Genomic DNA, 105,756 nt, shown 5'->3' with positions numbered 1-105,756 from the left:
AGTTCATGATACCACACCTTCAGCGTTTCAACACATGCTGTCTTGTTGAGACATTAAACCACAATGACAATGTGCCGAACAGCTTGGATTACTCAGATAATGCTAACAACTGTTAACTCTAACTCTACTTTAAAGTCCAGCCTCCCATACACCTCACCCTATGGGAATAATGTGTTAACTATGGTAATAGCTAAATGATACATTACATTAATTTACATAATGATAACAGTTAATTCTGGTTAGAATTTGAAATTAGATGTTAGATATTAGACAGCTTGTTAGATAGTTAGAAGTTAGTAGTTAGCAATTAGTAGTGTTTTAGTGTTAGGGTTGGTTAGTGATTAGTTAGTGGTTAGCTATGATTATATTCTGCCTTGGAAAGTGAAAAGTTAAATTAAAGTTAAATTAAAGGCTAGTGCACTAATAGTTACAATAGTTAATGCATTACATGTGTCTTGTAACTATCATTAAACAATGCATTAATATGACAGGGTAGCCTCACTCAAGCCTTTTCAGGTGAATTGCAGGCATCTGCAGTGTGCATTGCACCATCTGCAGCTATTTGTGAGACTGCAGACATCAGTGCAAGCATTGGAAAGAAAAATGTTCCATCTGTCCCATCAATGCTGCAAATGCAAGTTTGCCAACACAGGCATGTAGATGTTAAATCTGACTCACCATTTTTGGGACTGAAGCTGGAGCAAGAATCCTGATTATATGGGCTGCCACTCATTAGTATTGGGCCTAATACCAATGCTGCACTTGATCAGTTGAGGTTGGAGGATGGAAATTTACCCAAACTCCATCTTTTAGTTCAGACTGCCTGTAGCAGCTGATGGAGGCAGTGCTCAGGTCTCCCAAATGAGATCTATTGTATGAGCATGCATGCATCCTGTCCATGGCTCTCTTTGCCGATCTTCATGTCATGCAGCTAAGCCCAGAAGTTGTAAGAGTGAGCGATATTAAAATTTAGTGCCGCTATCATACTAAACTGAATCTTGCTACTACTAGCAGCAAAATTCTATGCTTACAGTCATTCTTAAGCTTCTTGATACACTTGTCTTTTTATGCACGCTTTACTTGTTTTGGCTTTTATTCTTTTACGTGTAGATCCTATCCCCTATTTTTTAGTCATGGACCATATATCAGATGTCTCCATTGTGAGTTTGAAAAGATAAATAAATAAATCCTTGGTCTGTTTAAATATCTGAACTTGAGCTTAAAGTCACTGATACTGTATCGTCTCATAAATGATGGTCATCTAGTCTTTCTACACCAAGAGTCACTCAAGGCACATCCAGGCACCCCCTCATATTTGTCCTAAGGTCACTCTAAGCAAGGAAGCTTGTATGGCACTCAAGCTTCAGTGGCATGAAAAATCTTGTCAATTCAAAGACACCCTCAATGCAACATGGAGTCAAATTGATAATGCAATGAAGACAATTGCCACATCTCACCACAAGAGCATCCGCTGTGTGCAGAATGACCTGTACATGGGTCATGGATTGCTCCATTTGAAGTGTTCAAAGGCCAACCCTTGGAACACATTTTGCTGAAAGAAATCTCAGGATGCGAAGAAGGAAAATAGTAGGTTGATGTTTACTCATTTTTGTTTGAATATTCATTTTGATTTGCAGGCAGTGGACATGGAAAGGATGCACTCCCAGTCACTAGTCCATGACAATGTGGCTGAATACCATGTATTCTCAAAGCAAGAATAAGAAACTCTTCTCAAGGAGTATGCAGATAAGAAACAAAAAAAGGCCACTGGTACTTGCATCTCAACCAAGTCCAAGGTCAATGACATCACTCAAACCCTCAAGGCCATAGAAAATGAGGTATGTGCCTTCTCAACTTGCAGTGCAATGTTTTCTGATGTTGCCTTACTACTAGCTCAATAGTCTTAATTGTCGCACTGGTGCAGAAGTCATGTTGTACATGACACGTGGCTCTACTGATCTTCCTCTTTGAGGAATCACCTTCACTACTGATGGTGTTCAAAACTTTATGGGTTCTGTTATGGGCATCAACAATCAGAACTTGGTTAGCAAAATGGAGGGCTTTGCCATCCAAGGAGTGCGAGGTGTGATTTTCCTTCCCTCTGAGTTGCATACTACCTTTGGATCTTATTTTAATTTTTGCTTACTAGGTGCTGCAAAAAATCATCAACAGCGCATCTCTCAAGTTTGTGGTTCAATCCAGGATGTAATCAACCGTGGTTTGCATAAGTTTTTATTTTTTTGCAATGCTGCATAATCTAACTGGTAACTAATTGTATCAACAGAAACAGTGACCAGCAAGCCTCATGCCAAGATGCAGTGGGCCCGTTATTTCTGTAATGTGGTTCAACACTATCAGGTTGCGATCGAAGGATGGTCAGACTGCGTCCTTTCACTAATCTCAATCAAGTGCCCAGCACCCTTCCAGATCTTGAAATGCTCTTATGACAGTGGGAAACAAGTCTACATACTGGAAAGTACTGGACAATGAAGAGTTTGAGCAGCTTCATCATGAACACGATGATAAACTCAAATGAGATGATATTATTGATCATCGCCGATGGACACGGTCTGATAAAGGCAACTCGAAGCGCTGTGGAGCAGCTGACAATTCTTGCTCCGGGCATTGCAAGAAGACAACACATAGGAGTATAGAGATCATTGAGTCTAGTGATGAGGAAGAAGTCCAGCCTGATAGCCAAGATCAGTTGCCAACACCATCCAACACCCCCACTTCAAGTAATATACCAGCACCAGACCCATCCACTATGTCCTCTTCAAGCAATGTGCCATTCAATGCCTCTGACACTATGCCAAATGTCCCTTTTTTTTTATGCTGATATGCTTTGGCCTGCCTTGATGAGCTTTTCAACTGCATTCTGAAACCACCCAATGGTCCTTTTCCTAATTTTTTTGATAGTAATTTTGATTTCAGTGGTATTTAAGACACGGTTTCCACACTATAATCATGGAATAACTAAGCAAAAGACTTTATTGGTGGCTACTATATATAATGACATGAGTAGAGATGTTCATAATTTCATAAATTGATGCCTCCATCAAAATATCAAGTCTATTAGCTCGCACACAGAGGACCCTCTGAGTATATCTCACACCACCCATTTTCCTACCCTTCACATTCCTCACCTACATTAGCCAGCAGATATGAGCCTCCTCTCATGCATGGTCTAAGAGAGACAGAGTTTGACTCTGGTGACAACTTGACCAAGACCAATGAAAATAAATGTCTGAGGTGCTGTCCATGAGCAAATATTCAAGGCATGTTCTTATGGAAAAATGCGACACTCAACAGGTTTGAAACCTGTTGCACTCCAATAGAAACAGATTTTGATTCTGTCAGGACAACCACTTGGCTAAAACACAACTCTGATGAGCTTGTAAGCAGATTGCAAATCGACCATGAGCATGTGTCAAGGTGCGGTTTTATAAAAAATGAATTTTATCATTGGCAGGTTTTAAACCTGCACATTCCAAGAGAAACATATTTTGACTCTGATAATTACTGGCAATTTCATCTTTAGCAGGTTTTGATCCCACACACACATAGGTTTGAAACAGATTTGGATTCTGTTATAGCAACTGTTTGACTGGCACCAGTTAGATCCATCTTTAAAGAAAATGTTCAGAAGTGAATCTGCAAGACAAGTCTACAGTTCCCTGTCACTCACAATGTTTTCCCTCAGCTGAACAGATGAATTGAATACAGACTGCAATACAGCACTTTCAAAAAGTGAGAGGAGAGCAACGTGATGATGAAGGTCTCAAATACAGTACACTTCAACCTTATACATAAGTGAATAATGGCCGGATGGCTCTTTTGAATCTCAGCCTTGACAGATGTGTGTTCTCTTCTTCAACTAAGTCAAGACCTTTGGAGAGAATTAAATTGCTTTTGTACTTATCATTCCAAGTTTGCATCAAAGATACTTACATTTGCCTCTGGTAATTTTTTAGAAGAAAAAGCAGAATAAAAGAATCAACAGTGACCATGCTATTGAAAGAACTGACAAAATGTAGATAAAATGTGCCTTGAGGATTCACTTCTGAATGAGTAGCCAAGCAGTTGATACAACAGAATCTAAATCTGTCTGTGTGGGTTCAAAACCTACTAAAGATCAAGTTGCAAAGTGATTATTAGAGTCAAAATCTGTTTGTCCTAGACTGTGGGTTTGAAACCTATCAATGATATATATATATTTCACTTTCTATGAAAATACACCTTGACACATGCTTATGGTCGGTTTGCTTATTAAAAAGCTCCTCAAAGCTGTATTTGGCAAAGTGGTTGTCATAATAGAATCAAAATCTGTTTTCATTGGAATGCAACCTGTTGAATGTTGCTATTTTTTTCTATTAGAACATTCCTTGAATAATTGCTTGTAGACAGTATCTCAGACACTCATCTTCATTGGTCTTGGTCAAGTTGTCATCAGAGTCAAAATCTGTTTCTCTTGGACTTTGTGAGTTTCAAACCCGCCAATGATAACATTTTTATTCTATGAAATCATGCTTTGACATTGACTCATGCGTACTTTCCTGAGAGCTCCATCTCACTGGTCTTAGCCAAGTAGACATTGAAACAGAGTCAAAATCTATTAGGAGGGTAGTGTTGTATAAACTGAGCCTGAAAGTGAGTTGTAAATATGGATCCTATGAGCCTACAAAGATAGGGTGATGTGGAGCCCAGAGATGTTCTTGGACACAGAAAAGTGCATCCACAAACATCATAAAAGCAGATGTTTGGGAGCACGAGCTACAATGTGAAAGTACACATGAGTCAATGTTAAGGTCAGATTTCATAAAATAAAAATGTTATCATTGGCAGGTTTCAAACCTGCACAGTCCAAAAGAAACAGATTTTGACTCTGATGTTCACTTGCAATTGTATCTTTAGCAGGTTTTGAACCCACACAAACAGATTTGGATTCTGTCATATTAACTGCTTGGCTATAAGACCAGTTGGATGCACTCCTAATGAGCCCATTCAGAAGTGAATCCTCAAGGTACATTTTGTCAGTTCTAACATTAATTTCTAACATCCTCCTTGAGTCCAATCATGTGTGATCCTTCCATTGTCAGTTGTCACTCACGACTCAGTTGTTAATCCAAAAGACATCACAAACATCACCAGCCCACTGTGGTGGTCTGCCATCAGCAATTTTTCAGAGTAATTGCTAGATAAACAGGCCTAAGAATTAATCGTGGTGATCATACTATTGAAAGAACTGCCTTGAGGATTCACTTATCAATGGGTCCATTGGAAGTGCATCTCACTGTTCTTAGCCAAGCAGTTGATATGACGGAATCTAAATCTGTTTGCATGGGTTCAAAACCTGCTAAAGATGACATTGTCAAGTGTTTACGAGAGTCAAAATCTGTTTCTTTTGAAATGTGTGGGTTTGAAACCTGGCAATGATAAAATATATTTCTATGAAAACACATCTTGACAATTGTCTCATGAGTTATTTTCTCAAAACCTCATCTCAACTGATGTTAGCCATGTCATTGCCACAATAGATTCAAAATCTGTTTCCATTGAAGTCTACAGGTTTGAAACCTGTTGAGTGATGCATTTTTTGTAACAGAACATGTCTTGAATATCTGCTCATAGACAGCATCTCAAACATTGATCTTCATTGGTCTTAGTCGAGTTGTCACCAGAGTCAAAATCTGTTTCTCTTGAACTGTGCAGGTTTGAAACCTACCAATAATAACATTTTTATTTTTATTTTATTTTATTCTATGAAATCACACCTTCACATTTCCCACATGAATCTTAAAATGAATCAGAAGGCCTCAAATTTCTGGTTATCATTATGCGCATCGGCTTTTCTTCAGCTCCATCGTGTGTCCTTTCTCCGTCCTATCTGTGTCCTCTGCTTGTCCATTGGTGCGTATTTTACTTGATTTGTATTAGACTGACCATATTTCCAAAGTATATTTTCATTACTTGTGCCATGAATCCTTGTTACATATTACCGCTACCTACTCGGCTCCAAATAGTGCTTTGGCACACTCTCATATATACTAAATACTTATGATTTTCATGCAACATCTATCTCTCCCATCGAATTATCATCCATTTGCATGCAATAATGCTAGGACTAAAAAATCTAAACCTTCAGCATACCTCCGCGCGCGCATCTCTAAATGGCTGCACTAATGTTTGCATTTCATACACCTGCTTTTTATCATCAAACATCCCTTTCTGTTTATCATCAAACATCCCTTTCTGTTTATCATTGTGCCACCTCATTTTTGTGCTTGCAGCTTTTCACAATAACCTTTTGGCTTGACCAAGTGCTTTCGCACTTTGTCAAATCTTCAGCCGCATGGCTGCGCATCATATCGCGCTTTTGGCAACTCACTCATGCTCACATCACACCAGCGCTAACTTTTGCATTCCCTCTACTCTCAGTTACCCTACCAGTTTCTAGGTTTCCCCTCATATTTTACATTAGAGGAATCATTCTCAGTAGCAATCCCCTTGGGCCAAATCTATACTCGCATCCAGAGGTCTATTTGAGTTTTTACCCCACTTCACCCTTTCTTCTCTTTCACCCCTTCTCATCTAGCTATCATTCCTCGCACACACCGTCTATGAGCAAATATTTGAGGCATGTCTTATAGAAAAAAATGTGATGTTTACAGGTTTCAAACCTTGCGCTCCAATAGAAACAGATTTGGATTCTGTTACATACAACAACCACTTGGCTAAATACAGCTCTGATCAGCTTGCAAGCTGACCAACCATGAGCATATGTCAAGGTGTGCCTTTATAGAATAAGAACAAAAATGGTTCATTGGCAGGTTTCAAACCTGCACTGTTCAAGAGAAACAGATTTTGACTCTGGTGATCACTTGAGATTTTATCTTTAGCAGGTTTGAACCTGCGCAGACAGATTTAGATTCTGTCATATCAACGCTTGGCTAAGACCATTTAGATTCACTTCCAATGAACCCATTCAGAAGTGAGTGCTCAAGGTACATTTATCTGCATTTTTCAGCTCTTTCAATAGCATGGTCAGTGTTGATTTTTTATCCTACTCTTATTGAAAAAGACACAGACTTCCTGCTGGAGCTCTTGGACTTCAAGACCTGTTCATCTAACAATTTCCCTAAAAAAATGCTGACTGGAAGACCACCAGGGTGGGTCCATGAGGTGAAAACTGACAATGAAAGGATCATATAGTATATTTTTGACACAGAGTTCAATATAGGACCAAAGTCTTGATGCGAACTCGAAAGGATGAGTACAATGACAATATAATTCTTTCTAAAAGTCTTGGCTTGGTTGAAGAAGAAAAAGAGCAGATTACACATCAAACTTTCAAGTTTGATCCTAATAACCTGGGGAATTAGTAAAAATACAAATCTATTAGGGCTGAGATTCTTCATTTTGCTTATTCAAGTGATTGCCAGAGTCAAAATATATTTCTCTTGAACTAAGCAGGTTTGTAATCTGTATAATGATGCGTATTTTGCATTAACTCGTGATTCATCACATTCCACCATGTTGGATTTCATAGAATAAAAATGTTATTGTTGGCGGGTTTTAAACCTGCACAGTTGAAGAGAAACAGATTTTAAATCTGGTGACAACTTGACCAAGACCAATGAAGATCAATGTCTGAGATACTGTCTATGAGCAAATATTCAAGACATACATTCTCAGAGAAAAAAATGCAACATTCAACAAGTTTCAAACTTGTTGCACTCTGATGGAAACAGATTTTGATTCTGTTATGACAGCCACTTAGCTAAACACGACTGTGATCAGCTTGCAAGCAAACCGAGCATGAGCAGATTTCAAGGTGTGTTTTCATAGAAAATAAATTTTATCACTCAGTGGCAGGTTTCAAACCTGCACAGTCCAAGAGAAACAGATTTTGACTCTAATGATCACTTGGCAAATTTATCTTTAGCAGGTTTTGAACCCATGCAGACAGATTTAGATTCTGTCATATCAACTGCTTGGCTAAGACCAGCTAGATGCGCTCCCAATGAACCCATTCAGAAGCAACTCACATACTTTTGCCTATTGTCTGCACTTCCGCTATAACTGCTATTTGACACTGAGCGCTCGAAAGCACCTCAGCGCAGAATGTCACACTGTTGTCTAAATACTTCTGCTTTATCTCAGAACTTCCTCGGGTCATTAGAATCAAACTGGAAAGTTTGATGTGTAATCTGCTCTTTTTCTTCAATCAAGTCAAGATCTTTGGAGAGAATTAAATTGTTCTTGTACTTATCATTCCGAGTGTGCATCAAGACTTTGGTCATACATTGAACTTTTGTGCCTTGAGGGTTCACTTCTGAATGAGTTCATTGGAAGTGCATTTCACTGGTCTTAGCCAAGCGGTAGATACAACAGAATCTAAATCTGTCTGTGTGGGTTCAAAACCTACCAAATATTAAATAGCCAAGTGATTGCCAGAGTCAAAATATGTTTCTCTTGGACTGTGCAGGTTTAAACCTGCCAAGGATAATTTTCATTTTCTATAAAAATGCATCTTGATATATTCTCATGGTTGGTTCGCTTAAAAGCTCATCAGAGTTGTGTTTGGCCAAGTGGTTGTCATAACAGAATCAAAATCTGTTTCCAGTGGAACATAACAGGTTTGAAACCTGTTGAATGTCGCATTTTTTGTTCTATTAGAACATGCCAAAGCCTCGACATGGACTCATGTGTACTTTCCTGAGAGCACCATCTCACTGGTGGTGTGATTTCATAAATAAAATGTTATCATTGGCAGGTTTCAAACCTGCACTGTCCAAGAGAAACAGATTTTGACTCTGATGTTTACTTGCAATTTCATCTTTAGCAGGTTTTGAACCCACACAGACAGATTTAGATTCTGTCGCATCAACTGCTTAGCTAAGACCAGTTAAATGCACTCCCAATGAGCCCATTCAGAAGCAAATCCTCAAGGTACATTTATTTGCATTTTATCAGTTCTAACATTAATTTTCTAACATCCCCCTTGAGTCCAATCATATGTGATCCTTCCATTGTCGGTCCTCACTCATGACACAGCTGTTAATCCCAAGACATCACAAACATCATCGGCCCACCATGGTGGTCTGTCATCAGCACTTTTTCAGAGCAATTGCTAGATAAACAGGTCTTGAAGTCAAGAGCCCCAGAAGAATTCTGATGTCTTTTGCAATAAGAGTAGAATCAAAGAATCAATCATGGCAACCATATTATTGAAAGAACTGCCTTGAGGATTCACTTTTGAATGGATTCATTGGAAGTACATTCAACTGGTCCTAGTCAACCAGTAGATGCAACAGAATCTAAATCTGTCTGTGTGGGTTCAAAACCTGCTAAAGAAGAAATTGTCAAGTGATCATCAGAGTCAAAATCTGTTTCTCTTGGAATGTGCAGGTTTGAAACCTGCCAATGATAAAATTCATTTTCTATCAAAATACACCTTGAAATTTGCTCATAGTCGGTGTAGAGACTGACATCTCTGTGGCCTCATAGAGAGCTAATTCTACAACGCCCTAATCACCTTCCAAACACAGCGCGACCCGTATCTCATTTCTGCGCACTTGGCGCTTCATCGGCTGCTTGCGCATTCAGGCACTTCAGTCGCACATCGGCGCATGTATCCTTGGTTCCATCGCTCGTCCTTTGTCCATCCATTCCATGTCTGTTCAGTTCGTTGGTGCATATTCCTATCTTATTCTCATGTATTCTGACATATCTCCGGCGCTTGCGCACATATTCCGTATGTTTCGTCACGGACCCTTATTACATATCATCACGTAGTCGCTCCTCGCTTTCTGGTTCGCTTTAGCACTTGACAGCGCTTAACGCTACTTAGAATATATATACCTTTGCCTCTATGTATAATGATTATCTTCTTCTTCCCGCACATTGTTGGACTCTAAGTCTGAAATTCTCCGTCATATCCACCAACCGACAGTAGAGCGCTTTAACGCGCCCGAGCGCCAGTCTTTATATTCTTATATACGAACATTGTCTTATCTGTTCCCCAACTCACTTAAGAGTCGCTGCGCTCCACCACCCGCACGCGCTGAAGGTACAACAATTCAGATGGTAAGTCTGAACAATGTTGGGTCTTGCAGAACCTAGCTGCTATTCGACCCTAAAGGGTTTCTGGACCAGGCTCAAGGCTCAGAGGAGAGGAAATGTCATAAAAACTGCTCAAGACTCAGACAGACTCATACTGGTAACTGGTGAAAAGATAACTTGATTATGTAAGCTACAAAGTGCCAACATAAGGTAAGGTAAAGACAGTCTCTCCAAGCCTAGCCAGAAATGAATCCCTACAGCGCGCTTCGCTCTCACTCAGCGCGCGCCATTGCACTTGTCGCTCAGTAGCGCTCCATAGCGCTTTCCATGCTTCGCTCATCGTCGCGCACCTCACCAGGCTTATCCGACAGCCCGGTTCAGTGTTTCCCTCCACTATTATATATAGAGAAACCTTCTCAGTAGCAATCCCCTTGGGCCGACATTAGATTCATGCACAGAGCACCATCTGAGTATATCTCACACCACCCACCTTCTACCATTCTACATTCCTCACCTACATCGGTTTGTTCACAAGATGATCAAAGTTGTGTTTAGCCATGTGGCTGTCATAACAGAGTCAAAATCTGTTTCTATTGCAGTGCAACAAGTTCAAAACCTGTTGAACACCACATTTTTTCTATAAGACCCTGACTTCAATATTTGCTCACAAACAGTATCTCAGACATTCATTTGTTTTTTTTTCATGCAAGCTTGTGCAATTGAGGAATAAGTTGAATCCAGCTCTTTGCCAGTGTGGGACTATGAACCTCTTAGCTTACATACACCTACTAGATAGGTAAGTTTTTACCTTCCTGACTTTGACCACATCTAAAAGTACATCCAAAGTACCAATGTACTTGTCTAATGCAAGCGAAGGTGGTCCAAAGTCAAGAAATGAAGGTCTGATGATGCACAGAGGCTCTGAAGAGCTTGCGACTAAACAGTGAGGTTTCTGAGAGTCAGTATAATGGGTATGTCAAAGTATAAGACTAGTGAGAGTATAAAAGTACAACTATGCAAAGCATATTGAAAGACTCAGAGATAGTAAGATGTGAAGTGGCAGCGGTCAAACAAAACAAAAGGATCGATTGCGTGAAGTATGACTTATCTGAAAGTGACTCTACTAACTATGACTCATAGCAAGGGAAGGGAAGTGAAGTACAAATCAGCTGGCAAGTGAGATTATATACTACAGCATGAAAGTGTGGAATTGTGTAGGCAAGAACAGTAGTGAGATAAGCTATCTGAAATGTAATAAGACTCGAGGCGAGTTGCTACACCGATATCCATGTAATAATGCATAAGGCGTGCTGCTATATGCATTATTTGAGGCTCCCTATGGGCTGCCAACATATCTGTTCCTATGACATATTCAATAATAGACAAATGAAGTGAAAACATGCTAGCAAAGTCAAATGGACATGAACAGGACATGAGACAGTGGATTGCAGAAGAGAATCGCCCTCAGAAGTGGATGGACTACCTTTGGATGACTTGGACAGATGTGTGGATGCTTCATAACAGTCAAGGAGTGTTGAGGAGTACTTCTGTGAGACATATGTGGAAATGGCAGGATATGAGTCCAGCACCAGCACCATTGCTACAGTGTGTATGTTGATGGTGGGAGTACATAACTTTCTCTTTGCCATTGGCACTTGAAATAATGAGCACAGTGGCCATCAATTTCAATAATCTGTGGTGTTGGATCAAGTTTTAATCTCTCATAAGGTGTTCTGTTTTGTACTTGATTAATATGATATTTGCATTGAGGTTATTGCACATACAGAGCTCATCTTCTGCCATCTCATCATCTTTGTACAATCAATGCATTCTCTTCTTCCTCAGTATGCACAACAGCCTGCTGACTCAAAAACATCTTTGGACATGGAGACAATGGTGCTGTGACAGGCCTATTTTTGTCAGCTGACTCATCTTCATTGGCAGGAGTGTTACCAGGCAGTAGGGGTTTTTTTGACTTTCTTCAGGTTCATGTTCCCACTATCTCCACTGCTGTTGTTTTTTTGCTTCTTTGACAAAGTTTTGATAGTCTGCTCTTCTAGAGCAGCTTTGGCCTTTCCAGTCATTTTGATAACTTGTTTGACTGTGGCTGCAAAGGTGAGCTGTATGATGGGAAGTACTAGTAGGTGATGAAGGTTTGCGAGTGTCACGCAGGATGTTTATCTTTATCTTTAGAGTTTGACAGTTTTCAAATTGTTTAGGTAGTCAAAATTTATTTACATGACACTGATTTTGATTGAAATCCATGGTAGGGATATGGATAGGGGTATGGGTACTGTGATTCCACACCCACACCCACACCCATACCCCAGTGATACCCATACCTATAACCTGCATGAGTGACTCATATCCATGCAGTACCATACTCACAAGCTAGAGGCTTAGGCAAGCAAGACCCAACATATTATTCAGTATCCATCAATCTGAGTTATCATACCTACATTAGGTTGCAAATATCCTTGGTTGTACTGTAGACAGAGCTTGGACCAACTTTAGAGAAGGATAGACTTCTTAGCCTGTCACTCTTTCTCATTATTGTGTTCACCACCATGAGAAAGAGATACAACTCAGAATGGTTGATATGAAGAAAGTACCAAACTAAACTAATATGATATTACATTGAGGTCTGTAGCACTGCTTAAGCTGCTATGCTTGTATGAATAAGTGCATTCAATCCTAAAGAGGTCTGCTATTAAGAATATGCTCAAGGAGGTGGATCCAAAGGGCTTGGCTTCAGCTTATGCGCTGTAACAATACAACAATATAACAATGGCTGGGCACTACACAAAGTAAGTACTCAGCCAAATATAAGTGTTGTAGTCTTGCACAGCCTAGCCTGCTATACTTGCAAGACAAGTGTGTTTGACTTGAGGGGTTAGCTGTTTGGAAGAAGTTCTAATGTTAGTGATATAATGTACGGTCAATAGTCCAAGCACAGGAAACAATGTCTGAAGGTATAATTATGAGTCCAATGTTTTTTGGGTTAGTGAATTAGTGGGTTTTGGGTTGTAGGAAACAGGTATAGTGAATGTTGGAGAAGTGAGCAGTATGTGGTGTCTTACTAGGATATGATTGGCAATAAAATCACCAGTTCTTACTATCCTCTATGGTTAATGGTTCAGACAAATACCAACGGTTGATAATGTGGTTGTTCATGGGAGGAGGCTTAAATAGCTGGATCTTTCTAAACAAATTTCTAATGACTTTAGGTGGGTTGAGACAGTGACCGTTAACTGGCTTGATGCAGCACTTAGGATACTAAAGATAAAGATTGTAAATGGTGTAGTCAAATCGATAACTGGCTTAATGCAGTACTACGATGCTACTAGAAGAGGATTGCAAAGGTGTGCAATATGAAGATGAAGATATGGATCACAACAGTCCACAATGAATCAGAGTAATATCTTGTAAACACTCCCTATTCTCAAAAATTAGAGGAGATCAAACTAAGCCTCTAATATAATCGAATCAACCAAAATACGTAGCTTTAAAACTAACTTCTCTGCTGCTCAGGCACTCACAATGAGTATGATGCAGAATCAGAACAGAGTACACCCTCTTGATGTAGTCTTAAAGCAGCCAAGCTTTTAATATTGCTGAATAAAGTGCTAGTCTTATTTGTTGTCCTCCTAATCATTAAAAATACATAAATTCTCCCCACAGAAAAGGTATCCTGTGTTGTAAAGAAAATGTGACAAAACTACAACTAGATGACTGATAACTGTGTACCAGCTAGTGTAATTTAAGGATTGGCTCAAGGTAGGCCTCAGAAGATCAGTATGTTGTGGGAAATGATGACAAAAGAATGGAGGGAATAAACTAATATTCACCCAGATGTTTACACAAATATAGGGTGAGAAATTCAGGAAGATACTCAAATCCTCCTCCCTCTCTCTAAAAGGAAGATGTCTGTCCTCTCAAAGGAAGCTTATTTCTAAAGGGAGATTGTCATTATTCAGAGGGGAAACTGGCTTATATACTACTCTAAATGTGGCTGTGTAACTATCTAATTAAGGAAATATGACTCATAGTGACTCAGACAGAAAAATGACTCATAATGACTCAAACTGAGTCATAGTTGAAATGTCCCATGATGACTTGTTCACTTCTCAAATATTCCCATCTATTAACTTTCTTCCTTCAGTTTCCTGACTAATCCATCTCATCTTACTAATCCATTTCATCTGACTAAGCCATTGATCACACATGAACTGTCGAAATGTTAGGATGTTACTGTAAATATGTTTCAGAACATACAAAAAAATGTGAAGAATTGTAAAAAACAATCATAAGATTGTGAGAGAATGCTGAGTAATGTGTTGTGGTATGTTTGGAACTTATCTTTAAACTGGATAAGTGTTAATTGAATTATTATGTAGCATTATGGGTTTGTTATGTCTGAAAATTACTCAAATCAATCATAATGTGTTTATAGAAAATTCTTAGTAATTTTGTAGAGTAAAACAGAGAACATCAAAGCTCAAAGTAGCCATGACCATGCACAAAACAAGTTTGGTGCATGTCAGCGGATTAACAATGATGATGGGTATTTCAGATAGAAAGAGCAGTAATATTCGCAATGTCAACTAAAAACTATGAAATATCGGGTTTGACCCCTAAGCATCAGGAAACAGCTCCCTACTACTTGGATGATGAATGATACTTAAAGTCAGTCCAATATATATGTAAGTATGTATAAATGCAGAAACCTATAGGCAAAAGTAGTGGCAGAATATTTTGGAGCCAAAGTACATGTAAACACAAACTACACGTTGCGGATGATGGGAAAACATGTAATAGCGCTGGCTGCGACATGGGTAATGTGCGAAATAACAACTATGCACCTAGTGGAGCTAGCAGGACAGGACAAGACATGAGAAGGACAATTGTGCGGGAATATGTTGGGTCCAAGTCGGCCTAAATGTTGTGTTGATCGATAAGCATTGAGTTGAGTGGGTAATTGTCGGGTTGTCATCATAAAATGATTAGCATGTGGCAGGCATCTGATGTGTATTGGAAAATAACTGAACACGAGCTCAGTGCAAGGCTGAGTACTACAGTGCTGTGTCCCTTACCAAAGTAATTGCATTTAATTTCCAGTGGCTGAGAATGAACTCCAGAAGTTCAGCGGACATTCAGAAAACTACAGAAGGACTACTATGGACAAAGTCCAGAGTAGAACCAAATGGAGTATGGACTGCCAGAGGTAGAGCTGAAGATGTGAAGTCTTCAGAATCAATCCTAATATGTAAGAGAAAGACAAGAGATGAGACTCAAGTCAAACAGAGACAGGAATGAGCAGGGATCTAAGATGATATTTGAACTGAGGTGTTACAAAGAGTTGGAAAAAATGTGGTGTTCAACAGGTTTTGAACTTGTTGCACTGCAATAGAAACAGATTTTGACTCTGTTATGACAGCCACATGGCTAAACACAACTTTGATCATCTTGTGAACAAACCGATGTAGGTGAGGAATGTAGAATGGTAGAAGGTGGGTGGTGTGAGATATACTCAGATGGTGCTCTGTGCATGAATCTAATGTCGGCCCAAGGGGATTGCTACTGAGAAGGTTTCTCTATATATAATAGTGGAGGGAAACACTGAACCGGGCTGTCGGATAAGCCTGGTGAGGTGCGCGACGATGAGCGAAGCATGGAAAGCGCTATGGAGCGCTACTGAGCGACAAGTGCAATGGCGCGCGCTGAGTGAGAGCGAAGCGCGCTGTAGGGATTCATTTCTGGCTAGGCTTGGAGAGACTGTCTTTACCTTACCTTATGTTGGCACTTTGTAGCTTACATAATCAAGTTATCTTTTCACCAGTTACCAGTATGAGTCTGTCTGAGTCTTGAGCAGTTTTTATGACATTTCCTCTCCTCTGAGCCTTGAGCCTGGTCCAGAAACCCTTTAGGGTCGAATAGCAGCTAGGTTCTGCAAGACCCAACATTGTTCAGACTTACCATCTGAATTGTTGTACCTTCAGCGCGTGCGGGTGGTGGAGCGCAGCGACTCTTAAGTGAGTTGGGGAACAGATAAGACAATGTTCGTATATAAGAATATAAAGACTGGCGCTCGGGCGCGTTAAAGCGCTCTACTGTCGGTTGGTGGATATGACGGAGAATTTCAGACTTAGAGTCCAACAATGTGCGGGAAGAAGAAGATAATCATTATACATAGAGGCAAAGGTATATATATTCTAAGTAGCGTTAAGCGCTGTCAAGTGCTAAAGCGAACCAGAAAGCGAGGAGCGACTACGTGATGATATGTAATAAGGGTCCGTGACGAAACATACGGAATATGTGCGCAAGCGCCGGAGATATGTCAGAATACATGAGAATAAGATAGGAATATGCACCAACGAACTGAACAGACATGGAATGGATGGACAAAGGACGAGCGATGGAACCAAGGATACATGCGCCGATGTGCGACTGAAGTGCCTGAATGCGCAAGCAGCCGATGAAGCGCCAAGTGCGCAGAAATGAGATACGGGTCGCGCTGTGTTTGGAAGGTGATTAGGGCGTTGTAGAATTAGCTCTCTATGAGGCCACAGAGATGTCAGTCTCTACACCGACTATGAGCAAATTTCAAGGTGTATTTTGATAGAAAATGAATTTTATCATTGGCAGGTTTCAAACCTGCACATTCCAAGAGAAACAGATTTTGACTCTGATGATCACTTGACAATTTCTTCTTTAGCAGGTTTTGAACCCACACAGACAGATTTAGATTCTGTTGCATCTACTGGTTGACTAGGACCAGTTGAATGTACTTCCAATGAATCCATTCAAAAGTGAATCCTCAAGGCAGTTCTTTCAATAATATGGTTGCCATGATTGATTCTTTGATTCTACTCTTATTGCAAAAGACATCAGAATTCTTCTGGGGCTCTTGACTTCAAGACCTGTTTATCTAGCAATTGCTCTGAAAAAGTGCTGATGACAGACCACCATGGTGGGCCGATGATGTTTGTGATGTCTTGGGATTAACAGCTGTGTCATGAGTGAGGACCGACAATGGAAGGATCACATATGATTGGACTCAAGGGGGATGTTAGAAAATTAATGTTAGAACTGATAAAATGCAAATAAATGTACCTTGAGGATTTGCTTCTGAATGGGCTCATTGGGAGTGCATTTAACTGGTCTTAGCTAAGCAGTTGATGCGACAGAATCTAAATCTGTCTGTGTGGGTTCAAAACCTGCTAAAGATGAAATTGCAAGTAAACATCAGAGTCAAAATCTGTTTCTCTTGGACAGTGCAGGTTTGAAACCTGCCAATGATAACATTTTTATTTTATGAAATCACACCACCAGTGAGATGGTGCTCTCAGGAAAGTACACATGAGTCCATGTCGAGGCTTTGGCATGTTCTAATAGAACAAAAAATGCGACATTCAACAGGTTTCAAACCTGTTATGTTCCACTGGAAACAGATTTTGATTCTGTTATGACAACCACTTGGCCAAACACAACTCTGATGAGCTTTTAAGCGAACCAACCATGAGAATATATCAAGATGCATTTTTATAGAAAATGAAAATTATCCTTGGCAGGTTTTAAACCTGCACAGTCCAAGAGAAACATATTTTGACTCTGGCAATCACTTGGCTATTTAATATTTGGTAGGTTTTGAACCCACACAGACAGATTTAGATTCTGTTGTATCTACCGCTTGGCTAAGACCAGTGAAATGCACTTCCAATGAACTCATTCAGAAGTGAACCCTCAAGGCACAAAAGTTCAATGTATGACCAAAGTCTTGATGCACACTCGGAATGATAAGTACAAGAACAATTTAATTCTCTCCAAAGATCTTGACTTGATTGAAGAAAAAGAGCAGATTACACATCAAACTTTCCAGTTTGATTCTAATGACCCGAGGAAGTTCTGAGATAAAGCAGAAGTATTTAGACAACAGTGTGACATTCTGCGCTGAGGTGCTTTCGAGCGCTCAGTGTCAAATAGCAGTTATAGCGGAAGTGCAGACAATAGGCAAAAGTATGTGAGTTGCTTCTGAATGGGTTCATTGGGAGCGCATCTAGCTGGTCTTAGCCAAGCAGTTGATATGACAGAATCTAAATCTGTCTGCATGGGTTCAAAACCTGCTAAAGATAAATTTGCCAAGTGATCATTAGAGTCAAAATCTGTTTCTCTTGGACTGTGCAGGTTTGAAACCTGCCACTGAGTGATAAAATTTATTTTCTATGAAAACACACCTTGAAATCTGCTCATGCTCGGTTTGCTTGCAAGCTGATCACAGTCGTGTTTAGCTAAGTGGCTGTCATAACAGAATCAAAATCTGTTTCCATCAGAGTGCAACAAGTTTGAAACTTGTTGAATGTTGCATTTTTTTCTCTGAGAATGTATGTCTTGAATATTTGCTCATAGACAGTATCTCAGACATTGATCTTCATTGGTCTTGGTCAAGTTGTCACCAGATTTAAAATCTGTTTCTCTTCAACTGTGCAGGTTTAAAACCCGCCAACAATAACATTTTTATTCTATGAAATCCAACATGGTGGAATGTGATGAATCACGAGTTAATGCAAAATACGCATCATTATACAGATTACAAACCTGCTTAGTTCAAGAGAAATATATTTTGACTCTGGCAATCACTTGAATAAGCAAAATGAAGAATCTCAGCCCTAATAGATTTGTATTTTTACTAATTCCCAGGTTATTAGGATCAAACTTGAAAGTTTGATGTGTAATCTGCTCTTTTTCTTCTTCAACCAAGCCAAGACTTTTAGAAAGAATTATATTGTCATTGTACTCATCCTTTCGAGTTCGCATCAAGACTTTGGTCATATATTGAACTCTGTGTCAAAAATATACTATATGATCCTTTCATTGTCAGTTTTCACTCATGGACCCACCCTGGTGGTCTTCCATCAGCATTTTTTTAGGGAAATTGTTAGATGAACAGGTCTTGAAGTCAAGAGCTCCAGCAGGAAGTCTGTGTCTTTTTCAATAAGAGTAGGATAAAAAATCAACACTGACCATGCTATTGAAAGAGCTGAAAAAATGCAGATAAATGTACCTTGAGCACTCACTTCTGAATGGGTTCATTGGAAGTGAATCTAAATGGTCTTAGCCAAGCAGTTGATATGACAGAATCTAAATCTGTCTGCGCAGGTTCAAAACCTGCTAAAGATAAAAATCTCAAGTGATCACCAGAGTCAAAATCTGTTTCTCTTGAACAGTGCAGGTTTGAAACCTGCCAATGATACCATTTTTGTTCTTATTCTATAAAGGCACACCTTGACATATGCTCATGGTTGGTGTAGGTATACAACACAGAGTGGGGCTATACAAAGATGGCTCCAAACTGATATATTTATGTTGTGGTCTTGCACTGCCTGTCTGCTATACTTGCGGGACAAGTGCGTTCGACCCAGGGGTCTGCGGTCTGGGAATAGTTTTGGGGGTCAGTGGGTGATGTGAGGTCAATAATCCAAGCACAGAAAACAATGTCCGAAGGTATAATTACGATGTCTGATGCAAAAGCATCAGGTCCGATGTTTTTCAGGTTTTGGGTTATCGGGTTCGGGTTCGGTGTATCAGAAACTAATAGTAATGCGATAGCGAGCGTTGGGAAAGCGAGCGATGTGTGCAATAATAACAATGACAGATATGGACAGTGAAGGAACAATGATATTCGCAATGTCAACTAAGAACTACAAAATATCGGGGTTGACCCCTAAGCGTCGGAGATGATTCTCCTCTACTCAGATGATGATGATGCCATGGGGAGTCCAATATTTATGTAGATACGTAGAAATATGGAACCCTATAGGCGAAAGTAGTAGTGCAATATTTTGGGTCCGATGTCCTATGTAACAAGACATGATGTACTGCGGACTATGGGAATGCATGTAATAACGTGGTCGACAATGTTAGGGATGTGAGAACAAGTAACTACGCACCTAGTGGGGCTAGCACGATGAGACTGGACATAGGTAGGATGAGTGCGCGCGATATCCAATCAGCCAATGCGAGACCCGATGCAAAACCCGATGTCTGATGTCCAATGTCCGATGTTTTTGGGTTTGGTGCATATTGAGTCGGATATGATAGGTAATGATTTGGGTAATGATTAGCATTCAACATGCATTGGAAAATAGACCTCTATGAGGCCACAAGGACTCCAAGTCCTACATTGGTCAGCTTGCAAGCTGATCAGAGCTGTATTTAGCCAAGTGGTTGTTGTATGTAACAGAATCCAAATCTGTTTATATTGGAGCGCAACAGGTTTGAAACCTGTGAAACATCACATTTTTTTCTATAAGAACATGCCTCAAATATTTGCTCATAGACGGTGTGTGCGAGGAATGATAGCTAGATGAGAAGGGGTGAAAGGAGAAGAAAGGGTGAAGTGGGGTAAAAACTCAAATAGACCTCTGGATGCAAGTATACATTTGGCCCAAGGGGATTGCTACTGAGAACGATTCCCCTAATGTAAAATATGAGGGGAAACCTAGAAACTCATAAGGGTAACTGAGAGTAGAGGGAACACAAAAGTTAGTGCTGGTGCGATGCAAGCACGAGTGAGTTGCCAAAAGTGCGATATGATGCACAGCCATGCAGCTGAAGATTTGACAAAGCGCAAAAGCATGTGGTCGAGCCAAAAGGTTATTGTAAAAAGCTGCGAGCACAAAAATGAGGTGGTGCAACAATAAACAGAAAGGGATGTTTGATGATAAAAGCCGAGTAGGTAGTGGTAATATGTAACAAGGGTTCATGACACAAGTAATGAAAATATACTTTGGAAATATGGTCAGTCTAATATGAATCAAGTAAAATACGCACCAATGGACAAGCAGAGGACACAGATAGGACGGAGGAAGGACACGCGATGGAGCCAAAGAAAAGCCAATGTGAGCTGATGCACATCAAACTCCATGAGGAAATGTCAAGGCATATTTTTATAGAAAATAAAATTTATCATTGACAGGTTTCAAACCTGTCATGGTTCAAGACAAACAGATTTTGAGTCTGTTGATCACTTGCAATATCATCTTTAGCAGGTTTTGAACCTACACAGACAGATTTAGATTCTGTTACATTAACTGCTTGGCTAAGACTAGTTGAATGTACTTCCAATGAACTCATTCAAAAGTGAATTCTCATGACACATTTATTTGCATTTTGTCAGTTCTTTCAATACACATCATTATACAGATTACAATTTTCTTGGACTTGGACTGTGCATGCTTGAAATATGTTGAGTGATGCATGTTTTTGACCTGCTCAGTCCAGGAAAATTAGATTTTGACTTTGATAACTCCTGAACTAGCAACAATGAAGATCAAAGTCTGAGAAAATATTCAATTGAGCATGTTGCAACATTAAAAAGAAATGCATCATTTGACTGATTGCAAACATGTGTGCTTTGATTGAAACATATTTTGAATCCATCGTGGCAATGATGTGGAAAAGAGCATTTATGATGGGTTTTGGAGAAAACTATCCATGAGAAAATATCAGAGTGTAATTGCACAGAATACAAACATAATCATTAGCAGGTTTCAAATCTGCAAAGTCCAAGAGACACAGATTTTAACTCTGGTGACAACTTGACTAAGACCAATGAAGATCAATGTCTGAGATACTGTCTATGAGCAAACATTCAAGACATGTTCTCATAGAAAAAAATGTGACATTCAACGGGTTTCAAACCTGTTGCATTCCAATAGAAACAGATTTTGATTCTGTTATGACAACCACTTGGCCAAACACAACTTTGATTGGCTTGCAAGAAAACCGACCATCAGCATATTTCAAGGTGTGTTTTCATAGAAAACAAATGTCACAAGTGGCAGGTTTCAAACCTGCATGGTCCAAGAGAAACAGATTTTGACTCTGGTGATCACTTGACAATGTCATCTTTGGCAGGTTTTGAACCTATGCAGACAGATTTAGATTCTGTTGTATTAACTGCTCGACTAAGACCAGTTAGATGCACCCCCGATGGACCCATTCACAAGTGAATCCTCAAGGCATATTTATCTGCATTCTGTCAGTTCTTTTAATAATATGGTCGCCGCAATTGATTTTTTTATTCTACTCTTATCGCAAAAAGACATCAGACTTCTTCTGGGCCTCCTCTACTTCAAGACCTATTTATCCAGCAATTGCTCCAAAAATGTGCTAATGGCAGACCACCATGGTGGGCCAATGATGTAATGTTAGAACTGACAAAATGCAGATAAATGTACCTTGAGGATTCACTTCTGAATGAATTCATTAGGACTGCATCCAACTGGTCTTAGCTGAGCAGTTAATATGACAGAATCTAAATCTGTCTGTGTGGGTTCAAAATCTGCTGAAGATAAAATCGCAAGTGATCATCAGAGTCAAAATGTGTTTTGCTTGGACTGCGCAGGTTTGAAACCTACCAACAATAACATTTTTATTTTATGAAAATGCACCTTGGCAGTTTGAAACCCATTGAATGCTGCATTTTTTCTATTAGAACATGTCTTAAATATTAGATCGTAGACAGTCTTTCAGACACTGATCTTTATCAGTCTTAGTTGAGTTGTCACCAAAGCCTCATAATGCCACCAGAAAATTGAGGCTTTCTGATTCATTTCAAGATTCATGTGGGAAATGTGAAGGTGTGATTTCATAGAATAAAAATAAAAATGTTATCATTGGTAGGTTTCAAACCTGCACAGTTCAAGAGAAACAGATTTTGACTCTGGTGACAACTTGACTAAGACCAATGAAGATCAATGTTTGAGATGCTGTCTATAAGCAGATATTCAAGACATGTTCTGTTACAAAAAATGCATCACTCAACAGATTTTGAATCTATTGTGGCAATGACATGGCTAACATCAGTTGAGACAAGGTTTTCTCATGAGACAATTGTCAAGATGTGTTTTCATAGAAAATATATTTTATCATTGCCAGGTTTCAAACCCATGCATTTCAAGAGAAACAGATTTTGACTCTGGTGATCACTTGACAATGTCATCTTTAGCAGGTTTTGAACCCATGCAGATAGATTTAGATTCCATCATATCAACTGCTTGGCTAAGACCAGTGAGATGCACTTCCAATGGACCCATTAATAAGTGAATCCTCAAGGCAGTTCTTTCAATAGTATGATCACCACAAATGATTCTTAGGCCTGTTTATCTAGCAATTGCTCTGAAAAATTGCTGATGGCAGACCACCACAGTGGGCCGGTGATGTTTGAGATGTCTTTTGGACTAACAACTGAGTCATGAGTGACAACTGACAATGGAAGAATCACACATGATTGGACTCAAGGAGGATGTTAGAAATTAATGTTAGAACTGACAAAATGTACCTTGAGGATTCACTTCTGAATGGGTTTATTGGGAGTGCATCCAACTGGTCTTATAGCTAAGCAGTTAATATGACAGAATCCAAATCTGTTTGTGTGGGTTCAAAACCTGCTAAAGATAAAATTGCAAGTGAACATCAGAGTCAAAATCTGCTTCTCTTGGACTGTGCAGGTTTGAAACCTGCCAATGATAACACATCAAACTTTCAAGTTTAATCCTAATGATCTTGGGAATAAGGAAGAACACACATCTGTCAAGGCTGAGATTCAAAAGAGCCATCCGGCTATTATTCACTTATGTATAGGGTTGAAGTGTACTGTATTTGAGACCTTTCATCATCATGTTGCTCTTCTCTCGCTTTTTGAAAGTGTTGTATTGCAGTCTGTATTTAATTCATCTGTTCAGCTGAGGGAAAACATTGCGAGTGACAGGGAACTGTAGACTTGCCTTGCAGATTCACTTCTGAATGTTTTCTTTAAAGATGGATCTAACTGATGTTGGTCAAACAGTTGCTATAACAGAATCCAACTCTGTTTCAAATCTCTGTGTGTGTGGGATCAAAACCTGCTAAAGATGAAATTACCAGTGATTATCAGAGTCAAAATCTGTTTCTCTTGGAATGTGCAGGTTTGAAACCTGCCAACGATAAAATTCATTTTTTATAAAACTGCACCTTGACACATGCTCATGGTCGATTTGCAATTTGCAATTTGCTTACAAGCTCATCAGAGTTGTGTTTTAGCCAAGTGGTTGTCCTGACAGAATCAAAATCTGTTTCTATTGGAGTGCAACAGGTTTGAAACCTGTTGAGTGTCGCATTTTTTCCATAAGAACATGCCTTGAATATCTGCTCATAGACAGTATCTCAGACATAGATCTTCATTAGCCTTAGTCAAGTTATCATCAGAGTCAAAATCTGTTTGTCTTGTACTTTGCAGGTTTCAAACCTGCCAATGGTAATATTTTTATTCTATGCAATTACACCCCAACATTTCCTGATGTCAGTACAAAAATATGAAAGCTCAGCATCCAGTGAATTCATGCACTTAGGTTTGAAACCCATTGAATGTTGCATTTTTTCTATCAGAACATGCCTTGAATATTTGCTCATAAACAATATCTCAGACCCCAATCTTAATTGGTCTTAGTCAAAATCTGTCTCTCTTGGACTATGCAGGTTTGAAACCTGTTAATGTTGCAACAGAATCAAAATCTGTTTCTTTAAAACCTGCTCACAATTTTTTTGCAGTATATAGATTCTCAGAGGTCCAAGTGCAAGCAAATACAAATGGTGACAGTTAGACATTTTGGAGTATTCTGTCAGAAATTTCTAATTTTGATTGGCATACCTCAATTCACTGGCAGCACTACAACTTGCTTGGGAAGGGAACCTAACAGATAAATGTGCCTTGAGGATTTACTTCTGAATGAATTTACTGAAAGTGCATCCAACTGGTCTTAGCCAAGCAGCTAATACAACAGAATCTAAATCTGTCTGCGTGGGTTCAAAACCTGCTAAAGATGAATTTGCCAAGTGATCATTAGAGTTAAAATCTGTTTCTCTTGGACTGCACAGGTTTGAAACATGCCAGTGATAAAATTCATTTTCTATGAAAACACACCTTGAAATTTGCTCATGGTCAGTTTGCTTGCAAGCTGATCACAGTTGTATTTAGCTAAGTGGCTGTCATAACAGAATCAAAATCTGTTTCCATCAGAGTGCAACAGGTTTGAAACTTGTTGAATGTTGCATTTTTTCTCTAAGAATATGTGTCTTGAATATTTGCTCATAGACAGCATCTCAGACATTGATCTTCATTGGTCTTAGTCAAGTTGTCATCAGATTTAGAATCTGTTTCTCTTCAACTGTGCAGGTTTGAAACCTGCCAATAACAATGTTTTTATTCTATAAAATCCAAAATGGTGGAACATAATGAATCACAAGTTAATGCAAAATACACATCATTATACAGATCATGTCAGTTTTCACTTATGGGCCCACCATGGGGGTCTGCCATCAGCACTTTTTCAGGGAAATTGTTAGATAAACAGGTCTTGAAGTTAAGAGCCCCAGTAGTAGTCTGTGTCTTTTGCAATAAGAGCATTATAAAAGAATCAACAGTAATCATGCTATTGAAATAGCTGACAAAATGCAGATAAATGTACCTTGAGGACTCACTTCTGAATCATTGGGTTCATTGGAAGTGAATCTAACTGGTCTTAGCCAAGCAGTTGATACAACAGAATCTAAATCTGTCTGTGTGGGTTCAAAATTTGAACCTGCTAAAGATAAAATTGATCCAGTGATCATCAGAGTCAAAATCTGTTTCTCTTAGACCATGCAGGTCTGAAACATGCTGATGATAACATTTTTCTTCCATGAAATCATTCACTGACATTTTTTCATGAATAGTTTTCTCAAAGATAGTCTCAGCCATTTTATTGCCACCATAGATCCAAAATCTGATTATCCTAGACTAAGCAGGTTTGAAACCTATATAATTACTTTTTTTTTCATCAAAATATACCTTGAATGAACATTTGCCCATGGATGGTTGTCTCAAAAACTCATCATAACCAGTCTTAGCCAAGTGGTTGTTATAACATAATTAAAGTCTATTTCTCTTGGACTTTGACTGTGCATGCTTGAAATATGCTGAGTGATGCATGTTTTTGACTTTGATAACCCCCAAACTAGGAACAAAACAAGAATTGCACAACCCTCACCTATTATCAACACACCTCAAGCAAACCTGAGGCAAACTAGGAAGAGGTTTGGTTATGCTGACACATTTATTTTAGCATTTGGGTAGATGCATGACTATGTCTTCTACTGAGAAGGTGGCCAAAGTATGCAAGCATTGTGCTGCATCTGAAGCTAACTGTATCTGAAAGCTGAATACAAGGTACAATCCTTGCATCAAGGCCAGGAAAGCTTATTTGTTTAGTAAGTCTGCACTGTTTCTTGATAATTGATTTGGCTAATGCATGATAAGTAGTCGCTGCAAAGAATAAGAAATGTGCACCAGCTGTACTGAAGCACAAGGTGCCAGCCTCTGCACAATCCACTGTGCCTACCACTGCTGTCTTTACTGTCGCTTTGCTAGACACTAGTGAATCAGAGATGGAAATCTCTTTTTTCTTGTGAACCCAACTGCCCTCCTCGGCTTCCACCATTAGTTTATTGTTATCAAAATCTAATGCATTGATGGATGTGCTTCTAAGGTTGGCACGAGCCAAGTCAATACTGGTAGAGAGCCCTGATCCTGATTATGGTTCAGAAACAGACCAAAATAGCTTAAAAAATGCATGTAGTCCCCAGATGACTCTTGTAGACATCTTCAAGGCTCTTTGAATCAGTAACACTTACCTCTTTTCTAAGCTTCTGCTGAGCTGTGCATTGCTTGGGCAGTCCAGTATGTCATCTTGGAAATTATCTTCTGCATCGCTATTTAATGGGAATTTGTGTGCGTGCAGAAAGGAAAACAAGGTGCTTCCTTGTCATCCTGAGCAGATAAGAATGTATATCAATGCACATGTGAAATGACTCACGGGTGGTAAGAGACATCAAAGTCTTGTCAGATGAGTGCAACATCATCAAGGCAGATAGCCACACCAAGAGCTTCAGGGAATTTGGAGAATTGGAGGTAGATGTTATTTATTTTGTCCACTGAAGACTTAGGATAGTCTTATGAGGAGACTTTAGGTGTTGACAGTGATACCTGACCTCATACATCTGTGTGTTATACTGAGCCAGGGTGGTCATTGCAAGTTAGACTTTAGCTATTGAAGAGGGGACTTAGTATTGAAGTCCAAGGTCACCTGTTCCTGAGTCTGTTTAATACTCATTGTGAGTTCCTTGGCAGCAGGTTTAATATTAGGCTGGGAGTGCTACAGAGGCTCTAACTAGGCCTGATGGTAGTTTCACTTGTTTTTGTGTTAAGGGAGATTCTTATTGTAACTCCACACAACTTGCTACACTAGGTTTGTGTACAAATTTAACTTAATGCAGTCTCAGCCATCATTAAACTCCTGTTCATTATCACCTTCCAGATCAGCCAGAGTGGTGACTGACAAGTATAAGTATGAGTGCCCAAACTTATCTCTTACAAGCGCCTCAGCCATCTGAATCCAATTGTCTGTCTATTTGGCAAGCTTGAAGTATGCCAATTTATAATGCAGGTGTGAAACTAAATAGTGAAATATGTTAGTACCATGACTGAAAACAACTAAGACTTACCCATTGTAATTCTGTATACTTCAGACATGTCCATTAATTCGTAGTACCAATTTAAAGTTTTTTTAGGTGGTCCAATGGCAGTGTGAATTGACGAGAGGAATTTCATATCCAGAGAGAAAGTGGTGAGTTTCTCATTGATTAGATCCATTGCCAGGATGACTATAGCAAGGCTAGGCATTGATCAAGAAAAGAATAAAGTTACATCCTTCAGAATCTATCATGGACAAAAAAGTGTGTCCTGTATATCATGTGACTGAGTCTGTCCGCTTTTCTCTGATACATCACTGTCTTTCTAGTTGATTTTCTCATGACTGGCAGGCTGATACATCACTCTCGTGTTGTTATAACACTTTCCAGCGGCTGATATATCACTAGGTCTGTCTATTTCGTTTGTTACCTGCAGGCTGATGTATTGCTAGGTCTGTCTATTTCGTTTGTTACCTGCATGCTGATTTATCATTAGCGCCTATCTGCTTTTCCCATGACCTACAGGCTGATATATCACTAGGTATGTCTATTTCATTTGTTACCTGCACACTGATTTATCATTAGCGCCTATCTGCTTTTCCTGTGACCTGCAGGCTGATATATCATTAGCGTCTATTTGCTTTTCCCATGACCTACAGGCTGATACATCACTCATATTGTTGTAACAGTCTTTCTAGCAGCTGATATATCAGTCTGTCTACTACAAGCTTGTGATGGTACTTATGTAGCTGATATATCACTTCCGCGTTCTGTCTATCCAGCATTCCATTACATGATATATCAGCCTGGTGTTGTACCTGAAACCATTGTGCAGTGTGAGCATAGGACATAGATGATACAGCTCCATCATAAATGAAATCATATATGCACTGAAATATTTGTACTATGGTGTATATGTGAGAGGCATGGCAACACTAGCGGGAGTCCATGATGGGACGGCTTCCCACAATGACCTGAAGTGTGTAGACATTCTGTGATGTAGTGTAGCCTGGTGATGTGCATATGCAAGTGCCCCCTCCATGAACTCATGTGAGACAAATTGGCGTTGTGTGCCTTGCGTATCCCACCATCCAGCCTGCCACTCAAAGAAAGCAAGAACACAGCACATTTCCTGATGCAAAAGCAGAACTTCCTCCTCCCACCGGTGAGCTCGAGCCCTCACCTTACACCATTCCACGTGTAGTGCTACAGCATATTAACCAAGGTATACATATTATAATTGAAGACTTACAATCCTGTAGTCCTTCCTCCTGATTGTTGGATACCCCAGCCATTTTCCATATCCATGAAATATTCTGTTGGCTGACTGTCTTCCCTTCATCGTGTTTGAGAGGGACTGCATCCTTCGTCCTGTCCAGTGGCTTCAATATCCGCTGCCAATCATCATTCTTACCAAGTTTTGATGCAAGTATTACAAGCACATCTCTGGCAGTAGTGTACTCGACCAATATTGCATTGATTTGGCTTTCAGCCAAATGGATAATACCTTGAGCACAAGTATTTGCGTGCTGACCTCAGACAAAAGCATCCTTGTACTTGTACAGGTGGTAGGTCATATTGATGACAGTGTGGAGGTCGCTGAGAGCATCATTTGCTTGGGCTTCACGTAAATCCCATTCATACCTTAGCAAGTGAACGTCACATGGGAGGCTCGAGGGTAGCGAAGAAGGAAGAAAAAGATTAATCTTGTGGACCTTGTCCTCAGAGGTAATGTCATTGGGCGATCACAGGCGGGAGACACAGGGCATGTACAGCAGTTGTACACAGGACCAGGTATCAATTCTGCGGTGGAGGATATTGATGTGCTGAAGTATCTTGGCTTTTTGAGTATCCATGGCATGCTGTCCGATGCTCTTCCCCTCAAACTCAACACGTCATCTAGGTAGAGCTGAGTCAGCTGTGAGTGTGACAAATAATGCATATATGCACTGCTGACCCTCTAGTTCTATACCCAATGAGATAAGGACCAATGGTGATACATCATCGTCCAGGGACATGTGTTCACCATGCTCGATTTCTTCTGCCTCGGTCTTTGATAATGCCAGATGCATGGCAGCCTGGGTCACCACTGTTAAATCACCCATTAGCGACATAAATGTTTAGGCACAAAATGGCACTTACTAGCCCCCGCCTTCACTTTGAATGAGTTTGGCAAAGAGCAGTCCAACTCCCACATCTCAATATCTGTTCTCCACCCAGCTAATTGGTCTGCATCAAGGGCAGCCTCGAATTTGTCAAGATCATGAGCACGTTCTTCAGCCTCAGGTACCGTGGCCTTATATTTTCGGAGAAGAATGGTGCCTGTGGGAGTAGCTTAGCTTTGAACACTAATCGATAGAATAATCACTCACCCATAGCATAGACTTTCTTCTAATTCCAATCGTTAAAGTGGTCGTCGATGGTGTCTCGCCTGGATCCGGGTCCCATCTCGCAAGTACTTGTAGCAAGAGGGTTAATATCTGCCCACCCATGCTCCGGAGCTTCGCCATCCGTCTGCCCAACACCCTTGATAAAGTTGAATGAGAACCTGGTTTGACAATGAGCAATGTGCACTGGTAGGTGAAATTTAGGTACAAGGAATGTAATGATCTTTTCGTTGTGGTTGATATGATATTTGTGTGGGAATGCTGACATGCACGACCAAAGATTTTTGTTCCATTGGCAGGCAATGTCGTAAGATATGTTGAGGACGTGAACGCTGTGTGAAGAACACATGCTTGAAAAAAACAGATAATCCATGTTGATGTACCTATCAACAGTGGGTTCAGAAACACGACTATGATATGATCAACGAATGAATGCACCTCTCCCCATTTTGCAAATTGCCAACTGAACAAGGGCATTTAAAATTGTGCCATGCACAATCAATGGTTTCTGCACCTGTTGCTGCAAGTCCATGTGAAGCCTTTGTATCCGCCAGGCTGACTGCAGAGTGGCTAGAACATGTGCTCTTCTACATTTAATCATAGTCAGTGCAGTGACTCGGGCAATTGTGTTTGACTGACCTCCTGGGCATTGCCCACCCTGTTGCATGAAGCCAGTATATCCTTGTATTCAGTCTCTTCAACAAAAATGCATATCCACGATTCAGTCCGAGATCAATGGCATCTGATGATACATTACAGAGAACGAGTCGGAAATTCGCGTCAATAGCCAGGAATAACGCATACAAAAATCTGTGGCGAGGGTAAGAATCAAGGTTAAAAATTCATTGGACATTCTTACTGGAATTCCAGTGGTGTGTTTTCCCACCCAACAGGTAAATTTTTGCTTGGGTGGGGACAGGCAGGGCATAAGACAGTGCAAGTGCCTGCTTCTATTTTCTTAATGCCTCCAGGATGATGACCCTGGCCGCAGTGTTTCAGTTGCATTATGAAGCGCCATTCACGGATCATTCGGAGGAAAGACTCATAACAATCCTGAATGATACCATCAGTGAGGATGAACTTAGATGTAAGACATGTTGCCTACCTTTGGAACCCAGATACCCATGTTATCTGTGAGGCGAGCAACGGTATTATAAAATTCCCATACTGAGGCTTTAGATTCGAAGGACAGCATTTGAAAATATTCCAGCACACGAAATGTGGCAGCTGATTTAGGGTCTGTTGTAGTTGAGGGAAAGAGGCAAACACGTAGCAATTGGGTAATGTGTGGCTGAGCAGACTCACATCCGCAGAAATCAAGTCTGACTTCATGGACACCATTGCAGTCAAGGATGACAAAGTCATTGTTGGATGCAGACATTGGATTGATACATCGAATGCCAATGGGATGCCCAAGTTGGAAGCAGACTCCCAAGGCCTTCAATGTGGTGACCTGAAATGAAGTACCGTTCCAACACTGCAACATTGTTCAGATCATTGTTCGTGCACAAATAGTGCACATACCTCCATTCTGTGAAGTGGTTGCCTCTCATGTACACAGACAGTGCATGTATGGCACATCAGATCTGTGCCATGACAGTCTTCGCACCGAAATGTTGGGTTTGTTTTGCCGCAGAAACACGTTGCCTGTGCAAAATCACCACAGCCCTCCAAGCGATGAAACTCCAGCAAAAACAGGTTGGCATCAGAGTTCCATACACATAAAGGATTGTCCTAATGAGAACATAGTTAGAATCGCCACAGCAATCTCAACTGACATACAACTTACCCCAGCAGGGCGCTTTTGTGTGTGAGACTCTGTAGATGTATTGTAGAGATCCTTGTTGAAGCTATTAAGCGATGAAAAGTCGAATTCGTCATTGTGCGCATCTTCTAAGTCAGACTCTTCAAATTGGTGTTTGGCGGGTGAATGCGGAATTGTATAGTAAACAGAAGAAGCTGCAAGACAACCACTGGATTCTGCCTCGAAGCTGGTGTGCTTGCACTGCTGTTCCTGGTGAGTCAGTTGTGGAGTATTGTTTGTCTCATTCCTCACTACTCTTCCTGCAGCATCACTATGCGCAAAGAAATTCTGCTGGAATTCTGGAGTGCTCGCTGTTTTTGACTAGTAACCATAGTCGACAATGGTGTTGAATCAAATGGCAGATTTTGCTGAATCCGGGTGTTACTTCTAAGCAGAGTCCAGACTCCAATTTGAGATGCGGTAGGGTGTGGCAATTCTGAGTTTTGGTGGCTGTACACTACCACACCGCACCAATACATCCTTCTTATCTGCAGCATTGTCCATGGTGTGCATTATTCTCAGCAATTCATGCACCTCTGCAGCCTTGGCTGGCAATTGGCCTCCATCGCTAAATGGAACCAACCTTACTACCTGCCAGTCAACCACAATGCTGCAGGCCGCCTGAAAGACATGGCTACCAACTTGAAAAGCAGCCAAGGATTTGCCATGAACATCATCAGCGAGGCATTCATCGAGAATGCAAATGCGACTGCCGTAGACACTCCTCCCGAGTTCGACGAGTGGGCTCTCAGCGGTCTGACAAAGGATAAATGTGTATGTGTGCACCTTCATCATAAGATATATGGACTAACAATCATGTGTTCAGGTGCAAAATAAGAGCCTCACACGTCAAGCAAAGTGCAAGGTAATTTGATTTCAGGCCAAGCCTGCTCGTCCGCTGACATCGTCACCTCATATAAATTGATAGATATCATGCACCCAGTCGCAGGCAAGCACAACAGCATGCTCATCCTTGCGCACATCAAGTACTTCCATGTACCTTCCTTGGCTGTGGTCGTGGCTGTGGTTTGGGCTTTTTGGTATGTTTCTCTTTCTTAATGACTTCGGGCTCACTTCCCGCCATCGTGGATATGAAAACAATGCACATCCAGTTCTTCTTCAAATTCTGGTGCATACGGTGAAGGTTCAATGATACAGCGAGGCATGAACAATGCTCCAGACTGTATCTATAATTGTTGTAAGGTCATGCGTTGCCTAGTCTGCTATACTTGAGACGACAAGTGCGTTCGACCCTAAAGGGGAAGCGAGTGCAGCAAGGATCTAGAGGTATGCGCTGAAAGCGCTACTGGTTGGCCAATGCGAAGCGCGAGAAAGCGCAGGTGTGCGCAAGGCGCGGGAATGCGCGCGTGTATGGCGCGAAGCGTGGGAAAGCGTGCGCGTGTATACAGATACGAGAGAGAGTAAGAGTGAGTTTGCTTAAGTGATGATATGATGTAAGACAAGAGAAGGGAGATGCAAGGTGTAAACAAATAGATTTCTACTATGTTCTGCTAGGTGAATAGTGGGTAGTAACCAGTAAGTCCTCTGTCGTTCTGGTGGGAGAGTAAGTGAGTAAGTCATAGTATGTACTGCTGGCGCTTAAGTATGGCGCCTAAGCGCTGTCATGCGGAGCCGAAGCGCTACCGAGTAAGGTATGTAAAGATATATGTAAGTAAGGGTCCATGATAAAAATAAAGATGGAACGATAAGCAAATGTGAGAAATGGAAATATACGCACTAGGGAACTTGGTGGACAGTGGATGGATGCTTCCGGATGGCTGGCGCTATAGGGCGCTCAAGCGCGGGAAAGCGCGCGCGCATATACATCGTGAAGCGCGGGAAAGGTACGCGCGCATGGCGCGCGTTGCGCGGGAAAGCTGCGCCTCATATAGAGATAGCTGCAGGTAGCACACAGAGTGATGCTACAAGTTCGTGCCATGTACTCCCCAGTGAAAACTGCCATATTGCACAATGAGAGGCATGAGTCTCTACAACGGATCTCAGTCACCATGATTCCAGTGCTCTGGGAGGCCCTCATATGGGTTCCATCAGTCTTGGTGCATGCCAGCGTCTTTTCCCCATTGTTCATTCCCTGCAGCACCTGCAGCCAATGAGAGTTCAAACATTCGTATACCAAGGCACTCCAGATCAACGTCTACATCCATCGCAGACAGACCTCTAAATTCAGCCTCTCAAAGGCATGTCCGAGAGGCGCATAGTTGATGAGTTCGACGAGTAATACTGCTAGGTCAATTATCTTGTGTATGATTACAGTAGTTGTTGGAAGAGCCCATAAAATAACAAATGGGCGACTCATTCAGATGGCATTTGCCAGCTAAGTAAACCTGCTAACATAATTTCATCATAGGCTTCATTACCACTCCAATCTATAAGAGTGATGAGTTCCCTTTCTGCAGCAAGCTGTCATGTTGTCAAACAGAGCAATTTCTCACACTGCTGCAATAGAGTATTGTGTCCAATCCCCAGTGCACATAGCTGTACAGTCTCTGACAGCAAGGTAATGTGCTGGTGCAAATTGTGCATATAAGTGCACACATCTTCGAGCTCGGGGGACATGACATCCCATCCTTCTGTGTCAATGTGTTGGAGTACTGTGAGAAAGCATTTCTGGAGAGAATTATGCTCAGGAACTCCTGCTTTGTAGCCAAGCTCAATGTATAATATGTCGAGGCTGTGAAAGTTTGAGATGATGGACTTCATGAATCAGCAAAGTTGTGCACTATGACCGTCTCGAGAAAGACATACATCGCTCATATGAGACTGCCTTTGCCAACGATTTCGTGACTTGGCTTGCTCTGTAGTCTTGTTTCTAGAGCACAATGAATACAATGACCATTGATTCTAGAGATAGTGATTAAATCTAACCTTGCATAGTGAGATCGTTTGCTTTGCAATCTAGCATTACAATGATCTTCCTTGGACTTGTATTTTGGTGGCATTAATGATATGGGTAAGTACAGTCAGTGTTCACATATTCACCATATCATTGAACACATCGGGAGCCACACTTTGGGACAGATGGATTTGATTTGTATATACTACATATATAATACCATGTACTCGACAACAAATAATCTCAATGCACAGAATACTTGTACTGCTTGCTATACTTACCTATATGTCCACCGGTCACACCAATCATTTGGATGAACGAGAAAAAATGTGAATTCACCAGACATCATAGGATGTCTCAGAGAGTTGTGTGTTTTGCACCATGATATATCATGCTATGCTGGTGTCAATCACTCTTAGCATGCTGAAATACCTTGGTACCAAGTGCACCAATATTATGGAGCATATCCGGGTTGAGCACAAATGTTACCGGGACCGATCGATCAATGACTGCCTGTTCAGTGTTATAAGACTCACGTCCAACTTATGCATGAAGGTTGATCGGATGCCAGATCTAGCAGCAACACACTGGAAAAAGGGTATATAAAGCTCATTGAGCACATCGCACAATATTTTTAGTATACACAAATGACAGAGTATCTACAGTGCAGAGATATCAAGCTGCCTCACCGCACCATACATTGAAAACATCCTGGAAGTGCGCCTGGGCTTCATGGAGCATAGTAAAATAATACACTGTCGTGCCTGCAGAGCAGAGTTTACATGCAGTATAGCTTAATGGGTATCATTAGAGACGGTACAGATCAAATAAATGAAGGAGCCTACATGTCACTGAACAATCCGACTCCGTAATGACCAACAGTTATGAACCACTTAAACCAACTGGCAGGGTCAATGTTGATGAGCGTCTCGGCACTTGCATTAGCAGCCTCCAATTCTTCCCCCTCATTAGAATGATACTCGGGCTGGGAACCAGGCAGAATATTGTTGGTGGCATTGTTGGTGGCATCATTGGTGGCACCAATCCAAATGTCTTCAATGGAGGTGTCAACATCTGTGGGGTTAACATCCAGACTGTCCATCACATCCCGGTGAGAACCTATAAGTAGTGTGAGCGGAAAAAATGCAGTAGATACACTGTACATACCAGATTGTGTGTGAAGTACGCATTCTTCACCCTCTGGTCGATGGGGCCAACCAAATGGTTGCGGAGACAATGGAGGAACTTTGCAAAAGTGTGTCAGTACCAGCAAACATTACGTAGAACCAAAGAAAATAGCTTACCGTGACCACACTGAACCAACCAAATGGCCTCGATGAACTGTTCGAGTGTGAAACAAGGATGGGGTAGCATTTGGATGCGGCAATTGTGGAGGCACTGGATATCTGGCTGGGACATGTTCACAAGTCTGAACAAAGTGGCAAGGTCAAGTTGCAGGGAAGAGAATAGTATTTATACCACTTGCCATTTGACTGGTATTGATTAATGATTAGTCAACTCTGAAAAAAAATCAAGCTTAATAATGCTAAGTTGAAAAAAGTTGTTCTAGAACCTGAAAGGAACCTGCTACAAAAGTGCGCTGGACAAATGTGAGCGAAAAAAAACATACAGACAAACATCACACTAACATTGCAAGTAAAGATGGCCCCTCCGAGATGGACAAGTGCCGAACAGCTTATGTGGCTGCAAAATGAGGTTTCAACGTACCTACAGATGCAAAAAGAGAAAAAGTTGGTCCGGTTTTTTGAGCTGCTATACCCCAAGTGGTTCAGTGAGTTCCCAGAACATATGAGAGTTTGGCCCATAGGATCAGAAAACTCACCTGATGACAATGACACCAGCATCGACCAATCTAGTCTTGACTTGGATGCGGCTGTCAACGAGATCATTGCCGAGCTGGACCATGAAAACGCTATAATTCCTATCAGTGATGTTGAAAAACAGAGTAACTTGGATGCAGAACTTGCTGAGGTACTCAAGGACGCCATAAAACATCGCCATAAAGTGCATTTCTTGACGCTAAGCTAATTATAGGTTGGAATACTGATTAGCCATTACACAGAAATTGCAGGAGTGGTTTCGAAACAACACCAAAGGAAAGACCAGACCAGGCAGGACTTTGATGAGCAAAGTCCTATCTACAATGCTGGGACAGCGCGCACGAGGCACCCGAGACCTGAAAGAAGTCAAGGTGTACTCACAACTTCACTATGAATCAAAAGTCAAGCCATTGGTTTCAGACGACATCAGGGAAAACAAGCTTGCATTACCTGACCAGAGGCTTCATGCTGTCCGGCACCACACGAGTGAATGTTTTGCAAAGGAGTCGGAAGATGTGAAGGATGGGGTTCGCATTGAGACTCAACATATTAACGCTGCCAGAAAGTTAGGTTCAGTCGCAGTGGGGAATGATCGAACAAAAGAGGAAATTTACCGGTGACTAATTCCTCAAAATTTGTTAGACTTCAACTGATTTCTTCTTGAAAGCGCAATTCAAGAGCTGCCAATTGTCCTTGGTCAGATATTCAAGGAACTCTCGACTTTGACTGGTGGATGGCATTACTCACTCGTCATGGGTGGACCAGATCCTTTGTGTGAAGGTGATATTATGACATTAAGGTATGTCATCTTCAGGCTTACGTATTAGTCATATGGTTGATCTTATTTGCACAACTCGTCAGTTATCACCATGGCAAAACCCCAGATGGTCTGAGCTTCAAGGTGTCAACGCCTAACTTCCATGAACAGTATTTATTACCATTCGAAAGACATCTAGATCACATCTATGGTATGTATGATTTTTAGTTGGTTTGTAGGTCTACAACTGATATATGAATAGGTGGGTCTTCAAAGAAAACTTCGGTTCCCACATCTATACCCAGTACACCTCTGTCAACCACTGACCTTGTTTCAACATCTGGACGCAGTTTTTCTCCTTTATTTGACACAGACCTCATCTCGCTAGATGATCCATTAGATCAGCATGCATCCAATGTCAGCCTGCCACTACCTCAGAGGCCTGCACATTTCAAGGACATTGACTTCAACACTGCGCCACAATGGAATGGATGGCAAGGTCGCCTGCATCCCGACCTGTATTCTTATGATCCGGCAGCTCCAATGCACCCAGAATCACCAATCACTGCCTGGCTAAAGGAGTTTGTGTCTGGTGAAAATCTGACTATGTCTACTGCACTCCCTCAAGCACAGGAACCATTCACACTGCCGCAATTTTCATTTTCAAACAACGCTAATTTGTTGCCCACATGTGATCTGTCACTTACCAGTACAACTCCACAACTCCATCTTTGCCAGCCTTCCCCAGTAGTTTCTTCACCACAACCCTCTCTGCCACTCTCTTTACCCCTGCTTTCCTTGCTACTCCCTTCGCCTGAGCCTTCCTTACTGCTCACTACATCCAGGCCTTCCTTACCACTCGCTATGCCCGAGCCATCCTTACCGCTTGCTTCGCCCAAGCCTTCCTTACTGCTCCCTCTGCCCGAGCCTTCCATGCCACTTGCTTCACCTGAGCTTTCCTTGCCACTCGGCCCACTCTCCTCGCCTGAGCCTTCCTTCTGTTACGACAAACGGTCGTGTGCGACTAGGATAATCTAACAGCGACAACCACGACAGTGGTACTGAGTGCTGAGAGTCGTCAGCCTTTACAGACAAGCAAAGGTTGCGTACTCGAACGTAGCTCGTGGTGGTTAACGAGGGGTTACGCTGAGATGATAGTGGGGTTTACAGACAGTGAGAGGCGTCACTGAAGGTACGAGTCGATGTCGAGCAGGTAGCTTTAGCGGGACAAGGAGTTCAAGGGTAAACCTAGTAAGATTAAAGTAAGGAACGTCTACTTGTAATCTTCGACCTTATATAAGGCTACTCTTCGTATCTAAGCTCAGCCTAAAGCTGGGTTCTAATCTGCTTATCTACATGAGTCAGAGATAGCGTCCATGAGGCGGGCTTCTATCGTAGATAGGATCCATGAGGTATCCTTCTATCAGTACATGCGGCAGCACGAGGCTTGCCTTCTATCTTCTATCAGTCCATGAGGCAACACGAGGCTTGCCTTCTATCTTGATAACATAAATAGGTCTTCTAGACCTATGTCGTCATGTGTCGTCATATGCGGTTCAGACCGCTTATCTAAGCCGGCAGTTGCCGCTTATCATCTGTCATCATCTGTCGTCATCTATCGTCATAGAGCCAGTGATGCTCCGGTATCGTCTATAGAGCTGGTGAGGCTCCGGTGTCGTCTATAGCCGTGCGGTGGCAGAGGGCTGGTCTGCTGGCGGGGGACTCGTGCCATGTTACTGTAACACCTTCCCACTCTCTTTGCCCAAACCTTCCTTGCCACTTGAAGCTAACTCAATACCTTTGGAACAGACAGTCACAACTAAGGCTAGGCATTCAGGACGTCCTTCAACCCGAGCAAAGGAAGCCAACAAAATCGGTGATGCCAGCCCACAGCAAGTAAAAAAAGCAGTGCTCAAGAGGAAGTGGAACTCGGTACAGCCTAGTGCTTTGGAGTTGAGGAAAAAATCTCGTAAATGATGTTGATATGGGCCTCGTTCGTACTCATGCCTGCCTGCCTTCTATACTAGTATTCCCATAACCCTGTCCAAGCTGTTAATATTGAGATTGTCATTGTGTCCCTGTGAACCCTGCCTGCATCAATGAACTTTGATGTGTATTGTCTACTGCTAACAGTTGATATTATCAACATTTCGCTGACATACGGTGATATATCACGCGAGCATAGTGAGAGAAAACAGGAGATCCGGGAATCCAATGGAGGCGGCACACATGAATATCACCTTAGTGTTGCTGTCGAACTGAGGTGACCTCAAGCTGAGTTCAATTCAGTTCGAAAATGAGGAAGTTCAATACAACTCAATTTGTTTACACCTCATTGTGATAAGCATTGAACTAGGAATGAACTGCCAAATGAAATGCTAATTCTGGCCTGTGACTTGGTGATTTGTTAGAGTAGTTCTCCAGCAACCTCACATCTCCTGAATGTACTCTGCTCCTCCATTGCCTGTCCTCAAACCTTTTGGTCTAGAACATAATTGTACATATTTTCATCAGACCACAGTACTGCTTTAGTGCTGGAGGACAGGCGCCTGCACAGTGCAATGCTATACAATAAGCAATTCAAACTTAGAACGAACTCCCACTTCAATTTGTTTCACCTCGACCATCAAACTTAGAATGAACTCCCACTTCAATTTGATTTAGTTCAGTTTGCAGCAATACTCTATCACCTCCTAGTGTGCAGATGCATCCGCACATTAGGAGGTGATATATCCACTGGCTAGAGTACCAAGTAGGAGTACTACAGCAGGTGATATATCACCTCCTAGCGTGCAGATACATCCACGTGCCAGGAGGTGATATATCCGCTGGCTAGAGTGCCGAGTAGGAGTACTACAGCAGGTGATATATCACATTTCACTGACCTGCCACCAGTGATATATCACCTCCTAGCATGCAGATGTATCCACATGCTAGGAGGTGATATATCCACTGGCTAGAGTGCCAAGTAGGAGTACCATCATAGCAGGTTATATATCACGTTTTGTAAACCTACCAGTGATATATCATAATCTCAGAAACAGGCCCACTTCTACTAGGGCTGATAATATATCATTCACATGGTAGTATGATGTATCATAGAATTCAATATATTGATCTTTGGTGGTAGGTAATATATCACCCTCTGTGACTGATGTATCATTGTCTTACAGTTTCACTCAAAGGCCAGGATGTATCATGTACCTTCTACAATGATAGGTAATTAATAGATCATAATGACACTATTGCCTGTGAGCTGGCAGTTACACTAATACTAAGCTGGGCATTAAGGTGACCTGTGAGTATTTGGTACATGCTTGTTAGATGCTGTGCAGCTCATTATTATTTTTTGACACACTTGCAGTTATCAGGGTGATGGCGCATACCAGGATGGGGATGAATAGTGTCCAAGTAAGGTGTATATGTATTCATGCTAAGCAGGATGTTAGAGTGGAAGCAGGCCAATGGGAGTAGCAATCTTATCCTGCAGGTAGCTGAGCACATCAGTGAGTAGATTCCATTTGTTACAAGAAATTCCTTTCATTAACTTGAATTAACCAGTTCATAATAATCAATCTCATAGCTGTATGCAATTCTAGTGAGATTTGTGAAATTTCAGTACCACGCAGTGTGATGAAAAGTCAAAACCTGTTCTGAACAAGCCACATTTGGTGTAGCTCAATTCAACTAGCACTGTTTGCAATAGCAAAAGACTCATAATATTCACTAGCCAGAAAGATTATGGCATTTGGAGCAATGATCAGAGCCTCAGGTTTTGACTTGTGCCAACTTGGTGCCGACCAACTCAACTTTTCTTTAGTAGAAGTGAAGCAAGTAACATCCAGGCAAAGCAAAAATCTCATAAAATGTCCTATAAAATACCTGCATACCATGGCTTGACCTCCCTCACTACAACAAGTTCCATGATGTTCACTCCCCATTTCACCATCATCACACTGTTCGCCTTCCTTGCTGGTGCCAGCATGTTATGTGTAGCATGCCATAATACTATTGAAGCCAATGGTTTCAAAATGATGGTGGTCTATACGCTAGCTGACAGCACCATTGAGACCAATGGGTACACACTTTGCACATATGTCACACCCTTACATCTTCATCAACCAAAGTGACTGATGAGTTGGCAGTTACATTAATTCTAAGTCAGGCAATGATATAACCTGCAAGTATTCAGTATGTGGTTGCTAGATGCTGTGTAGTTCATCATTTTTGTTTAACACATGCTTGTGAACATCAGGACACTGGCATATGCAAAGATGGGTATAATTTGTGTCTGTATGTGGCAAAGATAGATATGCATGGATGCTAAGTAGAATCTAGAGTGGAAGCAGGCTGACGGGAGTAGCAATCTTGTCCTGCAGGCAGCTGGGCACATCAGTAGATTCCATCTGTTACAAGAATTTCTTGAATCAACCAGCTTGTAATAATCAATCTCACAGCTGTACATGATTCTAATGAGATTCATGAAATTTCAGTACCACACAGTGTAATGAAAAAGTAAACTGTCATATCCCGTGTTCCGGACCTGGACCTATCACACAATCATCTCCGGACTTTCGGATCCAGTTAGCTTCTATCTTCCATGCCTTTTCCCTTTTGTATGTCCCTTCTCAGTTAGTGTGCTTTATTTTCTGTACCTTATTCATTTCCATCTTCATTTTACTAAGTTCCGATACACTAGTGTTAGGCGTTCCACATGCTCCGTCCATAGCCTCACATAGCCTCGCACTGCGCTGACTGATTCTCCGTTATGTCCTTTGTGTTACGTCGACTGTTGGTCGGCGTGTGCGAACTAGGATAGGTCTTCTCAGCGACGACTCGAGTGAGTCTACTGAAGCTGAGCGTGGTCTGGCCTTGACGGAACGTCAAGGATTCCTCCGGCGATCTCGGTAAGACGGCGCTCGTCGAGATGCAGGGCTAGCGGATACGTGCAAAGTCGTATGGGGGCGACTTTGAAGTGCAGTCTCACACAAGGAAGCGGTTAAGCTAAGATGAGCAAGTTCTGGTGTAGAACCTAGTAGATTAAAGTGAAGTTAATCTACAACAATGTATCTACTCTTATAGTGTCTTGCTATAGGTATTCTAGCTCAGTCTGTAATCTATAGTATATCGGTAATCTAAGATAACTAGACATGAGGAGAGATAGCATACATGAGGCTTAGCCTCTGATCATACATGCAGTGCCAAGTGCTACTGCGCAATCAACAGGAGGCGCATGGAAGCGCTCCGGATCTTCATGAAGCGACATGCTGTATACATGCGCTGATCTAGGGCGTCCATGAGGCGTACAGCCTCCATGGAACAGGTACAAGGCCGTCTAGGCCAGGGGCGGGGTCATAGCGCCAGGCGGGGTCATAGCGCCATGAGGCGGGGTCATAGCGGTCCAGACCGCTGTCTTTCTAGGCGCAGGCGGCGCACCGCCGCGCGGGGAGTCTAGCAGAGCGGGGGCAGGCGTAGGGAGAGCTGGGGCTCTAGTAGGTGTTACAGATCCCTGTAACACTTTGTAGTATATAAACCCTGTAAAGTCTCTGTATTTCCTCAGTTCAAATATCATCTTAGATTCTGCTCATTCCCTCCTCTGTCCGACTTGAGTCTCTTCTCGTCATCTCCGATAGTCTTAGGATCGACTCCTATTGACTTACCACCTCCGCCTCTACCTTTGGTAGTCCTCCACTGTTTCCTTTCTAGTTCGGACTTCGTCCGGATTAGTCTTATCACTTGTTCCCGAACGTCCGCCGGAATTCCCACGCATCGGACTCCGGACTCCGGATGTTGTCCTTTAGCCCTCGGAAGTTAGGGGCACATACTCGGGTAAGGGGCGCAGCGCACAAGCTGAAGCCAAGCCCTTCGGATCCAAACCATTGAGCATGTTCTTAACATAAACCAACAGAACACTAGGGAGACTTCCTGTAACTCATATGAGTTTTTCAAACAGTATCAGCCCTTTGTACTATTTCCACTATGTGTCATACACATTTCTACAGCAAAACCAATTTGAAAAGGCCAACAATGCCGGCCAGACCTCAGCTCAATTCTGCAGTTGGAGTGATGACTGGACTCATCTGTGTGCACCATATATCAATGATGTTTTGTTTTTGATATTGCTGTCAAATAACATCCCAAGGGGATTTTCTTTTTCACCACAGGTGTGGGAACCACTAGTGTAGGGGGCAGCCCTGCTAATGGAACATGTAGAAGCTAGGACAAGATCTTAGCAAGACATGATAACAACGCTGAGGTGAACTGTGTTGAAGAGAACATATAAGTAGGAAGTCCGAGATGAAAGAAGCTGCCAGTGACATCAGTACTGGTGAGAGCAACATATGGTGTGGAAAGTGCCAAGAGCAAGAAGCTCTGGAGCACTAATCCTCCAAAGTTGGTAACATGTGAACAAGTATCATCTACAGAATGGCAGAAAAGTACTTGGATGATGGCAAAGATTATCTGAACTATTACACAATACTTATACAGTACTAGTGCATCCTACTCATGTTGGCAATTGCCATTGATGGAGACTTCTGCCACTGGCAGTGTAGTGCAGGTGGAGCTCAGCTCAGCTACACAGGAGTCATGCAAATGGCTTACGAGGGGTCAACCATTTTGTCCTTGTGACCGAAATGTGAAGCAGCACTGGCGCCTCGATCAAGGCGTTATTCATTCCACGTAGTATGCGCCTACATTCTGAACAGTACTGTGTAGGGTAGCATTCAAATATCCACAAAGGAGGTAACATCAAACGCGCATCACGCCTAGGCTCCAAATAAGTCGGTATATTCTACGACCAAGACATTAATTCAAGCAAGTGGTATATAGCGCCTCGCGCATCGTCCGTGCGTATATGCATGTAATTTTTCAAGTCTAATCACTCCACCAAGCTTCCGATGCGCACGTCAGTCTAGTTCAACAAAGCATATCCAACCTAGAAAAAACTCACCTAAACTCAGCATCTCTCCCATCGCCCACCTGCAAACTCCAGTGATTCTCAACGCCCAGAACCCGGTGGTAAGCATTGAGGTTCTTGTGTAAGGTGAGTTGGAAGACACTGGCACTGCCTTGGCGGGAAATGATGGTGCTGTAGGCGAGGAAGAAGACCCAGATTCGGTACCAGCGTTCGCCGTATTTGTCTACGACCTAGAACACGTCACGTCAGCATTGCGTAGGTATAGGGAGGATGTGCAGGACAAGAGGGAGGTGGGAAAAACAGACACACCTCCTTGCGGTTGCTAACCCAGTTCAAATACCACCTCCAGATAGTAGCGCTATAATGTACGCCCAAAACATCAATATTCTTAACTTCAAACCCGGCGGCTTCGACTTGGTTGACGACCCAGCCGAGAGAGCAAGAAGCGTCTGCGCCAGGGAATATGTATTTATTCATGAAGAGACCCCTGCGTGGTGTTAACGTATGATATGCCAGACAACAACTACACCTACCAGATGAGATCCTCGTATTGCCACGAAGGACGGATACCGGCGACTTGGAGGACGAAGATGCCGTCGTCTTCGAGGAGGTCGTACATTTGACGCATAAATGAACCGTACCGCCTAATTCCGACGTGCTACTGAACGTTAGACGAGGAGATATTAAGAGTACGTAGTGCTTACCTCCGCCATCTCAAGAGAGACGATCTTCGTAAAGTGCCCTGGGCCGCCTGGGATATCCCTATAGTCCATGCATAGGATACGAGCCTTGTCGGGGGTAACACCGTTGGTCTTGATGCGCTCATTACCGAACTTGGTCTGGTTTTTGCCAAGGGTGATGCCTGTGACGTCGCATTTGTAGTTTTTTGCCGCGTAGGCTGCGAGTGTACCCCAGCCGCAACCGACGTCAAGGAGACGGTCTTCAGGTTTCAGGTTCAGTTTGGAACAGACGAGGCGGAGCTTGTTGTCTTGAAGTTCTTCGAGGGATGCGTCTTTGTTGGCATCTGTGATGACGCCGGAGGTATAGATCATGCGTGGACCGAGGAACCTGTAGGGTATTAGAAAGAATATCGTTGAGTTGAGGAGGGTACGTACCATGAGTAAAAGTCATCGCCTCCTGCATGGTTGGAGTGAGTAGAGTGATTGAGAAAGTAGAGGAAAACTTACTGTCGTAGTGGTCGCGAACCTGTTCTTCGTCTTGAGATTGAGAGTGAACGATGACCTCTGGAAGGAGATTCATGAAGACGTATTTGAAAAGTTCAGGCGTCATGACCATTTTTGCCCAATCGTGACGGTCTTCCATGATGTCCAGCACGTCACCTGTGCGCATTTGTGAGCATTATAGCAGACACGTAAAAAATAAATGTTACCGTTAAAGTCAATCTTGCCCTCAAAGTACGCGTCGTGGAAGACCTGCATTGGGATTTTTGTGTTGCCGTGGTATTTTTCCTTGAGTTCCGGGTCGTTGATAGTGATATAGTCTTCGAGGTCTTTACCAGGCATAAGAACTTTGACGTTTTTACGACGGCCGTAAATGCTCGCGACGGTCCAATAACCGACGGTGATTGGGATACCTGTGATGACGAGAATGAAGATATATGTCTTGAGACCGCCACGGTTTACAAAGGGAAGGATGCGTTTGATGACCCATGGTATGACGAGGACGAGAGCGGCGAGTTGAACATTTGAGAAATAACCATTGCCTTCCGCTAGACCAAGCAACGGTGCATTTTTGATAGAAGGGACGTTCGTGATACGAACAGGTGAGAACGTCATGGATCCTCGCCGTTGCTGCTGGTCTAAATTGGAGAGAAGCTAGTTTTTATGTTTTGGCGCTTATGTTTTGTTTGCATTTGTTTGTATCAAGCGTGGTCTTAAGTTAAGAGCGCCACTCGTCGTTTCGTGGACTCCAATTCCAGCCTGCATAGATTTGTCTTAGAAGTCGAACGGAGGCATGTTGAAGATTAGGCATGAGATCGAGGCAAACGGAGTTACTCATTGTAAAAGACTAGCTGATACATTTTTACCGGCATCGCCAGTTCAACAGACAGGCCTCGTTTGTCTGCGCAGAGCAGAGCATGATGGATCCGAAGTACAATTCGCTCGACGAGTCTCCTGGAGAAACCAAACTATTCAATCAAATTCGAGTCTGACTCACGAGTGTCGGGGTTGATGAGGGGCGGCGCCATTGGCCAGGACAGCGCTTTTTCTAGCGTAGAAGTAGGGCGAGTATAAAATAATCACATCTAATCACGAGACCATCGCTGCCGAAGTTATGGCTTCTGTTCGTAACCTTACAGACGTCAGAACACTAGAGGTGAACATTGAAGTTGCATTCATTTTCAAGAACGGAGGTTTCTGATATGTTTTTATTCATCCTTGACAGTACTCACATGCTGTGGCTATTGTTGCAGGCCTGGGACAGTTGTGCGCTCATCCCTGAAACCGTACCTTCACGGCTCTTCCATCAATGAAACGCGTTATCCCCACCTTCAACGATAGCAAATATAATTGACAAGGAGATGTCGGACCGCGCACTACCTAAGCAAGTTTTGTTGGAAGTCACCCGACGAACAAACGTCGAAGATATCAGTTGCTGTCGATCTTACGCCACTTTGTCGTCTCTCCTTGTGCAAGAATGCATTTTCGGAGAACGCTTTGAAGCGTTTCATAAGGTAAGTTTGCGTCGGTCTCCAGTCCGTTCGTCATCTCATCTCGTGCAAAGACATTTTGCCGGATCATGCTACCAAGGGACAGCCCTTTAAAACTGTAAATTTCCTGTGCTTGTATTGGAAAAGCGGTTTTGTCGACAGAGGTCATCAACGATCCGGCCGACGGTTGACCCGTCTCACAAGGTACTGAAGCGCCTTAGCCCTTCACAACTCAGTGTTCTCAGCGGATCAGTAAACCTGGTGTGTCATCACTATTGTACTAGCAATGATAGATGGTCGAATGTATATATATGGAAAAGCCAAAGCAATAGATGAAGATGGCAGTGACGATGGCATTTGGTGAGATTTTCAGGTTGCCCATATCTGCAGTCTCGTGTGGGATTGATGTATCGCAGCTAGACGTGAAGTCACACATTTATTTGAATGCGTTCTTGAGCCTCAACAAGGTATTTCTGTATGATAGTATCCCAAACTTCCAACCTAGGCTATTACCCCAGCACCAGCCAGTTCCAGTTACAGAGTCAACTGCCACGGTAGCGTATCACTATGATATTATTAACACGGCAAGCAAGAAGCGGGTTTACCCTTTCTTTCCTCTTTGCGAGTGAACCACCCGTTGGGACCTACACCTCCATCGACGACAGAACAGCATTCAATACAATTGCAAGTGTCAACAACCTGAACAAGGTTGTCTATCGAACAAAAAAAACAAAAACGGTATGTTCCTGTTATAACCCGCGAGTCGTCCGCACTCATACTTTTCTGCAAGCATCCCTAAGTATGCAGTCTGAGATCAAAATATGGGTATGGTCACCAGTCTGGACACATGGCCCACCAACACTGGCAGATAATCATAGTGGTGAGTGAGACGAACTTCATTGTAGCACTTGAGGATAAGTCTTGACTCTGGATAGTGTTCTTTGTTATTGGACTGAAAGAAAGCTTCTTGAGCGGTGTGAGCATGCTTCAGAGAGTTCGAACGACGTCTCGCCACCGTGCGGAGCGCTGCTGAGCGTTGCCAAGCAGGATTCGGAAGGACTGCAAATTTCTCACCTCAGGACCGTCAATTTTCCGGTCTGAAATGTGTAGTACGCAAATCGATATAAGTGACACGCATGTTTGAGTACGAAAATTACCGTTTTTCTGTCATCTCAGGGATTTTATTTAGAGATGAGGTCCGATGGTTAAGCTTAAGGATAGTAGCGGGGAACGTATAGCCTACATATTTTTGCAGGCAAGCATTATAACAGCTCCGCGAACTGAGCTAATACACGACACGCACCAGTCCGTTGCGAGCGAATTGGTGGACACAGGACGAGGGTTCGTGCTACATACACCACCATCCAGAGCTTGTGTGGCCGAAGTGAGCATCATAGACCTGCCCGTGTAGTCATTGGAGATAGCGTTGTTGGATATCTGGGATGTGCGAGAGTGTTGAGCCTCTTGCCTCTTGAGCCGAAGCGACATAATGGGCCGTCATCAAAGGCGATGCGGTGGAGGAAAAGGAGAATAGGCTAACTATACAAGTTAATGAAAGTGAAACGCACCATTTACGATTCCACCAATTTGCAGAGAAGACAGCGTCTTGGTGGTTGGCCTGTACCCTAGTGTGTGTAGGTCCGGGTGTAAGCTGCGAATTCATGAAGCCATCGATCTACAAGAGCTATCATTCAAATAACAGTCAGTTATGGCGTTATACTTGTAGCATCAACGGAGATCTAGGCCAGTGACTAGGACAGCAAGGAAGAACTGCTTACTCATTTGAAAAATATCGGGAAAGCGGATCATTTCTATGAAATTTGGACACGAGCTTGGCACCAGCGAGTTCTCATGGAGCCACGTCTATATCGCGTTGCCACGGCGCATCAGGTTGTTGAATCGGACACACAGCAGATGTATGATGTTTTGGGTTGACCATCCTATATATAAAAGCAAAGCGATAACTTTCAGTCCAATAACAAAGAACATCATCCAGAATCCAGACCCAGCCTCAAGTGGAACAATGAAGTTCATCTCAATCACCACTATAATTATGTCTGCCGCAGTACTGGCGGGGATCGTTACAGCACAAGACCCTACCGGTATGCCATGCGACCAGCCTGGTGAATATCTTCAGCATACCCGTATTTTGATCTTAGACTGCACACTTACGGGTGCTCGCAGAAAAGTATGAGTGCGAATGGGTCCCGGGTTATAACAGTGGCTTTGCGTATTTGTTTTTCTGTTCAGCACAAAGCACTCAGGTGGTTGTTCAGACTTGCAGCTGTATGGACTGCTGTAACGTTGTCAGCGGAGGTGTAGGTGCCGGCGGGTCCTACAACTGCACATAAAAGGAAGGGGTGAGCCCGCTTCTTGCAATCTTGCTGTGTCAATAATGTCATAATGATAAATTACAGCTGACTTCGCAACTGGTGGCACTGGCTCTGGGGAAGGGAGCTTGGGGTACATAAATATGTTGAGGCTCAAGAATGTATCTAAACACATGTGTGACTCCTACGATATGTTAATCCGACCTTGGGCTGCAACGTGAAAATCTCACCAGACTCATCAGCATCTTCGGGTTCTCCAGATACACCTTCGACCATTACTAGCACAATATTTGATGACAGTGACACAGGTGCTTACTGAGAGGAAGAGTTGTGAATATGCTGATAATTTGTTTGCTTTTGTTTGTATCACGCGTTCAAGTGACAAGTACTCGCAGCAGTCGCCTCACTCACCTACTCCCGCGATGTCCTACTATTCACGTTCACCTCCACCTCTTCAACACCCAGTCCCGACTCATCCAGCTTTCATACCAGAACCGCCTTCAACGCCAGCATCACCTCAAGGCTACCAACGCTTTGTTAGTTCGCCACCACCAACCCAACAATATGCCGCACGAACTCAATACAATCCTCCTCCGTTTCAACCAATCCCAAATCCTCAACACCAACACATTCCCGACTTTGCGGCATGGGGCATGAACGACAGTACCGCTCAGTTCGGAATGCACTTAGGTCAAACAGCTGTTGCTGCAGGCCAAGATTATGTCCAAAAGAATGTACGTGTCCTTCATTTATGTTTGCTATACTCGCTCACCATGAACAGTTCGCCGGCATGATACCAGTCACCATGCTCAAACACCACTTCAACGTCTCAAATTCTTACGTCATGCACAAACTCCAGCTCGTCGTATTTCCTTGGCGACATAAACCCTGGACACGAAAAGTCCGTCGCACAGAGGCTGGTCACACAGAATGGCAGCCTCCTCGCGACGATATCAATAGCCCTGATTTGTACATACCCCGTGCGTCTTTTTTCTTCTCAATTCATCCTTTCTTATTCGTTGCGCAGTCATGGCACTCGTCACCTACATTCTTATAGCAGCGCTTCAAACAGGCCTTCAAGAACGATTCCACCCCCAGATCCTCGGCACAAGCGCAACACGTGCTCTCCTCGTCGTCCTACTCGACTTTCTCTTTGTCCAGTGCGGCTGCTACCTCCTTAATGTTCAAGGCACGGGTCAGGTGGTAGATTTGATCGCTTATGGCGGGTATAAGTTTGTCGGGTGTGTCCGCTCTTTGCACCCTTTTACTTCGTTGCTAACTCGAGCCAGCGTCATCCTCACGCTCTTCGCGGGTCTCCTCAATCTAGGCACAACGATATACACACTCGTATTCTTGTACGCGTTCGCGGCAAACGCGCTATTCGTAGTATGTCCTGTCCCTATACCAAACATCACTTAATACTCACATTCACACTTGCACCCATGTAGCTTCGCTCCCTTCGCTCAGTGGTCCTTCCCGACTCACCCGCCAATGTAGGCACTGTCAACCCCGCATCTAGAAAACGCCGCATCACATTCTTGTTCCTGGAGGCTGTTTTGCAAGTCGTATACATGGGTATCTTGGTGAGGGTGTGAGTCTTGGCGTGCTTTCGAGTCGTCGCGCTGTGGTAATATAAAAACTACCATGCATGCGAGTGTTGATCGTGATGATATTAATGTTGATGGGAGTATGTGTCAGATATTTTCTTTGTGGAGGGTTGTAAGTAGTAGTTCATCGTGAGCTGAGGTTGAGAACTCGTCTCGACGATACATCTCGGCCGGACGCACAAATCAAGACAAGAATGTCAATGGCATGACCCACCTGTATATCACAGAATGGCTAAACATCAGTGAGAAAAAGAATTGTGGTCGACATGAGGTTCTCAGGCCGGGCTTAGCGTTCAAGTTACAAAGAAAATAAGGCCATTCTCGGTCCCGCTGCTGCGGCCTTTGGTTATGGTTGCCCTGAGTCAAACGCAGAATATGTTCTGGACGAATCATGGCCAACGCAGTGGTTCTGTTGCTTGCATTCTGATGCACGTTGAATATCAGGGGAGCTCCCTTGGAGATTCTGAATCTGCTTGGCATCAATAACCCTTCCCGATGACAGTCACTCTAAACTAGTCAAATACTACAATATCATACCACAACCGAAAAAAGGGTATCATATATCAGGCAGACTCCAGCATATAGCTGCCAGTATTACTCTCTCGTTAGTCCCCGCGCACTAAGCACTTCACATAACGATGACGCATGCTGGCACAAGTTGCCCCCATCCATATAATAGCCGCCGTTCTGATGAAGGCCAGTGAGCCAAAGAAAATGATGAGCTGTGCAACCTCCAGAAATCACATACCACGTAGTATTCGCAGGTGGCCACATCACCCGCGTTATCCTCATAGCTGCCAGCCCAGATCAGTCACTTTGCTCGATGAAGATGAGAATGTGACGTACGTGCAAATGTACGCCTTGGCGGACTGCAGGGTGCTGTTGACTAACCGGTAGCTTGTCGTACCGACTTCCAAGGTGCGATTGCACGTTGCACATCCTGCGTTGGCACCAGCGAGGAAGGTGAGCAGCGTAAGGATAGTGAAGCGGGAAGTGAACATTAAGGAACGTGTTGCAGTGAATTGGATGTAAAGCCATAACAGACAAGTATTTTATAGGCTGAAATTACTGGGGCCGTCGCAATTTCGCCTTAACGCACACGTAACCTTGAAGCAGCAGGCCTAGGATTCGGTACTTGAGCGAAGAGAATCAAACTCTTCGCAGACCACGGGTAGAACTGTGAACGTCATTCTCACTAAATTATTGAGGTTGCAAGAGTGACACTGAGGGCTAGATGCACCTACTATTATCTAACGAAACTTCTGCTGTGAAAGGATTGACTAAGGGATTGTCACACTGTACAGGCTAGTCTCACCATTGAATAGCACGAAGACACTCGTTCCTTCTATGAAGCTTTGCAGCTAACGATATCAATTACATAAACTCATCTCATCGATGGACAGAAGCAGTGGAAAAGTTAACGTTGGCCGCGAGATGCATTTCCGAAGCTGAAGGCCTTCGGAATCGAGAACCATCGAATTAAATGTGAGTCAATCACAGCTAAGCTCGGCATTCAGGTAGACGGGACGAAACGTGAGCATCTGTCGGGAATGACACCAACCACAACCGTCGGCACGTGCAGTGGACTCCACAGCCATCCGTTATGATCAATGCGGCACATTGTGATTGTATGGTCAATTCAGGACTCGAATCGTTGACACAGATATATAACAGCACCGGAACATTAACAAACAAAAGTCAAGGATTTCGCAGCAAATGCCATGAGCCGCCAAAACGTCTTCACTAAATTCCCACACTCAATTTCAACTCAATTTGTCTCTTAGTTGACCACTGCGTGATTCTCTGTCTGCGAAATATCGCTTCGTATCAGTCAAACGCGTCCATGTTGGTATTGTGCAGACATTCCTCAAAGTTAGCTCAACGAGTGATTCCCTCAGTCTGCGAAATATCTGGCTTGACGCCATAACAAGCGCCCAGTCACGAGGACAGCCCACGCGACGGTAACGTATCACTATCTTGACATAGCGCGGATTCCCTTTTCCTCTTATGAGCACTTGACGTACCCGCCAGGACCTACACCTCCATCGACGACAGTACAGCACGTAGAACAGCTGCATTGGCCCATGACCATGACAGTTTTGGTTGTCGAGCATAAAAACAAATACGGCAAGCCCCCGTTATAACCCGCGAGTGTTCCGCAATAAGTACGCGGTCTCCGTCTGACATCAAAATATGCTGAAGGTATTCACCAGGCTGGGTGCATGGCCCTCCGTTAGGGTCTTGTGCTGTAACGATCTCTGCCAGTACTGCGGCAGACATAATCGTAGTGGTGAGTGAGGTGAACTTCATTGTTGTACTTCAGGATAGGCTTGAACGATGCCTTTCTAAGTTATCGCTTCGCATTTATACATAGGCAGTAAAGGGCGCTCAGCCCCCAAACATGCATATACTGTGCGTTCGACGGAGCAACACAATGTGCCGTGGCAATGCGATATCTCTAGACGTGGCTCCACGAGAAATGACTCATATAAAGCTCGTGTCAAAATTTCATAGACGATAATCCGCTTTCCCCATCTTCATAGTTCAGTTTCCTCAGAGCCTTTTTGTGTCATCATTATAGTGGTAAACGGTCGAAGGTATATATGCGGAGAAGCCAAAGCAATCGATGAAGATCATAATGGCGGTGACGTTTGGTGAGATTTCACGTTGGTCATAGTTGCAGCCCAAAGTCAGACTGGTGCATATATCGCAGCTGGACGTGGAGTCATACACTTATTTGAATACGTTCTTGAGCCTCGACGACATCTTTCAAACCCCCAACCGGCTATTCCGCCAGCGCCAGCCAGTACCATTAATTACGGAGACAGCTGTGTTGTATCATTATGATAATACAGATACAAGCAAGAAACGAGCTCACCCTTTCCTTTATGTGCAGATGCAGAACCCGCCGGGACCTACACCTCCGTAAATGACGGTACAACAATCATCACAGTTGCAATTCCGAACGACCAGGACGGTGCCGTCTGCTTGACAGGTATACAAATACGGAAGGATAAATATTCCTCGCCAGCACTGCGGCAGACATAACCATAATGATGAGTGAAATGGACTTTATAGCGGCACTTGAGGACAGGCCTCTTCGTTATTGAACGTTACTACTTTGATTTTTTACACAGTAGTAAGGGGCATTAAGCCTCCAAACATGCATCTATTATTGTGTGCGTCGGACTAAATAACCTAACGCGCGCCGTGGCAACGCAATATCTCTTGACGTGGCTCCTTGATATCTTTCTAGTGTCAAGCTCGCGTGGAAATTTCATAGACGATCTGCTTTTCCGACGATCTCCAAATAAGTAAGTTCTGCTGCAGTTTTTCCTTGCCGTTCAAGTCACTGGCCATATCTGGCCCAGAGTATGCATACATGCTGCAAGTCTTCACAGGAATTTGGAAGTACTTTTTATGCGGGACGGTTTTCCCGATGAGATTCTACCGAAATTTCTGCTGTCTGACAGCAACAATAATTCTTCCAAATCGATCAGAATCGTGCCCATAAGTATATGTAGGATATAAAAGCTGGTCGACATTATGACGGCCCTCCTGCAGCGTTCCCCATCCTCGAAGATATCATTCGAGATCCCCCTCAGAAGTTCAATATTACCTCGTACAGAAAATGCGTTTCTCCCTCCTCGCCGTTGTTGTTGCTTTGACAGCATCTATGTTTATCAGCGCATGTTCTATCCAGGGTCAACCTTGCCAAACATATAATAATTGCTGCGGTGGCACGAATTGTGCCAATACTTCCGTGAGTATGAGCAGGTCGCTGTGCAATCAGGATTCAACCACATGACTCACCTGCGCGCCTTAGGGTACAGGTCTCACTTGCCAGTAATGGTCGGTCGAAAATTGAGCTGGCAGTTTCTGCTTTCGCTTTGGTATCGTGGTTGATGGTGCAATACCTAGTTCGGAGGCAATCAGTACAATTATTTTTGAACAAACTTTTGTGCTACTCGAGCAATGATATGGATATTTAAATTTATTTGAAGATAAGTGACGGTGCCTAGTTTTGCTCGTGGTCTACCAAGCTCGAGTTCGAGTAGCATGGGGGAGCTCGGGAGTGATTATCTTCATCGAGCGAGTGTTGGATGAGGTACAAAGGCGGGCGACGCATCAGTGAACCTGTGAACAGATGAGATTGGTATTTAAAGTAATATATTGTTGAGCATCGCAATAATCATCAATGAACGTAAGATTGCCCACCGCCTTCACATGCACATGGGAATATTATGCATTGTCGAGGAAACACCGATTCAAGTTACAAGCGGACCAGCACTGAAGAATTTTCTTGCGCAACAGATGCATGGAATGCATCAGAAAACTTCAACAAACGAATACTCTCCTTCTCATCATCATCCGCTTGAAATTGACGGTAGTATAGTAGCACGTTTATCGCGGTCGGATCGAGGTCCTTTCGCCATTACAATACTTGCGACAGACACCAAAAGTCTGACAGCGAGGGTTAAAAGCATGTATTATGACTTATGACGGGTGCAGCAACAGTGCGACAAGGACCACATGTGCTAGTGACGAGTATACAGTGTTGGCCACGATGTGTGCGAGTAGCAACGGCCATACTAGTATGGACCAGGCGCTGCTTGCAATTTTCGTTTGCTAAACATGAAGTTAATACGTGAAACGAGCAAGCAGTCTTCGAAAAATACTTTACATTACCTTTGCAAAAAAAAACGAAATAGAACACAAGAAAGACGACTTCTTCTGCAGCCTGAATGTCGCATTTACGAAACGCTTCGATTACCATAGATGAGACAGGGTACAAAGTACTTAGCCATAGCTTTGTGCATATTGCCAAGAAATTCCTATGCGTTGTGCATGTGCTTTCCCCTTGGACCTTGCAAATACGAGAGGACTTGAGTGTAGGTTCTAATTGGTTTTCGTTCATTCTTCACATATAATCTGGAGTCCAAGAAAGAACAGAACTCGCCCGAAGTTTCAAGGTTCGAATTCAAGGTACTGACGAAGAAATCCTGAATGAGATAAGCGCTTAATGAGATCGACTATTAGAAGCGGTTGATTTAAGATAATGGAAGGAATTCCTGTAACGGATGGAATCTAATGATGTGCCCAGCTGTCTGCAGAAAAAAAAATGCTAATCCCGTCCAGCTGTTTCCACTTTACATCCTGCTTAGCATCCATGCGTATGCACCCTTGCCATATGCGGACACAAATCATCCCCATCTTCGTATATGCCGGCGTCCTGATGTACGCAAGCGTGTGTTAAACAAAAATGATGAGCTCCACAGCATCTAGCAAGCACATACCGAATACTCGCAGGTCACCTTAGTGCCCAACTTAGAATTAGTGTAACTGCCAGCTCATCAGTCACTTTGGTTGACGAAGATGTGAGGGTGTGACGTACGTGCAAAGTGTGTACCCGTTGGTCTCAACAGTGCTGTTGGCTAGCGTGTAAAGCGCCACACCATCGACTTCCAAAGTATTATCACATGCTGAACATGACGCGTTGGCACCAGCGAGGAAGGCGAATAGCGCAGTGATGGCGAAACGGGAAGTGAACATTATGGAACTTGTTGCAGTGAGGGAGGTCAAGCCATTAGTATGCAGGTATTTTATAGGCTGAAATTACAGGGGCCGTCACAATTTACGAGACTTCCGCTTCGCCTTAGCTTCAGACGCGCACGTAACCTCAAGGCAGAAGGCCCAAGGTTAAAGTTCGGTACTTGAGCGAAAAGAATCAGAACCCCCAAAAATAAAGAAGTGTGGAATCACTCTCACAAAATCGAGGTCGCAAGAGTAAGACCGAGGGCTACTAGATGCAGCCCCATGTCATAGGCTATGTAGCACAAAAAAAGGTTGAACTGCAGTGCGGGAAGGGGATTGTTTACACTTCGTAGCCGGTTTTCCCGCCATGTACTACTATGCAGACTGTTGAATAAAAGAAAGAGAGTCATTCCTTCCATGAACGTTGCATGAACTTGAGCGCTTGAATTTGAGCGCTTGAGCTTTGTAGGGTATGTCAGTCAATTAAACTCGTTTCATCGATGACAGAGTATTAATGTAAGTTATCGAAACGTTAACGTTGCATATCAGTCAGGCGAAGTCGATTCAACATTAATACTTACGTAAAATGTGGGCGAAGGGTGAAAACATACCATAATATCAACATTCTCCCGGCGTCCGGAAATTGATAACACTTCCATGCTTTACTTGAGCTCATTATCACGACATTTTCCTCGAGAATATCAATTGACACGTACTCACGAAAAAACCTCTCGCGAGAGAATGGATGGCCTTCGATTCTGGAAACAATCATCTGTTCGACAGCTATCCAACAACCGTCGTGTATTCGAACATGAGTCCGCGCGACAATGATTAGCAGATCTACATAACTTGAAACGGCTAGTAAAGTTTGCAAGCTTTGATGATAGTTTGCCAAGTTCTTACTAAGTGCTCACTGATACCAATAGAGTTGCAGCGTGAGCTTGTCATTTGAATGTGACTGAAGTTCCTCGTAGGCTAGCTTTGTTATTGCCTTTTGCTTCGCATTCGGTGACCTGTCCCCATTCTCACTGTTAAGCATAATGAGCATCTAGATTTAAATTTGACCACTGCTGACCATTCCTATAGACCATCTCTTCTATGAGAGTTCAAGTTTAGGCCTCATCGATGCATCCTTAAAAAGCTTAACTTCCGAGCACATCACGCTCAGCTTCTGGCCAACTCCGGCGAGGGAACTGCCATAACTATAATTGCACTTCAGGCAAAACACGTATGAAGAAAATTCTGGACGCAGACGAAATCTACTGATATAGCCAACTTTCTGCAGACCAATATCGCTCCTCTCGTCTGGCCAAACTCCATCACATCCTGCTTAGCATCCATAGTCATCCTTCCTTGAAATTTTTGGGCACTTCTCATCCCCACTCTTTAACTCGCCGCCATCCTGATGACCATCCAACGTGTCAAACGAGAACGATGAGCTGCTCAGCATCCAGAAATCACGTACCGTATACTCGCAAGTCACCACGTCGCCCATCTTATCCACGTAGCTACCGGACCATCAGTCACTTGTCTTGATAAAGATATGAGTGTAACTTACCTGCACTCTGTGAACCCGTTTTCGGTCTTCACATAGCTAGTGACTAGTTCGTAGATCGCTATACCGTCGACATCCAACGATTGTGGACACGTTGCGCATCCAGCGTTGGCACCAGCGAGGAAGGTGAGCAGCATAAGGACAGTGATACGGGAAGTGAACATCATGGAGTTTGCAGTGAGTAATGCAAAGCCATAGCGTGCAGGTATTTTATAGACAGATACTCGCAAATTTCACTTCTCCTCGGGTCATTAGGTGTTGCTTCGCTTCTACTGATAAATTCAACTCAAAAGAAGTCGAGTTGAATGACATAGTAAGTCATTGAAAGCCTGTTCTGAACAAGCTACATTTCAAAGTTGCACTCCCACCGCGTAGCTCAGCATGATGGTGTTGGAAAATGCTCGTCTTAGTTTACATTTTACTAGTACGTGTAGTAGTACTGTTCGGAGGAGTCACTCATCAGCAAAAGACTCATGATTTTCGCTTGTCAGAAAGAAGTTTGATGCTGACGGCGGTGAGCTTACGGTGTTGGTGATCTCGGAGCAACGCGATTGGCGGAACGGACTTATCCCGTATGTACTAATAGTAGTACTTACTTGAACAAAAACACAAACATACTGTGGGAAGAGACGTTATTTGGCTGTTATAAGTTATATTTTGACTCATGTCGTACCATCGGTTACGGTCTGCGATTGAGCTCCATTTCGTGAGTCTCAACTCAGACAGAGTAGCGGGATGTCTTCGGTGAATCCTTCTAGGGCAATGAAGCTTGAATTCCCAATCAGATAATTGATCATCGTGTCAGCATCGGAAGTCCGACATCGTAAGGCCATTTAAACAGATGAATTTCAGAAGATCTTGCGACTCGCGGCGCTTTTCGTTAGTATCGTAATGTGATCAACAACTCCGCAGTCCGGTTATTTGGTCAACCAGTCACATCTCCAGTACTCGTCCACATCCAACGGCTTCGTTGATACTTGGTATTTTCGATCGTGCAGACAGTTTTTAATGAACAGCGGCAGGTGAAAATCAGCAACAATGGCTGGTGAGGAAGTTTAAAGGCAATCCTAGTTAACGGCTAGACGGGTGCTACCCGATGCCTGGGCAGTACTATGCACCAATTACTGGCGTGCTGGATATAAATCCGCATAGAGGATAACCTGAAAAGAAAATGCATCGAGTGAGTATAAGCCATTTAAATGTAGCATCACACCGCGAGCGGAATATGCAAAATAAGGCAGACGCCCGATTCAACACAAATGACCACGCTCCCTCTGGTTTTCAAGTTTTGTTCCTGTCGAGCCTGTGATATTGTAGGATAATATTGTCGTTTTCGCTAAATTGTTTGTAGATGATGTGTGCATACGACTACATGGGTTCATGTACGATAATTTTTTGGATCAAACCTGTTCCGAGTCGTCCTATCTCGTCCAGAACAGCCTGTCGATTTAACATGACAAGATCCTTGTCCTTCGCTTTATCCTCCTATCAAATGTTGGTTTAGATGCAGATGGTTCGATGGGACCGACATACCTTGGCTAATGGCTTGCTCGAGAAACCTGCTAGTGCACGGAAGGGACGGGGTGCTCCCAAACTCGGAAGCCAAATTGCTCCAATGCGATCACCTCCAAAGGGATCAGCAAAGAATTTTAGTGTATCTGCGTACGTGCTCTGGATAGGAAGAGTTGTTAAGGGAGCCCTCCATTCATATGTGAGACACACCTGCAGATCGGCGAGAAACAGTGGAAGAGGATCAAATCCTGGGCGAGGCATCGACTCCGTTATGCCCAAATGAGCGTCTCTAGTCCAAACACTCGACTCCGCGTTGATGTTTTGGTGGTACCTTGGTAAAACTGTAGGGTTTAATTGGATAACAATATCGTAGTCATCGGTGGAATGTAAGAAGAGGCTCTAAAGGACGACGTCAGCTATGTCATCACATGTAAGTCTGTCAATCAACCTTGATATCCAATTCCGTCTCTGCGTTACGAAGTGCTTTGCTGGCCTCCCTAGCAAATGCGCGAAGACGGTGGACAGCAATTGCATCCGGGCCATTTGACGTCCACATTTCAGGTGCCGTTGCCGGGGGATCATCATCATACAATGTAAGACAAAGTGGCTCCTTCCAATCCCAATCTGTTAAGAATTCTAAAACGAGGGAGAAACCACGTTCTTTACTATGAGGCACAGCAGCAGCGCTCTCTGTCGATGTCTGCTTTCCACCAACGAATGGTAGTGCACAAATGATTTCAATAGCCTCCTCTGAGACGTGGGTTTGCAAAAGCCAATGTGCAGCAAGCCAGCGCTTGACAAGGCGGACGGTGCCGGAGTATGCGCTGTACTTGTGGCAAAGATTGACGATGGCACGATGGTGTCGTGGGGCATGAATAAATCGCCGCGTGTAGAGTTCCTGGGCGAGCTTGGCTTCGCGTTGTTCCCGCGCGTTATATTTTTGGTCGCTGGGACTGACAAACATCTTGCCGGGGTCAATGATTCGATCAAGCAAAGTTGCCTCTCGATCGTGCCAAATGAACGCAGAGAATGACCAGCCTTCAGCAGTGAATATTTCTAGTGCAGCGTATCCTTGGAATGGATTTGAGCTACCGCCAGTAGCAATTGACGCCTTGAGTCCGGGGTTTGAAGACATAAGTGATTGGGCGATAGTTTCAAAGAAAGCAAGCTTGATTTTCTGAATTGCTTTTAAGTCATCCGGCCACTTGGATGACTTCTCGAATTCGAGGATGATGGGGATGGTGGGGAGAAAACGTAGGGACTCCGGTAATTCTGCTGAAACCGAGGCAGGGATTGGTAGTGGAGCAAATGTTGAGGTATACCGCAGGTATTCAGATATTGGGCTGACGTTCAGCAGTGCCAGTGGTAGCTGCTCGTCCAGTGCTTTCAGGCTCCTGACGACACCATCGAATGCTGTTAATGCAGCCTTGCACCCACCTGTAGCCCGATGTAGACGACGAACATCATCCGGCAATTGGAGTATGTTGTCGAATGGTGTCTGCAACGTCCTCACATATTTAGCAGAAAGGCCAAAATGGAGTTGCAGCAAATGTCGGACGATAGAAACCGGTATATGTGCACGCTCATCGGACGTCGTAACCTCCCAAACCACACTCTCCGTAATACGACCGTCCTTGAATCGACGAAGCTCAGCACGACTGCCCCATAGATACCGGAACTCCTTTGCAACATTTGAGTCTTGGTCTTCCGCAGAAGGTCCGTGGTCAACAAGACGGAAAGCATGGGCAGGATCATAGATAAGCCCAATGTGAATTATGGACGTGCTGGGGCTTTCTGCGGAGGATATGGGGCGGTAAGGGGTAACAGGTTGGAGGATGGCTATCGCTTGGGTGCGATTGCCAAGACCTCGGCGCAGGAGGGATGAAATAGAGGCCAGGAGGGCTGCATCAGAGGACCCATGTTCTATGACAGTCGAAGTAGACTGGTTTCTCGAAGCTTGCGACAAATTCACTCTGAAAACGGTTAAGCGTGGAATCCACAAACAGAAAGAAAACACTTGCCTGATCACCGCATCAAAGCGAGAGGAAGTTTTGAACCGACTTTTCAGGAAACAGTCAGCAAACGTGTCAGACGATGCACCAGGGTTGCTTAATTGCTCTAGTGTCTCTTTAGCATCGTGACTTAGCTTGATGATTGACAGTCAGCGGTAAGGGTTTACAGATGCTGGCAGCGAAGCTTACCAAGTCAAGTGAGGTAAGAGGAACATCAGACAAAAAGTTGATAGTAGATGTTGCATCTACGAATATGGCTAGGTGGTGGGTAATGTACTCCTCTGGAGGGCACTAGAAAGAAATATCATGCGCAAGTTCCATGTCCGTATACAGAGACGTACCCTGTGTCCATTAGTCGTCTTTGTGAACACCGGAGTCTCGCCGAACTTGTGCTTTGCTAAACTCCCTATCAGCTAATATAATAAAAAGGGAGAATGAAGGGCTTACCAAGAAAATCAAGCGCAGCTTTGAACAATTGATAAGAGCTCAATCCCTTTCCAAGTGGCTTCCTCAAATTTGCGCTCCCGCTCTTTGTGCCAATAAGTTCATCGCCCAAACTCAAATAGCGCAGTAGCCCGGCCCAAAACGAGCCTTTTCTCTCGAAGCCTCTCACACATAATTCACCATCGCTATAACCTCGCTGGTTAGCCCACACTCTTAAAAGGGTATAAGCATCATGAAAGGCTGGCAGTGCATTTTTGAGTTCATGAGTGGACATGAGCGCTTCTTTTGCACATGTGGAAAGAAGGATGGTGTTGTTGTAGATGGGAGTAGGGAAATTTGGTGGAGACGAGGACGAAGGTACGCGGACATTCGAATGTGAGGGCAAGAGCCTTGACGACGATAACGGACTCGATGACGAAAGGACAGGAATAACATGAACTTCAGTATGACTTTTGGAAAAATCATAAGATGCGCTCCCTTGCAATAATGTCAGTTATATTTCCGTTATTGAATGAAGTATTATACCATTCCGTGACCTAAGAACCAACGTGGTGAGGCGAGGGTCTCCGAGCGCAGATGAGTAAAAGGTGTCCACGTCGAAAGCGGTTGAAATAGATTGAGCTAAAATAGCGAGGTAATAGGACTTCTTGTGGAAGAAGCGCCCATCGAGGTAATCTTTCTCTTGAAAAAGAGCCTGCCATACATCGTTCAGTGGTAAGGAAGACGATTGAGCAAACATCGCACCTCGGGCATCTCCATAGACAGGTCAACGCTAAACCGACTGCCACTCTGCTTTTTCACCGCGATTCCGTTTCCCCAACTTCCAACAACACAGATTTCCCTTGGAGGCTCGAATGCAACTTTCCACTTGACATCTGGAGACGGGAGAGGGAACACAGATGGAACTGCGACACCTTGCTTAGCAAGGGCTTTTATAGCTGCCAAAGGATTCCAAGGTGCAATAGAAGGAATAGAGATGCAGTGGGCGCGTAGAGCAAAAAGAAAGTGATCGAGCTGTTGTCGACCAGACTCTTTAGGTCGGACATTGGGAAGGAGTGCATCAATCTGAAAAAAGGTAAGCTCGATGAGTCGTCACTAAAATAATCTAGCCAAACCTGAAGCTTGAATGAACCAGACTGATAGAGATCAGCTGCATCCTTGATATCTCTTAATTCATGACCAGTCAGAGGTTCTATGGATATCACATAGGTCAGACTGTGTTTACTATGAAGTGAAACATACCTTCTCTGCCATGGCGATTGGTATTTTCGGACTCGACTTGGTTCATTGCACCGGCATGTATTAGCGTGATCGTCACGGTAGAGACCTTGCAAGGCCAGCTTAAGTGCAGCTGCTTGTCAGTAAGTACGATCGCAAATTGCAATGAAAAAAGCTAGTATCACGTGACCATTTGAGGGGTTGGCAATGCAAAACAAGCAAGTTTGCCGCGTGCTCTCGTTCTTTCACTTTCTCTATGGACGGACTACAAGGCCCTCAAATTGAAGCATTACAACAGCTACAAAGTATCCTTGGTCCACATGACACGGAATTTGTGGTCAGCGTACTTGAAAGTGTTTCATGGGATGTTCAAGTGAGTATTGACTTATAGTCTGTGATGTTTTGCGGTTGATCGCGGGCCCGCAGAAAGCCACAGACCTACTATTCGATAATGAAACTCCCAAACTTATAGCACCAACACAGGCCATTCCAATGGAACAGTTGGAGCTAGATGACAGTGAAGACTCGTCACCCACAATCCGACACTCTCACCGTGGTCAAGGTGTACGAACATTCAATTTTCTAGCTGTCTATGGACAATTGACACCCCTTGCAGAGCCCGCGGTCAAATTGGAGTTTCTTATGGTCTTTACTAACTGTTCCATTGCACCTTGTGTCGGGAGTTTTGCGCTTCGTGTTTAATGTTCTCCGCATACCAATACCGTCCCTACCATTCATGACTACAAATTCCTATCATTCTCACCGCCCCACCTCTCCTGATTCACGCAGCATTACCCAGAGGTGGGTGCAACAACTCGAGGAAGAAACAGGTGCATGTTCTGCAAAACGTACCATGACGAACGCGGTCACGACAGGATTCGAGGCAGGCCCATCAACTGCAAGACGTCATACATATCCACCTGCGGCTTCGGATGATAATCAGAAAATTCTACCTGACTTTTTTGATGGTACCTATGAAGAGGTTCTTGATATTTGTCAGAGAGAAGGGCGCATAGCATGCGTTGTCCTCGTGAGCGCCGAGCACGATGATGATGCAGATTTTAAGAGGTACGTCATGTTCACCTGTACACGATGTACGATGTGTCATATTGTTCTCTGGGCACAGGTCTACCCTTACCGACGCAGCTTTCGTCAAGATCTTGCTGGATAATGATTTCATTGTCTGGGGTGGGGACATCCGGGACAAAGCTGCATGGGATGGTATGTTCCATTTAATTTATCTTCTACAATGATAAAGCCTTGTCCAGCCTCGCAGAAATTGCAAGCAACTACGTATCCCTTTGTGGCTTTCCTCGCGCTTCAGCCTAGGCGCCATGGCGCTCCTTCTGGTGCTTCCCCGGTTGTCACCACCCTATCACGTCACCAGGGTCGCGCAGCCACAACTGCTTCGGTATTGATCGACCATCTCAATACGCAGCTACTTCCACGTGTAACACCGTTCCTTGTACGATTCAAGACAATGTTACAGGACCGTGACCGTGATCGGCGTATACGTGAGGAGCAGGATCGCGCATTCAGGGAGACGGCTCGTAGAGATCGTGAGGCCATCGAGATGAGAGTGCGACAAGAGAAAGAGGAGGAGGAACGTGTACGACAGCATGCAGAGGACGTAAAAAGAAAGCAGGAAGATTCAGCGAGGCAGAAGCACCAAGCCGGAATACGTATGGAGTGGAGGAAGTTCATGCGCAACCGTCTCCTGTTACCCGAGGCGCGCGGCTTGAGACTGGCCGTCAAATTGCCCGGCAATGGACGAGTTGTCCGCAGTTTTCCTCCGTCGGCGACCCTTACCGCCCTCTATGCCTTTGTTGATTCGCAACTTATCCCGTCCACTTCTCGTCCAGAAGATGACCCTTCGCAAGCACCGGAGGGAGTTGTCAATGATATCCCACAGCTTGATTCTTATATTCAGAGCAGGACGGCAGGACACGCGTGGTGGGGCTTTACACTTGCTTCAGCCTACCCCCGGAGGGAATTTAGGTGGAAGGCGAATGTGTCTTTGACAGAGACAGGATTGAGAGATGGAGAGCAAATTGTCATGGAATTAATCACCGGACATGAGTCCTCTAATGGTCATATCTCTGACGACGAGTACGAGTCAGAAAGCGACTAGATCCCTTGTCATAATGCATTTGTTGTTGTTATTTATGGATGGACATATGGAATAGATACAACGAGGTCCAGGCATTGATAGAGAACAAGGTGCTGTGGTCATTGACTGAGTATTGTGCGCACAAATGATTCGTAATTCACGTTTCCGTCGCTGAATTGAGTAGTCAGCTACGTATGCCGGCAAATAGAGATTGGTTGCTTACGGGCCGATCTGAACACCCTTGAGCAATTCATCGACCTCCTCGTCTGACATCTTCTCGCCAAGTTGCGTCAGCACATATCTCAGTTCTCCAGCCCCAATAAAACCATTCCCTTCTTTATCAAACACCTGGAATCCTCGGATGAACTCCTCTACATAACGATCAACGGATTGTGATGCTACAACGAACAATGTGAAACATACCAGGTGTTCCTGCAGGCTTGAAACCATCTGGTCTATTGAGGATCGTCAAAAATGTCTTGTAGTCAACTGCCCCAAAGTAAATTACCATAGCACCAATATCAATCAAAAGTAGCCAACTGACCTTCTCGTGGTGCATTCGCGATGATCTCGGTCACTTCAGCCTGGGTTGGGTTCTGTCCAAGGGCACGGAGGAGATCGCCCAATGTTTCTCGTGGAACAGCGCCTGTACCCTTCTTGTCAAAGAGCGCGAAGGCTTCCTTATACTCTGTTAAGCGGTCAGTCTGCGATATACTAGCTAGATAGCACGGAACAGCGGACCTGCATTATCACTCTGTAAGAATCAGTTAAAGTTGGCGCATATAGATGTTTGAACGCGAGACTCACCATGGCTGCTCTGTCGATGCCATCAAACGTTTTGGGTTCATCAGTACAATGAATGATACTTACATAATCATCGAGTTTTATAAGTTATCTGGTGTTTGCAACACGATTTCATCGACACGGAAGACATGAAGACACTTTTCTTTTCATTTGAGTTATGCCGAAAGCCTACTTCTTGAACTTTTAACAGTCATATGTACATGCTGCCCTCACCAACCTCCGCAAGGTTCTGCCTCTTTTTTGACAAACCAAACGCACTCCCTGCAGGTGTACTTCTGAGTGCCCAAGTACCGGATGGTTTCGCGCCAACTACCCCAAACAACTTTTCGTTCACTTCCACCATCATTTCAACAGACCATGCTTGATCTCCTGACGGTCGTGAAAGTCTACTAGTTAATAGTTTGGATGGCGCGGCGCGAGGTATCTCTGGTGACGGAAGAAGTAAAATCACTGCATTACTTTGATAGGACGAAGATAGGGTGCGTATGTTCATCGCAGACATGAATGCCGCCGATATCGACTGGAGAATATTTGGAGGCGCAAAATTTTGGAAGGGATCCTGGAAATAGTTCGGTCAGAAGATCACTTGATATGAATGACATGCATACCAAGGATGTGTTCCGTAGAGACAAATAGCGAACGGGCGCTTCATGCACAGGCAAGGGCTCTGATGAAATGTAGCTTTGTATGGGATACATATCGAGGATGGAAATGCTGAAACGTTGAAACGGTCAGGTTTGTTCACAACCACAGATAGAGCACTCACGCGGATGGTTGGAGGTGATCCAGGATATCATTCACATACTTGTTCATGGACCATAACGGCAACGTCGTAGTAGCCTCGGACACCAGTACAACCGTACGGGTTGATGAGGGTTTAAAAAGAAATCCCACCTGTAACACTTGATCTTTGTCCGCTCATTGAAGAGCATAGAGCATGCGCTAACCTGAATATTGTTGACGAATATTGCACCCTGCTGTTCCCCTAGGTCTGCGCCATCAGCCCAAAAATTTCCTGCAGGACCTGATGCGATGACAAGGGGACAGCCAGTGGTAAATTGACCCTTGACTTTTATTTTCACAATCGGAACATGGTCAGCTCGTTGGGTAGTTAGTGGGTTGTATTCATCCTCGTCATCGGACTCGATGGCGTAACGTGGCGGAAGGGCATCGGCCAAAGGATCAATTTCCTACAATCCAGATCAATCACGGATGCGTCTTTGCTGAAGAAACTCACCATGTTTCAAGGTTGCGGACAAGATATCGAATGCGTAGGATGACGCGTTCTGCTAAGAAGCGTAGTAGTCGAACAAGGTTTACGGGTCCGACAGTCTGGGCGTAGCTATTATTGACTAACATGAATAGCCGCTGGCTCGGTGTCAATGGTGTCCACGCCGTGCAGCACTGACGCACGCTCTGATCCTGTCTCAGGTTTGCTTTCCTACTTTTCACGGATTGGTTGACATTCAAAATGCTTCTAGACATCAATACAAATAAAAGTTACTGGAAATACGACGGCTACATTGCTCTCCCTGGCAGTGATAATACAGGCTGTACAGCATAAAACACAACGACCGAAGGTCATCGCTTGTTGGTATACATCTAGCAGTACACTGGGAAAGGGATAATAGGCGGGCTGTCATCGGTGTTTTCCAGGTTTGCGAATCGCCTATATCATCATTAGATGATATTACGTGAAAGCTGTAAGAACAACACACCGGAATTGAACCATGTTGACCTTCTTCATGTGTTAGTAGATGAATGATGTCGGATACGGAAAACGTACAGATGCCTTAAATACAACAAATATGTGCGTCTCGTCATGAGTGTCAAGAGATTCACATTCTCCACATAGGTCTTTCGCGCAATACGCGCAACGGTACCATGCTCCTTGAATACGCTCCATACAGCGATCGCAGAGCGCTGTGGAGTGAACTAAATGATAGAGATACTCTGTGAATCTTCAATGTGAGTTTGAAAGTTTATCAGCATAGTCGACAAACCTTGTGGATCTGCGTTGGGTGCGAGGCCGCCAACAGAACCTGCTGGGACCTTGTACCTACCAACGTGTCACTGAATAACCTCGATGGATTGTTACAATTCAAAGCTCACAATTTCGGAAGGAAACCAGACGGTGACTCGAGTTGTACATTAACAGGTCTCGGTATCTTGAAAAAAGAGTGCATTGGGTCATGGATGGTATATGACTTCTGCTCGCGGCCCGCATGATTGTCACTTAACATTCGTGATGAGAGCAGTGTAAGTGTGTAATTGCAATGCACATACCAAGCTGTATGCAGTGGGTGAAGAGGGGCATGTAGCACATTGATACCGTGTACCAATTATTGTCTGGAGAGTTGTCAGCCCTTCATGGGAGTATGATTGCAGGGACCAAACCTGGTTGCAGCCCTTGCAGGACAAGCGGTGGTTCAGTGACTCGCCATCGAGCGCACTTCGAGCATGTCTCGAGCCAACGACTGTCTGAGCATATGAAGAGTATACAGAGCCTGGTTTGGAGCGGGATGCAGTCAAAACATGTGCTGCGTCCCTGCCTGTCCATAAATGGATGGCACGGCGGCTGGCTGTTTGCACTTCTGTTGTTTCAAGTGGATAGGGAATCTTGAAAAAATGAGCAGAGTGTTCGACCTGAGAAAGATAACAAATACTTTTATCATAATATGCGAGGATTTGTGCCCCTCGTCCGAGGAGTCCAAGTTGCCTGGAAGTCCTGCAGATTCGCAATTGGAGCAAATGTCGATGGAGTCGCAGATCGCGCAGTGGAATCGGGCACCAAGAATATCTTGTAAACAACTGAAATCCATCAGGTAGTACTGTAATCATGTCGCCATAGGCCACCTACTGTGCACACTTGACGCCGGGATGTTTCATAGCTACAAAGATAGCAGTGAGAGAGGACAGACAACTGTTGCTTAAAAGACTCACAACGTTCCTCATTATTGTCGTTTCACATTATCACCCCGTCATGAGGCTGTGCAGCACCGTGACTGGCGCACTTGTCCTTACATAGCGGTCGTCGTTTTTACTTTTGGAGCTAATACAGGCTGTACAGCATAAAACCCAACGACCGAAGGTCATCGCTTGTTATTAATAAGACGCGGTCGTGACGCGCCGTCGGCTGTGATACATCTTGGTCCTTCAAGTTTATGCCATCTCACACCCTCATTGTTTACTAAATATGATTGTTATCTCAAATGATCCTACTTGGTGGCCGTCCATCAATTCGTATCGTCTTATAAGCTATTTTACAGGTTCGTGGAGGACAGCCGAATGTTGACGCTGCCGATATCTTGATCTAACCTTGACTACGGTTTTCCAGTTGCTTCCTTTGTTGTAGTGATGTATGATTGGGGTGAGCATGATAACACTGAAGAATGCGTGGTTGCCTATACATATTTCCAGCACTTACATTTGGACAGGAGGTATGTTGATGCTAGTATGACTGGAACAGCCATCTCGCTAAGAATGATTTTATAGGTTGAACTGGTCTGGGTGAGTACAGTCTCACGTCAGAGGAATACACTTAAAAATACACTTAATTCCAGAGGCAACGCTGGTCCCTAATGACAGTTCTGTATATCAGTGTGTGTAGCTTGTCTGTCACGGTTGTCATGTTGTGCTGACTTGAAAGTATCCTAGATTCGCTATCTTGGAATAATATCTACTGTGTATGTTTGGAAGGCTCATCACTGTTCGTGTAGTGCTAATGATTTCACAATCAGCTTGTACATGATATGTATGTCTTTTTACGTTTGATATCTTTACTTCTTCTGACCGGCGGCATACAGGCGGTGTTCCGACGATCTCGGCGACAGATACAGTCAGTCTTCTGCACCAATTTCTGCTATTTCTCTCAAATTAACCGCAGCGCCCTGTAGAAGCGAGTGTGATTCTCTACTAACTTGGTTCGCTAATGACTGTCACTATAGATGTAAGTCTGTTTAGAGTGTGTGCTACAAGGCTGGCCGCTAACTAAATTTGTCAGGCTTTATTATGTACGTCGTATGGGATTGGATGGGTTTTGTGGTATTTGCAATGCTGTGGGGTGAGCTTGGCATTTGCAAGGCCTCGGTGATATTGACTAGACTAAAACAAGTCATCATCATCACTCGGTTACATGCCATGTATCAAGGATCCAGAAAAATCCAGATTTTTCTTACTGTCACTTTCCTAGTTGTCAATATTTTCAACGGAGTGGTCGGTATACTGTTGATGATGCATTCTTCAGGGAGTACGTTTAATTTTGGACGACCAAAAAATGTGCATTTTTATAATGATGAATACCAGATGAACGTATTCTCTCTGGCACCTATCAGTGCTCGACTAGCAGTCCAGAAAATGCTATATTTCTGGATTCCATTTCTTGGGTACTCGCCACTGTGTGGGAAGTCCTCGCACTGTGTCTCGCAGCCTGGATTGCTGTAAAACACTTCCGTGATGTGCGACGACACTCTGTAGGAGGGATTTTCGGGGACTGTTTCACGGTGTTGATGAAAACTCACGTAGTTTACTTTGCGAGGTGAGTCCATATTATAAATATAGTTCCCTTGATCCGCTGAGGGATCGAAACTGCTAGTTTTGCTGCTGTTGCTTGCCTCCAGCTCATTATGCTTTTGTCTCCCACGATCTCAGTGGTATGTCAACCCCCCCTGACCTCTGCATGTGACCACGATTCATCATTACTATAGAACCAGTTTTCCCGGGAAACTGAGTTTTATTATGGCTTCCTTCAGATTTTGATGGTCATTCAGTCGTTTGTGCTGGGACCACGCCTGATCCTTAGCATTCGAGAATATCATGCTAAGCTCGTAGCCGACTCCGACGCAGCAACCGGCATGACCTCAATTGCTTTCCAGGAGCGCGTGCATATATCGACTGGCAATGGTGTGTAGCACGGGAGATGCTCGGTAGATCTAATGGTTATCTAGTGCTCTGCCAGGAGCAGCAGGAAAGCTCATTTTTATTGACTCCCATTTTTATTGATTTATGTAAGTTATGTGGTGTTGCGAAGTGAATCTTGTAAAGGAGACATAGGTCTGGGCAATATTTTCGTTGTAGTATTTATCTAAGTGAGTAGCTATAGGTCTTAATAATGAAGCTTGGATGAAAAAGAACAACATCATGTATTGACATTGGAAGCACTCATTAAACGCAAAATGAAATAAAGAGACTTGGCTTGCATATGCATTTGGATTCGGTGAACATATAACATGCCAGGAATAAGCGAGTCCGAGGGGGCTGGCGCCCGGCGGCACCGTTTGTGGCGCCGCGACTGACATGAAGCGGAATCCGGATTGTCAGCCAATTCATAGATAGAATTCCATCATGTTCACCTTGAAATTGGTACGGTGCCGTGGTACAGCTCTGCGTACCTTCACGTCGACTGCAAGCCGAAGCCATGAAAATCCTTTGGTAAGTTGAAGAGCTTTCAGGTCTGCGTGTCTGATGATGCGTCCTAGTAGGGCCTCCCATTTCGACCGCCCTCTACACCTCAAATGCCCCGACGCGGCGGGCTAATCCAAAAACGACATATTGAGCATGTAAAGAAGGTAATTGTTGTAGCAAGTGGAAAGGGGGGCGTGGGCAAGAGCACAATAGCAGGTACGTCCCAGCAATAATCGAACGGAACCTTGGAATGACCACGAATGAAGTAAATCTTGCTTTTTCCCTTGCAATGCTGCCTCATCGACCGCGAGTCGGCATACTTGACTTGGACATTTTTGGGCCTTCTATACCTACATTGATGGGACTTCAGCATTCGGACGACCCACGTTTAACTTCTGGTTCGTTTTCTGGCACACACCGTAAGCTTTCAGGTGACTCTGTTACTAGCTGGTGCTCTCGTCCCCATAATCAATCATGGAATTCCTACCATGTCTATGGGCTACCTGGTCCCTCGGCCACCACCTGACTCTACGGAATTTGAAGGGGCAATTGTCTGGCGCGGCCTTATGGTTCAAAAAGCCGTGCAGCAACTCCTCTTCGATGTTGACTGGCGGGATGCTTGTGGATCTGGTCCTGGGCTGGACGTACTAATAATAGATATGCCCCCAGGGACGGGAGATGTTCCTCTTACACTGGGACAGTTAGTTGTCGTTGACGGTTCGCTTCCACGAGCTCTTCAGATGATGTTCGTCATCTAAAACGAAATAGGCGCAGTCATCGTTTCAACTCCACAGGACGTCGCACTAACAGATGTGAGAAGAGGAATTTCTATGTTCAAAAAGATCTCAGTTCCGGTAAGCATTGTATATACTGTCTTTCGGCTTCATCCTATTTGTGTTCGTTGCCATCTGCAGATAACAGGCCTCATCCTTAACCAAGCATCATTCCTGTGTCCTTCTTGCAACACCGCGCATGAGTTATTTGGGACTTCAACTAATGCATCGCGCCTTGGGATTCCTCTCCTAGCGCAACTACCTCTTGTTGGGGGCGTGAGCTGCGGTGGAGACCGCGGCATTCCATACGTCCTCGAAGGCAAAAATGGAGGTGACAAGGATGGCAAGGCGGGAGAGATATGGCGAGATGCGATGAACGAAGTGGCAAGCAAAATGTGGGGGTTAGTTCACAGTTGAGTGGGTGCTACCATGCAAGGTCCTTTACTTTGCTTCGGAATTTCACTCAAGGAGCTTGGCATGGAAACAGCACGAGTGGAGGCAACATATCGACCTGTTTCTACCACCTAGCTTTAGTGCATGGAAGATAGACTCCGCTTGCTACACCTTCACTATCCGTCGCATTACATGGAAAGGCCGTGCTCTATTGCATCTGCCGTGAATAATGATATAACTGTAATACAAGAAATGAGTCCGAATGTGCAATTGCACAACATAAAACTGTAAATATGGACAACACTACACTCCAATAGATTCGTATCAACACGCTGAGAATCCTCCAAAGTCTAAAAATGCCTCTTCCAGTGACATTTTTCGAACAACAAGCGCCTCGACGATGAGCCGAGGTTCTGACAGTGCCGTCTCGATCTCAGAAGTAGGAAGTTTGGACGGAATCAGCGTGATATCAGGTGGAGAGGCCAACTCGTTTGCAACGGGTTGGGGCTGACAATATGTTTCCGCAAAAATAGAAGAGTGTGACCCAGAGCATACTTCGACAATTTGAGCGTCTATTTTTAAGACAATATCAACCGCTGGAGTGTAGACAGTGGAATTGAGGCTACCTTCGAGGTGTGCACTGTCATGCACTGAGGACTCAATTTCGGGAGGCACGAACGCCACACACAGGCCTTCAGGCTCAAGTGTGACATGAAAGGATTCTAGGCCTGAGACCAGCTCGCCCATTTCCCCAGCGTTAATGGTTGGAACATGCATGAGATGAGGATCGCGCTTGGTCTCACGTCGCTTGTCTCTGGCTGCGCGGCGCTTGGATTGCTTGCTACCAGTCATTGAGTGGGCTTGCATTTCAGTTGAGTGTACAGGGTCTGTATCTGAGTTGTGAACATTGGAGTGGTGCAAGTGATGTGTATGATGCTCGGAATGTGAACTAGGCTGGGCACGGGTGTGCGCAAGCAAATGCTTAGGTTTTTTGCCCTTGCCTTTGCGCCTATCTGAGTGGCCTGGCATAGTGCTCGCAACACGGCGGCGGAATGGGCGAGGTTTATACACGGTCGCAATCTCGAGGTCCAGGGTAAGTGCCGCACGGTCTGATAACGAGTCAACTTCCTCATTGTCCATGCAGAACACTTCCACGTGGCTGCTTGTTGTTGCAAAATCATCGTCCGCATCGATAGTCTCCAGTTCGGTCTCCGTAGTCGTTGTTGTCTCTGAGTCCTCATTTATCATTTGCCTCCGTCTCCTTCGCCTGCTTTCATCCCCGCCCCAGCTTTCAACAACTCCGCTCACCTCCGCTGGCACCTCAATCTCCTTCACCACTATAACGCTGGCACCAATCTCGCCAGCCATCTCTTCTAGGGTACCCAATGTTTCCTCCATCTCCCGCCTCTCCAGCCCTATGAGTACGCCAGAGTCGGCAACACCAAGCTCATAGTATGCCTGTCCACCGCCTTCTAGAAGGCGCCATTTGAGTTGTGTGACGAGGCGGGTAAAGCGAGAGGGGGAAGGAGAAAGGAGATGAAGCTTGTACTCTACATTACCCTGTGAGTGGTAAATACAAATGGGTATTAGCGCATGTAATAAACGGTAATAAAACGCACCTCTTCGTTTTCTGGAACTAGCTGCGGTGTTCCTCGTCGAAGGATTTCGTTGTGTGTGGGTGTTGGAGGTACGGAAGTGAGTGTGTCCCATGGGGAGGGCACTCGTGGACTCTCCGAGTCAGATTCACCGAACATCTGGGACTATGTGCGCCAGGAAAATAAACCTAGCTAATGCGTTTGGAGAAACAAAGATGCAATAAGTTGTTCAGTGTATTCGAGTGATCATCACTTATTGGACTTCTTACTTAGTCTCTACTTCTTGGTACTTCTTGGTACTGTATCATAGTGATTCACCATCGACACTCGGCCCCCCGTTACGTAACTCGTTTACTCATAAGGCGCGCGCTTCGCTTTTTGTACACCTCAGCGTTTGTTCTGACTCACGCTGAGGTATGTCTTGATATTCTTGTAGACCTAACTCGTAGACTAATGTACTCTAGACTGACTCGTTCTAGGTACATTGCAATATAGTGTTTGTTCTGACTCATGCTGAGACTGACTCGTTCTAGTCTACAGGTTATGAGCCCTGAGCTTTAATTAGCTCAAAAATCAGACCAGGAACGATTAAACTCACAGAACATGCTGAGGATGCTCAACCACTGATTAAAAATCAAATAGCTATTCTTACTGTTCTGTAACATATTGTCCATGGGAAAATTCGATCATATCGTGGAGCTGCTTGGTGCAGACACTTACCCAAGCTGGCGACATCAGGAAAAAACATAGTGACTACATAGTGCTATATAGTCAGGGTAGCGCGAGTAGCCCCGTTGTCAAGTGCCCTCTATGTAGTCACCATAGAGTCCCATAGTAACTACCAGTAGCTACGAGGTACTACCGTAGTTTGTCGGAGTGCTACTGCACGCAGCTATAAATTACTACCAGCAGCTATATAGCACACCAAAGAACCTCGTAGTCACAATTAAATTCAACTACCTGAAACACAAACTAGCATAATACGAACGTCTTACTCACTGCGTCCCTATTCATCATCCCCACCCTCGCTACTAGGATACTCATACTCCTCGACCTCATCCTCGACTGCCGCATCCTTCCCCTCACGCTGGTACTCTCGAATAGCATCTTCAAACGCCGCGTCGTCGATGTGGGCCTGGGATGTAGCTGACAATGGAATGAGTGATGCGACACCTGTGTGGAAGCTGAGAAGCGCGAGCATTAGAAGAGTCAGTGAGATAAGAGTCCAACATACCGTGCTGTATCATGCAGATTGATATGAATTTTTGAAAGGAGTTTGTAAGGTGCAGTGCGCTCATCAAAGCGTTGCAGTGAGCTTAAATGATGGTTGTAGACGGCCCCATAACCAGCAGATGTGAACTTGATGTCCTCTTTGATGCCTTGCGACCACTCATCAACACAACATTCTATCTATAAGATATTGTCAGCATCATCAAGTTGAAAGTAAGAATGTGAAAAACGGCTCACAGCCGTAAGCACGAGCGCAATAGTTTTGATAGGGATGGGGTCGAAGTATTTGTGGTAGATGACACCCTCGTCACTTCGGTTCAAGAACCACATGCTGTTGATACCCTGTTGAAGCAACTCGGTCTTGTAGATGCCTGACTTGGATGACGGGTCCTATTGCTCAATGTCAGCACTAAGTTATGTAGACCGTCGAATACTCACCTTGAAAACAAAGATCGAGCCAATTTTCAATCTCTCTGCGAGATCTCGGTTTGACCTTATCACCTCCATAGAATTACTTGAGCGGAAGCCATGAAATGAAGCTGTGAGCGGACGCATCTTCATCTTGAGTTCGCCTCGCACGTGTGAAGCACGTTTCAACAGCTTTGAACGAATAAGACCAGGAATGCACTAAAAATACTGTGCTCACCATATCCACCACCGAAGGGGTCAGTTTGACGTCAACACCTTTGAGTTGACATGCCTCGCGCCAGGCCTCTTTCGCCAGTTTTGTCTCAGCTGCAACGGAATCCGGAAAAGGTGCCTGTGTGACGATGAGACACTGATAAATGGAGCAAGCAGTTATGAGAATCTCTTTCGAGATTTCGTCAAAGTCGCTGGCTTTCACGCGTCGACGCGAACCGTCAGCGTTTTTCTTGACCTTCGGCACCACGGTATCTTCATACGACATGTCATCAAATGATCGCTTGGTCCCTCGAGCTGCAGGCAACTGTTCGTCGTCGTCATCGTCAGCATCGTCGGCAGCGTCATCGTCGTCATTGTCTGTTGACTCGTCAACATTATGTGGTGCTGTTTGATGGAGGGTTAGTAGTGTAATTATATAAAGTAAAAACATACCTTTTGGTCCTTTTTTTTTTTGGTTGTAGGTATGGATGAGTTGCGCAACCTTGGAGGGATTTTCCCTGTACTGAATGTCAGGCTATTAGTGTTGGACAACCTTGTATCGACACTGTGGTCAGAGAACTGAAAAAAATAAATGTCAGCGGCTGATTTAAGATGAGGAAAGAAAACAAAAGCTCGTACCATTGTGTCTTCTTGCCTGTCCATGTCGCTAAGGAGCTCTGACGGCTCTTTCTCGAAGACGTCAGGATGCCCTTGGTAGGCAGCCTTTAAGGCCTTCTTCTTCTGTTTTGCCGTCTGGGTTTCCTTGATTTCTTGGCGATGGACAACATGTTGGGATTCACTGACTGTAGAACGAGATGGTGAGTGAGCGGAACATAATGTGCTGGTACTTACGATGGTAGTTCTCTTTTTCAGTTGGTCGCCGCTCTCGACCACTTGCAGTGCGCACCTGCTGTTTTGCGGCAGGTGGTGAGGGGGCGCGCTTTTGTTTCGCGGCAGGTGGTGAGGGGGCGCGCTTTGGCTTGGAGGTAGGCTTACGAGGTGCCATGGTTGTCTAGTCAAAGTACACAGCAGGTCAGCACAATTTATACCACTGCGAAACAGACAAATAACTCACAATTGAACCTTAATAGTTCGTTGATTGTTGATTTGAAGAATGAAGGGCTGAAAGCTGTGTCAAATGAGAGGGACGATAAAAAGGTATGATCATACTGTCACAATTTATTTTCACTGTTATGAATACCCCCGACTCGTCAAAAAAACGGTATGGAGCTTGCTTCAAAACTCACTGTGCTCTGACGAATCTTGCAGCCCGATGTCACAAATTGCTGGTCGCAAAGAGGCTGGCTGTGAAGACACGAAGATTGACGTCAAAAGGTTAGTTGCCGTTCCACATTACACTCAAATACTCACCGGCTTGCAGACCCAAGCTCGAAAGGCCTGATGCAGAGCCCATGTTCCTGCGCCCTCTGTTTCGTCAAACACCTGGCCCTGTCACAGCTTCCCAGAATTACATACGAAACCTAATTCTGGAGCGTTGGGAGGCAGAAGTGAAGGCCTGTGAGCAAGCAAAAAAACTGCAACTGTTAGAAATAGCACCAGGCCCAGCTATTAGTATCTTACAAGCGAGCATATGAAGGCTCGTCGTTGAGCGCTGGGATGCGGAGGTGAAACGGTGCGAGGAAGCCAAACGGGCGCAGCTTTTAGAGGTACTTCTGGCCGCCCATGGTATTTCCAAACTAACGTAGCACATCAGATTAGCTAGTATCAGAGACGAGAATTAACATACTAGAATTGGTCATTGGCTCTCTCGATCTTGTTCTCTCGCTAGACGAGGAAGATTGTAATGGAGGTTGTGTGTTGGGAACTAGGCAAGATGTAAGTATCATTCAAACCGATCAGAATAAGAGCACGTACCTATCTTACTGTAGACGGAATGACCAGGATCTCTGCCTATCTTACTGTAGACGGAATGGCAGGATCTTTGCCTATCTTACTGTAGACGGAATGACCAGGGTAAGCAGAATGGCGGGCAGGATCTTTGCCTATCTTACTGTAGACGGAATGGCAGGGTAAGCAGAATGGCAGGGAGGATCTTTGCCTATCTTACTGTAGACGGAATTGTGTTGGGAACTAGGCAAGATGTAAGTATCATTCAAACCGGTCAGAATAAGAGCACGTACCTATCTTACTGTAGACAGAATGGCAGGGTAAGCAGAATGGCAGGCAGGATCTTTGCCTATCTTACTGTAGACGGAATGACCAGGGTAAGCACACCTCATGGATCATCCTCAAAAAAAAAAAAAAACCCGTACCTGGTTGCGACTTGGCGCATGGATTGAGTCTAAATGAGGCCGTAACTTTGGCATACTGATCGAGTCTAAACGAGACCGTAATCCGTAGGTTTGTGAGGGTGCGTCTGGTGGCAGAACTGGGATAAGTCCCTCTTGCACTTTGTGAGGGCACATCTGGTTGCAAGATCAGGATAAGCACACCCCTCCCAATCAACAAACCCAGCCGCGCACCTCATGGATCGTCCTCCCAATCAACAAAACCAGCCAAGACTTGCCGTACTTTCCAACTCATTAAGGGTTGTGTGGTGTGGTGTGGTGTGGTGCTCGGATCTAGTTGTGGCGCGGCGCCCAGTAACTGCGCCCAGTTTAAGTCTAGACCAGGCCATTGAAAAAAAAAAAGGGCATACTACAATGAGACAAGTCACCTAAGACCAGGGCGAAACACTCACCAACTCACATACTATGTCGCACTGCTGTACATTTTGTGGCAAGGAGTTCCCTATGAGGGGGGGCATCAAGAGACACATAGCTAACCAGCCTAAATGCAGAACGGCATGGGAGTTAACGATTGAAGAAAAAGACTTGGAAGACAATGCACCTTCTATGGAGAACGACGATGCTGGCAACTCATTTTCCCCACTTCGCCGCTCATGGTCCAACTCTTTTGAGGCTGATGAACTTAATCCGCCGGCACCAAAAAGTCGGCGTGTGACGGTCGAGGATGTCGCTGACGAAGGTGAGGTAGTGGATGAAGGTGAGGTAGTGGGAGGTGGTGGGCGCTATTTCAAGCAATGTTCTGATGGTGGATGGGCACTGCGGGAAGGGGAAACTGAATTTGAACGATACCGGAAGTACAAGGAAGGCATGGGTGAGGACGAGTGGGCTCCATTTTGTGACGAGTACGTACCCTTTCATGTTGATGGCCTCTGCCTGACTTTAGCTGCCAGGGAAGAGTGGGGTCTCGCTGAGTGGCTTGTAAAAAGCCTTGGGCAGACTCGAACCGATGAATTTCTAAAGTTACCGATTGTAAGTTTGGCATCAAGCACCGAAAAAATGTACTGACCAGCGTGATAGACCCGAAACTGAATGCAAGCTTCATTCCACAACAACCGATCATTCCTCAAGAAGGTTGATGAACTCCTGCATGGAGCCGCCTGGAGCTGTAAGAAGATTAGCGTTCAGGGAAATAGAACGGACGAAAAAGGCGAACCGTTGCACGAAGATGTTGAACTGTGGATGCGCAATCCTGTAGAGTGCATCAAGGACTTGATCGGAAATCCTTTGTTCAAGGATCAAATGGTGTACACACCTGCTCGCGCATACACAGACTCTGCAGGACTCCACCGGGTGATAGATGACATGTGGACTGCAGATTGGTGGTGTGACATGCAAGTAAGCACCATATCAAAAAAAACATCGAAAATTACAAGCACTGACCTGTGTTGTCCAGAAAAAGGTGCCGGAAGGAGCGACCATCGCGCCAATTATTCTTGCAACAGACAAAACGAGTCTGTCGCAATTCCGAGGCGACAAAACGGCATATCCTGTGTACCTCTCTATTGGAAACATTGCTAAAGAAAAACGGCGGCAAACATCAGCACGAGCGACAGTCCTGATTGGTTACCTACCTTCAGGAAAGCTTGACTGCTTTACACCTGATGAACGCTCCCTCGCCAACTACCGACTATTCCATCATTGCATGTCCCTCCTCCTTCAACCCCTTGTTGCTGCAGGTGAAGATGGTGTTGAAATGGTGTGTGCTGATGTGTTGATCCGTCAAGTGTATCCGATCCTTGCCGCGTATGTAGCGGACTTTCCAGAGCAGTGTCTGGTGGCGTGTTGCAAGGAAAACCGCTGTCCAAAATGTGTAGTTGCGGCGGATGAAAGAGGCGATCCACTGGATTCGCCAATGCAGGATCCTGCAGTCATAAAGAGGATATTAGAGAAGCGAAAGACTGGTCACCATCCTGCTGAATTTGAGGAATTTGGACTACGCACCGTCTATGCTCTGTTTTGGGCTAATCTCCCCCACTCTAACATCTTCCTGGCCTTTACACCCAACCTCCTACACCAACTCCACAAAGGCATCTTCAAGGACCATTTAGTTAAGTGGTGCCTTGATATTGTTGGCGAAGAAGAAATGGACGCACGGTTCAAAGCGATGCCTGATTATCCCGGTCTGCGGCATTTCAAGAAGGGAATATCTATGGTAAAGCAGTGGACGGGGACAGAACACAAAGAGATGCAGCGTGTATTTGTTGGGCTACTTGCTGGCGCTGTCCCTAGGTAAGCTTCAATTGTTGCTAAGCACGAGGTTGGTGCTGACGTGATTGTTTTCGTTTGCTTACCAGCCAAGTGTTAGTAGTTGCGCGAGCACTTCTAGATTTTTCGTACTATGCTCAGCTTCGAGTTCACTCAACTGAATCCCTCAATGGCCTGGAAAGCGCTCTGGCGATATTTCACACCAACAAGGACATCTTGCAGCAACTCGATATTCGCGACCATTTTAATATTCCCAAATTACATCAGCTCTCTCACTACGTTCAGTCTATCCTATTGTTTGGCGCTACAGACGGCTTTAACAGTGAACTTCCAGAACATTTGCACATCGACTTCGCCAAAGAAGTGTATCGCGCCAGTAACAAGCGCGATTATGAAGAACAGATGGCCTTATGGCTCCAGCGCCAGGAGGCAGTCTTCCTGCGTGGTTCCTACCTCAACTGGCTGTTGGAACAGTCTCAGTCGGCACCAACCAATTTCACTCGTGACCACAGATATGACTCGGACTCGGACTCAGAGATGGAAGGGCCAAACACTGTCCCTGTCAATACACTTCCCATCCTCCCTGAGCAACGAACGGTCCACTCTCTCGCTAAGACGCCTGCATACCCTCAGCATTCGGTTCAGCACCTCGTCACTGCACATGGTGCGTCCATGTTCCTCCCAGCCCTTAAGTTGTTTCTGCGCAACCACATGCCGCACGCTATCATTGCCCCTGGTCTGCAAGACCGTTTTGATGTTTTTCGACAGGTAGTAATCACTGCTCCGCCTAATCCACTCATCAGTGAATCACCGAGGCAGTGGCGTGTTAGAGCCACGCCTGAAGTGCTTCCTGGACGTGGACGCAAGCCTGGATCTCCCGCTAAGTTTGATATGGCCCTGACAAGCAATGGCATTCAGCCGCGCACTTTAGAAGGTGAGTACTAACTATTTGTTGAGCTGTCAAAAAATTCATGTTAATATTTTACTAGGTATGCGAGTGGGACAGGTTTGTGTTATTTTCACTCTGCCGCGTCAATTTGGGACCTACTCGCGAGCCTTAGCTTACATTGAGTGGTTCACACCACTCAGGGAGCCGGACCGCTCATCTGGCCTGCACCAATTGTCGCATTCGACTCGTCGGCTGCACCGGAATGCAGCGGTGATACACGTCGATGAAATTGCTCGTCCTTGCCATCTTATTCCAAGGATGGGACAAGCTGTTGACCGTGGATGGACTAGCGTAAATGTCTATGAGTCCGCAAGTGATTTTTACTTAAATAGCTTTATTGACCTTGATACATTCTGCATGTCCGCTATTGATTAGTTTTGTTGCTACTCAGCTACTATTGACTACAGACTTCAATTTGACTATTGTGCCTCCAAGTGTCCGCTGTTACAGTAACATGGCATGAGTCCCCCGCCAGCAGACAGCCCTCTGCCACCGCACGGCTATAGACGATACCGGAGTCTCACCAGCTCTATGACGATAGATGACGATAGATGATGATAGACAATAAGCGGCAACTGCTGGCTTAGATAAGCAGTCTGGACCGCACGTGACATGACATGACGACATAGGTCTAGAAGACCTATTTATGTTATCAAAGATAGAAGGCAAGCCTCGTGTTGCCTCATGTACTGATAGAAGGGTACCGCATGGACCCTATCTACGATAGAAGCCCACCTCATGGACCCTATCTCTGACTCATGTAGATAAGCAGATTAGAACCCAGCTTTAGGCTGAGCTTAGATACGAAGAGTAGCCTTATATAAGGTCGAAGATCAACAGTAGACGTTCCTTACTTTAATCTTACTAGGTTTACCCTTGAACTCCTTGTCCCGCTAAAGCTACCTGCTCGACATCGACTCGTACCTTCAGTGATGCCTCTCACTGTCTGTAAACCGCTATCATCTCAGCGTAACCCCTCGTTAAACACCACGAGCTACGTTCGAGTACGCAACCTTTGCTTGTTTGTAAAGGCCAACGACTCTCAGCACTTGGTACCACTGTCGTGGTTGTCGCTGTTTAGATCATCCTAGTCGCACACGACCGTTTGTCGTAACATCCGCTGTAGTCTGCTGTAGTCTGCTGTAGCCCACTGTAGATCTATATAGTCTGAGTCACGGCTACATTAGGTACATAGAACTATGGTAGCTATGTAGTGCTACATAGCTCTCACCAGGGCTCCCACAAAATTTGTTTTTTCCTGATGGAAGGGCAGTTAGACTTGCCCTCGCAGGAGAAGGCTTGTGGAACCACTGTAGCAGCGGCACTAATCCCAATGACGTTGCTGAGTATGCTAGCGACATTCCAGCCACAGCGACAGCAGGGCAACCGACTCCAGATGAATGGAAATTAATGAAGGAATGGCTAAAAGAGGATGCACAAGCAAAAGCAATCATTGGACATAAGCTTTCCCCAGTGGTGCAGAATATGTTCGACGAGAGCTTCTCTGCATGGGAGCAATGGAACATGTTAGTGAGGCGATTCGCCCGCCTAGATGTGACCTCACAATTCGAATTACACACCCAGCTATTCACAGAGAAGCTCAAAGACACAGAGGATGCCTCCCGCTATATCAGTGTGTTCAAGAATGGATGTCGGCGCTTCGCCAAAATGGGGGTGACATTCACAGACGAAGAAGCAATCTGGATGTTCCTCCATGGGCTCCCAGACATGCCTCAATGGGTTGTCTTCAGAAGTCTCGCAATCGGCACTTACAATAATCAATCCTCCATCGTTTCAACTTCAGCTTCGTCAACAACCACACCACAAAAAATGACGTTTGAGCAACTCATAACATCATTCTCCGAGGAAGCAAACCAGCAGTGCAGGCAACTGAAGTTAGCCAGGCCTGGATCCGAGTATGCAAATGCTGCCAACACAACACAATCGTTCCCTGAACGAAGGGTGAATTCAGCAACAGGTGTGCGCATCCACAAACATAATCTGAAAGGAGTACCTTGCGAGAATCCAGTCTGTGTTGGACTGCCATGATCCCTCATGCACAATTGCAAACACTGCATGCAACAAGGAGGAGGGATGGAAGGAAAAATGTCCTGAGGGCAAAGCTCTAAGGTGGGAAATCAAAGAAGGACGTTGCGGCTACTGCAACCGAGGGAAAAACAGTCAATAATGTCAACAACACTGCCACTGCACCCACTCCTCCTTCCAATCCTCAATCTGCCAATCTAGCGTCAGAAGGCTCACACAGATGAGAACTCTCCTGTGCAGTTATCAAGGAGGTCGCTTCAGACCTCAAAGACATCTCACTTCTCAGTGTCACAGTTGCTATCCACCATACTCGACTCAGGTACCACCTCTACCCTGATTACGGATCGTTCATTCTTCTAGACGTACTCCAGCAGCTTCCTCAGTCACTGTCAAAATGGCCAACCACGGCTCGCTGCCGACTTCCAGATGAGGTGACTGTGTTGCTGACCTGACAGTCAATGGTCACACTCAAAGACTGCGACTCATGAATTGCCTTCACGTGCCAGGCGCCCTGGTCAACCTGCTGTCCGTTGGTCACATGTTGATGAAAGGTTGGGAGTGCAACTTCAAGCCTCACCCATCACGCTGCCAATTGGTGTTCAGGGGGGAAGCACTTGGTGATATTCCCCTACATGGCAACCTATGCCCAGTAGATCTAAAGTTCATTCGCCCAGACTCGCACTCACTCACACACACCTGGCCCAATGAAATGATGGCCTTTGCACACATTCCATTGACCTGGGACCTCTGGCACACTCACCTCGGTCACATCGGCGGGGAAGCAGTCAAGAGAGTCCCGCTCATCGCCACAGGTGTGAAGGTTGAGGCAAATGCACCTCTTCAGCACTGTGAACCTTGCATAGTCGCTAAACATCCTCACAAACCTTTCCCCCCTTCCCAAGAGCCTCACGCCGCTCACCCATTGGACTTGGTGCATTTGGACCTGTGTGGGCCATTCCCAATCATCACACCGCACGGGAAAAACCACTTCGTCATCTTCCTCAATGACCACTTAAATCTTCTCAACCTCCAACTCCTCACGATGAAAGACCAGGTGTTAGACGCTTGGCAAATAGTCAAGAAACGATGGGAGAACCACATGGAGAGGAAGGTCAAGGTTTTTTGATCCGATAATGGTGGGGAATTCTTGAGTGCCACATTCACTTCTGCTCTCCAGGATGCTAGAATAGAGCGACAGCTGTCAGCGCCCTATGTGCATCAGCAAAACAGCAAGGCAGAAAGGGAGGGCCATGCGCACCATAGAGGGCAGGCTCTTTGCCATGCTTGAGACTGCGAAGCTCCCTGCCAATTTGTGGGGGGAAGCGGCACTAACAGTGTGTCACCTGTGGAATAGGAGTGAGTCACGTGCCCTTCCCCCAGGAACAACGCCCTTCGAAATCGTCAATGGAAAGCAGCCGGATCTGTCGCACCTCCGTGTTTTTGGGTCTCATTGTTTTGCCCGAATCCCGACTGAGCTACAGGCCAAATTGGGCCCTCAGTCATGCCAAGCTGTGTTCATGGGTTACCCTGATGGTTCGAAGGGGTATCAACTATGAGACACAGTATCCAGCACCTTCTTCGTCTCAAGAGACGTGATCTTCAATGAAAACTTGTGTACACACTCAACTCTGACGAGGATGACAATGAAGACCATACCACAGCAGCATAACCCCAACACACACCTGTCACAGCTCCACCTCCCACTCCAACACAGCCAACTTCACCGCCACAGGTCCACAGATCCACTCGAGCACGCCTCCCGACAGAGGGAGGGAAGGTCTTTGCAGCTGACATCGCTGCATCAAAGGCATGCCTGGAAGAACTGCGACAGGCTCGTGCAGATCATGCGGCTCAATGTGCAAAGGGTGAGGGGGTGCCTGACACTCCTTTGAGACCTGAGGAGCCAAGTGTGATGCCTGTGAACCTTGAGGACGTGGAACCAAACCCAGATGTACCTGAAGTGCTTGTGAATCTGATGATTGAGGAACAGTCTAACATTGCGATCCGGAGCAACCGGAGGTGCAACCCTGCGAGCCCTGATTATGAGATGTCCATCCCCCCGGCTACATTTGAAGAACCAATGCTACACTTGGACCATGCAGAATGGCTGGAAGCAATGCAGAAAGAGCTCCAGATCATGCGAGAGATGAATGTGTACAAGATGAAGAAGCTTCCGGGGGGGCGAAAGGTGATTGGTAGTAGATGGGTGCTAGAGTTCAAAAAGGACAATAAGGGTGGGTCATTGTTCAAAGCACAACTCGTAGCACAGGGGTTTTCGCAAATCCACGGCGTAGACTACGGCGCAACATTTGCCCCGGTCTTGAAGATGGCGTCTCTTCGTGTCATCGCATCTGTAGCCTGCAAAAACAACTGGAACCTTGAGAGCTTCGACATGCGAAGGGCATTTCTTTGGGGGGTGCTTAAGGAGGACATTTACATGTGTCAGCCGAAAGGCTTTGAGGAGGGTGACTGGAAGGTACTCATGTGGAAGATGCTGCGTACCATCTATGGCCTGAAGCAATCGGCCATGGAATGGTATGAGGAGGTCAAGGCTGTGATGGAGGAACTTGGATTCACTCGCTGCGCCGTCGACTATGCGGTATTTATATACGACTGCATCGACACTTCCACCGGGACTCAAACCTTCTGCATTATTGGCTGGCACATTGATGATAGCCTCGGAACCTCCAACTCACCAAAATTCCTTGCCTGGGTGAAGTTCAAGGTGAACTCATGCTTCGGGATCAAAGACCTTGGAGAAGTCGCTAAATTCCTGGGCATCCAGTTTGAGCGCGATCATCTTTCATGACGGCTCTGGATGCACCAGGGGGAATATATCACGCACCTCCTGGACGAGTATGATCTGCTTGAGTGTAATCCTGTCCTCTTGCCACTTGATCCTGCTTATCCCTTCGGCTGCACCACTGATTCTCACCCAACCATCCCCAATCTCGGCACTCACTATCGCAAACTAGTTGGCGAGCTTCTCTATCTAGCCATCTGCACCCGTCCCGACATCTCCTTTGCCATCAACTCACTCGCTCAGCACAATGCCACACCACTCCCTTCTCACTATGCAGCGGCTAAACACGTGTTGCGCTACCTCTCAGGGACCATTGATCTTCGCCTGCAGTATGGTGGGGATCATGCTGACGATGAACTGCATGGATTTTGCGATGCAGATTGGGCAAGTGCCCCAGAGGATCGGTTATCCATTTCTGGATATGTGTGGTACTACGGTGGCAGTGTAGGTATACAACACAGAGTGGGGCTATACAAAGATGCCTCCAAACTGATATCTTTATGTTGTGGTCTTGCACTGCCTATCTGCTATACTTGCGGACAAGTGTGTTCGACCCAGGGGTCTGCAGTCTGGGAATAGTTTTGGGGGTCAGTGGGTGATGTGAGGTCAATAATCCGAGCGTGGGAAACAATGTCCGAAGGTATAATTATGATGTCCAATGCAAAAGCATCGGGTCTGATGTTTTTCAGGTTTCGGGTTATTGGGTTCAGGTTCGGGTTCGGGGTATTGGAAACTAATAGTGACATGATAGCGAGCATCGGAAAAGCGAGCGGTGTGCGCAATAATAACGATGACGGGTACGGACGGTGAAGGAACAATGATATTCGCAATGTCAACTAAGAACTACGAAATATCGGGTTTGACCCCTAAGCATCGGAGACAATTCTCCTCTACTCGGATGATGATGATGCTATGGGGAGTCCAATATTTAAGTAGATACATAGAAATCCGGAACCCTATAGGCGAAAGTAGTAGTGCAATATTTCGGGTCCGATGTCCTATGTAATAAGACATGATGTACTGTGGACTATGGGAATACATGTAATAATGTGGTCGACAATGTTAGCAATGTGAAAACAAGTAACTATGCACCTAGTGGAGCCCCTTCAGTGACAAATTCCGTATTATACAGGCCACCCGACCTACATAATATCCCGTATGAGATGGGCCAGCGGATTATGGGCCCATGTTGTGTATATTCTCGATGATGACGGATGGGCCGGGACACATATTATTTCCAATGGAGATGGGTGGGCCCATGTATGCCAATGATATATATATCCTTGATGTTGACGGATGGGCCGGGGGAATATGATCATTCATGGAGATGGGTGGGCCCATCTGGGTAATATGTAGAGTAGGATATTATAGACAGCTGGGCTGAAGAGAGATGTAAGGTAAATATTGTTATATAGACGGGCAGGCCGACGGGGGTGTATTACATATATGGGTGGGCCGAGGTAGGGGAATATTACATAGATGGGTGGGCTGACGTGGGGTGTATTACATATACAGGTGGGCCGACGTGGAAAGTATTACATATATGGGTAAGCTGACAAAAGGGATATCAAATAGACGGGTGGGCCGAGGGTGTGATAAAATATCTATTACATAGACAGGTGGGCCGAGGTGGGGTATAATTATATAGACAGGTGGGCCGACGTAGGATGTATTATATAGACGGGTGGGCCAACATAGGATGTATTACATAGACGGGTGGGCCGACATGGGGGATAATACATAGATGGGTGGGCTGACGTGGGGGAATTCTACATAGATGGGTACATATATGGGTGAGCCTAGATACGTTTCATCAAGACATACAGCTGATGTAGCCACCAGCAATCAAACACGTAGGATACATGTACACTATGAGTGCATATACCTACCATCGACCACTGAATCTAAACCCCTAAGCACGAAAACATGAATTGACCATGTGTGGCATTGACCAATAATTGAGGACTGAAGTGGAAAAACCCCACACCTGAACCCTGGTGTGCAACATATCCTATTTCTAAGCACAGACACCAGAAGCACAACACTCACAAAAATATAAATGTCAAATTTTCAGTGCAAAACCCCAAACCGAGATCTACCAACCCCCGAACCCCGAAATTGTGGACTGCCAGGTTTGGGGGTTCGGGGTTTGGGGGTCCTGGAACTTGGAACTCGGTATGTGAGACAACAAAAATATATTTCAAACATGGGTAAGTCAATGTGTTTGTCAATCAACTTGATTGTAAATCAAATTTTATTGATCTCCCCAAATTTCCCAAGTTCCGAGTTCCAGGACCCCCGAACCCCGAAACCCGGCAGTCCACAATTTCGGGGTTCGGGGGTTGGTAAAATGTGTATGGATAAATGGAAGGTTGATTTAGACATTTTTGAAAAATGTGTCATATCAAATGTCAAGTCCTGAGTTTCGAATTCCGGGTTTCAGGACTCCGGGTTTCTGGAGTGCCGAGTCCCGAAACCCAGAGTCCCGAAACCCGGAATTCGGAACTCGGGACTTGACATTTGATATGACACATTTTTCAAAAATGTCTAAATCAACCTTCCATTTATCCATACACATTTTACCAACCCCCGAACCCCGAAATTGTGGACTGCCGGGTTTCGGGGTTCGGGGGTCCCAGAACTCGGAACTCAGTATGACACAACAAAAATATATGTCGGGGTTTGGGGGTTAGTAAAATGTTTATAGATATACATAGGTTGATATAAACATGTCTGAAAAATGTCATTAGTCTCAAATGGCAAATCCTGAGTTCCGGGTTTCGGGACTCAGCACCCGGCACCCGGCACTCGGGGTTCGGCACTGAAAATTTGACATTCGGGTGTTAGGGTTTAGGGTGATATCTACCTCAATTTACAGTTTCGAGTTCTGGATATCGGGACTGGTCATTAAATTATTCAATTGTGGCATAGGTAACATGCATTGAAAAAGATTTATGTACATCTATCACTGAGCAATTATGTAGCCATTTCAACCTCCTCACCAGGAAGATCAACCTTCCCCTCAACATCCAACTCCTCATCAGAAGAATCATATTCTGGCAGGAGGTTACCTGGTTCATTAGGGACCACAATATTGCCGGAGGATTCTGGCAAGAGGTTGCCTGGTTCATCCGGGAGCACAATTTCACTGGAGGATTGTGGACCCTCAGGCTGAACTTGGGTGGGCTCAACCATGAGACCTACCATAGCAGATCCATCCTCAACCGTCAAGGGTGTGGGTTGCATCACTGAAATGTCCAAATCAATGAGGTTGGAAAGTGTGGAGGGGAGGGGTGAAATAGACGGGTGGGGACCGGATTGATCAAGCAAGATTGTTGCATCGGCCGGTGTATCCGGAAGTGAAAATGAAGGGTGCCGGTCGACCACTGTGCGCCGGAGGCTCTCATGGAGGTGTTGCAGGGTATCAATCTTAGCATCCTGCTCCTGCACCCGAGCCTCAAGAATAGTGATGCGAGCTGCACCATCCCGAATCGCAATTGCCATGGAATGGAGATCCGGCATGGGAACATCGAGTGCTGCACGAGGCACTGCGAAGCTCGAAGACCGAACAGCTAAGTAAAAAATCAGGTCAGCAGGTCATCAAAAGTTTGGGTGACTTACGAGCTGGCGCAGGTGCAGGTGCAGGTGCAGGTGCAGGTGCAGGTGTCTTCTTGGTAGTGATGGTCTTGCTGCGACCACGTGACTGCACCTGGGGTGTAGTTGCAGCAGGGATGGCCGGAGTTCGGGATGGGCCATGAGATTGACTACGAGTTCGGGCCCTTGACAAGGAGGGAGACGGAGCAGTGGATGGAGCAGGGGCAGATGTCTTGGAACGCGTCCGGCCGGTGGTAGACTTCCCTCGGATCCGTTTGGGCGGGGATCCCAGAGATGCTGGGTTGCATTTGATCTTCTTGGTGGAGCAGCGGATGCAAGACAAGCAGGGGAGGTTGGTCCTCTTGTCAAAATGGGTTGCGCAGGGCCAATCCTCCTTGACGCAATAATGGCAGGGGTTGTTCTGTGGTATCGGTTAGTAGATGGACTAGGGGAATTAATTGGAGTACTCACCGGGCCGGGAATGGTGATATCAAATGTGGTATTGGCCGGGGGGTCACCATCCTGAAGCGCTGGAAGTATCATCAGAGGACTCCTCAACTTCCGGACGACTGCCGGAGGTTGCCTGATAGATTGTAAGTACGCATGTGAGTTCCGGGCGAGCTTGTAAGACTTACCCGAGCCTCCGGACAACTGACAGGAGATTCCTAATGCAATGGGCATGAGTCAAAATGATATATGCGAGTTCCGGACCTGTCCGAAAGACTCACCATGACCTCTGGACGCCTGCCGGCAGTCAGCTGTGGACACATGAGCATATATATGAGTTCCGGACGACTAAATCAGACTTACCGAAGCAGGCCCAAATGATTGCTTCTTGGGGGAACCAGGTGACCGAGGCAACTGGGGCGTCCTCACAACAATGGTGGAGAGCTGGGGAAGAACGACCTCCGGCACTCTACGCGAAATCGGCTGCAACAAATTGAGAGCATGTCACAAATGAGCCAGAACACATACCTGAACAATTGGGTCTTCATCATCTTCCGACTCCACAAACGGCTTTGACTTGGGGAGTCGAGTTGACTTGACACGCTTGCGACCCTTCATCGCCGACTTCGGAGGTTGGGAGGAGTGTCCAGAAATCATCGGGGACTTCCTCTTGTTGCTCCCTCCGACTTCCGGCTCCAGGTCAACAGAAACGGCCTTACCTTTTCCTTTGTCCCGGAACTCGGTACCCGTCTTGCTGGAAGGTCCAGCGACGACGGGAGGGGAGGGAATGACAGGGGCGGGGGAAGGAACAGGTGTGGGGGAAGGGACAGGTGGAGACGGAAGGTTGACAGTCAGTGGGCCAGTGGAAGGATTAGGAACAACAGGGAGATCACAGGAATTGTCACCCAACGCCTCCCAGGCACGGACTTGCTTGCGCCAGGCGTGTCTAGCCACCCGGGGGTCATCATGGCCAATGCCGTGCCAGTTGGGCAATGCCCGGGGAGTCATGGAACGCACCCTCATCAGCTCCTTAGAGCAGGACGCCACAATGCCAGGGATGTATTCCCCTTTCTCATGGGCCCGGATGATGTCAGCCTACCCGGATATTAGAAACATCAATGGTAAACTAATTTAATGAGTGCAACTTACCAAAAGAGTGGTGACCTGCTTTGTCAAAGCAAGTTGGACGTCCACTGAGCCGGCCGGGATGTGCCGAGCGCCAGCAATGATGCCTACAAGTTGAGCAGTGGATGCCTTGAGGTCGGCCAATAAAGATTGAACTGGAGTAGACATTTGGATTGAGTTGACAGATGTGAGAATGTTGAAAGCAGGGTGAAATCTGTTATCACTAGAATGAAGTTTCAAAGAAACAATACAATTGAAGGACGATGTTGAAAATCATTGATTGTTTGTCTTTGTTTGGTCATGGTTCAACTTTCGGCAATCGCCGGCCATGTGTTGAACTTCGACGTTATCTGTTATCAATCAGTTCATAAGTTCATCAGCTCATCAGATATCATGAGCTCTCAACCTGGGGTCAGATTTCATGACCCTCCGGTCACTGAATTCACCTCAATGGATGTGGATGAGTCCTCCAAGTCCCGGATGTCCCTTGGTATGTTTTTTTTTGCTGATTTCAGTGAATTGATCTGACATGGTTTAGATCCATTAGATGATATATACCTTGGGCCGGATGATGAGTTAGACTCTGATTCTGGGTCGTCCGGTGGTTTGGATCTGTTGAATGCGATTCCCGGTATGTTTCTCAATTCAAATGTACATATTCTACATGTGCAAATTCATGACATACTTCCAGATCCATCATATCCGGCGCTGGCGGATGGACTGGCCCTGTATGATGACCCGGACTTGTATCTTGGTCCGGAGGATACCTTGATTTCGTCTGATGATGCTCCGGCTGTACCCGATTTTCCTATGGCTGGTGAGGTTATTCTTTTCATCTCATGTTCATTTTCCATGGCATTTCCCCAGTGAATGAATCGACTCCTGAACCTCATCCAGGTTACTCCGGCTGAACCAGAGGCACCCATACCTTGTAGGCATATTCATATCATTTCATGTTTTTTATTCATGTTATCTCCCAAGCTAATTCAGAAACTCCCGAACGTCAATCGCCCGAGCCGGAACTCAACAATGAAGCACTGCGTGCCATGGTTCAGGAGTTCATGCCAATCGGATCTTATGATCAAGCTGAAAGTATGTATACAACAGTTGATTATTTATCTCTGCTAATGTTCTGCAAGTTCAAACAATTGTAGATCGCCTGGGTGATTACCAACAGCGTCATGGAAATCTTCCTGCCCCTACAGTAGCACAACTTCTTGAGGCTGACAGACCATTCAGGATGGCATGGGCTGAAACATGCGACAAACTGCGGAAAGCAGATGCGGACCTCCGGAGGATGCAAAGGGTAAGGGAGTCAACCTCCGAAATGCTGAAGGTATTAGATACCCTCATTGAGTTCTTTGAGGACCCAAGTAACATGTAAATATCGATCAATGTCTGATAGTAGACACATTGCAGTATACTTTACCTACTCAGTACTCGCTGCCCGGTTGTCTGTGCTTGGTACTCGGTACTCGGTGCCCGGTGCTCAGTGCTCGGGGTTCGGGGTTCAGTGCTCGGTGCTCGGTGCTCTGGGTTCGGTGCAGTATACTTTACCTGCTCAGTACTTAGTACTTGGTACTTGTATACTCCACCTACTCAGTCCTCGCTGCCCGGTTGTCTGTGCTCGGTACTCGGTACTCGGTACTCGGTGCTCGGTGCTCGGGGTTCGGGGTTCGGTACTCGGGGTTCGGTACTTGGGCCTTGGTACTCGAGATTTGGGATTTGGGATTTAAGATTAGGTGGTTAGTACTTTGACATATACACAATAGCACATATGACATTACACATGAGGGCAGGAAGATATATCTACATTAAGTGTGTCCCCGTGCTCTGGTTACTCTAGGTGTACTGTCTACTGGCATTTGCAACTTACTCCGGGTCGTCCTCGTGGATGGTTCAACTGTGACTCTCTTGCCCCGCCTCCTTTTCTGTGCCGGCGGTATGATACTGTCTTCCATTTCAACATCATCTCTAACCTTGCTGGTTGCGTCTTCAGTTAACCCAGCAAGGAGGTCTCCCATTCGCGATGTCAGTAATGCACCTTGTTTGGCTGGCTTGGCCGGGCGAGGCTTTGGAATTGCACGTGGGACTGCCGTCCCTTTGGGTGTAGGACCACCAGGCAGTAAATCAAGCTAAGGATCGAAGTTGATTTCTAGAAATGGCACCACAACTAACCATCATTCCCAGAATTGGGTTGTGGCACGTTCATGGCCATCAGGACAGCTGCTATGTGTGATATGCTTCTAACTTTATTGAAGGCATTGGTCGGATCGATGGAGAGATCATGGAGACGCTATGGGCATGGCTCAATCTGATCTCCCCTGCTGCTCGGGGAATGTCATCTCCCCACTGAAAGGAATGCCTTGATTATCAGATGAATGACTCCAATTTCTGCAAGATGATTCGCATGAAAAGGACTCTATGCCGGAAATACAAGCTGGTGAGGAATGGCATCTCAGAAAGTGGAAAGGCATTTGACAGACTCGATGAAGCAGCACCCTCACATTTGAAGACAGAATGGTTAGCCAGGGAGAGGATAGCTCAGTCAAGCAGATTGAATGATCCTTTGGCGATGGATGAATATGAGATCAATATAAAAAAGGGTACGTTGAGTTCCATTGTCTCCATCGAGGTCTGAATTAATATTGCACTCAGCACCTAGCAAAAAGGAGATCAAGCTTAGATTATTAGAGGAGGGTAATGCCCGCAATGCAGCACCCTCTCACAGATCTGTGGCGACGTGGATATCAACAGGGTTAGCAATTGAAGAGGCTCAGATTGCATTGCTCATCGAGGTCTGAAGGATCGGAAGAAGATCCACCGAGACACAGAGATTAGACATCACCCGTCAACGCGATCGGCTCCAAGGCCAGATAGATGGATTTGCTCGGTCTGCTCTAACACATCTTGGGGAGGGATTTGATGCAGATGATGAACCTGAGGACTTGAACGTAGAAATTCTAGATGATCTCGATGATGACCCGGCGGATTTCACAGAGACATCTCATACATGGACAAACTCTCCCGAGCTCACTGTAATCCCATTGCCATCAAACCTGGGGGTTGATAGATGCAGACGATGCATGGCAGAGGATCTGATTCCCCTGGAGATGTTCGCTTCGTGAAGGGTAGGCCAATGATGCCCTTCGCAATCTCCGCATTTACCTTTGCAACAAGGCCATCCTGTTCCGAACAACCGTTAGGCAGGCCAAATCCCAGGCCCTGAAAACTTGAGCTTGGTCCCAGGTGACGTCGGTGCAGCAGGCAGTCTCCCTCCATGCCAGCATATATACAAAGACCAGGAAGCAAATGATGAAACTTGAGCCGGGGCAAGACCAGCTTCAGAAATACAAACCCCTGCTTCGCGAGCAACTCAAAATTAGCACTGCAGTGGGTGACCCAAATGCCCGAGGTCAACGAAATGAATCTTTGGCTTGGTTTTGGTCTGTTGAAGTCGACCTCGGGGGTCCTGATCAATCGTGGAATGAGGAATGTGAGTTCCTGCTTGCATGTCATATCCCGCGGTTACCTGACTGGACCCATGCCAAGTTTACCTGAGTCCATTGGCTCAGGGCAAAGGCACTACGAGATCAATGGAGGGAAGAAATGATATTGGTCAAATTGGAGATGGATTGGACATGTAACTTCTTTTTGTGGAAAGCAACCCAATGGGGCGACCACATGCAGGAATCATTGGAGAAACACCTTCCGGGTCACAGATGCTACGCTGGAAGGCAATCCCAAATGTATTCATTGCTCGCACAGGATGCGCAGGCAGCTTTTCAAGACCTACAAAACGTGTTGATAGAGGCTGGAGATGAATGAACATTGTTTTCTCATGAAGTCCCTTTTGCCACATACATAATTGAGGCCTGGGAATTGTCCGGGTCAGCCCATGTCGGAGTTTGAATTTTATATCCATCCATCAGTGATTCTTATCTTCACATCTTCACCATCTTTCACTTGCATTGCCAGCGCCATAGTCCTGTATTAGCCATGCCTGCAACTCCTGCATCCACTTCTGGCACTCTGAATGCCGGAAGCCATTACCGACCCCTGAAGCTGAGCCTTGCAACTATTTCCTGCACATTGGCAATGGCTGGATCGCGGGTCCGTGCATGCATCTCTCAATATCGGACAGAAGCTGCCAACAATGGTCTATCTTCTGACCAGATCAAGTATTTTAAAGCCGGGCTGCAATGGGAGATGAATGTATGTTACCACTGCCCTGATGACTTTGTTGGTCAATGCTAAGAATTTGAGCAGACTTCTGTCACACCACTCCTGCAGTACTCCGCTTCACAGAATATCGTGTCGGTTCTTCCGGTCCCTGTCGCTTATATCCTTAAGTTGTATCCCATGCTAACCTGGAACACGGTTCCGGACGACGTCTTTTCATTCCACCTCCTTGCATTTGATGATGAGGCAATTGCAGGACATCCGTCCCGGATTGTGTTCAAATATACATGTCCATGGTGGATGGGAAACACCACAATCCCGGATCAACCATGGCAGTGGGATGAAATAATGGCTTCCTGCGTCTCTCACTACCAGTATTGGGCGGTAAGATGTTAGCTGAATTGCCTTGATTGATGACTTATCTGTTCTAGCTTAATGTTGAGGATGATGCTTTGGTTCTTCCAGAGAAGTTGAAAAACACTTCGACTCCACCACTTATGGGACTGAGGTGGATTAAAGAACAGCATGGAAGCATTGATGGAGGAGCAAGATCATGGCATCAAAGCCAAGATGGCAGAGGTGAAGATGTACACTGACATGTTAGAGAAATTGAGGAAAGGCAAAGGAGTGTAGTCCCATTCAGTCTTCATTGTATACAAGATGTAAAATATTCTATGCATTCAAAAATCTCGCATCCGAGACCCGGAAGCCCGGGTCCCGAGTCCTGAATTTCGGAGTTTGGGGTTCGGCAACCCGGAGCTTGGCAACTGTGTTGGGTGTCAGGGTATCGGGAGCATTGGAGATCGCATGTGTCAGTATTTTGAGTTTCATGGTTCATGTTTGCTGATTATGGAATCGGGCGTCAGGGACTCAGTATTCAGAAGTGTCGAGTCCCAAGTCACGAGCTCCAAGTCCCGAGTCCCGAAACCCACTGTGTGGGACTCAGGACTCGGAGCTCGTGACTTGGGACTCGACACTTCTGAATACCGAGTCCCTGACGCCCGATTCCATAATCAGCAAACATGAACCATGAAACTCAAAATACTGACACATGCGATCTCCAATGCTCCCGATACCCTGACACCCAACACAGTTGCCAAGCTCCGGGTTGCCGAACCCCAAACTCCGAAATTCAGGACTCGGGACCCGGGCTTCCAGGACTCGGTATTCAGAACAGTGTCGAGTCCCGAGTCCACAATGTCGTGGTTCAGGGTTCTGTCAAATGTGTACGGCAATCACAAATGTTAATTCGAGCATATTTATACATCTTCTCCCAGTCTCAAATATCAAGTGAGGAGTTCCGGGTTTCGGGACTCAGTACCCCGGCACTCGGGACTCCCATATGTCAAGTCCCGAGTTCCAATTATCGAATACCGAGGCTGGCATCCAAATTATTCAGTCCCATATATCACTTCGCAAATGCTCAAAATTGAGTATTGAGGTCCGGATAACTATTGGTACATGGTATTCATTTGTTGGAATGTATATAGGTCACAATGCTTGCTCTTTGTTTGATCTTTCACACGCTGTATGGACCATCCACACTAGCCCATCCACATGATGGAACACCAGCGTAAATGTGAACAGAATCCCTCATATACCATGCCCAAGCAATCCGATCCCCTTCCACATCATAAACTCCATGTCTCACAATCCTTCCGGAAAACGCAATCATACAGCCGGAATTGTACTTGAACTCCAGCTGAAGGCTTGGCATTGTCATCCGAGCATCAGAATAGTTCCCCACGGTGGTGAGAATGTCGAAGCATTCAGCAATAGACAAATGGTCTCGATGATTGGGGGTTTCCCGATTGGAAATGATAGAGAGGGTGTTAAACACGGATGCCCAGTACTGCAGGGCCTCCGGCATCTGTGGCAGATCCTTGCTTACTGCTATATGTCCGAGGTTGGACAAGGTTCGCAACCCTGCCCAGTACTGCTCAGGATGCATGACCCTGAGTGCCGCGGACATGATGGCTGCTGGCCTTGCAATGGCTTTCAGGATATTCTCGCAGGAAGGTCCCTTCAATGATGCAGATACCTCCGGATCGGACACAGTCTTTGGGATTGGTGAGTATGACTGCCAGAATCACCATCTCATCAGATCCTACCTTGTGTCCCTGTTGAAACCATGCTGGAGATAAATTGATGCATCCGGGAGTTGAGCCAACATCGTCCAAGCCCCATTTGAACCACTTTTGATTAGTTCGCCAATTGCCATCAGCCCTTACACTTTTTTCGAGGCTTGGAGCGAGCAAATCGGTGGCCTCCCTGATTTCCTTCTGTAGGTTCCATTTGATATTCAATATCCATTGAGTAACAATGTATATTACACACCTGGGTGGTGTCGGTCAGGGCGTCTGGGAGGTACCATGCGATGATGGCACCGGATGCATCGAGAATTGTGGCAGGTTCATCGACCAACCTTTTGCCTTCATGGCCAGGAGGACACCTCTCAAGCAACCTCGCCTCTCTTTGTTCATTATGCCCGGTGTCCTTCGGGGAGATCAATTTGCTATATCTTGCAATATCCATCTGCATCTGAACTGTCATGCAGGAATTTGAATGATAAAACGAATTTTCCGAATCTGCAAGAAGACCCACTGGGATTTTTATATGCCTTTATGAGTACATCAGCCAAGCGATCGCACGCCATCACCAGATCAGTGTCTAGGTTGGGGGAAGGTATGACTGGGCCTCCTCCAGTCTTCTCTGCCTTGAATTTCTGTTCAGTATATTCCCCTGCTTCATAAGTCACAGTCAGGGCCCAAGTGCGCCAGATGTTTATGCTATCAGGAGTGGAAGGGGAAGAACCGTTCATGCTGGATGTTAATCTAGGGAAATCAGACGCTGAATGCTGGATGTCCGGACTTTGGTGTTAAAGGGGGTGGAGATAGAGAGGATCAGATAAGGGAGCCTGGGATAATTTTGGCTGTCAAAGATGTATTATTATCCATTGCTCAATGAAATACTACCTGATTGGAAGTGTGCTGGTCATCAGATATTCATTTGTCGACTCCCGGGTCCCGGAACTCGGAAGTCGGTACAGGTTGACCCAAATTTGGGTGGTCGGAACTTGGCGTCTCATAGGGCAACACAAGCTTCGCACCGCCATGTCAGGAGATCACCTGCTGCTCCGGGAACTTGGTAACTTTGATCTATTACCTCCTCTGATTTGGTTGATGTATAACTACCTCAGCTCCATCATGTCTACAATTATGATACACATGGGCCCACCCATCTATATTTTATACCACCCTCGGCCCACCCGTCTAATACAACATCCCATACAACACCCTCGGCCCACCCATCTAATTAATATGTGTCTGGGCCCACCCGTCTAATACAATATTTTATAATACCCTCGGCCCACCCGTCTAATTTAATATGTGTCTGGGCCCACCCGTGAATGTGATAACAAGTACCTACCCATCCATCTCATACACATCTACCTTAATACACTCATCTGCATAATATCCAACTACCTCGGCCCACCCGTCTACCTAATATCCATGTACATCGGCCCACTCATCTACTCTATATATTCCCTGCATGGGCCCACCCGCCTCCATCGGGAATAATTTGCCTCCCGGCCCATCCATCACAGTCGAGGATATTTTTATCATGGGCCCATGGTCCGCTGGCCCGTATCATACGGGATATTATGCACGTCCGTTCCCTCGTATTATACGGAGATAGGTCACTGTAATATGTGCCTAGTGGGGCTAGCGCAATGAGACTGGACATAGGTAGAACAAGTGCGCGCGATATCCAATTGGCCGATGCGAAACCCAATGTCCGATGTTTTCGGGTTTGGTGCGTATTGAGTTGGATATGATAGGAAATGATTTGAGTAATGATTAGCATTCAACATGCATTGGAAAATAGACCTCTACGAGGCCACAAGGACTCCAAGTCCTACAGTGGGCTGATCACTCACGTCTCGATGAAACAGTTGACACACGCACTCTCCTCAATGGAAGCCGAGTATATGGCTATGACTCATGCCATCCAAGAGGGCCTATGGCTCACCTCCCTGTTCACCGCACTCCATCTTCACCTTCCCCTTCCAGTCATCATCGAGATGGACAACACAGGGGCGATCACACTGTCCACAGAGGCATGCAACCACATCCGTTCAAAGCACATAGACGTACGGTACCTTTTCATCCGGGAGCATATAGCGAAAGGCACCTTCTTGCTCAAATGGCTCCCCTCACATCGTAACATGGCAGACATCTTGACGAAAGCTTTGGCACGTCCCCTCTTTTTGAAGCACCTCACCGGCTTGCAGCTGGTGTCTCGGTGAGGGGGTGTATTGGACTTCTTACTTAGTCTCTACTTCTTGGTACTTCTTGGTACTGTATAGTGATTCACCATCGACACTCAGCCCCCTGTTACATAACTCGTTTACTCATAATGCATGCACTTCGCTGTTTGTACACCTCAGCGTTTGTTCCGACCCACGCTGAGGTATGTCTTGATATTCTTGTAGACCTAACTCATAGACTAATGTACTCTAGACTGACTCGTTCTAGGTACATTGCAATATAGTGTTTGTTCTGACTCACGCTGAGACTGACTCGTTCTAGTCTACATCACTTTCTGTTCGTCCTAGGTCAGACTGTCACTCAGCCAGTGTTGTTATTAACCTGGGTTATAACTGAATAGGTTATAACTGGTATGTCCTGATTTGAATTAACCGCAAGATAACTGAGGTTAACGGGGTTAAATAACAGTTAATTACTCTAGTCTGCATCGTCGACAATGATGGAGCTGTGACATTAGCTCGTAGAATAAAGCCTCACTCTCTATGTTTTTCACACCCTGGAACCAAAACTCGTCCCATCCAACCTCAACAGACCAGTTGAACATGTCGCGAATGCAAAACATCCTCTTCTGACCGAAGAAGCAATGAATTTGGCACCCCCTGCTGCTTTCTGAAGGGCCTGAAATGACATCCTCCACCTCAACAATTTGTCCTAACCCCGATGTGTATTTCTCATTGTCGTCGTTGTCCACATCTTGTTGCAGCTGCAGCGCAAGAGCCGAAAATGAAGATGATGGAGCATGATTGTTCTCAGGTAGATCCTCCATGTCATTGTCCGATTTGGACTTGTCGGTGTCAGCATTCATAATGAGTTCTTGATCTTCCATGTGGCTACCTGTGAGATTGCGGTCAGCAACTGTTTCAGGGTTTCCAAATTGACGTTTGAGGTGGTACAGTTGCTGTGAAACTTGAACAAGTTGAACCCATCATTGATGGGTCATCTTCCATACAGCGTGAATATCATACTTTGAGACAACTCGAAGGTGGAGTTGGAATTCCCCAGGCCATTTGGTTTGGTAGAGAGGTGATGTATCACACTTTAGTCCTCGACCTCCTCAGGCCATTGCTGCACGATCTCTTCCTTACACATAATCAAAAATTCACCATTCACACTGTCATGAACTTAGCGGACCAGTTGGTCAGTCAGTTTGTAGCAGGGTTGCTGCAGATATGTTAACCCTTCACAGCTCTCACATCTTGATGAGTACATCCACTCACACAATTATGTCTATGGTGACATAAAACTACAGAATGTCATGGTGGGTCTCAATGATTTGAGACACACTGCCTTTATCATTGATTTTGGTCTTGCAAAGGAATACTGCAATGTTTCGACCAGACTGCATGTGCCATTTCATCACAATTGATGTCTTGCTGGCACTCCTGCATTCACATCCATCAATAACCACTTAGGAGTTGAGCCAGGTCATCGTGATGATCTAGAGTCACTCACATATGTGCTGATCTATTTCTTGCATGGCTTTCTACCATGGTTAACTGAGTATCCAGCTCTTCCATGCTTGAGCGCAAAGCAAATACCACCATCAAAGTTCTATGTTGCGGAATTCCTGTCAAGTTTGCAACTATGCTTATCTATACACGCTCTCTTGCCTTTTCAGAGGATCCTGACTACAACCATCTTCATTCATTGCTTCACGGTATTTGTGACAGACTTTCCTTACCAACAATGTGCTCGCTGGATTTCAGCGAGTCCAATGATTCTGGCATGTGTCTCCCTCCAATCTCCAATGAAAACTTGGTGGCTGAGATGGCAACCCCATGCCTGCTGATGGGAAAATCCTGCAGATCAACTCGTATGTGAGTATCTGTTCATCTTTCTACTTGTGAAATGAAGCTAAGGTTGTCTGCAAGCTTATGTGCACATAATGATTCCCTGCCGCCTGCAATTACTACCATACCACACCGGACAAAGGGATTGGTTGCTAGATCGTGAATCATGACATTGTTCAAATTTGTACTGTGGTTTTTATCTTGACATAAATGTGTATACTGTACCGTTAGTATACTGTTACATGTATGTATGTGTTATGAGGGGCTGTACATACATAGCCAATCAATAGTCATCCTGAATTTCCATATTTCCACGCCTCTCGCTCCTTCAACATGCTGTGCAGTGCGCACAGCATGCAGGCCTTCAAGCTTCAAGCTTCCTGAAAGACTCATCACAATTCACTGCTGAATTACACTTCATCAAACTCCATCAATACAGCCGGAAGTTCAGCATAATGTGCATTGTGCAAGCCTGCAAGGTACTTAATCATAATAATCACACCTGTGTTTACTACTGATGGACCCTAAGGTAGACACTTCCATGGTGCTATTTAGACAACATTCCGCTTCCTTTTCACTCAGTAACCTCATCGCATTGTGATATATAGTCAGTATTCAATTGATCAGCCGAAGGTACTTCTTTCACCCGATTCATTGCACAATGCGCAGTGTTATGAATAAACTAGCAGTATTTCTTGATAGATATTTGGGCCATCTGTGCCATGTTTGGGTCATTTCGTCGCTTCTGTCTTACTGTTGGAAAGTGTTGCATTGTGGTCTGTATTTAATTCATATATTTAACTGAGGATGAGTGTTGCTTGTTAATCAACATCCATCTGATTTTGGTTCAGAAGCCTCTGGGGTTAGGTATGTACTTCTATTGAGTGAGTTTTCAACCCCTACTTAGTGTTGATTTGCAAGCTGTGCTCATGCTGCTAATGAATAGTGCCACTCACCCCTTTTGTGTGGTGTGCACCACCACCTCACCAAGATCACGATTTTGTACAACCCAATGCAGTGAGTGGTGATCATCTCACTGTTGGGAACTTTCTAAAGACGTTCAACCATGACCTTAGCCACCTCTTCCTCATTCATGGATCACAGATAGACAACCTTGCCCTGTGGTGTTGCAATTCGTCATATGACATGCACCCAACTAGCTGCATGGGGGAAATTTCGCCAATGCACTCTTTCCTTCCTTTACACCATCACCTTGCGGGCTTGCACTCTTCAATTCACCGCTTATATATACCACAAATTATGTGGTTGGATCTCCACCATTCCCAACATGCCTCCTCGCTGATGTGGGCAGAACAAGCCCAAAGTTATTGTGGCGCCCACAGCTGCTAGACCCCTTCCTACTACTGATCCTGTCCCAAATGTTGCTGCCCCTACTATCACTATGACCACTGCTATCCCCACTATCACGCCTGCCACCCCCACTATTATGCCCATTCCCACTGTTTGTTACAGTCGACTTTAACATCTGCATAAGTCCCCACTCTGCTAGACTCACCGACACAGCGGAACACTGCTAGAACCTAGAATGACAGCGGATGGACACCTAGACCAGCGCATGTTGCCTCATGCTGCCTCATGTATACCTGGAGTGCCTCTAGGCGCCTTATGTACTTATGACTCATGGAGGCTGCGCACCTCATGTACTCTTATCTCTGACTCAGATAGATTAGATGACCACTTACAGACAGACCCCCATCCTGCCTACCACTTGTAGCCTTGGTCTGTGCACCCTTAGACGACTATATAGAGTAGACAGATCACTGTTGTATTCTTCACTTTGATCTACTAGGTTTTCCCTTGAACCAGCTTGTCTAAACAACTCGCTCCTTTGAAACCTTGATTGCACTTCTAAGTCACTCCCCACGCCTTAGCCATATTCTTGCTAGCCCTTCATCTCGATGAGGCCCTTGAACCTTACCGAGATAGACAGAGAGACCTGTCAACATTTGTCAACCTGTAGGATCCCCTTAGGATGTGGCAGCACATTCATGCTCGTGTTATTCAGAACTATCCTAGTCGCAACACTGTTATGTTAGCGTCAGAAAACACTACCACCATTCATATTGCTCGTCGACTCCCTGCTGAATCCCAGGTCAACATTCCAACTCACGCTGGTCCAAGTCATACAGCAGATGAGGGGCAATATTTCGATCTTAACATCTCTGGTGACGAAGATGAAGATGGAGCAGCACCTAACCCACTCCAAACAGCCACAGATACTACCCAGACTAACCCATATGCTACGGGTGGTCGAGGAAAGCGGTCTAAAGCTACTTACAATTCACTCCACTTTTTCAGTGATGACACAATCAATAAGTGCCGAGTCTGTAAACTCTGCGAGTAAGTATCATGTCTACTAGCCCTTGGTTTCTTTTCTTTCTTACAGATTTCACCAGAGAGCTTCATGAAGGAGACCTGGAATATGCTATCACTACGTACAGGACCACAACCCGTCATAAACACATTTTCAAGCTCACACCCAGCATTACATTGAAGTGTTAGAATGCAACAGCTGGCCCATATACATCCTGACTTTGAAAGAACTTATCGGAGATGACTGGATGTTAGCAAGTATACTTCAGGCACTGAAAGATCCCGCTAAAATGATCTATTCACTCAGTCCCCCCCCCAATCATGGACTTAGCAACTCACTCCCTGGAACTTCAGGATCTCTGGGCGATGTATTACTTGATTTCTCACTGGACGAGATACATTGCCAGATTGTAAAGTTCATAATTCCTGATGATCAGGTGAGTCTTTCGCTTTCTACATGCTTTTATTCTCAGTTATCTTCAGGCTATTAATGTCATTGAATGCCCTGAATTTTGGCGATTTCATCTGCCTTCTATGGCCAGACCTTCAAGACACAGATATTTTCCATTGTACCAAAATTTGCAAACTAACCCTGCAAGCATTCAATGAATATTTTGGAGTTTTGAAGCACGATCTTGCAGTAAGTGCACAGTTGTCGAGAGTCCCATGAAGTATCTTATATCTTTTAGAGAGTGCAAGGCAAGGTCTCATATACATCTGATCTCTGGTCGAATTCTAAGCTCCGTCCATCTATGGCGGTTACTGCACACTGGATTGCCAGAGAGAAACATTCATCAGTGCTTGTCCTGAAGGCAGCACTAATTGCTTTCCACCATGTCCCTGGCAGTCATAGCAGAGCATCACTAGCAGGTGAGATGATGATGATTCTTGATCGTGCTGAAGTGGCAGAGAATGTAAGTGTTTATTTTTGCTATTTGGCTGCTCTGACTTCATTTAGACAGGGCACTTGACTTTAGACAATGCCAGCAATAACAACACTTGCATGGAAGAGCTCTCATCCTTACTGGGTGCATGTGATGTAAATTTTCATCCAGTTGCTCACTGAATCCCCTGTTTCCCACAGATCCTTCACAACTACCCAACAGCTGAATTTACACATGTGGGTGACAGTTGGCTAGTAGATGGCACAACCATCCAGAAGGCAGAGTACGTCGCAATCTTAAAAGCCAAAGCTCTTGACCAGGCCAGAGATGTTGTGCGCACCATCCGCAGGTCAAACAAATGATGCAAGGGTTTTAGGAATATGATTGTTAGGGGGAACGAAAGAAATTGGTATAAGGACAAAGACGGCAATTCCAAGCAGCTTCCAGTTGTCGAACTTCTGCTGGATGAAGTCATGTGATGGGATTCAGCCTAAATTATGGACCCTCCACAAGGTAAAGCTCCTCCAACTAAACATCTTATCGCAGACTGATAGTCGTCCAGCCTCTTGATAGGTTCCTCCAACAATCCCTGCAGGTGAAAAAGCTAAGTCCAATGCAATGGCATTTCCTGGAGAATCTCGAGGTAATTTTGGAGGTCAGTATTGGGTTTGAGACTCATGATGCATTTTACCATTTTATATTAGGTGCCACACGCTGCTCAGCAAATTATGTCAAGGAAAAAGACTCCTGTGCTGAGTCTTGCGGTTCCA

The 105,756-nt window shown here is 45.0% G+C and overlaps 28 protein-coding genes across 28 annotated transcripts; 12 read left to right on the top strand and 16 right to left on the bottom strand.

The window, feature by feature from the left end:
• Positions 1-898: 898 nt before the first annotated feature.
• Positions 899-1,971, top strand: F5147DRAFT_777939 (uncharacterized protein; the record flags this gene model as incomplete). The annotated part of the gene is made up of 5 exons (XM_041442053.1): positions 899-946; positions 1,569-1,587; positions 1,638-1,673; positions 1,723-1,838; positions 1,894-1,971. 5 exons carry the CDS (start codon positions 899-901, stop codon positions 1,969-1,971), a joined length of 297 nt encoding a protein of 98 aa, XP_041288675.1.
• Positions 1,972-11,872: 9,901 nt separating this feature from the next.
• Positions 11,873-12,149, bottom strand: F5147DRAFT_777938 (uncharacterized protein; the record flags this gene model as incomplete). The annotated part of the gene is made up of 2 exons (XM_041442052.1): positions 11,873-11,975; positions 12,019-12,149. 2 exons carry the CDS (start codon positions 12,147-12,149, stop codon positions 11,873-11,875), a joined length of 234 nt encoding a protein of 77 aa, XP_041288674.1.
• A 13,872-nt stretch (positions 12,150-26,021) lies between these two features.
• Positions 26,022-27,171, bottom strand: F5147DRAFT_656305 (uncharacterized protein; the record flags this gene model as incomplete). Its single annotated transcript, XM_041434099.1, has 6 exons — positions 26,022-26,099; positions 26,148-26,168; positions 26,484-26,671; positions 26,695-26,702; positions 26,776-26,853; positions 27,128-27,171. The coding sequence occupies 6 exons, from the start codon at positions 27,169-27,171 to the stop codon at positions 26,022-26,024; spliced, it is 417 nt and encodes a 138-aa protein (XP_041288673.1).
• A 377-nt stretch (positions 27,172-27,548) lies between these two features.
• Positions 27,549-27,823, bottom strand: F5147DRAFT_583363 (uncharacterized protein; the record flags this gene model as incomplete). The annotated part of the gene is made up of 2 exons (XM_041431720.1): positions 27,549-27,595; positions 27,646-27,823. 2 exons carry the CDS (start codon positions 27,821-27,823, stop codon positions 27,549-27,551), a joined length of 225 nt encoding a protein of 74 aa, XP_041288672.1.
• A 546-nt stretch (positions 27,824-28,369) lies between these two features.
• On the bottom strand, positions 28,370-31,580 carry F5147DRAFT_747450 (uncharacterized protein; the record flags this gene model as incomplete). Its single annotated transcript, XM_041439952.1, has 14 exons — positions 28,370-28,430; positions 28,587-28,818; positions 28,865-29,097; positions 29,170-29,333; positions 29,397-29,484; positions 29,563-29,701; positions 29,755-29,934; positions 30,072-30,382; positions 30,438-30,586; positions 30,639-30,657; positions 30,702-30,809; positions 30,859-31,052; positions 31,105-31,476; positions 31,524-31,580. The coding sequence occupies 14 exons, from the start codon at positions 31,578-31,580 to the stop codon at positions 28,370-28,372; spliced, it is 2,307 nt and encodes a 768-aa protein (XP_041288671.1).
• Positions 31,581-32,403: 823 nt separating this feature from the next.
• On the top strand, positions 32,404-32,802 carry F5147DRAFT_530052 (uncharacterized protein; the record flags this gene model as incomplete). The annotated part of the gene is made up of 2 exons (XM_041430062.1): positions 32,404-32,581; positions 32,669-32,802. Coding segments are annotated over 2 exons (312 nt in total), but the record flags the coding sequence as incomplete, so codon positions are not given.
• A 1,314-nt stretch (positions 32,803-34,116) lies between these two features.
• Positions 34,117-36,076, bottom strand: F5147DRAFT_656303 (uncharacterized protein; the record flags this gene model as incomplete). Its single annotated transcript, XM_041434098.1, has 9 exons — positions 34,117-34,224; positions 34,360-34,415; positions 34,570-34,633; positions 35,090-35,170; positions 35,194-35,244; positions 35,357-35,450; positions 35,503-35,776; positions 35,825-35,902; positions 35,962-36,076. 9 exons carry the CDS (start codon positions 36,074-36,076, stop codon positions 34,117-34,119), a joined length of 921 nt encoding a protein of 306 aa, XP_041288669.1.
• Positions 36,077-36,319: 243 nt separating this feature from the next.
• On the top strand, positions 36,320-37,517 carry F5147DRAFT_656302 (uncharacterized protein; the record flags this gene model as incomplete). The annotated part of the gene is made up of 6 exons (XM_041434097.1): positions 36,320-36,449; positions 36,486-36,682; positions 36,741-37,114; positions 37,166-37,297; positions 37,360-37,466; positions 37,495-37,517. 6 exons carry the CDS (start codon positions 36,320-36,322, stop codon positions 37,515-37,517), a joined length of 963 nt encoding a protein of 320 aa, XP_041288668.1.
• A 6,354-nt stretch (positions 37,518-43,871) lies between these two features.
• F5147DRAFT_714866 (sphingolipid C9-methyltransferase) lies at positions 43,872-46,020 on the bottom strand. Its single transcript, XM_041438506.1, has 8 exons — positions 45,565-46,020; positions 45,362-45,514; positions 45,290-45,311; positions 44,879-45,242; positions 44,708-44,832; positions 44,484-44,661; positions 44,208-44,404; positions 43,872-44,148 (listed from the first exon to the last, which is right to left on the bottom strand). The coding sequence occupies exons 1-8, from the start codon at positions 45,968-45,970 to the stop codon at positions 44,136-44,138; spliced, it is 1,458 nt and encodes a 485-aa protein (XP_041288667.1). The 5' UTR covers positions 45,971-46,020; the 3' UTR covers positions 43,872-44,135.
• Positions 46,021-48,496: 2,476 nt separating this feature from the next.
• Positions 48,497-49,491, top strand: F5147DRAFT_714860 (uncharacterized protein). Its single transcript, XM_041438505.1, has 5 exons — positions 48,497-48,529; positions 48,624-48,965; positions 49,018-49,204; positions 49,262-49,359; positions 49,406-49,491. Exons 2-3 carry the CDS (start codon positions 48,659-48,661, stop codon positions 49,194-49,196), a joined length of 486 nt encoding a protein of 161 aa, XP_041288666.1. The 5' UTR covers positions 48,497-48,529; positions 48,624-48,658; the 3' UTR covers positions 49,197-49,204; positions 49,262-49,359; positions 49,406-49,491.
• Positions 49,492-49,547: 56 nt separating this feature from the next.
• Positions 49,548-51,001, top strand: F5147DRAFT_839758 (YIF1-domain-containing protein). The gene is made up of 5 exons (XM_041444248.1): positions 49,548-49,909; positions 49,957-50,155; positions 50,203-50,416; positions 50,465-50,561; positions 50,624-51,001. Exons 1-5 carry the CDS (start codon positions 49,598-49,600, stop codon positions 50,768-50,770), a joined length of 969 nt encoding a protein of 322 aa, XP_041288665.1. The 5' UTR covers positions 49,548-49,597; the 3' UTR covers positions 50,771-51,001.
• A 313-nt stretch (positions 51,002-51,314) lies between these two features.
• On the bottom strand, positions 51,315-52,039 carry F5147DRAFT_366697 (uncharacterized protein). The gene is made up of 3 exons (XM_041429404.1): positions 52,023-52,039; positions 51,629-51,959; positions 51,315-51,576 (listed from the first exon to the last, which is right to left on the bottom strand). The coding sequence occupies exons 2-3, from the start codon at positions 51,781-51,783 to the stop codon at positions 51,411-51,413; spliced, it is 321 nt and encodes a 106-aa protein (XP_041288664.1). The 5' UTR covers positions 51,784-51,959; positions 52,023-52,039; the 3' UTR covers positions 51,315-51,410.
• Positions 52,040-55,784: 3,745 nt separating this feature from the next.
• Positions 55,785-56,485, bottom strand: F5147DRAFT_366650 (uncharacterized protein). The gene is made up of 3 exons (XM_041429403.1): positions 56,178-56,485; positions 56,080-56,125; positions 55,785-56,015 (listed from the first exon to the last, which is right to left on the bottom strand). Exons 1-3 carry the CDS (start codon positions 56,333-56,335, stop codon positions 55,944-55,946), a joined length of 276 nt encoding a protein of 91 aa, XP_041288663.1. The 5' UTR covers positions 56,336-56,485; the 3' UTR covers positions 55,785-55,943.
• Positions 56,486-57,291: 806 nt separating this feature from the next.
• On the bottom strand, positions 57,292-58,077 carry F5147DRAFT_714844 (uncharacterized protein). Its single transcript, XM_041438504.1, has 4 exons — positions 57,876-58,077; positions 57,783-57,825; positions 57,393-57,719; positions 57,292-57,330 (listed from the first exon to the last, which is right to left on the bottom strand). The coding sequence occupies exons 1-3, from the start codon at positions 58,037-58,039 to the stop codon at positions 57,648-57,650; spliced, it is 279 nt and encodes a 92-aa protein (XP_041288662.1). The 5' UTR covers positions 58,040-58,077; the 3' UTR covers positions 57,292-57,330; positions 57,393-57,647.
• A 1,081-nt stretch (positions 58,078-59,158) lies between these two features.
• F5147DRAFT_714840 (Nrap protein) lies at positions 59,159-63,192 on the bottom strand. Its single transcript, XM_041438503.1, has 12 exons — positions 63,083-63,192; positions 62,956-63,032; positions 62,585-62,905; positions 62,366-62,534; positions 61,844-62,317; positions 61,738-61,793; positions 61,586-61,687; positions 61,406-61,530; positions 59,833-61,357; positions 59,595-59,783; positions 59,406-59,543; positions 59,159-59,357 (listed from the first exon to the last, which is right to left on the bottom strand). Exons 1-12 carry the CDS (start codon positions 63,126-63,128, stop codon positions 59,241-59,243), a joined length of 3,339 nt encoding a protein of 1,112 aa, XP_041288661.1. The 5' UTR covers positions 63,129-63,192; the 3' UTR covers positions 59,159-59,240.
• A 104-nt stretch (positions 63,193-63,296) lies between these two features.
• Positions 63,297-65,264, top strand: F5147DRAFT_366602 (uncharacterized protein). Its single transcript, XM_041429402.1, has 5 exons — positions 63,297-63,431; positions 63,485-63,622; positions 63,675-64,126; positions 64,185-64,279; positions 64,327-65,264. The coding sequence occupies exons 1-5, from the start codon at positions 63,315-63,317 to the stop codon at positions 65,187-65,189; spliced, it is 1,665 nt and encodes a 554-aa protein (XP_041288660.1). The 5' UTR covers positions 63,297-63,314; the 3' UTR covers positions 65,190-65,264.
• A 23-nt stretch (positions 65,265-65,287) lies between these two features.
• Positions 65,288-65,978, bottom strand: F5147DRAFT_747445 (uncharacterized protein; the record flags this gene model as incomplete). Its single annotated transcript, XM_041439951.1, has 5 exons — positions 65,288-65,339; positions 65,392-65,539; positions 65,592-65,657; positions 65,713-65,854; positions 65,976-65,978. The coding sequence occupies 5 exons, from the start codon at positions 65,976-65,978 to the stop codon at positions 65,288-65,290; spliced, it is 411 nt and encodes a 136-aa protein (XP_041288659.1).
• A 119-nt stretch (positions 65,979-66,097) lies between these two features.
• Positions 66,098-67,358, bottom strand: F5147DRAFT_714836 (uncharacterized protein). Its single transcript, XM_041438502.1, has 5 exons — positions 67,210-67,358; positions 66,920-67,162; positions 66,739-66,866; positions 66,581-66,686; positions 66,098-66,531 (listed from the first exon to the last, which is right to left on the bottom strand). Exons 1-5 carry the CDS (start codon positions 67,210-67,212, stop codon positions 66,163-66,165), a joined length of 849 nt encoding a protein of 282 aa, XP_041288658.1. The 5' UTR covers positions 67,213-67,358; the 3' UTR covers positions 66,098-66,162.
• Positions 67,359-67,574: 216 nt separating this feature from the next.
• On the bottom strand, positions 67,575-69,048 carry F5147DRAFT_641153 (uncharacterized protein; the record flags this gene model as incomplete). The annotated part of the gene is made up of 8 exons (XM_041433052.1): positions 68,833-69,048; positions 68,639-68,783; positions 68,370-68,591; positions 68,259-68,321; positions 68,085-68,185; positions 67,976-68,031; positions 67,748-67,925; positions 67,575-67,641 (listed from the first exon to the last, which is right to left on the bottom strand). Exons 1-8 carry the CDS (start codon positions 68,925-68,927, stop codon positions 67,575-67,577), a joined length of 927 nt encoding a protein of 308 aa, XP_041288657.1. The 5' UTR covers positions 68,928-69,048.
• Positions 69,049-71,270: 2,222 nt separating this feature from the next.
• F5147DRAFT_714821 (P-loop containing nucleoside triphosphate hydrolase protein) lies at positions 71,271-72,751 on the top strand. Its single transcript, XM_041438501.1, has 6 exons — positions 71,271-71,402; positions 71,453-71,591; positions 71,642-71,773; positions 71,823-72,092; positions 72,144-72,229; positions 72,290-72,751. The coding sequence occupies exons 1-6, from the start codon at positions 71,316-71,318 to the stop codon at positions 72,563-72,565; spliced, it is 990 nt and encodes a 329-aa protein (XP_041288656.1). The 5' UTR covers positions 71,271-71,315; the 3' UTR covers positions 72,566-72,751.
• F5147DRAFT_714817 (uncharacterized protein) lies at positions 72,752-74,520 on the bottom strand. The gene is made up of 4 exons (XM_041438500.1): positions 74,406-74,520; positions 74,161-74,328; positions 73,168-74,101; positions 72,752-73,113 (listed from the first exon to the last, which is right to left on the bottom strand). The coding sequence occupies exons 2-4, from the start codon at positions 74,293-74,295 to the stop codon at positions 72,866-72,868; spliced, it is 1,317 nt and encodes a 438-aa protein (XP_041288655.1). The 5' UTR covers positions 74,296-74,328; positions 74,406-74,520; the 3' UTR covers positions 72,752-72,865.
• Positions 74,521-74,868: 348 nt separating this feature from the next.
• On the bottom strand, positions 74,869-76,343 carry F5147DRAFT_714810 (uncharacterized protein). The gene is given in 6 exon segments (XM_041438499.1): positions 74,869-75,321; positions 75,334-75,335; positions 75,374-75,546; positions 75,604-75,756; positions 75,805-75,966; positions 76,013-76,343. The coding sequence occupies 6 exon segments, from the start codon at positions 76,271-76,273 to the stop codon at positions 75,143-75,145; spliced, it is 930 nt and encodes a 309-aa protein (XP_041288654.1). The 5' UTR covers positions 76,274-76,343; the 3' UTR covers positions 74,869-75,142.
• Positions 76,344-77,180: 837 nt separating this feature from the next.
• On the top strand, positions 77,181-77,582 carry F5147DRAFT_777920 (uncharacterized protein; the record flags this gene model as incomplete). Its single annotated transcript, XM_041442051.1, has 3 exons — positions 77,181-77,209; positions 77,257-77,322; positions 77,369-77,582. 3 exons carry the CDS (start codon positions 77,181-77,183, stop codon positions 77,580-77,582), a joined length of 309 nt encoding a protein of 102 aa, XP_041288653.1.
• Positions 77,583-79,103: 1,521 nt separating this feature from the next.
• Positions 79,104-81,825, top strand: F5147DRAFT_583373 (uncharacterized protein; the record flags this gene model as incomplete). The annotated part of the gene is given in 5 exon segments (XM_041431721.1): positions 79,104-79,269; positions 79,333-79,631; positions 79,690-80,525; positions 80,591-81,439; positions 81,459-81,825. The coding sequence occupies 5 exon segments, from the start codon at positions 79,104-79,106 to the stop codon at positions 81,823-81,825; spliced, it is 2,517 nt and encodes an 838-aa protein (XP_041288652.1).
• Positions 81,826-91,858: 10,033 nt separating this feature from the next.
• On the top strand, positions 91,859-92,849 carry F5147DRAFT_777917 (uncharacterized protein; the record flags this gene model as incomplete). The annotated part of the gene is made up of 6 exons (XM_041442050.1): positions 91,859-91,955; positions 92,004-92,096; positions 92,157-92,287; positions 92,363-92,396; positions 92,447-92,557; positions 92,605-92,849. The coding sequence occupies 6 exons, from the start codon at positions 91,859-91,861 to the stop codon at positions 92,847-92,849; spliced, it is 711 nt and encodes a 236-aa protein (XP_041288651.1).
• A 1,017-nt stretch (positions 92,850-93,866) lies between these two features.
• On the top strand, positions 93,867-95,293 carry F5147DRAFT_777916 (uncharacterized protein; the record flags this gene model as incomplete). Its single annotated transcript, XM_041442049.1, has 6 exons — positions 93,867-94,071; positions 94,124-94,223; positions 94,272-94,530; positions 94,601-94,666; positions 94,715-94,961; positions 95,028-95,293. The coding sequence occupies 6 exons, from the start codon at positions 93,867-93,869 to the stop codon at positions 95,291-95,293; spliced, it is 1,143 nt and encodes a 380-aa protein (XP_041288650.1).
• Positions 95,294-95,430: 137 nt separating this feature from the next.
• F5147DRAFT_839745 (uncharacterized protein) lies at positions 95,431-96,243 on the top strand (the record flags this gene model as incomplete). Its single annotated transcript, XM_041444247.1, has 3 exons — positions 95,431-95,680; positions 95,735-96,031; positions 96,079-96,243. Exons 1-3 carry the CDS (start codon positions 95,465-95,467, stop codon positions 96,241-96,243), a joined length of 678 nt encoding a protein of 225 aa, XP_041288649.1. The 5' UTR covers positions 95,431-95,464.
• Positions 96,244-100,390: 4,147 nt separating this feature from the next.
• F5147DRAFT_583379 (uncharacterized protein) lies at positions 100,391-100,744 on the bottom strand (the record flags this gene model as incomplete). The annotated part of the gene is made up of 1 exon (XM_041431722.1): positions 100,391-100,744. One exon carries the CDS (start codon positions 100,742-100,744, stop codon positions 100,391-100,393), a length of 354 nt encoding a protein of 117 aa, XP_041288648.1.
• Positions 100,745-105,756: the final 5,012 nt, after the last annotated feature.

This window comes from Suillus discolor, assembly GCF_016758755.1.
Source record: "Suillus discolor strain FC423 chromosome Unknown F5147scaffold_64, whole genome shotgun sequence".
NCBI lineage: Eukaryota > Fungi > Basidiomycota > Agaricomycetes > Boletales > Suillaceae > Suillus > Suillus discolor.
This window is presented reverse-complemented; position numbering and strand designations above follow the sequence as displayed.

What these genes read in the sequence shown, in the direction of transcription:
- F5147DRAFT_714821 (XM_041438501.1), top strand. Translation starts at nt 71,316, where the DNA reads ATGTTCACCTTGAAATTGGTACGGTGCCGTGGTACAGCTCTGCGTACC. An exon ending in CGACCCACGTTTAACTTCTG is followed by an intron (nt 71,774 to 71,822) that starts GTTCGTTTTCTG and finishes CTCTGTTACTAG; the next exon opens with CTGGTGCTCTCGTCCCCATA. An exon ending in ACAGTTAGTTGTCGTTGACG is followed by an intron (nt 72,093 to 72,143) that starts GTTCGCTTCCAC and finishes AAAACGAAATAG; the next exon opens with GCGCAGTCATCGTTTCAACT.
- F5147DRAFT_714810 (XM_041438499.1), bottom strand. Translation starts at nt 76,273, where the DNA reads ATGTCGTATGAAGATACCGTGGTGCCGAAGGTCAAGAAAAACGCTGAC. An exon ending in CCCCTTCGGTGGTGGATATG is followed by an intron (nt 75,967 to 76,012) that starts GTGAGCACAGTA and finishes ATTCGTTCAAAG; the next exon opens with CTGTTGAAACGTGCTTCACA. An exon ending in TTGCGCTCGTGCTTACGGCT is followed by an intron (nt 75,547 to 75,603) that starts GTGAGCCGTTTT and finishes AATATCTTATAG; the next exon opens with ATAGAATGTTGTGTTGATGA.
- F5147DRAFT_714844 (XM_041438504.1), bottom strand. Translation starts at nt 58,039, where the DNA reads ATGATGTTCACTTCCCGTATCACTGTCCTTATGCTGCTCACCTTCCTC. An exon ending in AACGGGTTCACAGAGTGCAG is followed by an intron (nt 57,826 to 57,875) that starts GTAAGTTACACT and finishes ATGGTCCGGTAG; the next exon opens with CTACGTGGATAAGATGGGCG. An exon ending in TGGTGACTTGCGAGTATACG is followed by an intron (nt 57,720 to 57,782) that starts GTACGTGATTTC and finishes GATGGTCATCAG; the next exon opens with GATGGCGGCGAGTTAAAGAG.
- F5147DRAFT_714836 (XM_041438502.1), bottom strand. An exon ending in TATTCGTCAACAATATTCAG is followed by an intron (nt 66,867 to 66,919) that starts GTTAGCGCATGC and finishes CAAGTGTTACAG; the next exon opens with GTGGGATTTCTTTTTAAACC. An exon ending in CTCTACGGAACACATCCTTG is followed by an intron (nt 66,532 to 66,580) that starts GTATGCATGTCA and finishes AACTATTTCCAG; the next exon opens with GATCCCTTCCAAAATTTTGC.
- F5147DRAFT_714840 (XM_041438503.1), bottom strand. Translation starts at nt 63,128, where the DNA reads ATGAACCAAGTCGAGTCCGAAAATACCAATCGCCATGGCAGAGAAG. An exon ending in AGACGACTAATGGACACAGG is followed by an intron (nt 61,688 to 61,737) that starts GTACGTCTCTGT and finishes ATTTCTTTCTAG; the next exon opens with TGCCCTCCAGAGGAGTACAT. An exon ending in CTCTTACCTCACTTGACTTG is followed by an intron (nt 61,531 to 61,585) that starts GTAAGCTTCGCT and finishes TCAATCATCAAG; the next exon opens with CTAAGTCACGATGCTAAAGA.
- F5147DRAFT_366650 (XM_041429403.1), bottom strand. Translation starts at nt 56,335, where the DNA reads ATGTTCACTTCCCGTTTCGCCATCACTGCGCTATTCGCCTTCCTCGCT. An exon ending in AACGGGTACACACTTTGCAC is followed by an intron (nt 56,126 to 56,177) that starts GTACGTCACACC and finishes ATGAGCTGGCAG; the next exon opens with TTACACTAATTCTAAGTTGG. An exon ending in AGGTGACCTGCGAGTATTCG is followed by an intron (nt 56,016 to 56,079) that starts GTATGTGCTTGC and finishes TGCGTACATCAG; the next exon opens with GACGCCGGCATATACGAAGA.
- F5147DRAFT_366697 (XM_041429404.1), bottom strand. Translation starts at nt 51,783, where the DNA reads ATGTTCACTTCCCGCTTCACTATCCTTACGCTGCTCACCTTCCTCGCT. An exon ending in GCCAAGGCGTACATTTGCAC is followed by an intron (nt 51,577 to 51,628) that starts GTACGTCACATT and finishes CTGGGCTGGCAG; the next exon opens with CTATGAGGATAACGCGGGTG.
- F5147DRAFT_839758 (XM_041444248.1), top strand. Translation starts at nt 49,598, where the DNA reads ATGTCCTACTATTCACGTTCACCTCCACCTCTTCAACACCCAGTCCCG. An exon ending in CCCTGATTTGTACATACCCC is followed by an intron (nt 50,156 to 50,202) that starts GTGCGTCTTTTT and finishes TTCGTTGCGCAG; the next exon opens with TCATGGCACTCGTCACCTAC. An exon ending in GGCGGGTATAAGTTTGTCGG is followed by an intron (nt 50,417 to 50,464) that starts GTGTGTCCGCTC and finishes AACTCGAGCCAG; the next exon opens with CGTCATCCTCACGCTCTTCG.
- F5147DRAFT_714866 (XM_041438506.1), bottom strand. Translation starts at nt 45,970, where the DNA reads ATGACGTTCTCACCTGTTCGTATCACGAACGTCCCTTCTATCAAAAAT. An exon ending in GGGCAAGATTGACTTTAACG is followed by an intron (nt 45,515 to 45,564) that starts GTAACATTTATT and finishes AAATGCGCACAG; the next exon opens with GTGACGTGCTGGACATCATG. An exon ending in GGGTTAGCAACCGCAAGGAG is followed by an intron (nt 44,405 to 44,483) that starts GTGTGTCTGTTT and finishes GACGTGTTCTAG; the next exon opens with GTCGTAGACAAATACGGCGA.
- F5147DRAFT_366602 (XM_041429402.1), top strand. Translation starts at nt 63,315, where the DNA reads ATGGACGGACTACAAGGCCCTCAAATTGAAGCATTACAACAGCTACAA. An exon ending in GATGATGCAGATTTTAAGAG is followed by an intron (nt 64,127 to 64,184) that starts GTACGTCATGTT and finishes CTCTGGGCACAG; the next exon opens with GTCTACCCTTACCGACGCAG. An exon ending in GGACAAAGCTGCATGGGATG is followed by an intron (nt 64,280 to 64,326) that starts GTATGTTCCATT and finishes AGCCTTGTCCAG; the next exon opens with CCTCGCAGAAATTGCAAGCA.
- F5147DRAFT_714860 (XM_041438505.1), top strand. Translation starts at nt 48,659, where the DNA reads ATGAAATTTGGACACGAGCTTGGCACCAGCGAGTTCTCATGGAGCCAC. An exon ending in CGGTATGCCATGCGACCAGC is followed by an intron (nt 48,966 to 49,017) that starts CTGGTGAATATC and finishes CTGCACACTTAC; the next exon opens with GGGTGCTCGCAGAAAAGTAT.
- F5147DRAFT_714817 (XM_041438500.1), bottom strand. Translation starts at nt 74,295, where the DNA reads ATGTTCGGTGAATCTGACTCGGAGAGTCCACGAGTGCCCTCCCCATGG. An exon ending in TAGTTCCAGAAAACGAAGAG is followed by an intron (nt 74,102 to 74,160) that starts GTGCGTTTTATT and finishes TACCACTCACAG; the next exon opens with GGTAATGTAGAGTACAAGCT. An exon ending in TGACAGTGCACACCTCGAAG is followed by an intron (nt 73,114 to 73,167) that starts GTAGCCTCAATT and finishes TCTTAAAAATAG; the next exon opens with ACGCTCAAATTGTCGAAGTA.